The sequence below is a fragment of the Perognathus longimembris genome, chromosome 10 (genome assembly GCF_023159225.1).
Source record: "Perognathus longimembris pacificus isolate PPM17 chromosome 10, ASM2315922v1, whole genome shotgun sequence".
NCBI lineage: Eukaryota > Metazoa > Chordata > Mammalia > Rodentia > Heteromyidae > Perognathus > Perognathus longimembris.
Window position 1 is genome coordinate 21,707,534 of NC_063170.1, and position 144,179 is coordinate 21,851,712.

At 45.3% G+C, this 144,179-nt stretch overlaps 3 protein-coding genes across 3 annotated transcripts; all 3 read right to left on the minus strand.

The window, feature by feature from the left end:
- Positions 1 to 20,939: 20,939 nt before the first annotated feature.
- Lpcat2 (lysophosphatidylcholine acyltransferase 2) lies at positions 20,940 to 73,681 on the minus strand. Its single transcript, XM_048355575.1, has 14 exons — positions 73,428 to 73,681; positions 67,721 to 67,860; positions 62,187 to 62,404; positions 60,038 to 60,150; positions 58,302 to 58,362; positions 57,224 to 57,282; positions 55,386 to 55,420; positions 53,027 to 53,081; positions 45,589 to 45,671; positions 43,023 to 43,148; positions 41,317 to 41,470; positions 26,251 to 26,349; positions 23,700 to 23,835; positions 20,940 to 21,239 (listed from the first exon to the last, which is right to left on the minus strand). Exons 1-14 carry the CDS (start codon positions 73,596 to 73,598, stop codon positions 21,055 to 21,057), a joined length of 1,635 nt encoding a protein of 544 aa, XP_048211532.1. The 5' UTR covers positions 73,599 to 73,681; the 3' UTR covers positions 20,940 to 21,054.
- On the minus strand, positions 32,194 to 33,202 carry Capns2 (calpain small subunit 2). Its single transcript, XM_048355576.1, has one exon. It carries the CDS (start codon positions 33,135 to 33,137, stop codon positions 32,373 to 32,375), a length of 765 nt encoding a protein of 254 aa, XP_048211533.1. The 5' UTR covers positions 33,138 to 33,202; the 3' UTR covers positions 32,194 to 32,372.
- Positions 73,682 to 76,104: 2,423 nt separating the features above from the next.
- Positions 76,105 to 98,497, minus strand: Mmp2 (matrix metallopeptidase 2). Its single transcript, XM_048355577.1, has 13 exons — positions 98,003 to 98,497; positions 95,450 to 95,676; positions 94,517 to 94,665; positions 93,162 to 93,290; positions 92,767 to 92,940; positions 89,842 to 90,015; positions 89,260 to 89,433; positions 87,241 to 87,396; positions 85,667 to 85,802; positions 84,284 to 84,426; positions 81,971 to 82,130; positions 78,581 to 78,690; positions 76,105 to 77,009 (listed from the first exon to the last, which is right to left on the minus strand). The coding sequence occupies exons 1-13, from the start codon at positions 98,162 to 98,164 to the stop codon at positions 76,906 to 76,908; spliced, it is 1,998 nt and encodes a 665-aa protein (XP_048211534.1). The 5' UTR covers positions 98,165 to 98,497; the 3' UTR covers positions 76,105 to 76,905.
- Between the last annotated feature and the right edge of the window lie 45,682 nt (positions 98,498 to 144,179).

Genomic DNA, 144,179 nt, shown 5'->3' on the forward strand with positions numbered 1-144,179 from the left:
TAGATTATTGCTAATGAGACATCTTAGGGATAAAAGAATTATGCTCGCTGCCCAGGCCATGGTAAAAGTACAATTGAATTAAAGGCTGAAATCGTTTAGGACTCTGCTAGACAACCTGTCCCCCAGGCTGGGCCCGAATGCAGATATTAAGCTTTGAAATTACACAGGAAAAATAAGTATAATTGATCTAAGGTAACTTCACTCGTCTAAATTAAATAATGTGATTGTTACAGGCAGAAAGGCTTGGGCTGAGGAGCCGGACGGAAAATGCTTGCTATCTGCAAATAAAGTTAAAAGTCAAAGCCCCAGGGAATCGGCCTTCCCTGGCCAGCCCAGCACCCTCCCCATGGCTCCCAAGAGCCCAGTGGGCACCAGCAAAAAATGGACCTAGGCCCAGTATCACGGAGCTCAGGTTGGCTGGACCATCCTCATCATCTCCTGTCCGACACCTGAGTCCATTTTTGTTCCCAACGTCCTGTTCCCAGGCAGGCAGAATGGCTGCCATCCTCACGATTCCCCGGTTATCAGAGATTGCTCCCTCGGTGGCTGATGAGCTGCACTGTTAAAGCTGCTGTCCACCCAACCAAGCCCCTCCCTCTGCAGTGTCAAAGGTCAGTGCCAGCTCACCCCCTTGAAACACGCCTCCCCCTTGTCCCCACATGCCGGTATCTGTCCTTTGTCTGCACAGCTGCAGAAGACTCGAGCTAGTCTCTGTGGAGCTCCTTCCTCTGAGCCAAAGTGCACACGGACTATTCCACTAAGTCTAGGTCATCTAAGGACAATGCTACTCCTTAGGGAGTTCGTGAAATGGCACACCTGTGAGGGTGTGGGTCTCAGCTCTCCCCTGCGTTCCATTCTCCACTGAGTTTGTCCTGGCCTTAACTGGCTGCTCCTACAGTCAGATATGGCACATCATCTATTGTACCCTGCCATCAAATGTTGCCTTGAAACCCATAGACAAGCTGGGCACCAGGGGTTCATACCTGTAATCTTAGCTACTTGAGAGGCTGAGATCTGAGGTGGTTGAAAGCCAGCCTGGATAGGAAAGTCTGAGACTCTGATCTCCAATTAAGCACCAAAAAGCCTGGAAGTGGAGCTGTGGCCCAAGTGCTAGAGTGTTAGCCTTGAACAAAACAATTCAGGGACAATGCCCAGACCCTGAGCTCAAACCTCAGGACTAGCATTAAAAACAACAACACAAAAAAAGAAACCCACATAACTGGCCCTTAAAAATGATTTTTTTAATTATCGTTAAGTAGTTGTACCGAAGGGTTTTAGTTTAGTAGATGAGTACAATGCATCTTGATCATTGTCATCCTTTCCATCATTTTCCCTCGTCTCTCCCAACCCATCTATCTGCTCAATTTACTTCATACCTTGTCCACCTAGGTACCTTTGAACATTATACCTATATTTGCTTATTCTTCCTTTGATCTCACAATCCCTTCCCCCTTTCCCTTTGATCTCACTTCCCTCTGACCACACATGTTTCAGATTCCTGGTACTCATTTTGTTAAACTGAAGTTCCTTGTTTAGCAGTGTTACACCATTGGAATCCTCTCTTGCACATATCATACTTTCAGCCATGATTGTAAGAGTTATTAAAACAGGTAGCCGATGATTGAGAACACCACACGGTATTCAGGCAGGAGAGAGAACTTTATTTTTCTGAGCTTCTGGCCTGTGGCCAAGTCCAAGGCAAGGTGGGCAAGAGAGAGAGTCACCCCAGGTGATGCTTTATCTAGGGCAGGGGTGGGGAGGTGTGGCCAGGTGGATTAGGATGTGACCTCAGGGAAGGGGAAGGTAACTGTCTCCAGGTAAGTGGTTACCCAAGTAACTGGATAGAGACTTAAACTGGTGGGAGGGGGGGCATCTGCACGGAGCCCTCCCAGGGGAGGACTTTACAGCAATATATGTATATGTCATATAACCCTGTATATGTTTTCACATATGTTTATAATTTAAACCTTTTACCTGTCACTCTTTGAAGCTGAAAACTAATTTCTTTTTCTCCCTCCATCCTCTACCTTGCTTTCTTCTCCCTCTACCTTTCTTCCTTCTCACAAAAGTATTTCTTGACTAACTACTTTGAGACATAACTGCAGTGGTAAACAAGTTAGCTGAGATTCCTCCCTAAACTCTAGCAGGAAGAAAGGTCTAGAAACAAAGAAGAGAAGCAAAAGAAGAAAAAAATAAACAAAAGAAGAGTGTGAGGCTGAGCCCTGGAAGTGCTCCCGGCCAGGTGCTCTAACACATTACTCTCAAGTTGAGAGAGGAAGAGATGAGAATACTTCAGTCTTCGAGGGAGCTGGGAAGGGCTCCCAGAAAGAGCCCAGTTGCCCACACATGTGCATTGCATGGAGATGGGACAGGGATAAGGGGCCTGAGCCAGCTGCTGGAGGCCAGTGCAAAGTGAAGACACAAGCAGAGGCCTGATTGGGGCTATTCTTCTCAACAAAGCAAGGAAGCCATTGAGGGCTTTGCTGCTGAGGAGCCCTAATCAAGGTTGTTTTAAAGGATCGGGCTGGAGTTGGGTGCTGGTAGTCCTGCCTGTAATCCCAGGAGGCTGATATCTGAAGACTGTGGTTTGAAGCTAATATAGGCAGAAAAGTCCATGAGATTCTTAGCTCCAATTAACCAGAAAAACTGTCAAAAGTGGAGGTGTAGATCAAGTGGTAGAACACCAGCTTTGAGTGAAATAGCTAAAGGGAAAACCCCAGTCCTTGAGTTCATGCCCCAGGACTGGCATAGGAAGAAGAAGGAGAAGGGGAAGAGAACAGAGAGGGGGAAAGAAGGAGAAAGAGAAAGAAGAAAAGCAAGAAAGGGAAGAAGAGAAACAAAGGAAGAAAGGAAGGAAGACAGGTAGGAAGGGAGGAAGGAAGAGAGGAACGAAGGAAAGAAGGAAGGAAGGAAGGAAGGAAGGAAGGAAGGAAGGAAGGAAGGAAGGAAGGAAGGAAAGGATTAAGTTGTCTGGTTGGTTACTGTATTTGGAGAGGGTGAGGACAGGAGACTTGGACCAAGAAGGGTAGGGAGAGAAAGAAGCAATGGAGCCTTTCTTCCAGTTAGAAAAAGAAAGACCAACAGAAAAAGGTTGGATGGAAAACAATTCTAAAGTCCACCACACAAGAACAATTTCAAACTCAGGAAATATACAAATATCTAATCACTCAATAACGGTGCTCTCCCTAAATTGTCATGCAGATGATGCCTCTCAGCTCAGAAAACTTTACCCCATCCAGTCCTGCAGGAAGGCCATGTTGGGCCTTTCTCTGCCTTTCAAATTTGGACAAACAAAGGTTCTTTCAAAAGCTGCTTTACCCTTGACCAGTCTGTGAACACGACAGGGCACGAATTTCCATTGTTCTCACTCAGAACTCCAAACCTCACCCTGTAAACAGAAAGGTGACTCAGTCTGAGGGACAGGAGAAATTACTTTTCCTCTAAAGCTGATTATTGAGTCTCTGAGTTACATATAAATCCCAGCAAATGATGCTTTTCAAAGTACAAGTGCAAGCTCTTATCTTTCCCGGTATGAACTTCTTTTTCTATTCGTTCTGGAGAGCAAAAACTGACTCCACTCCTGTACTCTTTAACCTCGATTCCCCACTGGGCTTGGGGCAGGATCCACACTTTGGGCCTCAGCCTTCCCTTCTGTGCAATGGGTGAGATGGTTACCAGCACTCATTTCTGTTTTGACTCCCTCCCTTGTACCACAGGGAGTCATACGCTGAGTAGTGGAGAGCACTGGGACAGTGGGGAGCACTTCACGTGGCCCCTCTAGTTGGGTCCTGGCAGGGGTCAAGTGAGAGGAGAGCCAGCTGGGGGGGGTGGGGTGGTGATTACATTTCCTCACTTTCCCTATAGTTTTGGTCACTGGGGTCTTTACAAAGCCTTCATTACTTTCCAGTTATCTAATTCCCTTTTCTTTAATTTTTAATTAACTTTTTCTGGTTACTCTCAGACTTTGTAAATGACTCAGGGACTCATTTGACTTGTTAATAATTCTAGGCTCTCAGGTCCTGTCTGCTTGCTCCCTTTCCTGGCTTTCAGAAGCCAGGCTATCCTTTAACAATTCCTAGGCAGCCACAAGTTAAGCCACTGTTACTTACCCACCTGTTAGCCGTGCCTCTAAAGTACCATGCTTCTGGATCATTCTACTCACCCTGTTTCCTGTGATGAGACTCCCTCTTTTCAAGGAAGAACGAAAAATCTGAGATTTTTGCACATTTTTCTTTAAAGAGATTGTGATGCATCTGGGCACAAGTGGCTCAGACCTGTAACCTATACCTACGCAGGAGACTGAGATCTGGAGGGTTACAGTTCAAAGCCATCTTGAGTAGAAAAGTCCACTAGAGTCTATTTCTGATTAACCAGCAAAAAACAAGGCTGGAGGCATGGGTCAGGTAGTAAAGTATCAACCAATCAATTGCAAGGCCCTGAGTTAAAACTCTAGTACTGAAAAATAAAATTAATTATATATTTTGACCCTACATAAAGCAGGCCAGGTGATCGTGACAGGCTGTTGTGAAGGAAGGAACTTCAGGGATCACTAAAGGTCATCCCTCTCTCCCCTGTCTCATCCTCAAACACTAGCCATTTGAACTGTGCTCAGATGCCACCACGACAGAGTGCTTGCTACATTCAAAGTCAAATGATGACAACTGTAGACATCTCTGGCTATTTGCAAGTTCTTTAGGTCAGGATCTGTTAGGTCAGTAGCTTCTACCTGTTGGCTTTTGGTTTACCCTTTCATCCAGACAAAAGGAGTTGATACCCAACAAGTCTGTGGGTATCTGAGGATGGGAGTGACAACCCCTCTCCACACGCCATATCCCTACTGGATAAACCCAGCTGGGTTTTCTCCTCATTGGGGCTCTCTGCTTCTATGGGTGTCTTAAAAGACACTGATTTCAAATCAGGGCTCCTGGAATTGCTTTTGGAATTTAGCATCTTCCAGGGAAATCAAAGCTAATTGTTGAAGAGGCCACAGGGACACATTTCATCCCTGCTTTGGCCATTGACTTTCTTGAGTTTTCTTTATCTGGTTTGCATCGATCTATCCCAGTTAAACACAAACAACACCTGCCCTGCTTCACCATCCTGAGAGATCTGCCCCTTCTGTCTCAGCAGGGAAGGGCCATAACCACACATGTTCACTCTTAAAGATGCCTGAGGATCACTAAATACAGGTAGTGTCAGCCAGGCACTCAGGAGGATCATACAAGGAGCTACCTCCATGGTGAGGAGAGCACCAGCCTGTTCTGGTGTCCCCATTCAGGTTTTATTTGAGCTACCTCAATGCTTTACAAAATTGGGAAGTCCCATATAAAAATATCTGGTCTTCCAGTTTCTCATTAAGCATCATCGGAAGCTCCAACTGACCACCTTGAGTTTTAGAGAAGGTGTAAGTTATTTCAATGGACCCCAGACTCATTACTTCCTGTGCATCTTGCCTCACTGCCTGGCTTCTGAGATGCCTGAGAGTTTGTAACTTCCTGCCAGTCACCTGTCCCCAAGGAGTGCTCTGCCCAATGGAGGTGCTGCTGCCTGCAGTTATTACATTGTGCCTGCATGAGCATCCAGACTTTTCCTTAATCATGACTTGTCATCCACCTGGGCTTCTACTTATATGGGTGCTGGAAGCTGTTTCATGGCCAGGCTGAGCTCTTTTATCCTTCCTTGTCTTTGCACGTAGCTTTCTCTTTCCTAGGGTGTCTCTCCTTAACATCCCTCCTTCCTTGTCTGCTAAACAAACACCCATCTTGCATGACCAACATCCATGCCCCTCACATGGTTTTCCACTTTTGCCTCTTTTCCACAAGAAAATGAGAAAGAAGCAAATCCCCTCTCCTCAGCAAAGCTTACTGCCAACTGAGCGATCTTAGAATTGAATGTGTAAAATAGAAGAAAACATAATCTGATAAAAAGTGATTTGCTATTGTTACCAGGAAAGGACATTAGAGTTTCTCTGTGTTCACAATCACGGTGCCCTTTAATTTCATCTAGATGTAAAGTTGAGAGCAAATGACAAGAAATAAGTCACAGTGGACAAACCAGAGCCAGACTCTCGGGAGATGTCACGTGGAGAGGGACACAGTTCCTCTCATGACGGGACCTGGCATGAGGAAGTGGTGAACCGGGACCAGGGCTGGTCCAGCTCAGCACACCCTGAGTCCTGAGAAGCCCGGCTCCAGGGAACCAGCATACATGGGAAGTTCTCTCTGGGACCTAGCCTGGGACTGAGAGAGTGACACTTCCCCGGTGACCCAGAATGACATTGGAAACACAGCTTCCTTGAGGTATCCAAGCTCTTAAGCAACAGGCTGTTTCTCCACTTTTTTACAAGAGGAGAAGGAACATCTTCTCTTGCCATCTTGGAGAAAGGAAATCATGAAAATCATGAAATCATGGCCCCTGCCACTCTGCAGGGGGCAGCCATTGCTATGAGCCCAGGCTAGAGGTGGTGATTTCTCCCTAGGCCAGACCCACTCTTCGTACTAAGTGGGAGCATTTTCTCCAAGTACCCATGCATTGTCCTTCCAGTAAACCAGTGAAGCATCTCAGATGCAGATATGACCATTTTCTCTCTAAATATTAAAGAAGAGAAGTAGATGAGCTTTGATGCACATTTTCTGTTTCATTGATATGTATTTTCCTGCCATGGATCATAAGATTAGAAAGATTTCTTATCCAACCATCTCTTCTCCAACACACATTGTCTTCATCTGCTTCGTGATGCTATAACAAAACACCTGAGGCTGGCACTACATACAAAACAAGCTTCATTCGACTCACAGATTTGGAGGCTGAGAGTTCATTATCAGAAGGGCCCCTCTGTACTAGCTCTGGTGAGCAGCTCATGTGGATGATGTCATGGCAGGAATGTGTGCAACAGAGAGAGGTCACATGGCAAGACAGGAAGCCAGAGAGATTCAGGAACCAGGTTTGCTGTATTGATAACAACTTACTAAGGGAACTACACTAATCCTTTACCTCTGACTAGGCCTCACTTCTTAAAGGTCCTACTATGTGTCACCACCACACAGGAGGTGAACCTCTGGGGAGCTCACCTAGACTTTATACAAACCATAGCACACACAACCGGGGCAGGCCAGCTCTTCCCCTCTACTTCATTAAGAAGCAAAGGCTAGAAAACTAGCTGGGTGAATGGATGCTCTCCGGCCTTATCTAAACAGGAAGTACCAAGACTAGGGGCATGTATGGTAATCTGTGGGATTGTCACGCCCAGGTCATGCAGGGTGACCTTGCTGAATGGGAGAAATGAGGAATGCATCCCCTGAAGAAAATGCTGTCAGCTTCCTCAAGAGAGGAATAGGTTGCTTCATCAATCAAAGGAATTTACTCCTTGTCTTTTCTTGGCACAAAAGTGTCAGGACCCCAGATTCCAGAAAGCGAGGAAAGAAAGATGTAATGATTGCACATGATGGGAGAAGCCCCCCAGCTCCAGGCAGTGACTACACCAAATACACCAAAGAGAGATGGTCACTTATGGTGGAGAAACCAGGTGAACCACAAGGTCTCATGGCCATTGTTGAGAGTTTATTCTTGGCCATGCGATTCCCCTACTAAGGGCTATAACTGTGAGGCACTAGGAAGTAGGCTCAGGAAGTACGAGTGAAGGAACAGCACAAATCAGCCCAAGAAGGAAGAAGGCCAGGACTAGGGCCTGCGTTGTGAGCAACTGGTGCACACTTCCTTTCAGATCTTACAAGATATCTGCACACAGAGTGCTTCCAGCTTTGTCCCTCAATTAGGAAAGAGATGCTGTTCACAGGGTCAGAGCGTTCATGCATGGTCCAGGAGGACTCCCCGCCTCCCCAGAGGCCTTGAGCAGGAAGCAGAAAGGTTCATTGCGCCCTCTTGAGGTTGTGTGCTGCCTGCAAAAGGTGAGTTGAAGCCCACGGAGGATTCTCCATGGCAATGAAGAGGGAAATTGGAGATGGGTGGAGCGGCTATGAGGGGGTCACCAAAGGCATCTCCACGGTTGGGCATAATAATAGGAGAACAGCCTGTGCAGAGCCAGTGGACACTTCCTGCCCCTGCCCAGCCTCCATTGTACCCAGCATGGAGGCTTGAAAGGGATCTGTGGTGGTTTCTTACCCTATCTCTTCCTATGCTCAGATTAGGACTGACCAACTCTACTGGATGAACTTATCTGCCACATTGGTTCTTTGTCCTCTGTATACCATAAACCTCCCAATGCATTTGTGGAAGGGAGTCATGGGATCCATCGCAAACACTTGCCAATTCATCATGGAGGTAAGCAGGTAAACTGGATTTGAGTAAGAAGTGACTCTGTTTAGACAAAGTATCCTGCAAAAGAACTTTGTATGCATTTAGTCACAGGGCTAGGAAGGAGTGACAGGATAAACTAGGGGCCAAGAGCAAGCCAACAGGTTGAGAATTTTCTGAAGCGTCTCAGTCACCTTGAGGCATGTGTTCCTGTCAAAGCTATGCAGTGGTGCAGTATTTGAACCAAGGGCTAGCTAGCCTTAGAATGCAATTCTCCTACCTATGCCTACCCACATGCAGCTGGGATTACAGATATGACTCATCATCATGCCTATATTCTTGATTGAGATTAGATCTTGCTAATCTTTCACCCAGGCTATCCTTAAATCACTCATGTCTTTAATCTGTACTGCTGAAGTAGTTGGGATTACAGGTGTGAGCCATCTTGCTTGGATTTACATTTCCTTTTAACAGCCCTCAATTCCAGCCACAATGGCATTCCTAAGCCTCTGTGTAAAGGCTGGTCTCTCTCCCAGGAGTGTGTTTCTCCTCCTCTTCGCTTGGAGAATCCCACTTCCTCGGGCCTCAGTCCTGAAAGCAAATGCAGTGGGTTCACATTTTGGTGAGTGCAAAGTAAAAACAACCACCACCAAGAAATGAGATACGGAGAAAGACATATTACCTGCAGTGTAGGTGAGAAGAGCATAGACAATTATTTCCAAACCAACTTCAGAAGGGAAGCACAGGGATTTCACTTAGGGAGCCTCTACCTTTATCACTCAGGGGTGAGTGGGCCCACTCTACGCAAACCCCAGAGTAAAGTCATAGTTCAAGAAGGCAAGATGGCAGACACATTTTTGTGTGTGTGTATCTCAAACTCATGGAACAGAGGCTAAAATGGTTAAAATGGCAGAGAGGGTCACACTGGGGCATGCTCAGTTTTCACTTCCTGTGGTCCCTTCTATACTAGGAGCTACTAAAGTCTAAGACCATACTTCCCACCTACCTCAAGCCTCTAGCTCAGGGCTGGTGCCAACCACATAGGATGACAGGCATGGTGTTCAGGAACTGGCAGGCAGGAAGCTGGGCTCAGCCATCAAGGAGTAAAAAATGCCACATGTTACCTAATCAAACTTGATGTCCAGGGAGTGAGGGCACACATCATCCAGTGGGGGCCCAAGGGCCCTGAGGGCTGCTGTTGACACTGACTGCTCTGTTTGGGAAGAGTAGTACATTTACTGGAAGGACTGTATGAGTTTCCTCTGGCAGCTGTAACAAAGCTCCATAGACAGGTAGCAACAAGATTCTCAGCTCAGGGTCTGAAATCAAGGTGTTGGCAAGCTATTGGCTCCCTCTGAGAGCAAAGGGGAAGCACTCACTGAAGTGCCAGACTTTGAAGTCAGGCCCCACTTTACCACGCGAACCGCACTTTACCACGTGAACCTGAGATAAGCAGGCCCTGTGAGCAGACCCAGGACAAGCTTATTAGGGCCCAGCCGGTCAAGAACTCTAACCGCTGGGAATGCTTAACTCTAACCGCCCCTAGAATGCCTCGAGCCCTATGCCTCGAGCCCTGAGCCAATCAGATTTGTACGTGTCCGGGTCTTGCTTGCTTGAACACCTGATTGCTGTAACTTTGTTTTTTGTCTTGCTTGAACACCTGATGGCTGTAACTTTGTTTTTTGCCTTTATAAGCCCTGTGTAATCACAGCTCCAGGCTTCCTCCTAACCTCTGCTGTGTCGGTGGGTAGGACGAGGCCCAAGTTGCAGCTCGCTTGAATAAAGCCTTGCATTGCTTTTGCATTTTGGAACGTCTGAGTCTCGGTGGCTTTCTTGGTGGCTGTTTCGCGACTTGGCACAACACTCACCACCACTTGTCCCTGGGGTTGAAGGTGGTTTTTGTTCTTCCTTGGCTCACAGCTGCCTTGCTCCAATGTCTGCTGTCATCACCTGCTCACCTTCTGCCTGTTGTGCATCTGTGTCCAAATCTACCTTTTCTTATAGGGATGTTAGTCATATTGGATTAAGACCACCCTAATGACCTCACCTTACATAGAGGTCACATTCCTGAGTTACTTGGGGTTAGGACTTCAACACACTTTTGGGGAAAGACATAAGTCAGTTCAGGATAGGGACCAAGATCTACTTTTCACCTCCAGGCAGCCCACACTGTTTCCAAGCTGATGGCCAAAGAACAGCACCACTAACAGAATCAGCTGAGCTGGCACCATGAACTAGGGGGAGGGGGACCCATCATCCCTCTCTCTTTATCCAGAGGTCCATTAAGGGATAAGGGTGATGGAGGCAGGGTACTGGCCTACCATCTATCACCAGCAGTTCTTAATCCTGATTCAGCTGTGTAATGCTACTCTGGTGGGATGGTCATGGTAGGCCCCTCCGCCCTGGCCTGTGGGTGGCTGAGTACCATTACTTAGGTCCCTGAACACTGCCATGTTCTTCCTCTTCCCTGTGGTGAGTTTTGAGCCATTCCACCTGTCCATTGGAAGCCTTTTGGTGGATACTCTTTGTCTGAAGGACCTCTGAGCTCTGGTGATGTTCCGTTGGGCATGGTCTCGTCATAAGTCACACAACCTTGACCTGAGACCCATCACATTCCAGAGCCCCCAAACTAAAGGGTATATTTTACCTGGCCACGAGGTGTTACAGGATGAGAGGGGGTTTTCTGTCTTCATTCTCCATCTGTCTCTGCCCTTTCTGTCTCTTACATGCAAATGCATGCATACACATATGTGTGTTCCGACACACAATGTCTGAACTGACCACAATAAAATTTCAGAGCTAGTACATAGAAAAAGTAATATCCCCATCGTATAGATGAGAAAACTGAGCCTCAGAGAGGGTAAAACATGCCAATAAATCAGAGTGGACCTTTACTATCCTGACACTGGCTCATTAGAGGCCTCTTAGGGGAAGGTGAACTGAGGCAGGCCAGAGGCCGGAGAAGGGGTGGGATTAGCTGGAGGATCTACACCACACTGCATAGATTCTTTCCTGGTCTGGCACCAGTATGGCCTCTCCTGGGTGCAGCCCCCACCCTGCAACGAGTATGAGCAGAGGTCTTGGCCCTAAGCCTGATAATCTAGCTGTTCAGTTATAAACAAGGCTTTTCCTCTTCCCCCAGAACATTAGGTCTCCCTCTCTTAATTCTTCGTGTCTCCCCTCCCCACCCTGGAGGGCCATGCGTCACAGCTGTCAGGCCATGGGGCTGGGCAACCTCCGCAGGAACTCATCCATAAACACGCGGACAATGGCTCAGGAAGTGCAGACCTTTGATGAGCTGAGGGGCCCAGCGACTGGCAACTGAGCTCCAGTCCGCTCTGCCCCTTCTCCCCTCACAGATGGCTTCTGGGTTCTCTCTTTTCTCATCTCATCATGTCACGTTGCTCCCAAGCCCCCCAGGTTGACAAAGCCAGAATCATTGCTTCCTTTTAGTCATGTGGAATTGGAGACTCAGGACCCAAGTGGTATAGTGATTGTGTACCACTAACCTACAAGTTAGGGGACAGGGCCTCCTAGGGTACTCATCCCTGGGAACCTCTGTCCCCAGAGTTGGAACCAAGCAATTGAAGCCTTCCCAGTGACTCAGTTTCCCCATTTGTAAAGGAGGGGTGTTGTTACTTCTTTGAACACACTGCTACAGTCCAAAAAAAGGTAGCTTCTTTTCAAATGGGAAAAACATGGAGGAACATTAAAAAAAAACAACCAAATTCTTTGTCTCCATTTTTTTTCTGATAATCTACTGAATCTATGCATGGAAAAGGCAAGGATGTATTTGTATGCTGTGAGCTATCCCAAGCTTAGTAAACAAAGACATCTCTCCCAGGACTCATTCTCTGGCTCCTTCTCTCCTGAGTCACTCGTGGATCACATTTAAAGGACCCTGTAACTGCTCTTCATTAGCTAAACTGGTTAGTTAATGGATGCCCATAATACAGGCATTACATGGTGATGAGGGAAAACTTGGCAGTTTGTTTGTCTGGGTTTTTTACTCTACTGGGGGTTGAACTCAGAGACTCTACTATACTAGCCATATCTCCATCCCAATTTTGCCCTTCTCATCTTTCAAATAGGATTTTGTGCTTTTTACCCAGGGCCAGACTCTCACCAACATAGCTTGGATTATGGATTCGAGCCACCATGCCAGGCATTTAGGTTGAAATGGTGGGGGAATCTTAGGAAATGTTCACATAGTCTGGTCTCAAACTGTAATCCTTCTGATCTCTACTCCTGAGTATCTTGGACCATAGGAGCATTCTACACAACCAGCCAGCCCTGGGTTTCTTTTCTTGGGCAGTTCTGGGGTTTGAACTCAGCACTTTGTACTTGCTAAGCAAGTACTATTCTGCTGAAGCCACAACTTCTTAGGAATTTCTGGGAAGAAGTACTTTGTACAATCACCAAACTACAAGTACAAATAAAACTCTAATAGATGGGATCTTGGTGGCATAATAGTGGAATGAATAGTTAGGGGCCTTTTATTTTTCTCCTGTAAAGTACAGGAGACATATAGATGGAAAGCATCTTTCTTTGAGACCCCTGAAAATCAGGCAAGTTTATTTTAAGAGGTTACTTGCCTCTTTATCCTTCTTCCAGCCAAATTAGAGTCTGCCAGCTCTTTGACAGTTTGTCTTCCTGCCTCATGGCAGAGAGGCCTTCCTACTTTTACAGTTCTCTTTCTTCATCTTCCCAAAGTTTCACTTCATTGCCTCTTTTTTTTTTTTCTGTAAATTCAGCTTATGGATCAGTATAGTTTGACTACCTGATGTTTCGTAACTTAAAGATTTCCAGTTTTTTGTGTGTGTTTTAGAATGTTTACATATACACAAGGAACTTTTGTGTGGATGAGCTCTATGCGCAGACCCACCTGGAACACTTTTCTGTCCCCTTTCCACATGAGGTCAGGGGTGGAATTTTCCACATGTGACCCCTGTGTCAGTGCTTAAAAGAATCTTAAGTTTTGAACATCTTGGATTTCATATTTTTGCTTTAGGGTTGCTCAACCCACATGACTTCCGGCTGGCCATCCGCTGAGGCTGAGGACTGCTCATCTGTTCACCATCGCATCCTGGTGTCTGCACTGGGTGGACATGGTGTTCTCAGCAAATGTGCATGAAACATATTTAAGAAGTGCAAAGAAATCTGTCATTCGGCTCACTTCTAGTCCATGTTGGCATGGCATCTCTCTATATTAGAATTATAATTGCTGTGGCTTTATAATACAATTTATACATGACAAGTTTTTCCATATCAAACATTTAAAATGTGTTTCTCCTGTAGAGGTCTTTGCTGTTTTGTAGCCCCAAAGCTTTTTAGACTCTGCTTATCAGTTCTGTACATTCCCCCCACACACAGTGACCACATCAGAAGGCTGTCTGGAATTTATGAGTGATTTTGGGGAAATGTATGTGTTTATCATATGGAGTCAGCCTATACATTTAGTTGTCTTCTTAGCTTTTCCTCATAAGCTTCACTGGATATATTTTTGTAATGTTTCAAAATTTTCTCAGTAATGCTCTTGGGAATGAATTTTAGATTCATTCTCAAGTAGCTCTTTTGAACATTTTATTCTGTCACGGTTCATCACTAATGTCTAGAACTTCGGGGCAATAGTCTTGCTAACTCTCTTGTTAATACCAATATCTTATCTGTGTATTCCCTTAAACTGAGCCGAGGGCTTTTATCTTCCCTCTCCCATGGCCTGCTTTTCCTTGTCTTCCTGTGCCTTCTTAACCTCCACTACCGAGGGGGCAGGAACCAGGGCAGCAGATCCTTGTCTTCCTTCTGATTTTATAGGAATGCTTTCATAATGAGGATTTTTACAAGTTACTGGTACATAATCAGTGAAGGAAGTTTCTTCCTCCTTACATGGTCATGGTAAGTGAGGAATTCTATAAAATGTCCTTTATAGAAAAATAAAGTATCTTCAGGGAATCAACTGGGATTGGTATGGTTTAGCTAGGTATTCCTCTCCCCCCACCCCACAACCCCCTCCCCAAGCCCATGTGTGGCAGGCTGGGTCCCTGGCCTGGGGAACTATTACAGACAATGGAGCACACAAGGAAGTAAGATAATTCAGGGTATGTGGGGAATTGGGGTCCCAGTCCCTTCTTCTCTTTCCTTTCCACTAAGGAAAGCACCTCCAGCTACCATGTCCTCCCCCTACCATGTGCTTTACCACAGGCCCCAAAGAAACTGGGCCAAAAGACCAAGAATTGGAACCTCCAAAATCCTGAGTAAAGATAAACCTTTCTGGCTGGCGCTGGTGGCTCATGCCTGTAATCCTAGCTACTCAGGAGGCTGAGATCTGAGGATGACAGTTCAAAGCCAGCCTGGGCAGGAAAGTCAGTGAGACCTTTATCTCCAATTAAGCACAGAAAAGCCGGAAATGGCTTTAAGTGGTAGAGTGCTAGCCTTTAGCAAATAGGAGCTCAGGGATAGCACCCAAGCCAAGAGTTCCAGCCCCGGGACCAGCAAAAAGGAAAAAGAAAAACATTTTTTCTTTTTAAGTTGACTGTCAGAATACTGTATTACAGTAATGGGAGCTGACTAGTGCAATGATGGAACTGTGGCTTTTGCTTCTTAAAGTATACAATAATGTACTTTAGTGCAGAACAATAACCCCTTAGATATCATTATCCTATTTCCTGAGGTCATTGAATAGGCTACTTTATATGGGAAAGGAAAGTTAAGGTTGTAGATAAAATTAAAGTTAATTGGCTACCTTGTCCTGAATTACCGAGGGGGACCCTTGAGTGCAGAAAACGCAGGCAGGGAAGTTAGGATGGCATGATGTAAGAACAACTGGATTGTCCTTACAACCTTTGAAGATGGAGAAAAGGAGCTATGAGCCGAGAAACGTGTCCAGCAGCTATGTGATGTAACAGACAAACCCCAAACTCCTCACAAAGAAGTACAGTGTGGCAGACACCTTGATTTTAGCCCAGTAACCCCATAATGATTTGTCCTATTTGAGCCACTAAGTTTGTGGAAGAAATGGCAAGTGAGATGGGCACTGGTGGCTCAGGTCTGTAATCCTAGCCACTCAGGAGGCTGAAATCTGAGGATCTGAAGTCAGCCCAGGCAGAAAATTCTGGAAGCCTCTTATTTTCAATTAAATGCCCCAAATGAAACAAAACAAGACAGCAACAACAACAAAAATAGAAGTAGAGCTGTGGCTCAAGTGGTAGAACATTAAACTTGAAATAAAAAGCTCAGAGATAGTGCCCAGGCCCTGAGTTCAAATGAAGTCCCTCCCTCTCTCCTGCTTGCCTGCCTTCCTCCCTCCCTCCCTCCCTCCCTTCCTCCCTTCCTTCTTTTGTACTGGTCCTGGGGCTTGAACTTGGGAACTTTCCCTGAACTTTTGTGCTCAAGGCTAATGCTCTTCCACTTTGAGTCACAGCACCATTTCCAGCTTTTCTTTTTTCTTTTTGGTAGTTAATTGGAGATAAGAATCTTATGGACTTTCCTGCTCAGGCTGGCTGTGATCCTCAGATCTTAGCCTCCTGCAGAGCTAGATTACAGGTGTGAGCCACTGGTGCTCAGTTCTTTCATCTTTCAAGAACTTTTAGGGACGTGGCGGGGGGGGGGGGGGGGGGTGTAGGTGTGTCCTGGGGCTTAAACTTAGGGTCTCCGCACTGTTCCTAAGCCTTTTGCTCAAGGCTAGCACTCTACTACTTGAGCTACAGCCCCGCTTCCAGTTTTTTTGGCAGTTAATTGGGGTAACAGCCTGACAGCCTTTCTTGCTGGGCTGGCCTTGAATGCAATTCTGGAACGGGAAGTCTGCTGAGTGGCTAGGATTACAGGCATGAGTTGTTGCTACCTGGCTCAGACTTTTCTAATTTTACTGGACACTTATGGAGTAAAGGGTGATATATATGTATACATAGACACAATCTATTTCTCATCTGAGGCTAGATTTTTCTTAGATTTGTTTTTACAATGTTCACTTGCTCTATCTTTTCGAAAACATTGGCAGAACATGTCTGTCTCATAGAGTTTCAGGATGTTATTTTTTTCCCTCCATATGTGGTTATGCCCACTTCAGTCTTCCTAAAATGTTTTTTCTCTAGAGGGTAATAATTTTTTTTTGAAACAACTGTAGATTCACAAACAGCTTTGAGAAGTACCATAGAGATTGTTGGCCCCCTTGATAACATCCTGCAAGGTCACAATGGACGTCCCAGCCAGGACAATGGACCTTGACACAAAGCTCACTGGGCGCCTCCATCACAGGCTTTCCTGTACTGCTGCTAAGAGCCTCTCCGTCTCCTTCTCTCTTCCACCTTTATTCTCATAGTCTCTGGAAAACGCACATCTGCTCTCCATTCCTATACTTTTCTCCTTTCAATGACGTTATGTGAGTGCAATCATGATGAATGGTTGTGCATAGTGTGGGACTTCCTCTTTTCATGGGGGTATACTCTAGTCTTCCACAGATTCCTCCAGATTGTTCACTTTGTCCATAGCTTGCTCCTTTTCACTCCACAGTACAGATGTAACCTGTTTATCCATTGATGGATATTTGGGTCATTTGCAGGTTGTTTTTACTCCTATGAGTAAAGCTGCTATTAGCAGTACCATGATGGTACGGTCACTCAGCTGGATCTTATGATTTATGCATCACACTCCATCATTGCATAAGATACATTCCTTTGAGTACACATGGAATGTTGGTTGAAGATAGAGTGGGCTAAATGAATCTCAAAGCCTTTTAAAGCTGGGCTGAGATCTGATGATCATAGTTTGAAGCTAGCTTGGGTAGGAATGTCTGTGAGACTCTTATCTCTAATTAACCAGCTAAAAGTTGAAAGTGAAGCTGTGGCTCAATGATAGAGCACCAACCTTGACCTAAAAAGCTAAAGGACAGCACCCAGGCCCTGAGTTCAAGCCCCAGGTCCTGTACAAAAAAAAAAAAAATAAATCTACCATAGAACATTCTCCCATCTGAAGCCCAGGCACAGACAGATAGATAACATCTTCACATTGTTTCTATGACAGAAGATGGGTTTCTTTCCAGCTCACTCTTTTATTAATAGTGTAGCCCTTCGAATGCCCTTTTGCTTTTCTTGCCTGGGATCTCAGTTCCAAATTCTAGCCTTATATAAAAACTGTATCTTTCGTCTCCCAAAGCTATAAGGCACAGAAGCCTTTTGGGGGCTGAGGTTGGCACATGACTTCAGGGTGACAGCCAGTTTTGTATTCCCATCCTGGTTTGCAGCTTCCTTTCCACTTTGGGCTTCTGGAGACAATCATAGTGTCACACATGTTCATCCACACACTAAAAATATGTGTGTGGCATTCTCTTCAGTTATGCTCATGGTATTGTGGCCAGAGTGTTCTCAGATTATCTAGTTTCTATGTTTCTGGGACTTAAAGCCTGACATGTAATTCTTTGGTTATTTTATGGGCTCACATTACCTTGGTCTAATAAAAAAAAAATCCCCGTATTCAGAGCCAGACAGCCTTGGGTTTGAATTCCAGCCCTGGTATTTGCCCATTATATAACTCTATTCAAGCACTAAAATCTCTTAGGGCCTTAAATTTATGTATGCATTTTGGAGAAAATAACTTCAAGTTTTCAAGTTTGTTGTAAAGATTTTCTCTCTTCTTATATCACATGAGACACAACCAAAAAATAATGTTATCATCCATACCTTCATCAAACATTGAGTGTTCACTTTGTGTCTAGTGCATTTTGTAAGTGCTAGTAATAAAAGGCAATTAAGTATATTCACATAAAAATAACTTTATAAGTTTAACTGCAAAATAAGGAAGCAAGTCTCCTTGAACAGCCCACTAGAGAGACCAACATGAATTGTCACACTCAGCCTCACAATGCTCTCAAAGCAGAGTCTAAGGAAGGGCAAACACATCATTGATGTAGCTCATCACCAAATATCCAGTGTGTCATTATCTTTCAATAGAACTGTTTTTAAGCCAAGTGCTGGTGGCTATGGTTAGTAGTCCCAATTACTTAGGAGGCTGAGATCTGAGAATTGCTGTTCAAAGCCAATCCGGGCAAGAAAGTCTGTGCAACTCTTAACTCCAATTAACCACCTGAAAACTAGAAGTGGTGCTATAACTCCAAGTGGTAGAGTGCTAGGATTGAGTAAAAGAGCTCAGGGACAGCACCCAGGCCTTGAGTTCGAGCCCTACAATTTAAGAGGAGGAGGAGGGGGAGGGGGAAGGGGAGGGGGAAAGAAAGAAAGAAAGAAAGAAAGAAAGAAAGAAAGAAAGAAAGAAAGAAAGAAAGAAAGAGAGAGAGAGAAAGAGAGAGAGAAAGAAAGAAAGAGCTGTTTTGGTTGGAACTCCTATGGGCTATAGGTTTTAGGGCCTTGTATTTCTCATTTCAAAGAGTAATTTCTCCGCCCCCCCCCCCCCAAGTTCAGACCACAGTACAGTTAACTAATTTATGAGCTTCCTTCCTCACTTTAAGTCTTAGAAGTATCTCAGAATATCACAGCATTCTGGGTGGTAGCACTGAGGCATGTGTATTATTCTCCACTGTACACCATGCCAAGTCCAGCTCCTAGAATGATGGCTGCTGCTATGATGGGGCTTTCATTAGACTAAAATCATGTCTGACATTTCATAAAGCTGAAGTGCAAATAAAAAGGATCAATCAAATTCATAACTAAGAAGAGAAAACTTACATTCAACCCATGATATTAATAAAAAGATATATTTGAGACAAAATAGCAAGATCGGAATTTTTCTTTAATTACCAAAAATTTTATATAGCAAGTTTGTTTATTCAGTAATGCAATCATAACATAGGCATATTACATTCATAAATGTGGAAGTAGAGTGCATAAAACATTATTTTAAACCAGAAGAACAAAGAGGACATTTTTAAGAACCTCACAAAAATCCTTTAATTTACAGTGCTACTCTTCCATGATTAACAGGATTAATGAGTGACTATTTTTTTCCATGATTAAAAAACAATCATGGTACCTGAGTATACATTCACTGCCTATGACAGACATTATTGTAAACATCACTTACTATAATGAATTACTTAAGCAATTATTTCAGCGAATCTCACACATTTTCTTAAATGCTTTAAGACATTAAAAACACACAAATAATTACACTGACGTAAGGAGGAAATTTTCTGGTATTCAATGATCCAAATACATATTTACCCATTAAATTAGAACACTAACTGCTAATGTGTAAAACGAGTTTAAAATAATAACCCTTGATTAGATACAATCTCCAACTCTCTTGTGAGACTTTTCAGCTTCAAAAATGACTTCAAAATACTAGCTTGAGGGTGAATCACTAATATATTCTGAAAGACAGACAAAACAAAGAGTTGGGTTCTTTGTTCAAAATCTCCAACATAAATGATATTAACAATATGCAATATGTAGGATGAGACATAATAAAAGCAGCATGTCAGGGAAATAATTGTTTAATCTAGATGGAAAAGGTTATTGTTGGATTCCTGCTACGACCATAAATTATGGCCTTGCATTATTAATAAAGCGTGTTTTGGGGTTCTCTGGAGTTTAGTGATAGGTTGACTTCATGTAGACATTTTAGATCATCTCTAAAATTTGAGGACATGTAACAAAATATAATTCCTTTCTGGATGGTGAAATATATTAATTCTACTGCTACATAAATAGAACAAATCTGATTTACTTATTGGGCAGGTGCTACCTTTCTGAACCATCCGCTCAAATTAAATTTAATTGTGTGGCAAACAATTCATTTTCTCATTAGGCAATCAATGTCCCCTTCAATAAGGCAATTCCCACTTAGCCTCTGGCCACAGCAGTCAGTCATCTGTAAAATGCAGCTCCAACCCTGTTACTCCATAAAACCACATGATTTCTGTAGTTTAAGGAGACCTGGAATAGAGATACAGGTTAAAGAGAAATGAGTCCTGCTGGGTGCTAGTGGCTCACACCTCTAGTCCTAGCTTCTCAGGAGGCTGAGATTGGAGGACAGAGGTTCAAAGCTAGCAGGGCAGAAAAGTCTTTGAGTTTCTAATTACATAGCAAAATGAAGGGTGGGAGGTGTGGCTTAAGTGGTAGAGTACCAGTTTGGGTTTAAAAAACTGAGCAAGGTGCAAAGCCCCAAGTTCAAGCCCCTGTACCAGCATACAGGGAGATAGAGATAAAGGGACAGACAGACAGAGACAGAGACAGATAGAGACAGAGATGGGGAAGAGAGAGACAGAGAAACACAGAAAGGGAGAGAGAAGGGAGAGAGGGAAGGGGATTAAGTGCTTTCAAAGCCTCATTTATGATTGGAGCTCTCCTTTCTAGATCCAGTGAGCCAAGAAATCAAAGTTTAAATGGAAAAGGAAATCTATGAAAATAAAGAGAAAACTCTGAAATGTTTCTCTCAGACTCTTAGTTATTTTCCCAGAAAAGGAAGGGATTAGAGAAAAATAGTAATATAACTGTTTTTTTAAGAAGAAAGTGAATTAAAAAGTGTATTTTAAAACTCTTTACGATGTCAATTAATGCTGACCAGTGAATAACACCCAGTATTCCCTTGGTTATGCCAATTAAACTAGAAATATCCATTACAAAATACATAGCATGTATCCTCAGTAGACTAATATAACTATAACAAACAGACAAGGAATATGACTTGATATGTGCAAATTAATAAAAGCATTTTAGTAAGAAAAGCTATCATTTTAACAAAAAAGCTTTCTGTTTTAGATATTATTGCTCAACAGATATTTCAGGTATGATCAACAAATGCCTGCATAACTTCAAGCCCACACCATTGTGTTCTTCACTGGGCTTACAGCTCTCAGTCGTCCTTTTTGTCTGATGGATTTTCTTCATGTTTCTCAGGACTGACTTTGTTACTGGCGACAGACGGAGCGGGCTGGACTTCATTTGGCAATGAGAACACATGACATGTCTGTAGGTCTAAGTATGTTGTGAAGATCTTAGCATATTCTGGATGCTTTAAGGCAAAACTTTTGAATTCCTCTAGAGGGAGAGGGGGGAAAAATCAAATAAATTGGAATGAATCTGCTTTGGGCATGATGTACATTACCAAAGATCCTTGAACATACAATTATTGTGAGATTCTATCGCTCCGCTCCAACATGGCTAGTGGGAATGTCACTTGTAAGCTCACTTTGGAAGATGGGTTTTGTATTCACAAGTCAGGTGACAATATGCTTATTCTAGGGTCCCTAAATTCTGTCCTGAGGTATGTCAACTAGGGTGACTTGTGCCTAGTGTGTTCTGGGAATCAGGTATGAGAATGTTCATAGCCACGTTATTCATAATAGGGTAACAAAAATGGAAGTCTATCTGTGATAGATGACTGAAAGAAGGAATGAAGACTATAAAACTTCACTATGCTATATTAATGCCTTAGTCCATTTGCTGTATTTTTGTTATTTTTAGCAATTTTTTTTAATTCTGATACTCAGAACTGTCTATTGATGGCTTTTAAAATTATTTTAGATCTTAACTATGCTATAGAAAGACTCTGTCTTGAAAATTTGAGCCAGGGTTTATAGTCAATAATGGCTAAAATAGTGTGTATAATAATCATATCACAAGGCCTCTGAGGAGTAGACTGGTTTACATCTCAAATGTTTTAGACTGAGAGCTGAGGTGAGTACTGAAGGCTTATCAGTATCAAGACTAAACACTAGGCCTCCAGTAAGCTGGTGTTCCAAATGCAGTGTGCTGTTCTCCATTCTGACGCATGTCTGTTCTCTCCTATGGCTCTGTGTCCTTGTGGGAACAAGGATTTCTGGGAGACTTCTGGTAGACAACTGAACATGAGAGTTGGCCTACTGAAGCCAAGGATTCTCATTTCAACACAGTGCTTTGTTTAAAAGTTCAACTATTTCAATGGAAAATCATGCTAAGTGATTTGTAGCTAGTCTTAGTATTACTAATTTAAGTACTTTTTAGGAGAAAAGTGCTTGAAAATAAAAACTTTCAACGTTTTTCTTTTCAGAATGCACAGAATATCTCCCATTGGTGAGAGACCCTTAGTGTAATTAATGGACTTGAGTTCAAACCCCAATGCCAGCACAAACAAACAAACAAAACCCCACCAGATTGGGGGAGGAGGGGAGTGGCTAATTGGAGAGGGAAACATTCTATGTGTCCTCAAAAGAAAAGAGTTGAAGGCTTTCTTTTCTTTTTTAAGCTCACTTCTCTAGAAACATACTTAAATTGGTAACAGGAAGGCTACTACAAATCACTTAGTATTATTTTCCATTGAAATAGTTGTTCTTGTTTTTCACCATTTGGTAGTTGGCACTTATGAGAGGAAAATGGTCAGAAAAGAATTAGTACTCATGGATTTATAAAGAGTCATGCCAGTACATACACTTCCCTAGTTTATCCTGCCTGCTTTTTTAATGAACTCAATTGGTTAAGGGCCTTAGGCATTTAATTACCTTAAAGAGAATATGAGGCAGCCACAGTGACAGTAATTAAAGACAGACGTTACCCACTAGTCTTCCCATTCCATGAAAGCTAGCTGGCTAAAACTCTTTGAACACCAAGAGGGAAAAGAACTGAAGGAATTAAGGAACATCCCTTCAGTCAGAGGAGAAGCCTGGTTTCCAGGACCAAGTTGATGCTAAGGTAGGAAAGAACCACCTAGCCCTCTCCCCTGTACATGCAGGGAAACTAAGGCACCATCCTTCAGCCAGAGGGAACTTGCTCAGAAGTATGGACTTGATCCATCAGGAGAAAGTCCACTGGTCACTAATGGACTCCAGATGGTACCACGGGTTTTTGTCAATGAATGCCTCCCTCCCAAGGGCTACTAGGGGGCAGTGAATGTGAAAGCTCACCTACACTGCTACAATAGAATGGTTTAGTTGTTGGTGGTGGTCCCTTGGTCCATATCCTACTGTAGGTTCAACCCAACTTGAACAACTCACTCAATGTTGCTTGGCCACACCATTAGCTATACAAGAGACAACGATAACAATGACATAGGGTTGGCATTGCAGCTCTAAAGCCAAACTGTCTTGGATTTCTTTCTTATTTTGGAGTCAGGTCATGTCACTCATATGTAGCCTAGGCTGGCGTCAAACCCTCAAAATCCTCCTGCCTTCCCCTCTGAATGCTGTGATCATAACTGTTTACTACCAATCCTGGCTTAGCATTCTTTAGCTGGATGAACATAGGAAAGGTAAGTACAATCAAATTGAAGAATTCAAGTACCTAAAAAACGAAAATATGGGTTAAGTAAGCTTGTTGCAAAGAGTAAGTTTATACACAAAGTATTTAGAGGAGTGCTTCCTGCTGAAGCTCCTAGTACCTTATAACAACAATACTGTTAGTACCACTTTCATTGTTGCAATTATTTGTAACTAGTAGTATGACTATTTAAGAGAAACACTTCTGTGTTTCAATTCATCATCTGGATGCCCTCTATGTAAACCCAGAGCCAAACTGCCTCCTTACCGTAGGAAATAGAGTCCCCCTGGGCAATTTCCTTGAAGAGACCAGAGACATCAAGGTCAGGTACCCCAAGAGAAGCCTGCAGGATAGTGGAAAACTCTCCCTCCATGATGTAGCCGTCCTCATCAATGTCAAAGAGCTGAAAGGAAAGACAAAATAAATGTGAGCTCCTCAGAGCATAGATGGGATTGAATGATCTCAAATAATAAACTCTTTCATAATTCTAATGTCTACTGTACCTGTGGCTGAGACATATGTGTGTGTGTGTGTGTGTGTGTGTGTGTGTGTGTGTGAAGTTCTGTCCTGTGACTCTAAAGATGGATGATATCCACAGTGAGTACAAAGCATCATGGGAGGGGAACTTAATGAATCTTGCCCCGAATGAGGCTGGAATGGGCTCTTTGGAAGCCTTCCTGAGGGAGCAGGGAACACAGGTTGTGAGTTCTGAGAAGTCTCCTGAGCCCACTCCTTGGCCTCCCAACTAATTCCACTAAAGCATTTGTTCACTGAATCTGGCCTGTCACTTGCAACTGAAAAACCAAGAGCTAGATATTCTACCTCTAAAGGTCACTAGGAAGGTGGAAAAAAAATAGGAAGTTAAATATGAAGTGCTATTCAAAGAGAAGGATGCATAGGATCCTATATAGTATAAAGGGAAAACATTACATAAACATTAAACATATGCAAAAGCATTTCCAAAAACATAATAGACAACTCAGAAAGCATAAAACTTATATTGGTTAAAAACATCAATGTTGGGCTGGGGATATAGCCTAGTGGCAAGAGTGCCTGCCTCGGATACACGAGGCCCTAGGTTCGATTCCCCAGCACCACATATACAGAAAACGGCCAGAAGCGGCGCTGTGGCTCAAGTGGCAGAGTGCTAGCCTTGAGCGGGAAGAAGCCAGGGACAGTGCTCAGGCCCTGAGTCCAAGGCCCAGGACTGGCCAAAAAAATAAACAAAAACAAAAACAAAAATCAATGTTCGTTGGATATGGTAGTGCATCTAAGCCCCTGGGGAGGCTGAGACAGGAGAGCCACAAGTTTGAAGAGAAGATAGCCCAGCTACTCAGTAAGATTTTTTTATCTTAAACAAAAACAAAAAATAACCTTAGGTAATTAACGAATGAAGGAATGATCATAGAGCATGACCTTTGCTTTACTGGAAAAAAAGAGCTAATTATAGTTGTAAGTCCTCCTTTCTCTCTGCCTCCCATCCATCCTCAAACCAAAGTCAAGGCTAGATAAAATTCTCACGACTTCTTTAAAAACAGTAATTACTGTGACGAGGGAGGGGGGGGCAAGTTTTCTGTAAGGTCTTTCATTGGTAAACCGAAAAGTGACTATTGGCTTGGCTAAACTTATCATTACACATCCAAACCCAAAACAGAAATATAAATGTCTAGATTGGAATAAGTTAGCTATGTGTGTAATTTTAGGTTTTATGATGAATAAGTCTATAAAAGCTGAAGATTTGAAACTTCTGAAGCATTTCTGGCCCTTGCTTTATGACCATCTGCTACACATCAACTAGTTGGGTTCTTTTTAAGCCTAGTTAACTTTGCTTAAACCAACGTGAAAACAAGTAAACTCAGGACTCCCTTATTGATGACAGAGCACAAGAAAGTCCCTGAGCCTATCATTGGTCCACTCTAAGGCAGGCAAGAGAAAGAACTCGGGACAAGAGAAGTCTCTAGAAAATGGAAAGGAAAAGAAACTGGTTGAGGTCACAGTGGGTTGCTTTCCTCCAAGAATACCAGGAAGGGGTTGGAGTGAGAAGCAAGAAGGAAGAAAGTGCTCAGCACTCAAGCTGGAGAGAGGCAGAGCGATCACGTGACTACAAAGAGGCAGAGGAGCAGCTTGACAGATGAGCTGATGTTGAAGCTGCTGTTTAACTGGTGAGATGACACCAGCTTCATACTCATTTCCATGAACACATTCCCAAAAGGAAACACTCTGCAATGTAGTCTTCCTGTTCCTTGCAAGTAAGGAATGGCATCAGAAGCTGCACAATGCCAACTCTCCCAGTCACCTCCCCTATTCTGGTCCCTGTATTGCTGTGAAAACACCTTGGCACTCTGGGAAGATAACATGGGGCAAGAACTTGGGATGTTTATGACAACAAAATTAATCCCACCAGCCAAAGGACACTCCAAGTATCTCTGACACACGGAATGAGAAATGAAGGCCAGATCAGACTTTTCCAGAGAGTGAATTAGGGTGAGGAGCGACAACTGGTGTTTATTTATAAACCTTTACTTCAGGGCTTCAAAACTGTACAGCCAAAAAGAATTTATTAAGTTAATTTATTCGATCACCTGTTCATCAATCTTGCCAAGCTGCTCCCATTTTTTTGCTTAAATGGATGTTTGTAGTGTTGTTTGTTTTCCTTTTTGATTCTCAGTAGCTATTGACTTAATCACATTATTCCTGTTCATGTCACAGTGGATCTTCACGCTCCTGTGACAGATCCATTGGCTTCTCAGATAACACACTTAGTGTCAACCTTTGTTGACAGAGCCGAATGGATGCGATCAAGTGGGGCTGACAGTACCTTAAATGCCACCTGGATGATCTCCTCCGTGTTGGCGGGGTTGCACAGGACCGCCAGGCCGATCACGTACTCTCGGAAGTCAATGCGGCCATCATTGTTCTGTGGAAGGACAGGAGAAATCAATCGGAAAATCCGATGGTTGGGTGACTTCAGTACACCCCAAGGTGAAATGAAAAGTACTCCCAAAGCTCCCAGCTGAACCTGCCCACCCTGGCTCAATGCAGAAGGAAGAGAGAGTTACCTCTAAATAACTCTACAGGTTTTGTCACCAAGGCCATTTATTGTGTATCTTCACTCACAGGGTGGGTTCATTCTTTTGCTTCTGCCTTAATATGCAGCCAGCTGGGGTAGATGGACCAAACTTGGGCAACTACATGCCCTTGAGGGCATCAGTACCCAGAACATTCTGTACTTTCTTTTAACTTCTGTATTTTTCAGACAGTGTCTCACTTGTGACTGGGACTGACTTGAATAGCAATCTTCCTATCTACTGAGATCACAGATACATAAAGACCACCATGCCTGGCTTTTGACTGCTAAGATAGAGCCCTATTTTTTTCCCCAGCCTGGTCTTGAACTGTGAGCTTTCTATATTTGCCTCTAGAATATCTGGGATTATAGGCATGAGCCACCTGCCACCTACCACACCCAGCCTACGAGCCTGAACTTCTAAGCCAATGAAAATGAAACGTAGGAGTTCATGCAACACAGGGAGCATTCCTAAAGGTAACATAAAAGAAAGAATTTCCTATGCATTAACTATTCATCTAGACAGGAATACTGAAAGAATGAGAGCTTATAACCAGAAAGACAGACAGACAGAAGAGAGACGAGAGATGGAAACACAGAGGGAGGTGGAAACAAAGAGAAAAAGGAGAAGAGAGGAAGAATGTGTGTAAGGGGGTAGAGAAGGAAGAGAAAGCAGAGCAATAAAGAGAAAGGAAAAAGTGTGGGAGAGAGTATGAGGAGAGGAGAACAAAAAAAGAGGAGGAGGAAGGAAGGAAGGTAGAGAGAGGAGAGAAAGGAAGACCACTGTAAACCAGTACTGTGATTAGAATCTCGGGTGTGAGAAGCATTTTGGCAGCAAATCCTTAAAGCAATGAATTCCCAGATAAAGTATGAGCCAGTAACCACAAAGCCAATGCAATATTTGATGTGTCAATTTGACAAACGATGTTTGGCATCAACAAGAGCATGATTGCCAACTGGGATTAGGCAGCTGTGCTCCGGCCGGGGCTCCCTTCCAGGTAAGGACTGCTTTCTTCACCAGGCAGAGCTTCCCACACCTAGCACACAAACCCCAGCCTTTTCCTCGTCGTCCTTACCCACCACTCTGGACTCACAGACCTCTATTACACAGCACAGCAACTATTCCTCACTGGTGTCATGGATAAACTTGGGAGAGAGGAGGTGGAGTTCAGAAAGCTCCTAAAACAAATAATGTACTGGTTTGTATGTACACTAGTTCTTGATGGTACTGGGGTCTGAACTCAGCCTCACACTTGCTTGGCAGGTGTTCTATCACCGGAGCCATGTCCACAACTTTGGCTCTTGTTATTTTTAAGGTAAGGCCTTGATAGGTTTTTTTTATTTTAGGGGGGATGGGGGTTGGGGATGGGGCTGGCCACAAACCACAAGCCTCCACATCTCTGCCTCCTGAGGAGGTGAGATTACAGGTGTAAACCACTAGGTTTGGCCCGGTATATACATTTTTTAGAGAGAGACAAAAATTGGTAACTTTCATAAGCTTCTCAAATAATCAAGATTCAACAAGAAAAAAATCATGAATCACTTCCATCATATTACTTTACCTTCCTGGAAGGAGGAAATGAAAAGGAATAATAGTTTAATTTCACCTTTCCATCAGAGAAAACAGAAATGAAAGTTTCAAGATTTCCCTAAAGCATCAGGTTTTATTCCCGAGATAAAAACTCCGGTCATGTGATTTGGTCATTGTCTTGAATCCAGTCTGTAAGAGAGTGTTTCCTGCTTCCTTTAATCAACTTTATAGAGGTGTCATTTACACCCAACAGGATGCATCCCCTTCAGTTTACCATCTGACTGACAAGAGGGTACCTCAGAGAAAGCACCACAAACAGCTGCAGTTCCTCCCGAGAAGCCACACAGAGGAGTGGTGCTGAATGAAACATTATGCTGTGCAACATAGACACAGCTCTCTGTTTTCCACGTTGAGTGTGTGTGGTAATGGGGTTTGAACTCAGGGCCTTGTACTCATAAGCCAGCTGAGCCACACCCCCACAGAGTCTTACATTTTTGCCTGGCCTTTACTCCTCCCACCTATATCTCTTGAAGGGCTGGGATTGTAGGTAAGTACCACCACACTCAGCTTGTTTAAAGACAGAGTCCTACTAACATTTTGCTCAGGGTGACCTCAAACCTAACCTTGATCTTCCTGTCTCTGCTTCTGAGGTGACTGGGATTGCCAGTGTGGGCCACCATACCGCAGTGCAATTGGCCTTTTCCATTAAGAAACCTTACATAGGAGTTCTAAAGAATAATCTAAACATGACGCATGGACTCTAAAGTTACAATGACTGATTGTCTGGATGATTGGGAACACTCCTATGATTTTATGTTGTTGTTGTGTCTTGCTTGTGAGATATCCAATCTTACCTATACCACCAAACCATCATAACTCATTATAACTCTAGAAATGGAAGTGAGGAATTGCTTCAACCTTGTAGCTCCATGCCATGGGCCTCAGCCCTGTCCTGGTGGTCAGCAGGATCAGAAAAGAATGGACATGCGGGGCCATGTTGAACCCATTGCCTTCAGCATCTGTCAATCACTCAGCTAGACCACACTGCCTTCCAAGGACAGCAGGAAGTTCTAGGTCATGTGTTCACACACTACCCACCCACTTCAATGGCAGGAGGAATTCTCAGGTGTGGGACCTCCCAGGTTGTTCCAAGTCTTGCCCTTTCCATGTCTATTGAGATCTCTGGTCTCCTCTTCTCCCTTTCCTGTTTGTTTCTTTTTTTCCCCTAGTCAATGCAAGACACTTCAAATTGTTTTTCTTTTTTGCCTATTATTTCTCTGCATCATTCCAGCTTTTCTTCTCAGGTTCATTCCACTCACAAGCTCCTTCCTGCTATAAAATCTTGAAAAGCTTCCAGGATAGAGTTCAAAATCATTGCACATTCTGAGTCGGGATGGTGAGGATGGTTTACAGAATAACGGTTGGTAGAACTTGGGGATGTACCAATGCTACACAACTGTGAAAGTTGGCTACTCTTAAGTAGAGCAAATATTTTCTTTTCCTGCTTTATTCAGGTGATAGGACTTAGTATATTATATCAATATAAACAGTTTCCAAAATCCAATGGGCTATTCTGAAATATAGAAGTATGAGTGATATACTTTCACATATTTTGTGAGGTTTAATTTAGTCCATTGACTATATTTTTTTAGTGTCAGAAATTCAACAATAATAGGAGGAATCAAAAACCTTCATCTTAGACTACAAACAATTGTCCATATAGAACTGAATATATTTTTTAAAGTTGTTGATTAACACAGTAATACTTCAAATGTGCTTTGAAAACATCAAATACTGAAGGAAAATGAAGATATTCAACCAGGAGCTAGGTTCCTGGTTCTGCACAATTCCAAAGATTTGGAGAAATCTAGAGTGAGTGAATTTTCTACTATCCACTCTGGTGACTGATGGTCTCCATTACAAACTCTGGGAAACCAGGAGAGAACCCCCCATCCGGATGTTCAGCATGCTCTTCATCACCCATGCTGGGAGAGAGTAATAAAAGCAGCTATTCCTTACCTGGAGAAACAGAGGAAACACTGCACACCACTCCTGGTGTGAGATGATCATCTCTCCTTTAAAAACATATTTGTGGGGAATTCGTGGCACATTGTCCTTCCCACAACCATCAGGTGGAAAAGTTACATTATAAAGTTAACATTCTGAGTCCTTTAAAAGACATTTTGGCAGATCTTTCCCTTTCCTGGCTATTCTTCTACACCTACCCAAGCCTGTCAAGATTCCTGGGTTTATTCTAAAACAGGGGGGCTGACATTAATACTGGCACACTGTCAGTCATCACAGGCTTTTATAACCACACCTGGGCTAAGGGGCTTTCCAGACTGAGTGAAATCACAAGTCCCCTGAGGAAAGTGGACATGCTTTGTGTGCTTGGCTCACCTGAGAATTACAGGCCTGTGGGGTTTCATAAATATTATGTGATGGTGATGGTGGAAAACACAGAGGCCTTATGCCAACCTCTCCCAATTTCACGTGGGATTTCAAAAGGCCCTCAGAGACTCCTAAAAGACAATTACATCACACCCATAGGTCAAAACCCTCTCCTAAAGGAGTCAAAAGGGGAAAGAATTTATCTTGAAACTCAGGAAGACCCGTCAAAGTAGCCTGGAACAGAGAATCATATATATATATATTTTATATATGATATATATGTATATGTATGTATATGTATATATGTATGTGTATATGTATATATACATACTATATGTATATATACATACATATGCATATGCATATAGACATATGCATATATGTGTGTATATATATGTGTGCGTATGTATGTGTATATAATATATATCAGCAGAAGGGATGGAAACTAGTGGGCAGCTAGTGTCAGTACAGTCTCCTGCTGACTCTATTCATATGGGGATCTTGGATCAACATTACAAAACCAGGCTGAGCATGGTCCAAGTAGTCTGCATGTATGAAAATAGAACAATAAACCCTTTTGTAATTGCTTTAAGAAGGTGGGGGGGGGGAGAAGGGTGATAGAGATGAGATTGGTTGCAATACATTTGTACATGTATGGAAATGTCCCAATGAATCTTCCTCCCCGTTGTACAACTAACATATGCTAGGAAAAGAAATAACATCATACCCAGGGCTTTACCCAGGAAAGGTATGACTGCTCCTGACTTCATCCTGAACACTGCCAGGCAGCCTCTCCTGCTTAGCTTCAGGTACAGCAGAGACAGATGTGAAAGTTCTGGGGAGACGGCAAGGACGGGAAAGGTCATGGTGTGAACCTGCAATCTCCAGGGCAGCGCAGGACCAGTCCTCTCTGAGCTCTCCTGCTCAAAAGGCTTCGTTGAACTTATTTTAAGTGGGATTTGGATTCTAGTTTGCCAAAAAAAATTCTCCAAATGATTGTGATTTGCAAAGAGCCAGTGCTATTTGTTCTGTATTCCACTGAACTGGTTATTATTTATGTTTTTCTTTGTTTGCTTTCCCTGTCTACCGTTTCCAAAGATAAGCAAAAGAATTTTCCTTGCTCTGAGGTAGGGCAAGACATGACAAGAGCTGGCTAATGGTAGCTGGGCAGGTCTGGTTGTTTGTGAAGTTAAGCGTAAGAGTGATCCTTTTGATTCATTAAGGCAATCAAAGGTGCTTTTCAACTGAGTAGATCTCATGATTCCTCACTAGCCCGACTCTCTTACAAATTTACCAAAACAAATTTACCACCCCAAGCAGTTAAATGTATATGTTACTACATAATGGAACGAAGGATTCTAGAATTAGAGATAGCTACTCTGTCTTCTAAAGCAGGCTACCCTTATATGAAATTGCTTAACTTCACATTTCTAAGCCTATTCCTATTTATAGTAAAAATTCCTAGAGAGTATTTTTCATGTTTCTATATAATGGAAAGACCAGATAGGAAATTGTGAGAAAACTAGATTTTGAATTTACACACACACACACACACACACACACACACCCTAAATGTTTTCTTGATTTATTCCAGGATTTAATTATGTTCAATTATTAATAAATCACAATCATAATAAACTTTTAAGTCCTTGGAATTCATTCACCAAGCAAGCAACAACTTTTGAAAACCTATTCAATTTGAACTCTGTCCCCCTCTATCTCCTCATTACATATAGAAGTCACCACAAATCCAGTATCTTAAAACATTGATATACAAACCATGCAGGACAGCTTTCTTGGGAAATGTGTTTTAATTAGGCAGCAAGGCATTGCACATGCTCAGAACTGGGCAGGGCTGTGAGAGCTGGCTCTAAGCAAGGTGCCCTTAGTGTGGCCAGCAGGGCAGTCCACCTCGTCCTCCAGTGGCGGTTCTGACCTCTCGGCATTGCCTTTAGGAATACATGGTCAGCTGCAGCCACTCTCGGATGGACACTTGAATCAGTCCATCAGCATCTCCATCCAGAGATTTGAAGGCACGGAACATGGCATCCAAGCGGACCAGGCAGCTGATGAAGTTGTTAAAATCCATCCTCCCATCCTCGTCAGCATACCGGCGGATGATCATTTGGTAAAGCTGTTCATTGAGCTGGAAGCCCGCTGCCTGCAGAGCTGCCCGCAGCTGAGAACTGCCCAGATAGCCGGAACTGTCCCGATCGTACTGCTTATAGACACACTGCCATTTCTTGATGTTGTTCCACAGGTACTTAAATTCTTCGAAGCCCAGCTTCCCTGTGGTGTCATTGTCCATGACAGATACGATGCTCCGGCAGGTGTCCAGACTAAAGCCATCGGTCTTCAGGTCCTTGTGCTTGGCCAGGACTTTGTTGAGGATGTGCATCAGGTCAGTGGCGCTCACCTCCATGTCCGGTCCAGCCAGCTGGGCAAACTGATGCCGGAACCGCCTGACTTCTTCACTTTCTGAGGCCTCCACATGGGTGAAATGCTGCTGGGTGGGAGGAGGCTCTGGGGTGTACTGAGCCGCCGCGGCCTCGCTGATAAAATTGACAATTCCTCCAACAATCCCTCCGATATTTCCTCCTGCTCCCACTCCCCCTCTCCCTCCCCCTCTCCTCTGACCACCTCCTCCAAGAAGGCCTCCAAGAGCTTCTCCAAGGCCTTGCTCTGCCCCCTCCAAGATGGCCTTTGCCAGGAACATGCTTCCAGGTTCAGAAGCAAGTGGTGGAAAGCTGAGGAAATCTTGTAGATGGGAGGAAGAGTGCTGAGAGGGAGTGCAAGTCACTTATTGCAGCAGAACTGGCTTTTCTGAACCTGCTGGGAAGGCACCACGCCCAGGACTGCATGGTTCATCCTGAAGTTGATGGAATTCCACCAGGTCCTAGCACCTGCCATCTCTGAGAGGCTCAGCAAAAACTGTCTTCTACTCTCCTAGCCCATAAAGGATCACATTAGAACAATGTTTTCAGTTGAGAATATTGAACGGTACACTTGTGAAAGTCTTTGCCTTCTTCACTCCCTCAGCACCTGAACATACGTTTTTCTAGCAGAAGATTAGTGACTCAAAGAAGTATGACTTCTTTGTTAAGAAATATTTATTGCTGAGCGTTGAACTGAAGAATGCATCCTCTTTCTTTAGGAGAAGTGTGTTGAGATCTGATGATCTTAACAGAAACTTGCGAGGGGGATTTTTAACATGCCAAGTCCCCATGTCCTATCTTCAGAAAATCGCCAGTCTGGGGGTTCTGCTCTGGGGTCTGTTATCAGCATCGTTCAAATCTTTTCTGAAGAATAACTCTCCTTATGTACAGCTCCAAGAACTTCATCAACAGAACACAAACCAGAAACCACAGCCCCCTAAATGCTTCTTTCCAGTTACTCCCTTCTCCCGCGGGCAATGGATTCCCCAACATCTAACAGACACTTTCTGCATCATGGGTAAGTGAAATTGGATAAACACTTTTTTTCCTGGCTTTTAATTTAAAATAAAAAAGGTTTCCAATGGTGATAAAAATACACTACGCATGCAAATTTGCTACCCTAATTAACAATTGACATTGTTGCAAAAGCATCACCCCTTCCATTTCCAGAACCTTTCATCTTCCCAAACTGAAATGGACAAGGGGAGCTAAAGTTACTCAAGAGATGGTGAGCTGGGAGTCTACTTCCTGGGGGTGATAAGACATAAAGAGAGATCAATAAAATGGAACCGGGCTGGGCAGAGTTTGGAATTGCATGTGACAGAGCCCATCTTATAGCTTGTTGCAGAACTACTGCCAAGTGATATGTGAAGCCAAAAGAAATGGTATGATTCTAGAACAGAGCTAGCAGCTGTGGGAGTACAGGGGACACAGAAGCAATGTCCTGTCCCCTTCTGCCAAACACAGGGGTTTGTGTGAAACACTAATGACTGACTGACTTTATTTCTCACAGGCACAATGAAATGGTGCCTTTGAACACCAAGGGTAACTGTCTCCCTTAACCACATAGAAAAAGTCCTACAAAGAGGCTGACTTTCCTTTTAGGGGATCACAAGGAGCCATCTGACCTTAGACCAATTTAAATACATCCACCTACAGCTCTCTGAGAGGAAACCACCCACCGGGGTTCTGTTTTTATAATATTGTAAATTAACTTGATGATAGCATCCACCATCATAAACAAAGTACCTCCCTGTGCCCATCCCAAATGCTGTTTGGCTGCAGTTGAAATCCAGTTCTTCTCACTTCTTGTCTATGAAGAACAAGGGCATTTGGCTAAAATTTCTCATATAAGACTAGTAATGGATTGACCAGTCTTTTCTTCTCTAGACTATTTAATCCCAATGGTTATTTATCCAAACACTGATGGTAACCTTAGTTGCTGTCCAACTCTATTGTCCAGATGTGGAGAAAAAGGGTAGGGGACTAGGCCATGTAGAAGGACTTAATCCCATTTAAGGGAGGAGTTGGCAAACATAAAAGGTAAACAACAGTGCATAAATATTATTGGCCACAATATTCATAACAGTCCAAAGTGGAATCAAAGTGTGAACCAACCATGACTAGATAAATAAAAGGAGCTATTTCTAGATAAAGAATCACTATCTGGTAGCAAAATGGAATACATTACTAATATCCACCTAAAGGGTGAACTTCAAACACGATAAGCAAGACAAAAGAGACTAAAGATCTCAATTACACTATACATCCAGAAAAAGTAATCTTCTGAGACAAAAAGTAGATTAATGGTTGTCTAAGGCTGGAAGGTAAGAAGGTGACTAAAAAACATAATTAATGATGCAAAGGATCTGAAGCTGACTAATAGTAACAGTTAGATATCTTGTTAAGTTCATCGGAGAAAAGAAAACTGCTTAACTGAACTGTACATTTGAAATGAGTAATAGATACATAAAATGTGCCTCAAAAAGTTACTTTTTAAAGCTAACAGTGACAATTTATAGATACAAGAATACCAAGCAAGTTTTAGCCCTAGTCCTGCAATTAACAACTATTAATTTAGCACATCACTGCCTCTTGAGGGCTGACAGTTTCTCACAACAATAGAGAGGATGGGCAATCTGATGGCAAAGGTCCTGTGAGTTCTGTAGTTCTGGGAGTTTACACATTCATGTGCTGTGAAAGAATGATAGCAGCTCATTCTTAATAAGGGGTTCAATTTCCTTCCTGGGCCTTTGCCTTTCTGCTATACATTAATTTAATTATCAGCATCTTGAGTCCGGTTCCATACATGTGAAAGCTATGCTTACCCTATCCTCACTTTGACAAATTTCTTGGTGTTCAATCTATCAACTATGTGTGTTTCTTCTGAACAGAATTGGTGGAGATGAGCCTGACCTAGCCTAACACAAAGGGACCCCCAAGTTCTCACAACTGCAGAGGGGGGCTTCTACCAACCTAACTGCAATCTGATCTGGACCAGACCTTTGTAATTCATGGGAGATTTTAACCACATCATGTTAGATGAAATCAGAAGTATTTCTAGAGTTTATATAGATGTACCTATGTTTTTTCTTACAACCCTGGTCTGTCACTCTGTCACAGGGGGACATTAACTTGGTTGGAAAGTCAGTTTCTTACAGAGCCCTGTTCTTGACTTCCTTTTGCTCTCAGAAGAGAACGGTAAGTACTCACTTGCAGCAGTAAAGAGATTAAACTTGAATTGTTGCAGTCTCCTTTCCTCTGTTCACCTCCCAGGTACACATGCATTGAAAAGCCAAAAGTAAAGCATGTTCATTCCCATGTCCAGTAACTCCCAGTTTAATAACACTCCACATAGCTCCACATAGCAAGTAGCTATGTTTTGTAAGACAACTTGAGACGAAAGCCACATTTTCAGGACAATTTGAATAGAAAAATTGATCTGTTCCACCCAGAAACTTACAGCCTTCTTCTGAAAATTCTTTCACATAAACTACATAAACTACACATAAACTATAGAGGCAGATCTTGATGAGTGAGGCTTAGTATCTTACATGAACTAGGAAACACTTATCAAAACTGAGCTGGAACTTTTTTTTAAAAGTTTTTATTATAAAACTGATGTACATAGAGGTTACAGTTTCATACGTTAGGCATTGGATACATTTCTTGTACTGTTTGTTACCTTGTCCCTCATACCCCCAAAAGACACATGTTACGGTTGCTTTCCAACCACCTAAACCCCGCTAGGCATCAAATCCTAACTATAGCATGTGCAGAAAACCTGCACAGGGTAGTGGCCTGCCTCCTCTTAACAGGAAGGGGCAGGCAGCAATGCTAGCTTGTTATTATTGGCACTCTAGACATCCACTTGAACTAATACCAAGAACAGGCAGGCAGGGAGAACTTGGGATAAAGAAACATATTCATTCCACATAATGAAGCAGTAATAAAAGATCCACAGAAGTTTATGATAGCCAAAAAGGCTGGGTTGCCAAAGCACTGAAGTATATACAACCTTTTCCTGTCTAATATTGAAACAAAAATACCAAGTCAGGCCAGAAGAATTTAGTACTAGACAGCAAAAGTGGGAAAAATAACAGTGACCTGTCCATTTGTTTTATGGCATGGAAGTAGTAACTCCTTAACTTTGATGAGGCAATTGTCTTCTACATACGTAACAGTTCTGGTAAAGAGAGACACTGAGTTCTTCCCAGATTATAGCTGAGGAATGATAGACCCATCTTCCTCTTTCTTTTCCTATTGTCTTTGAAGTTGGATGATAAACCACTAGTTAGAATTATGGGAGGTATTAACAAGAGATAGGGCAGGTCAGTCAAAAACAGATTCATAGTGATCTGCTGTAAATCAGATGTGGAACATCCCACAAATGAACCACAGTCACATTAAGCACCAACTGCCATGTCAATCCAGCCTTTCAACCTACCAGCATGCTTTGCTTCAGCACTAGGAATCAAAGCAAGATCCACAAACAACAGTTTGTGGGCCCAACAGTTGGTGGGCCCAAGCCACACTGGGCAATGTGTCGTAAACAAAATTTTACTGGGACCAGCCAGGCCCCATGGCTAACTGTCATGAGATGCACAGTGTGGCAGTAAGAGGTAAAACCAGGTAACTTGGAGTGTTAGCAAGTGAGAAACAACTACATGATGACTAAAACACATGGTAACTGTCTCACAGGTCAGAAGATACTACTGTCTTGGTAGCACACAAGTCTTCTCAACAGCACAGTGCTTATAGAGGTTGAAATGCAAACGAATGGCATGGCAAGGTGTGACTACAGCTGTGAAAAGGACTGCCTCAGTTGGATGGGGTGGGCCATGCCTGTAATCCTAGCTACCCAGGAAGCTGAGATCCAGATGATTGCAGTTCAAAGCCAGCCTGCACAAAATAGTTTGTGAGACTCCATCTCCCAAATAACCAGCAAAAAAAGGCAGACATGACTGGAGGTGAGGATCAAGTGGTAGAGTACCAGCAGAGCAACAATGAGGGCCTGAGGTCAAACCCGAAAACAATTGTCTGATAATTATTTATGATTTAGCCGGTATTGTTTTTTAATTTTATCAAATGACTTTAAATTCCTTCCAAGTTGATCCCTAGTGAAAAAAGTCTAGTATTTAACTTGAGTGATGAATATAAAAAAATACTGAGAAGACACTGTTTTAAACCATTGCTTTAGTTCTAAACTCAGATTCATGTGGGTACTGAACTCACCCCCAATTATTCTGATCTGGGGAATTCAATACGTATTTGTGAAAATAAAACCTAAATTAAACTCAGGAATGAAAGGGTCTTTTCCTCCTTTTTTTCCCCCCCACCAAGGATATGGGAACTTTCCAAACGAAAAATCTCAAGCTAGTACACAATGCCATGCTTCAGATCATGAGCAACGCGTTCCTGCCATGCAATGTCCGAGGACCTAAAGAACCGCAAGTAGCTATATTTTGTAAGACAACCTGAGATAAAAGCCATCACGAAGCTTTCATAGACCAGCCGAGAACATACTGGGAAGATAGAGTACGGGAATGGTGGAGAAAGTCAAATCTTTCCTCCATCTTTAAAATTCTGACAAAGGCATTACATGTGAGGAAAGACTGAGAGGGGACAAGAAAGAAGGCGGAAGGGAGATAGAGGAAAGGTGTACGGGAGGTCATATGGGAGTTTTGTATCACAAGAATTTATGGCTACCAAAAGAGGGACAGGAACACCCTGCCCTTTTTTCTTTCCCACCCTTCCTTCCCCTCCCCCATCACTTATTACGCAATGAATTTACCAAGATAAAAGAGAAACAAACTATAGTGTAGCTGAACTTCCTTGCTTTTCCCATCAAACATTCCCTAGCTAAATCACTTAGACTGGGAAAACAAGCCTGGCATGGAAGTGGCGAGGTGCCCAGGGTGGAGTAGCAATTGCATAAGTCAGCTTTACAAAACAGAAAGCTATGGCACAGGCACCGACCTGCAGGTGTGCTAACAGTGGAAGGGAGGGAGAGATGGAGATCGAGGATCGAGTGCATTAGTCATTGATCTTAGAATATTTTCTCTACCTTCCAATAATAGGTGGAAGATCAAAAGAAAAGCACTTTAGAAATGAGCTAGGGTTCCTAGCTAAAGATACTAAGAAGGGAAGCAAACTCTCAGACAGAAATTACTCCAGAGCCTCCTACAGCAGTACCTAGAGAAACATGATGACCATTCTCACAGCCTCCCCGGTGCCTGGGGCCACCAGTCTTCCCTAGGTGACAGTGAGTCAGTCTGTTAATTGATGGTTATTTTCCATGCTTGCTCTACAGCAGTCTTCTCCACTCCCAACCCTTCCCCAGTCCCAAGGACTTATGGAAACACCGGGGTTGGTGGCAGGTGTCACCATTCACAGAACTCAAGTCCTTACCATCCTAGGACAGTTTGACACTTGAAGGGCAGAGCAACCTCCACAGGTACTCTGTTTAATTTTGATTTATAATGCTAGTGAACAGGAGGTCTAAGATGTGCTATAAATTTCCTCCTTTGTCTAGGTCTCATGTCCCTTCTCATTTCTGTGTCCCCTGTCCTTGTTTGTATGTCTCAGCCATACTCCTTCCATGACTGGCTATGCAGACAGAAGAAATTTTACTTATAATGACTTGCACAGATTCTCAAGGCAAAGCGAAAATTACTCTAGAAATATCACAGAAGGGCTGGCAATTTTCAAAGTGAAAAGTTGCCTCTCGTTTTCCAACTTGCATAGATACATCCAATAATTGACTTCACCTTCCCTTAAATCTTCATTTCATTTTACAGTAACACGCGCCATGGCACTGACACATGGTAATTTCATGTAGGTGGACAAATCATTTGTATACTGTTAGCAAAGCCTGAATAGTGGCCCAGATATTACCTAAGGAAGAATGTTGCTTAACGGATTATGTTAAAGAATGTTATCAAAGTTAATCATTAGAAGAAAAAGTACACTCTGGAGAAAAAAGAAGAGCCCCATCCTGCTGTCACTAAGCTATAGCTTCTTTGCAAAGTTTTCCGTTTCTAGAAGTAATAGAGGACCGGCCCTTCAGGTACGTATCAAAAGGAAACAAGTCCAGGTTATCTTATCTCTCCCTTTAGCTTATCCCACCCCAAAATGACTAATCTCTCAGAACAAAGTATAAAGAGAAACATAAAAAAAGGAAAGAGAGAAAAGAAAGAAACTAAACTGGACAAGATACTATAGCAGGACTAGTAAAGAAAACAAAACTTGGAGAATGATCAGTTGACAAGGCTGTGAGACCTTGGGGTTCAGAAGACAACAGCACATCTTCAAATTGTTCAGAGTCAATTCTGAATTCTACACAGAATTAAAATATCCTTTAGGAACAAGTACAAAATACAGTCATCTTCAGAAAAGAACATTCTTAAGTCTTTACCCAAATGAAACAAAAAGCCTACATTTATACAAAACCTCTGTATGAACACTCAGGTTATAGCTATATGCAGAATTGCTCAGAGATGGACTCTAATCACATGTTCCCCAGCTGAGGAACAGAGTTGTCGATGGTGGTACATCTGTCTACACACTGAGACTCTACTTGGTACTAAAGAGGGACGGAACAGGGATACACACACCACCCTGGAATCTCAAATGCATGATGTTACGTGAAAGACACCAGAATGGAAACTCTAATGCCTCATGGTCACACAGATCTGGCATCTGGAGCATGCAGACTTACAGCAATGCACAGACACTCCAGTACTGCCAGGACAGGGGTGGGAAGGGTTGACTACAAACACGGGATTGGATTTTTGCACAAATGTTGTGTCTTGGTTGCCAAGGTAGTTTCCTGCCTCTCTGAATAGGCTAGAACTCAGAATTGTCAGGAAAGGACTGAATTTTCCTACCAATGTCCTATGTCAAAAAACAAAAAGTAAGAAATCCTAGTAAACTTGAAATCCTAGTAAACTTTTTCTTAAGATAGCTTTTCAACATTTTATTTTTTTAATTGCCAATACGTTCATATTCACAAGCAGAAAAGAGTTGAAAACAAAATCTACTTGTGATTCATACATTCTGGAGGAAGTCCAGAAACGAACAGAATAAAACCCTACCACATATACCATGCCATCAATGTATACATTTTTATTTAAATTCTGAGATCATCACCAATGATACAACCTTCTCCAATTCCACATTATGGAGATGACTCTATGGTCACTGTTTATTACTGGCCTAATAAAGATTACACTAACATTTGAAATAAATATGTACTATCATTACTGTTGCAATACACACATATGCAATTATTAGTTTTCATACTAGGCAATAAAAAAGTAAAATGTGTGGTAAAACTACAAGCTCAGTCTTGATTCTTCTGATACTTAACAAGTCTCTGAAATACCTTGCTTACCGTATCAGTCTATGCCCTGTGAGGACTGGCAGAGTCAAAGCGTGAAAGATTAAATTTTAACATACCCTGTCAAAGAGTGCGAAAAGTTGTCGCAGGACATCTGAAACCGGTAACTTCAAGTACTCTGCAAATTCTTCAATTCCAATTCTGCCTCCTTTTGAGGAACTTGCAATGGATGCATATTCATCCAGGTGCTTACGAATGCCATCCCAATCTAGTCTAAACCGAGAATCACACACACATGATTAGCTCTTCACAGCCTACCTGGAAAGCTTAGGAACACTGTTTCATTTATTTATCCAAAGGAAAATACACTGTGTAGGTCAAGACTGAAATAGGTTCTTAAAGGGACATATTGAACACATCTGTAAACATTTGATTTTTTTAAAAGAATCTCTATATAATTGATAAATATCCTGGAATACCAGAGGGAATAAAAATGAAGTCAGAAGAACAGTGTGGTAGAATAAAGAAAATGAGAATACAAATTTTATTCTAAATGTTAATTAGTATCTAGTTGCTACCAAAGAAGCTGCGTATCTGGCTTTCACAGAGCTTTGAGGCTACGAATTCATACTTCACAAAATATTGCAACCAGGAGACTCATTAGACTATATACACTTCCTCCAGTATGTTACAATAAATAAAGTCAGTTATAATAAATGAAGTCAGGATGGTGAAACACTGGAAAGTCTACTGTAGCTTGCATCATATCTGACTGTCATTTCTACATCTAATTTCAATGTGTAGCTACACTTTCCAATCTATAGGCTACTGTGAATGTAATACTAAATAAAACAAGAGCAAGGCATTTTACTATCTAGAAAGTAGAAATAATATTTTATACCATTTATCAAAAATACAATATGTATATATATATATTTATATATAATTTTTTTCTGGTCTTAAGGCTTGGGACTGAGGGCCTAGACACTGTTCCTGACTTTCTTTTGCTCAAAGCTAGTGCTCTATCACTTGAGCCACAGCTCCATTTCTCTCTTTTTGGTAATAAACTGGAGAGAAGAGTCTCACAGAGTTTCTTACCCAGGAAAGCTTTAAACTGTGATCCTCAGATCTGTCTCCTGGATAACAAGGATTACAGAAGTGAGCCATGGTTGCCCAGTCAAAATTACTGTATTTTAACATTTAACTTGGATGCAGTGACTCAATCTGCAGCAACTTCCTAGAATAGACATCAAAGCCCACTGAAGCTCTATACTCGGTACATTTCTACTAGGACTAAGAACAGAACAAACCTAGAACTTTCATACAAAATAGCTAGGCAGGAATGTTGCAAACGGTTTATACCAAATCACAAAAGCACCAAGGGGTGTTTTCGCCTTTGGATAGAAAAACAAGTACCAGAAAATAAGAAAGGTAGATCTAGGGAAAGTATTTAAAAAGCATTGGTGGTCAGAATTATTTTTTTCCATGTAAAGTATCTAAGTATCTATCATATTATGCTAACCTTCTGGTAGCAAAGCGAGAAGACTGATTGGCTACAGGGAATCATGTCCAACAAAGAAGGCCACCTATATCCATGTTCTCTGTCCCTTGCATTCCTCCTGGGACCAAAATATGCACAGATCCTCAACTGAACTGTTCTCAAAATAAGTATATAAATAAACCAAACTCCACAATAAAATGGAAGATAAGCTCCCCATCCTAGCTTTCCTAACAAACACCACAGGATCTGAGAATGGAGCAAGCCAGAGAAAAGATGAGCTCCTTTGCTAAGACCCATCTAAAAGTATAGTAAGAAGACACTTACTTTAATTTACGGCTGATTTTGGTAAATTCCACCAGCCCTGCTTCCATGGGCAGCGTGAGCTGTCCCGCCGAAATCATCAGCCTGCAGTCCTCGTATGTGTGGTCTGTCACCGGCACGCCCAGAGCTCTGCAAGAATTAAGAGGGGAAAAAGTCCAACATTTCACAGAAGGTGATGAGTTTTTTCACTAGGCTTGAACTGATTAACACATAATAATACATGGAAGAGCACAGCTACTTTTTTTTTTTAATACAGGGATTGTGGCTTTCTTTGCCAAAGAAATACATTTTCTCTACTCTTTCACAGACTTGCTGTGGCCCAAGTAAAGCTTTTTACATCTCATGTTTCTATGTGTATTGCTGGGAAGTTTTGTGCTCTCTCTTTCTCTCTCTCTCTCTCTCTGTTATCAATACCAGGGATTGAACCCAAAGTTTCACACATGCAAGGCAAGTGCTCTTGAATCAAGCCCCCAGGCCTTATTTAGTGTTTTAACTAGAACAATAATAATTCACTTGAATCTCATGTAATCTAAAGATTTTGGTTTCAGACTTAATGGATCGTTTACCAGCTGGGGACCTTGTGGCACTGGGCCTAAGATTCATTCTTCTCATTGTACCTAGGAATAATTTTGTAGGCAATACCTGGGTAGGTGCAGATACATTTAAACTGTAAGTAGCATTTGTACATTGTTAGAGAACCTGTACCCGAGACACTGCCACTTGCCTTTCCTCATCTTTTGTAACTAGCGGACCCCTTGTTACATAGCAATCTTGCAAAATACTGAGATAAATAGGTACTGAGCTGATATTTCCTCCAAACCTAACAGCCTCCATATCTAGAGCAGAGCCTCCTGCCTGTCTACCTCCCAGCTATTCAGAGACTGAATGACTGTAAACTAGATTTGGAAAATGCATGCATTAATAAGAAATAAACACACACACACACACACACACACACACACACGAAAGGCTAGGCAACACATAAGATGTTTTCCTCATGACTCCTCTTCATTAAGCTTTATTAGCAAGTAGAAATCATAAAATGATGTCTTCAATTTTATTTGACTTGGTTGTATTGTTAGAAGCATTAACTCTTGAATGAATGTGATTTGAATAACACATGTTTTCCATCAAAAACCAGTTCTCTGGGCTATTTTTTATGAATAAATACTTGAGTGTTAGAATGTTTAAGAAGGTAAACAAAGCTTTAGAATATTTCAGGAATTACAGTATCTTGTGTTATGCGAGAGTGAATAGCTTGGGCTCTGTGACCAGGAAATGTGGAGCTGAACCTAAAAGTGGTCACTGCTTGGGTGGTACAGGGCCTTGAGCCACTCCTTCTTTGCCTCCTGGAGTTGTTGTGAGGACGCTGTCTGGCACAAGTAATGGGCCAAGCATGTGACCCCAGAAATATTTATTAGTAGTAGTGCCACCAGCCCCTCATTTCTGCTGGGATCTTCATTTTCAACTGCTGTTATCTCATATGTTCCTACTTCAGCCTCATAATAATCAAAACCATGAGAGGCCAGGCACTAGTGGCTCACACTTGTAATCTTAGCTACTCAGGAGGCTGAGATCTGAGGGTCTTAGTTTGAAGCCAGCCTGGGCGGGAAAGTCTGTGAGATTCTTATCTCCAAGAAACCACCACAAAACCAGAAGTGGTGCTGTGGCTCAAAGTGGTAGAATGCTAACCTCAAGCAAAAGAGATCAGGGAGGGTATGGCCAGATCTCGAGTCTAAGCCCCACGCCCACCACCACCACCACCAAAACATAAGAGGCAAGGCAATAATTTTCATTTCCATGACAAGAAGGAACTTTGGAGGGGCCTCATTCAAGTTTGTGTAGCAGACAAGGTTCTCCTTGGCTAAGTAAAGCTCTAAAGCTATGAAGTTCTTGCTGAATTCAGGGTTCCTGCTGAAGTTTTACTAAGAAAACACGAAGAGGCAGTTAGCTCCAGAACTCCTGCAGGGGGCGACAGAGAGAGGCATGCTTGGGGCAGGGGTGAGGAGGGTACACCTACATCTGCCTGGGAGCTGGCACAGTGTAACATTTATCTGATTAGGACACTGGCCAGTTAAAACTCCTTGTAGTGCAGGAAAATGTTCACCCTATGGTTTGCAGTTTCTAAACCGTAATGTCCTAGCCATTCCTGGCTAGGGGAGCTGTTTCCCTTTCCTGTGTATTTGTCCCCTATAAACTTGGACCTTTGGGGATAGCTATTTGGAAGCTGAAGGGAAAGAAAGAAGGCCAGAAGGGCATCGCAAGGCTCTGTCCCACAGCGTCAGGACAGCCTGGAGACTGTCTGTGAAAGGCACCAACTTATCTCTTCTGCCTATTATGCCACACTCCATCTTTCTGGGCAAGGCGCATTTCCATTGGTTTGTAGCTGCAACTGGGAAATAATTTTAGGTTATTTTTTCTGACATCTTCCTTATTTTACTTATCCAAATAAGTTGGGGGAAGGAGATGCTTAGGAAAAGAAGGAGAAAAGCCTTAAAGCAAGGTTAAGTAACTTTTTACCAATGATTTCCCAGTTACTTACTAGTTATAATGAAGTATAGACACTTACTCTGCCATTAGACCCCGGACTCTACTGGCAAAAAGCACAGGATCTTTTTTTTCTTCATCATTTGGTACTTGAACAGGCATAAACTGAAAGACAAATGCACCTTTCTATAACAGTCCTTCAGCCCATGACATCAATGTATAGACCATCTACAGAGTCCTTTATCAACCTACCAATCTCCAGAGTCCTTTATCAATCTTTGAGTGCAGGTGACTGAACAGAATACAAAGATCTCTAGGCATGGACTCGGGAGATCTCTCTCCATGCAGGCCCTGCGTCTGCCTGTGTGCTAACTCTTGTAAGGTCTCATTGGGCTCCTCAACTCTGAATGAGGGTCCCTGTCACTTGTCCTATTTGTTATGAGTTACAACGAGCTGAGGTATGCAATTCTGAGGGTATAAAGCTGTAGCTACTAATGCTGTTCTCTCACACCTGCATTTCCCCTTCTCAGATCCCTTACATAAAAAATTTCTTTTCTTTTCTCTTTTTTTTGTATTTTATAGTATTGTCTTCTCTGTTCATTTCAATGTCGACCATATTTTTACTATTTGATTGGACTTTATGTTTTGATCATTCTCTTTCATTTTTCTTTTTAAAGTCAACTCCCGCTGTCATCTCAGGTATGCAGGAGGCTGAGATCAGAAGGACAGTAATTCCAGATCAATCTGGGGGAGCAGAGTTCATGAGACTTCACCTCAATAGAAAAAGCTGGGTGTTGTGGTTTGCTTGCCATTCAGCTATACAGGAAATAAGAGGATTGCTGTCCAGACTGTCTCCTCCCCACCACACATAGCATAGGGAAACACTGCCAAAGCAGAAGGGGGTGCCTAGGGAAAGGAGCAGTCAGAATAGCTAATTCTGCAGATAGTGCCCTATGAAGTATTTTTTACATGACTGCAGCTGTTTAGGGGTGCAGTTTTACTAATAGTTACTGCTTATTGAATTATCACTATGTACCAGGTGCCATACTGGCTTTCTGTGCATCATTTTACTTAATTAACTTTTTCTCCATTTTTATCATGAAGAATTAGGGTTAAAATGGTCATCATGGTGGTGCATGCTTGTAATCCCAGCTGCCCAAGAGGTAAATATTTGGAGAATGTGGTTCAATGCCAACCTAAGCACAAAGATAGAAAAACTTAATATCAACAAGATAGGCATAAATGCTCATGCCTGTAATCTCGACTCTGTGGGAGACAGACACAGGTAAGAAGAATGAAGTCTGAAGCCAGCCCCAAGGAAAAGAATGAGCTTATTCACAAAATAATGAAGCCAAAAAGGGGCTGGTGTGTGATTCAAACGATAGAATGTCTGCTTAACAAGTGTTACGTTCAAACCAAAAAGAAAGAGTAGGAGGGGGAGGAGGAGGAGGAGGAGGGGGAGGAGGAGGAGGAGGAGAAGGAGGAGAAGGAGAAGGAGGAGGAGGAGGAGGAGGAGAAGGAGGAGGAGGAGGAGGAGGAGAGGAGGAGGAGGAGGAGGAGGAGGAGGAGGAGGAGGAGGAAGAGGAAGGAAGAAAGAAAGGAAGGAAGGAAGGAAGGAAGGAAGGAAGGAAGGAAGGAAGGAAGGAAGGAAGGAAGGAAGGAAGGAAGGAAGGAAGGAAGGAAAGAGAAAAGAATCAGAAAGGTTAAATGATACTCAAGGTATCATGGCTCAGTTAATTCCACTCAACAAGTATTGCTTGAACGAGTCTGTCACATGTCAGACAGTGTTCAGATTCCTGAGGATATGGTGAAGAACGCATGCCCAGGAAGCCCTCCCCACAGAAGTGTGCTCTACAGTGAGAAACATCCAGCAGGAAGAGCTGGCACCTGCGACTCGGAGGTAGGTCCTTTACATCCAGGGCTTTATATGATTAGCTCTCAACACTTTCCAGCTGTACATCCTATCATTGGCTAGAAAGAAAAAAAAATATGGGTGGAAAGAAGTTAAACTCCACAGCCAAAGCCACACTTATACAGTAGTTAGGATTCAAAAGAAAAAAGAAAGGTCTGTATATGGAAATAAAACCCCATATTTTCCTAACAGACCTGTTTCTAAATCTTGTTTCTCACAGGTACAGGTGAGTCAGAGATGAAGCTGAAGCAAAGGAGAGAAGAGCAAGCCCCAGTACTTGGCAGTAACTTGAGTGGCAGGGTGTGGATGAGACTAAGTGGGAAGAAGATCTAGGGGCTCCTGCAATGACCCCATGAGAGAACCTAAGCACTGGGCCAGGAGGGGCGAGGGTATCCAGCACAGCTGGGAGGCAGGGAACATTTCACATGCTCTGGGTCTGGGTGGTTTCACTGTGCACATTCATTTTATTACCTTCCTCAAGTGGGAAGAGCACTGGATCCTGGCTCTGCTGTAAGGTCCTGGAAGCCATGCTGCTCCAAGGAACCTCCCACTCAACAGGACCTCCCCCCTCATGACCTCGAAGGCCCCTCCATTGGAACTGTGCATTTGCATTTAGCATCACTATCCTCTAGGGTGGAGAAACAAATCACCACCAGGGGTCCCCATGTCACTTTAAAATCCCTAGCAACACCAGTTAAACAAGTATTACTAAAAATTCCCTGCAACCTAATAGGATAAATAGATTTCCTATATTTACATAGTTTGAAATTCAAGGAAGAAAACATGAGGCTGAAATTAATGTTCATGAGTTCTCTAACAAAAGTTTTAAGAAAGTAAAATTTTTAAATTGACAAATATTTACTTCTGTGTGTGTGTGTGTGTGTGTGTGTGTGTGTGTGTGTGTGTGTGTTTAAGGCCAAATGGCCATTTATAGTACTGTTGTTTTATAAGTCATAAAAGTACATGGAGGAAAACAAATTATTGCTAGTGTTGATCAAATACAACATAATGAACTATGGGCTTTGTTTCTACTTGTGCAGGAAATGTTGTCCGTCAAATGTCTTTCCATAACTCTGGAATTAGCCTGGCATTGTATTCTTGAGGAAATAAACTGCACTGAGAACACAAAATAGTAAGAAGTCTGGATTTAACACTGTTGGACCTTGGAAACCCCTTGCTTCCTGGAGAAGCAACGCAATGTAAATCATAATCAAGTACCTCTCCTACCTATTTAAGAAGGGCCTAGACATCTTACCATCACCTTGCCTAGGATCATTTGAGCTCCTAACAGGAGCACATCTTTTATTTGGAAAGTAAAATCAAGTGAAGGGAGGAGCCCACTAGTGTTATTATTGAAATGGTCCCAACACACATTGAAGTGCTCTAGGAACTTCCCTTTCCTTCTCACCTCCATCATCTCCCATCATCCTCTGTTCTCCCAGCAAAATAACCTGGTGCTATCTTGGGTTCCCAGTCCCTTCACCTGGCCATAGACATTGTTTTCAACACCACATCAGCCATGGTACCAAATGCATGACCCTAACGTCATCCTCTAAACTCCTCAGTCAGTTCCTCTCGTTATGAATTAGGGCTTAACTCTCCCTCACCTGCTCTGGCATAGGCTGTGACATAGGAACAAGCCAAGGGCCCTCTGGCAGCCCATCTAGCTCTGACAGAGGGAGCTGACCTCTGCCACGCTCACAGTGCCTACTTTCAATTGTCTTGGCGTGAGAGCGGGATGTCTTCCAACCCTGCCTTCTCTTCCTGGGAGAGACCCTAGAGGGATGCTAGAGGAAGTTACACCTACTCCATGCTTCCAAGATGTGATTCCTCTTCTACCTCACTCTGCCTGGCCCGCTGGCATGTGCATCACTTCCCGCTTCAGGGGGAAGGCAGGGATGGGCTGTTTCCCGTCCCTTTGCATCTGAGGCTGGGGCTGGCTCCACAGATTCCCTCCCACCCCCGCCCCACCCATGATCTCAGCCCCTCACTGCATATTCAACTCTGCCAGATCGTCCCAGGGAGGAGGAGAAGGCTGACACATCTGCCGATTAGCACCACATTCGCTCACCTCTATAAAAAAAAGTTTTAAAAGTGCCTAACATTAATTTATTCTTAAAGAAATAAAAATCTTCTTTGTAATTTCAGTGTCATCTCAGTGCAGAATGCTCATGAAGCCCACTCATGCTTGGCTGGATGCTGAGTCTAGCATTGTTGCCACGGTCCTTCCTTTCCCAAACTAGATAGTCTTTTGAAATTAAGAAAACCCACTAGTACCACTGAAGACTGTGAACTGCTCACCATAAAGTACTTTAGTTATAATGCTGGCCACTATCAGACCACTATAAGTTTTGTAAAGGAATTTTTCGGAAGCAGTATGTACCTACAGTGTGTGGATTCTAAAGTCAACATGCTCTGAAGGCATGCCGGTATGTATACACACTGTGAAGAAGAAAGCTAGCCTAAAGGTCAATGTGAAGGTCATGTTTCCATTCACAAACTAGCTGCAGCCACATGGTGGTATTTGTTCAATTTAGCACTCATTCTCTGTCACGGAATAAATAAACTAGCATATTTTGAATGTGTCACATTTGAGTTTCCTTTTTCAGGATTTGGGGTTGTTTTTATTTTATTTTTATTTATTATTTATTTATTTTTTACTAGTTTAAACTCAGAGCCTTGTGCTTGCTAGGTTTGTTTGTACAGCTGGCACGCTTGCTACCACTAAGCCATGCTTCCAGCACCAGCTTTTTTGCTGGTTGTTTTGGAGTCTCTTGGACTTTTCTGCCTGGGCTGACTTTGAACCATGATGCTTTGGGTCTCAGCTTCCTGTGTAGCTGAAATGATGGACATAAAGCACTGGTGCCCACCTTACTAGCTATCTTATTCCCTGGGCTCCTGAGCGGTGTGCTTACAAAGGCATATGTGGGAATGGCAAATGAATACATGCAACCATAAAGCCACACTTCTGAAACATACCATGATATCATTTGACGATTAGGAAATAATTTCCAGCAGAGCTGCCCTGTCAAAATACATGCGGGCTGGGAATATGGCCTAGTGGCAAGAGTGCTTGACTTGTATACATGAAGCCCTGGGTTCGATTCCCCAGCACCACATATATAGAAAATGGCCAGAAGTGGCGCTGTGGCTCAAGTGGCAGAGTGCTAGCCTTGAGCAAAAAGAAGCCAGGGACAGTGCTCAGGCCCTGAGTCCAAGGTCCAGAACTGGCAAAAAAAAAAAAAAAAAAAAATACACATTGCTCAAATCCATCCTTACTCAAAGATGCCAGAGACCAATTTCATTGAGCAAGAAGTTTACAACTTATCTTCTTCTCAAATCCAAGAGTTAAGAAACGGTAACTTTTTCAAAACAAATCTCTATGGTGGGGAAGCAGGAGATGGTTGGAGAAATGGCAGCCAGAAATTATCACTAAGCATTATTTATACACTCTAGATGTCTGATAATGGTTTCAGTAATTGAAGAGTTTGGTTTTCACCATTTCTGAAAGGAGATGTAAAATTCTCAACTATAGCAATCACAATAGTAAGCTGTCCTGTGACTCCCCAAACTGAGTGTCTAAAGGACAATCCATGTAAAGATCACCTTAAATATACCTAATACCACATTCTTTTGTTGTTGTTGTTGTTGCCAGTCCTGGGCCTGAGACTCAGGGCCTGAGCACTGTCCCTAGCTTATTTTTGCTCAAGGTGCTAACCTTGAGCCACAGCGCCACTTCTGGCTGTTTTCTATATATGTGGGGAATCGAACCCAGGGCTTCATGTATATGAGGCAAGCACTCTTACCACTAAGCCATATTCCCAGCCCCTCCCCATACCGCATTCTTGAACAATGCATAATGCATCGTGTGTGTGTGTGTGTGTGTGTGTGTGTGTGTGTGTGTGTGTGTGGCAGTCCTGGGTCTTAAACTCAGCACCTGGGCCTGTCCCTTAGCTTTTTTGCTCAAGGCTAGCACTCTACAACTTGAGTCACAGCTCCACAACTGGTTTTTTGCTGGTTAATTGGAGATAAGAGTCTTGTGGACTTTCCTGCCCTGGCTTCTTTCCTCCCAGTCTCTTGAGTAGGCACGAACCTCCAGCACCCAGTATTGAATAATGCACCTTTAACTAAGTTTAACCAATATTCAAGAAGTTTGGTACTGGGGCTGGGAATATGGCCTAGTCCTACACATGAAGCTCTCGGTTCAATTCCCCAGCACCACATATATGGAAAACGGCCAGAAAGGGCGCTGTGGCTCAGGTGGCAGAGTGCTAGCCTTGAGCTGGAAGAAGCCAGGGACAGTGCTCAGGCCCTGAGTCCAAGGCCCAGGACTGGCCAAAAAAAAAAAAAATGGTACTAAAGGTATGCGGTTCAGTAGTAGGGGATTGCCTATTAGACATGAAGTTTAGTACTGCCAAAAAGAATTCTAAAAATATATTTACAATAGCAACAAGGATTTCCATAAGAGAAAATAGGAGAATCTCTGAGCAAAGCCTGGCTTTTCTGAGCCACAGTGTAGATAGTGCCTGAAGAACTGCTGAAATTCTTGTTTTAGTTACATTCCAATGGTAGAGAATTAAACCATTCAAGTATCATAAAGCAGTTAAGAGCTGATGTGGCACATATCTATAATCTCAGCTATTTTGGAGGCAGAGGCAAGAGGATTCCAAGTTAGAAGCCAGTTTGGGCAATTTAGAAAGACGTCTCAGAATAAAAAGGGTTACGGATATATCTCCATGTAGAGCGCTTGCCCTGCACATGAGACCCTGGGTTCAATCCTCAACACCACAAAAACAAAAATAAATAAACTACAATAAAATTGCTCGGATTTGCATAGGAGAAAGACAGCACCACAGATTTAAAATAAATATAATTAAAAATAAGCATTCTAAATGAAAAGCCTCTGTATTTCCATCTTCCTGCCCTGCACCACAAACCTAACACATCAAATCCTGATGGATACAACTATTTCCAAGCAGCTGAAAGTCATTTTGTTTGTGAGATTAAGGAACAAAGACTACATTCTTTTCTTTGCCAGAAAGTACTATTCAAACCGATTGCAGAATCAGCTGGAAAAATGCAAGTATTTTTAGTTTAAAAATAAAAGGAAGGGCTGGGCACCAGTGGCTCACACTATTATCCTAGCTGCTCAAGACACTGCAATCTGAGGATCGAGATTTGAAGTCAAGATGGGCAGGAAATTCTGTGAGAGTCTTATCTCTAATTAAGCACCCAAAAGCCAGAACTAGACCTGTGGCTCAAATGAAAGTGGACTATCCCTGAGAAAATAAAGGTCAGGGTAGTGCCCAGGCCCTGAGTTCAAGCCCCAGGACTGGCATACACATACTAATAAACAAATGGGAGAAGGAAAAGAAAGGAGGGAGGAAAGGAATGAAGGAAGGAAGGGAAGAAAGGGGAAAGGAAAGGAAGGGAAAGGGAAGGAGAAAAGAGGAGAGGAAAGGAGGAGAAGGAAACCCATGAGATGGAAAAGAAAGATGTTGGCAGTTGTACCCAAGGAGTGAATGTCCTTCAGTTGTCTCTCAGCTGGATCAGGTAAAGTTCTGAACAAAGCCCCATGGCAGTTCCAAGACCACATGGACTGGCTTACCTCCACTTCCACCTTTGTAAAGGGCTGGCAGAAAGTGAGCACACAGAGCTGGAAGCTGGGAAGAGAAAGAGGAGGACATCTTACATGGAAATCCTGCTGCCCTCCCTACCCGGCGCTCAATGGCTTCCCACTGACACTTCCCATTTATAGATGCCACACAGCAGCTGGGACGCTTCTTCAGCTTGGGCAACGATTCTTACTGTTCAAACATCACATCACTGGGGACACCAACCATGTCCTTATTGCACTGCACTCGCCAGTCAGAGCCACAGCTTGACCGACTGTGTCTTAGACTCAAGTTTTGCAGTTTCCTTAGCAACTTAGACTTTCAAGCCACTGTCACCAGAGAAACTACCCCCAAACTGTTTTAAGGTTCATTAATGACATTAAAGGAAAATTCCTGAGAGCAACCTTATATTCCAAATCTTCTGATAATAATATTTATAAACTGTCATGGAGCCTTTCCTTAAAAGAAGGAACTGTATAAAAATCACCTCCTATTAATAAATATTTTCCTTATGGAGAAATGTTCTGAAAACTGCCAATTTGTAAAGATCTTTCTTCAAAGTCATTAGCCAACTCTCACAAAGATGATTTTTAAAATAGTTCTTCCTCTTTGCAGCTCTACAGCATATATTTACAGACCCTGGATAAGATTTCTACAAGATTTTTCAGTTTAACCCAATTGCACAATTGATCCAAAACTCAAGCAGACTAGATTAGTCCATATGTTTAACAAAGCAACCAGTTAATCTTTTTTTGCTGTTTAGAAAACAAAATGTAATTTGCCTAAAAAACATTCTGGACAAGGCTCCTATAATCCTAGTAACTCAGAAGGCTGAGATCTGAAGATCCCAATTCAAAGCCAGCCCAAACAAAAAAGTCTATGAGATTCTTATCTATGAATAACTACCAAAAAGCCAGAAGTGGCTGTGGGTCAAGTAGTAGAGCACTACACTTATGCAAAACAGCTCAGGGACCTTGAGCACCTTCCCCTTGAATTCAAGACCCAGTACTGTCTAAGGAAGTTAGGAGTTTAAACAAGGAATCTGGTGGGAAAAATGAATTCAGGAAGTAAATTTAGTACTGCTGTAATTAATTATAAATTAGTAATGTAGTAATTCTCAAGTCTTCTATCTGAAAGGCACTAGCACTCCTCAGATGCTAAAGGGTGGCCCCAGAAATCTAAGTATGTTTGGAAATATAAAAATGTAAACCCAGTTGCTCAGGCACTGATGTTTCTAAAATGTCCTTGTTCTACTTATTCTCCCTACTACTTTTCTTGTATAAAAGTCAAAAACCAGGAATTCAAAATCAGTAGTTGCATGCAGTCTGTACTATACTCTAATTCACGAGATGGTTTCTTAGAGAATTAAAGATAATATGCTATCTACATATATTTTTCAATGTTCTCCTTATTGTTATGTTATTCAACCACCAAGGACCAAAGCACAAGAGAAACACAAGTGTTTTCCACATGTGGTAACTTTTCATTCCACTCACCCTTAAATTATCTATTCTGATTTCAATTTATCATTTCAAATGTGCACACACATATTTATGAGAAGAAGAAGCTAAGTAATACTTAATATTTTTTCTCTGAGTTTCAGAATTTTGTGCAACTGGGTCAAAGATATCCAAAGAAGGAATTGCTGTGCTTGAAAGCTTACGACTTTCTTCTGCTTCCCAGGGGTCATCTGTGGCTGAGCTCTGTCTTTATATCTTTTTATCAAAACTGGGCAGGCCCGAGGGAAGAGTCCTCCAATCCAGCCTTTATGATTCTCACCAAAACTGAATGAGGCTCAATTTTTTCCCCCTAGGGGAGGAACTACATAAAAAAATCTTGAAAGCCAGATTATCTCTCCCTGTTCTGGTCTTTTCAAAGGTAGATTTCACTTCTTCGTTTTGTTCAGTCATGAAACCATTTCTCTTCCTCCTTGCCTACGTGCATATAGAAACTGCTGATCATTGCACTTTGGAAATCCAACAGCAAAACCAAAATGTTGGTCAGCACACATCAGAATCATGATATCTATTTCAGGCTATAAAACTAAAGTGTCAATAAACTGCCTACACGGATGTTGCAAAATATGGATGGAGACACCAGCTCATCGAGCTGCAATGGAAATGGAGGTGCAAAATTCAAGTTGAGTATGATGCAGACTTGCCTAGGACCCATCCAACATGCTGGCTGACTGGGAGACACTGGGGTGAAAGGGCAAGACAGCAATGCTCTCTGTAGAGATTAGTTACAAGATGGAAGACTCTGACTAGGTAACATTACTAAGGAATAAGTGATCTTTGGTGCCTTTGTTGACATAAAATGCACACAGACTGAGAGTAGACACAAGTGACTTACAATGTAAATCCTTGCCACGTCCAGGTCACAGTGTCCTACAACAACCAAAGGATGTAAACTGTTATCGTGGAGATATCCAATGCAACAATGTTCTTCTCTTAATACTAGGATTCAGAGCACATTGAAAAGTAAAGTACACACATTATTATTCAGTTACGGTGAACTGATCTATAGATTCCTGAGTTAATTATCTGCACAGAAAAGACTTATTTTGCTACACCACTATCTTTTTGTGGAACAACTTGCTCTAAACTTTTAAGGGAACTATTGTATATGCTCAGCAATTTTCCTGTCTAGAAAATTAATTTGCTTACCAAAAAACAAAACAAAATAAAACAAAAAACCGAAACAGTTAATGTCTCACAACTGTAATCACAGTGCATCAGAAGGGAGAGACAAATCAATTTCAAGACTATCTCCTTCTAAAAAACAAAGTAAAATCAAAGGAACTAGAGATGTGGCTCAGAGGGTAAAGGCCCGGAGTGCAATCCCCAATGCCACACAAATGATTAACAAAAACAAAACAGAGGGCTGGGGATATAGCCTAGTGGCAAGAGTGCCTGCCTCGGATACACGAGGCCCTAGGTTCAATTCCCCAGCACCACATATACAGAAAACGGCCAGAAGCGGCGCTGTGGCTCAAGTGGCAGAGTGCTAGCCTTGAGCAAAAGGAAGCCAGGGACAGTGCTCAGGCCCTGAGTCCAAGGCCCAGGACTGGCCAAAAAAAAAACAAAAAAAAAAAAAAACAGAGCTCGTGTGTATCATCCCAGATATTTAGGAGAAGAGGATCTAGATTTCATGCCGGCCTGGGCAAGTTTCTAAGATCCCTGCTTCAACCAAGAAATAGCTGGGCATGTTAATGTGTTCCTGTCATCCCAGATACATGGGAAGCATAAGTAGGAGGATGGAGGTGCAGGCTGGCTCCAAGCAAAAAGCAAAACTCTATCAGAAAAATAAATATCAGAAAATTAAAGCAAAAATGACAGGGGCTATGGTTCAAGTGGTAAAGTGTCTCTTATCAAGCACAAAGTCCAAAGATCAAACCCCAATGCCACAACAACAACAACACAAACAGAATTCATCAACTGTCAAAAAGAGGGGTTGGGCACTGGGAATATGGCCTAGTGGCAAGAGAGCTTGCCTTGTATACATGAAGCCCTGGGTTCGATTCCCCAGCACCACATATATAGAAAACGGCCACAAGTGGCGCTGTGGCTCCAGTGGTAGAGTGCTAGCCTTGAGCAAAAAGAAGCCAGGGACAGTGCTCAGGCCCTGAGTTCAAGGCCCAGGACTGGCAAAAAAAAAAAAAAGAGGCGTTGGAAAAAATTAAATTAATAAATTCACACCTACAAATATAGAAGTAAAAGTTGAACAGATTTTTATTCCTTTTTTTTTAACCACCGACATCCAAGGTTAAGAAGTCAGCCACTAAATAGAAGGAAGAACTGATCAAGAATCTTAATTTTTTTTTTTCTGGTATCAGTGTTTGAACTCGGGAATTTCTAATCTCACACAACTTGCTAGATTGGTATTCTGCAATGTAAATCAGCTTCGTGTGTTGTAGTTAACTGGAGATGGAGTTTCTCCAACTTTTCTGCTCCAGCTAGATTCCAACTTCAGTCCTCCAGATCTCAGTTCCTGAGTAACTAGGATTACAGGCATGAAACTCCAGCATGGGTAGCTTTATTTGAAACATTTTGAATGCTAGACAGTAAGCAAAACAAATCTGCCCAGATTGCTTGCAGCACTTTTGTATTCCTTCAAATGTGAAAGGGGATGCTAAACAATGTGTGCCACTTAGAATAGTGAAGTTCTCCCCGTGGTAAAATCCTGCTCACCAGAGTGTTGGGGTATCTGAGGAGGATGGGCTGCACAGGAACTCCCGGAATGAAGGCCCCTAGAACCACAGTAACAGTTCACAGCATGGTTTGCATGTGAAGAAAACCAAGAGTCACATACACAGTCATTACCAATAGCATAAAGGTACTAGTAGTTTAACAGTCCACATATCGTAAACTATCTGTCAGTGTTTACCCAAGTGAAGGTTTTTTTAAATTAGGATTTAAACAAAATATCAAATGCTGTGCCTAAACCACATAAGCACTTATTTATTCATTCATGTGTGCTTCCCAAATTATTCAACAAGGTATTTTTTAACAGCGACAAAAATCAATGCAAAGACAAAATAAGAATATCTGGATGAAACCAAATACTCAAGCAAAACTGCTACAGTGGCAGAAGTGAGTCAGAACTTGGGCCCTGAGTACTCAGGCAGCCCGCAGAAAAGCCCTCAGTGTGTGCAGGAAAATGGCATTCGGGTGTGCAGCCTTCAAAAGGTGCAAAAGGGAGTGAGCCCAGGAATGCAATGGTGGATTCCAATGGTGTAACTCCTGTGAACAATTAACTTACAGTTTAACAAAATGAATACCAGGAAGCTGGAACATGCGTTTGGGAGGGGGAATATTGTGAGGTCAAGGGGAGGGGCAGGTGAGCGAATGCAGTCACAGTCATGATAGTGCATGTGTGCGAAAAAAGAACCACGTAACTTGACGGGATGGAGAATGATGAAAAGTGATCAAGAAGAGCTGGACTCATAAACGGACATGTTGAGTTGAAATCCCTTTGTTCAACTACTTAAAGAAAACAATAAAATTTCAAAAAGAAGTAATGAACTAAGATTTCAAGGAGAGGCAAGTAAAGGGGAGAGAAGAGGAAAAGGAGGGGAAAGACTTTACAAAGGAGTTCTTATGCCAAAAAGGAAAGCAAAGGAGAAAGTTCTGTGGAATCACAAGATCAAAAATGTTTTATCAGGAAGGAAGGCTCAGAGAAAACTCTAAGTTATTTTGTATATTTTGGCTGAAGCATTTGAGAACTTTCACACTACTTTGTTACAGTACATAATTTAATTCCTCTCACCTGGTTTAAAAGTAATCAAACAGGACCGATTAGTACAAGTGCCTTCTGGGAAAACTAGTATCTTGGGAGAAAAGGAATAGGTTTAATATTTCAGACTAATTAATAGATTTCTTCTTTATACACTTTCTATGACTTCACAGACAGCTACTTAAAAAACTAAAATGATATAATGAGTGGTCACTGAATCCCAATGAGAGCTATCCTCCTCTAAGAGAAGTGTAATTGGACCATTAAGATAATTAGAAAATAGATTTAAACTTCCAACCAACAGTATACTTTATTGATAAAAGACCCTACATTTCTTTCATAATGATGTTTTTACTAATGATCTGTTTTTACTAAAGAAGACACAGAACAGTAAATCATGGTCCAGGCACACATGCCATGGGCATCATATTAATTCTTCTGGTATTATATATCAGTAGCCAGATAATCTCTTACACTCTTGTAGATTTCCTGTGAAATGCCATCTTCTCCCACACAGAGATAAGAGACACCACAGGCCCAAGGCTGTGGGCTTCCTGAACTCACACTAGGGAGCACAACTTAATAGCTTGGGTCTGCTTTGTTTTGTTTGAGGAAGTGTTTCTTTGAATACATTCCTTGTGAAAGATACATGATATGGTTATTTTCCCCTTTATCTAACTAAGATAGCTTTTAAGAACATAAAAGAAAGTCCCTGCCGAGATGGCAGTTAATAATGCGCATTTCATAATACATAAGAGAGAAAATAGGACTGGGTGAAATGACTATAATTAGTTTATTTGTATTAAGAATAGGTATCATTGCATCTTCCAATTTTGAAAAATGGGTTTTCTAGGACATGCAGATATAATAACCAATATGTTGTATTCAGTGGAATTCCTACACCTACATTACAGGAATGTGTAGAGAGTAAAGTCTAACATCTCTGAGGGGCACTAAAAGCACCCTGCCAACTCTCATTCTTTTGACAATACTCCCCTACCAAGGGTTGCTCAGTCAATGTGTCAATATTCTGAGCAGGTTTCCAAATCATTCTTCTTCTGGACAAACGGAAAGTTCCCTCACAAACTTATCAAAATAAACTAAATCAACCTACTTGTTACCTTCTGTCTAGTAATCCTAGATCTATGTCTTAGAGCCAAAGAGAAAAATCAAACTGTTACAGCAAATGCCACCTCTTTACAATCATCTGTGAAGTCACTGCTCACATGCCTTCATTTCTAAATCTCCTGGTCCTCCATTCCTGGTACTGTGGCACTTATATGTCATCCTAGGCACCCTGATCATGATGAGACCCTTAATCTACCACAGATTTCTTGTCTTTATCTGAGCAAAGATGGGGATGCTTGTTAGCACCAGCCTGGCTTGCTGGGTAGTAAATATGGAAAAAAACTCAGTTAAAAACTCAGGGCCTGAGCTTCTTTTGCTTAATGGTAGTACTCTACAACTAGAGTAACTACAGCACTACTTCTGGCTTTTTGCTGGTTAATTGGAGATAAGAGTGTCAGACTTTTCTCCCCAGGCTGGCTTCAAACTGCCTTCCTCAGATCTCAGCCTCCTGAGTAACTAGGATTACAGGCGTGAGTCACCAGTGCTGGCCAGAGTTTCTTACTACACCCAGTCATCCCACATCCTGCATCCATTATGCTAAAGATGCCTAGTGCAGGGAAGATCTGTGGATTCAAATGAGCAGGTCCACAGAGGCACAACATATTGCCAACATAAATCAACCACCAACTGCTGTGTTTTACCTGGGGCCATTCCCCGCCTGATGTGGCTCGCTTTATTATCTCATTTATTGTGGTTTTTCGAGAATCTGGATCTACACGGGACACCAACACTGGTTGCACAGCCCGTAACAGTCCTTTAAAACAAACACAAATCACAATCTAGTCATGTTTTGGCTAAAGCCACCATGTCAATAACACCAGATAAATTATAAAAACAAACTTTGTGAGACATTAAAATGATAACAAATCAAAGATAACAAGCAAGGGGAAAAAAACTAAAAAAACTAAAAAAAACTAAAAAAAAAAAACTAAAAAACTAAAAAAAACTAAAAAAAACTAAAAAAAAAAAAACTAAAAGTTTACCAGAATTTAGATTCTAATTTTAAAAGGAAAGGTGGATATTAACTCCTAAAATTATTTCATTGCTTTAACCAATGTAAGCAACAGAATACAGAATGCAGCCCCTGTAGTTCCTCCTCAACTGACATGAAACCTTTGGAATATGTGATGAGATTTTCTTGTTTGATTTTAGGAAAACCTGGAAAATTGGGGATGTGAATTCATGGGACACAATGGTAAGAGGTCATCATTACTTATTTTACTGCAATTTTCAGTACAACCGTCTTTTTTTTTTTTTTTTGGCCAGTCCTGGGCCTTGGACTCGGGCCCTGAGCACCATCCCTGGCTTCTTTCTGCTCAAGGCTAGCACTCTGCCACCTGAGCCTCAGTGCCCCTTCTGGCCGTTTTCCATATATGTGGTGCTGGGGAATCGAACTGAGAGCTTCATGTGTAGGAGGCAAGCACTCTTGCCACTAGGCCATATTCCCAGCCCAGTACAACCGTCTTCTAAACAGCTTCCCAGGACATGCAAGATCAACCTCAATTTACCAAAATCTGTTGCTTACTCACAGTTTTTCAGAACAAAAGTCTCATTGCACAAAGCAGTGGAGTTGCACCCTGAAGATAAAGATCTGCCTTAGGAAATGACAAGGCTGCATGATCTCTCCAGAGATTATGATTATCTGCCTTATTATCTCTCCAGAGCCGCCAGGTGACATTGGGAAACCTTTACCACCACACTCCCATCACTCCCATCATAATGACCTTGGGACACCTGGGAGCCAGAGCCGTTACTTGGAGACTGAGTCGCGTGGGGAAAGAGTAAAGCGTCTGGTAGGAAAACATTGCCCTGGCTTCATTGTTGTTAATGGCAGAAACCACCTACTGTTCTCTATCATAATCTTCAAAGACTTACACACAAATCCTTCAGGCATATTTAGGATATAATAACAAAATAAGATTTAAAAAATAGTACATTTATGAGCCTAATACTCTGGGCAGAAATTCATGAGAGCAAGTACCTAATGATTCGGTTTGTTTGTTTTATTTTGTCAATGCTTTGGTTAAATTTTCTCTCTCAAAAAAACAAGTCAAGGGGCTGGGGATATAGCCTAATGGCAAGAGTGCCTGCCTCGGATACACGAGGCCCTAGGTTCGATTCCCCAGCACCACATATATAGAAAACGGCCAGAAGCGGCGCTGTGGCTCAAGTGGCAGAGTGCTAGGCTAGCCTTGAGCGGGAAGAAGCCAGGGACAGTGCTCAGGCCCGGAGTCCAAGGCCCAGGACTGGCCAAAAAAAAAAAAAAAACAAGTCAAGTCTATTTAGTACCTAGAAGCTAGTCTTCTTAGTTCTATGTAAGATCAACAAGGTATGAAGATTCAACAATACAAGATTGTTTTAGGGAGAAAGGTAAAATATACAGAGAAGGTCAGTTTCTGATTTATTTTTTCCCACAAATTCATTCTTTCTATACACTCACTCTTTCCATATAGTAGCTCATTATAATCAAAGGAAATAATATTTAAAATGTACTATAGTTTTAACTGTATTTTTTTTTTGGTCTTTTCTGTTTTGGTACCGGGGATCGAACCCAGGACGTTGCACTTGCTAGGCAAGTGCTTTGCCATTGAGCTACATCCCAGCCCTAAAATGTTCTATAGTTTTAAAAATGATAATCAAAACCTTTATGTGGCTGGGTACCAGTGGCTCATACCTGTAATCCTAGCTACTCAGGAGGCTAAGATCTGATGATTGTGTTTTGAAGACAGCCTAGGCAAGGAAGTTCATGAGATTCTTTTAAGTGAAAGCATGACCATAGCTAGAACTTACTGCCCATCAGAGGGGTGTATGCATTCTCATTCCGAGACACCAGGGAAGGTAATCCTGCCACAACACAGGCAATTCCATCAAAGAACGTTGAATGAGGAGCAACAACAAAAATTGGTGCTTCCAAAGGACTGGCGATCTTTCCTTTCACAGTAACTAGAAATCCCATTGAGAAGAACAAGGCATGACCCAGAAACTTCAAAGCTGGGTGAGTAATTTTCCTATGAAAATAAATACAGAAAAAGACATAATTAGCTTCTCAAATTGAAGCTAGCCAGCAGGGCTTTACTCTGAAATACAATAAGGAAACCCAAACATGCCAGAAAATGTTACTTAAAATAGGAGGAAAGAAGACGAACAGCGACCATTTCCCTGAATTCAAGCATTATTCTAAATGCTCATCTATAATCATGTGGTTTGTTTTTCTTTCCAGTATCAGGATTTGAACTCAGGACCTTGTACTTGCTCAGCTGGCACACCACCACTTGAATCATGCCTCCATCACAGCTTTTTGCTAGTTAGTTAGAGATGGAGTCATGCAGGGTTTTCTGCTCAGGCTAACCTCAACCCTGATTCTCCAGATCTCAGCCTTCTGAGTGGTTGGGACTACAGGCATGAGCCACCAGCACCTGGTTCCTCTATTAATTTTTCATTGACAGCCTAATCTGATGAAGTGCTCGTGATAATATGTACTTATATTAAGTACTTCTTATCATCATCATATACATTTTACATATAATATATGTTTTTATAATTATTAAGTAGTACTTATTCTCATTTTGAAGATGAGAAAAATGAGGCACAGAAAAATAAGATAAACTTGCTCAAGAATGTGAAGTTAACAAATGGATCCATTATTATAGAACCATGAAATGAGAGAGGTGAATTGTCAACATGCATCCACGCTGAGACCATCCAAGCTCATAAATACGGGGCTGCCATCTTCCCAAGCACTGAGAAGCCTGGTGCTGAATTATTTTAGGGACAATTTTTTTGGAGTAAATCTTATCTCTACTGTCATAGCACTTAGATATTGTCAAGAATCTTCAGAGGTGGATCTGCTACCTAGTTTTCATGAAACAAGAACATGCTGAGGAGATGCTAGCATTTGCTGACTTATGTTTGTAATCTGAGCGACTTGGGAGGCTGAGATCTGGAGGACTGTCGTTGGAAGTCACCCTGAGTATAAAAGTCCTTTAGACTTCATCTCCAAAATAACCAGCCAAAAAGTTGGGCTGGAGGAATGGCTCAAGTAGTAGAGTGCCAGCCAGACTAGCAAGCCAGCAAAAGAGAACAAGTTCACAGTCTTGAGTTCAAAACTTAGTGCTACAGAAACAGTGGGACAAAGGGTGAACTAATTCAGCAGTGATACTCACTAGGCACTATGTTGGAAATAAACTATACAACTTGGGGGGGGTAGAGAGGGAGGGAGAGAAGGAGGGAAGGAAAAACTGGGAGAAAAAGAAGGAGGGATGACACTGTTCAAAAAGAAATGTACTCATTACTTGACTTATGTAACTGTAACCTCTCTATTACAATTTTAAAAAATAGTTTCTGTAAAAATAAAAGTGCTAGCAAAAATGATTCTCCAACTACAGATTAATTAATCAAGCTGTGCAGGACATGTAAGACAAGAAAGACCAGTTCCTGATTTCATAAGCTCAAGAAAAACAACTCTGAGACTCTTACACTGTTCCAATGGAATGGTTATGATATAAATGAACACAAACTTTGCCTGAAAAGTAAAATAAAGTATGTGCAGTCCTCCCTCCCTCTCTGTGGGAAATAGTCACAGGAAGCTAGGGAGGTAAGACAACCCTCAGATGCTCAAGTCTTTATATAGCTTGATGGAGCACTTTCCCATAGCCCATGCATCTGTTCCCATAGACTGTAAACCATCTCTAGATTACTTATGATAGCTAAGGCAAATTAAATGCTGTGTGAGCATTGTTTAGAGAACAGCATCAAGGGAAGATGTGCGGACATATTCAGTATAGGTGTCATTTTATTTCTGAGTAATGTTGATCTATACTTGGTTAAATCTGAGGGTGTGAACCTGTGGATGAGGAGGGCTGATATGTCTCACTCACCAGGTATCTAACAAGAACTTTTTAAAAAAAAGTTCCCAGTCAAGTGCTGCTGGCTCACACTGGTAATCCTAGCTACTCAGGGGACTGAGGATCCAGGTTTAAAGCCAGACTTAGCAGAAAAAGTCTAAGAAACTCTACCTCCAATTAACTACCAAAAATTCAGGATAGGGAATGGTTTAAGTGGTAGAGTGCCAGCAAGAAAGCTGAGCAAGAGTTCAAGTCCATGAGCTCAAGCCCCAGTACAATATCAAAAAGAAAAGAAAAGAAAGAAAAGTAAAAAAAATAATAATAATAAATGGAAGGGGGGATTCCACAGACTAAAAAAGACAAATGTCACAGGTCCTATAGAGAATCTAGGTGTGTGTGTGTGTGTGTGTGTGTGTGTGTGTGTGTGTGAGAGAGAGAGAGAGAGAGAGAAAGAGAGACAGACAGACAGACAGACAGACAGAGACAGAGACAGAGAGAGGGATGAAAGTAGAAGAGGAGTTGTTAGAAGTTGTAGAAGAGGAAGGGTTCGATCAGTGGGGGGAGAAGGGACAAGAGAAGCTGATATGAGGTCCAGGGTGAATAAGATTAAGGTACTTCATATAAATGTATGAAAATGGCAATAAACCCCATGACTCTGAACTTGGCATCAGTGGCTCACACCTACTCAGGAAGCTGAGATCTGAGGACCTCCCCTCAAAGCCAGCCAAGGCAAGAAAGTGGAAGACTCTCATCTCTAATTAACCACCACAAAGCTGGAAGTGGAGCTGTGGTTCAAATGGTAGAGTGCTAGCCTTGTGCAAAAAATCCCAGAGACAGTACATAGGTCCTGAGTTCAAGTCCCTGGACAGAGAGAGAGAGAGAGAGAGAGAGAGAGAGAACAGAGACAGAGAGATGACAGTACAACTAACAAATATTTAAAGATAATCAAATGGGCTTTCTGTTTGTCACTGTCTTAGCCATGTTGTAAAATGCGGTAAAGCGCTCTCTGAGGAAGTTTCTGTGACTTTAATTTCACAAGAAGGAGAAGTGAGCCAGCACAAGCTCAGCAAGCACACCCTTCTTCCCCTTTCCTTTAGAGCGGAGATCTCCATTCTCGCAAGCACACTGAGGCCTCCAACTCCATACTTCTCTCTTTGCCTTTTATCTGCACAGGGATGGGGAACATCTGGGCTGTGGGCTATATAAAGACCCATGAAATCAGCTGACACACTGCAAGACACCTATGCTTCTCATGGACTGCTTGAGCTGACAATTTTATAATGCCCATAAATGATGTTATAGGTGTCCAAATGAGCCATGACAGAAAAAAGGTTCCCAGCCCTGATGCACTGCAGCTTCTTACACATCTGCTTCCAAATGCCCATGTTCAGAGTCATTAGCACTTCTTCTTAAGTGTTTAGAAAACTAGCTAACAGCCAGGTGCTGATGATAGCTCACACCTGTAAGCTTAGTGCTCACGAGGCTGAGATCAGAGGAAAGTCTGTGACACTCTTATCTCCAATTACTAGAAAAGAGCCAGAAATGAGGCTATGCTGACCTTGTAGAGTGCCAGCTTTGAATAAAAATCCCAAGTAAAAGTTCCAGGTCCAAGTTTCAAGCCTCAGCAACAACACACACACACACACACACACACACACACACACACACACACACACACAGAGCTAAAAAATAATCTGGTGCCACCTACTAACCTCAACATTATCTGTCTGAGAGGGGACAAGAATACTGCTTTAAGTGACAAAAGTAGAACTTTTCCTTCTAAAACAAAAACAATAAAAGCACAAACAAAAGAGAAATGTCCTTTTCTAACATTTATTTTGTGTGCAATATCCTTAGACCATCCCTCTCATCATCCTAAATTTTCATAAGCACCTAATAATAGAACATTCTGCACACATTTTGTATGAAGAAATAAGTCAAGCACCCCTTGAACGTGGTTTTCAACTGCACGTCCTTGAGTTCTAGAACAAAAGAGTGTGGCATGCAAGGACTGAGCTTTCTCTGGGGGTGGACAGCACTCGTCTATCTTCACTCTAAACTAACTCTGTTTCATACTAACATTTGTTCATGAGAATATGAAACAAACAACAACCCACACATTTTTTTTTTAAACTTTCTTTTTGGGGCATGGCCGAGGGGGTATCTGGTGTCTGGTATCAGGGCTTGAATTCAGGGCCTTCTGCCCGCAAGTGGCTTTTTTCCCTCAAGGCTGAGGCTCTACCACTTGAGGTGGTAGTTAGAAATGGGACTCATGAACAAATGTTAGTATCAAACACAGAGTCTGGGCTGGCTTGAACTGCTACCCTCAGATCTCAGCCTCCAAAAAAGCTAGGATGATAGGTGTGAGCCATCAGAACTGGCTTCTTTAAAAAACTTCCTAGAACAGTGTTTCTCAGAAAGTTTGGAGGACCTATCCACATGAGAGATTTGAAGGAAAGCAACATATCCTTGTATAAGGAAAAAAAGTGCCCAACTTAAGAGAGTTGATGGTGCCCTAGAAGAAACCTGGGAATGTAGAAGCCCCACTTTAAAGATAGAAAAATGGCAGCAATTTGACTCTGCCCAACAGGGATGACCTTTTCCCAGGAGCTCTTTGTTTTGAGTAGTACTGAGGTTTGAATTCAGAGCTGTGCCATGGTAGGCGGGTGCTCTACCACTTGAGCCATGCCCCATGTGCTTTTGCTTTAGTTAATTCTCTACATGAGGTCTCAGAGCATCTTTGCCCAGGGCCCGGGATCCCTGGCACATAGGAGCCACCGTCTCCCTACTGACACCTCCTGCATAGTTGGAAGGCCAAGCACATGGCCACACCACACTTACTTGTTGAGATGGGGGCCTCACTGTTATTTTTATCTAGATGGCCTGATTTTTCTGATCTTTCCCTTCCGAGTAAGCTAGTATGACAGGTACGAGTAACCACAAACTCAGCCTCTGTTCATTCTTTGTCTCTTTTCTGAAACCTTCCAAACTGGATAATGCTGAGACACAGTTCCATCCCATCAATGCTGACATTTAAAAACACTGAATTGTACTGATTAATAACTAAAGAGTTGTTAATAATAATCACTAAGTAATTAACAAGAATTACATAATTAATTGACACAAACCACTGCAGAAAGTGGACACAAGAGCCAGGTGTGAAAGTTGAAGAGAAGCAAAAGGAAACTAAGTACTTAGTAGATGCCATCTTTTCAGATACACTAACAGTGTCTTTCAGAACCAGGATGTATTGTTTTCTTTCTTTTCAACAACCCCCGAGAACAGAATATTTTAACATAAGAACTAGAATAGAAGGCAATCAAAATGTGATGTGCAGTTATCTTTACATAAAGTACGGCTAGTTTCACCTGTCAAAAATGAATTATTGAAAGTGAGTGTATGGAAACTCAAGCTACTCATCAATGACTAAGCCACCATAAACTATTTTTGAGTGAGCATTTGGAGACAGGCTCCTCTTACCTCCTCCAATCAGTTATTGGATGGGTCAGCTTTTCAGGGCAACACGCAGTGGCCACTGCAGCAAATGGCCATGCCAGTAATAAGACAATCGCCACCATCAAAGCGCGGAGGGGAAGCAGGACGATTCCAAGAAGGAAACTCTGAAAGTCAAAGTTGTTAAGAAACAGATGCATGGCTGTGGTTTTAACACAACACACTATCAAGCAGAAACACGCAGCAGGAATGTTTTATGCTAAGCATATATGCATTCTCTTAAGATAAACTGAATGCTTATCTTGTACAAGAGAAGGGCTTATATGCACAGAAAAGTCAGAAATGGCATCTGACCTCACAAAGCCTACTTCCGGTCGAAACAAACAGGGCAGGAAGCCACAGGACCACCTAGTCTGTGCATGGATCAAGGGGACTCAAGGATGCCCAGGGTCACAGAAAAGGTGTGCCTGACTTGGTCAGCCAGGGACAGCTTAGCTGTCATCTGGGTATTTTACAGGCAGGTGTTAGCACAGTAAGGAGGGGTGATTGCTTTGGGGAGATACGGTAGGAGGAAGAATGTGAATGAAGACATGGGTGTGTGAAGAGTAAGGGCACTGCTTTATTTACTTTTCAACACTCTGAAAGTACTAAGTGGATGAAGGAGAAAATACAAATAGCAATGGAAGGTACGTAAACCAGAACAGGAAATAACATGGGAAAGCTTACTGAGTGCCAGGCATTATATGTCTACAGTAATTTAGTTCCTACAACCTTATGTTGTCTTACATAAAAGAAGAAATGGCACACAGGAATAAACTGAGTTGCTAAATAAGGTCATATGGTTACAAAGTGTCAGGACCAGAATTTAAACGCATAATCCATATATTACCGTGCCTTTTAAATGAAATAAACAGCTATTAAATGCAACACCAATGTTGTCTTCACTCTGTAAACCAATGATGCAACTCAAATGGGGCCTTCCTTCTATCTCTGCTAGCTCTTATAGGAATCTGAGTATCATTCAATAACTTTCAAAAACTATTCTAATAATCTGATCTCAGCCACGGTCCTAGGAACTATAGTTTTAAAATAAGACTTGGAACCAAGAAATGTGTCCTCTAAAGTTTTCTCCTTCAATATTGCTTCTTGAAATGTGTTCTAGATCCTCTGCATTTCCACTTAAGTGTAGAGACTTCAATTTCCATGTATTCCATATAAGCCTATTGAGATTTTTATAGACCATTGTGTGGAAGGAACTGTCATTATAATAATAATGATTCTTCCAACTCATAAATATGATTTATCTTTCACTTTTATAAGTCTTCATTAATGTCAAATAAATATTTTGTTGTTTCTAATATAGTAGACTTACTGCGTTTGAGGTGAAATAGATTCCTTAGTATTTTATACTATTTTATTGCTATTGATAAGTATTATTTATTTCATTTTATAATTATTTGCTGCTAGGATATAGACATGAAGTTGATTTTTCTCCCTTTTTTTTTATTGTTGTTGTTGGTCCTGGGGCTTGAACTTAGGACTTGGGTTCTGTCCCTGAGATTTTTTCTTTTTTTTTTTTTTTTTTTTTTGCCAGTCCTGGGCCTTGGACTCAGGGCCTGAGCACTGTCCCTGGCTTCTTCCCGCTCAAGGCTAGCACTCTGCCACTTGAGCCACAGCGCCGCTTCTGGCCGTTTTCTGTATATGTGGTGCTGGGGAATTGAACCTAGGGCCTCGTGTATCCGAGGCAGGCACTCTTGCCACTAGGCTATATCCCCAGCCCCCTGTCCCTGAGATTTTTTTACTCAAGGCTAGTGCTCTATCACAGCAAGCCACAGCTCCACTTCTGGTTCTCTGGTGGTTCATTAGAGATTATAATTTCACAGACTCTTCTGCCTGGGCTGACTTTGAACTGTGATTCTCAGATCTCAGCCTCCTAAGTATCTAGGATTGCAGGCATAAGCCACTTGTGCCCACCCCCCGTCTCTCTCTCTGTCTCTCTCTCGCTTGTTCTCTTTCTCTCTCTGTCTGAGAATGGGACTTGAAGTCAGTATCTGAAACTGGCTTTCATGAATTGGCTGGCACTCAATAACCTGAGCCATGCCTCCAACTCCAGGAAGTTGATTTTAGGTTTAGGTCTTATAGCCTATGCTCTAGCCAAGTTGAATTCTTAGTTCAGTAATGGGTTGTTCCGTAGACTCCTTTGGAAGTTCTTCCTACACAATCATATGAGCTAAGAGTGAAGACAGGAACAGTTGTTGGCTTTTTTCCTTCTAATCTAAAACCTTCTGTTTACTTTTCTTATCATGTTGTATTGGCTAGCAGTGCCAATGCAATGTAAATAGAAATGGCAAACAAGGTACTTGCCTCATTCTATCACTTGGGAGTATAGGTTCAACATTTCACCATTACATTACTGTTTCTACTTTATAGATGCCCTGTATCACTGTGCGAGTTTCTTTTTATTCCTTCTTATCATTAGTGGGAAGTGAATGTGGTCACATGACTTAATAAATTTTCATATGTAATGACTATGTTTGTTTGTTTGTTTTACCACATATTCTCTTGACATGGTGAAACTTGTATATGTAAACTTGTATTCTAGAGATAAATTGAACTTTGGATGTGAGACACGGTCCACGATGTATAATGTTGTATTTTATTTGCTGTAATTTGATTAAGGGTTCTGGTATCTTTGCTCTGGTCATGAAAGCTCTTGGCCCTTATTTTCTTTTCTGTGTTTTGTTTTGGTTTTTAGATTTGGGTATCATGTAGTTCTAACCACATAAAACTAGTTGGAAATCGTTGCATCCTTCTTTACTTTGTGAAAGACCTTATGCATGTATGCTTGTCATGTTCCTAAATGTCTGATGATTTAAAACTCACATAATCTTGGTAAGGAGTTTTCTTTACATGTGGATGCATGTGTGAAGGTATGTGTGGTGTGTATATATTAAAATTTCACTCTTGGGATGTGAGTGTGGCTTAGTGGTACAGTCTTGCCTAGTGGGCATGAAGCCCTGGGTTCAATTCCACAGCACCACTTAAACAGAAAAAGTCGAGAGTGGCGCTATGGCTCAAGTGGTAGAGTGCTAGCCTTGAGCAAAAGGAGCTCAGGGACAGTGCCCAGGCCCAGAATTCAAGCCTCAGTTCTGGAAAAATAAAATTTACACTCTTGCCAGGTCCCAGTAGCTCATGCCTGTAATCCTAGCTACTTAAGAGGCTGAAATCTGAGCATCATGGTTCAAAGCCAGCCTAGGCAGGAAAAGTCCATGATACCCTTATCTCCAATTAACAACCAAAAAACCAGAGGCAGAGCTGTAGCTCAAGTGGCAGAGTGTTAGCATTGAGCAAAAAAGGTCAGGGACAGCACCCAGGCTGTTCAAGCCACAGGGCTGGTGTGCAGGTGCACGCACGCACACGCGCACACACACACACACACACACCTCACATGCTTTCATGAAAGTCTGTTCTTATTCTTTACCCCTCGTGTTCCTTGTGATATATTGGATTCTTGTGCATCTCCTATACATTTCAAATTGTTGATAACGTTCTCTTGTTAGTCATTTATGTAATGACATGTGTGCTTTCATTCCTGATGCTTGTCATCTGTATTTCCTCTAGTATTGGTATTGCTATCATTAACCTATACTAAACTAACCAAATGAATATATACTATGAATATACTAGCCAAAGAGCTAATTTCTCTTACTCACTGCTTTATCACCAGAGATGAGTACTGTATTTTGTATGCTGTAAGAATTCAATAAAAAAGAAAGTAGTATGAATAAATAACCCCACAATTTTAACCCCTACTTTCCATTTTATACTTTATTGAGGACATAAGAAGTAAGCTAGTCTTTGTCTACCATCAAGTGGCAGAATTGTAAGTAGAAAAAAAATAATAACAGTAAGAGTGAAGCTGGAGCTAAACCCTACAATGAGATGCAAAAAAAGATAACTGTCCTTAGTCAAGGTATTGATCATCACTCACGATTCAAATTAAGTCTGAATTAATTATATGAAATCGTACTTACATGATAAGATGCCCAGATTTTAATCTGGATGACATACAATATTGTTTTTAAACCAGGCCCATTTGATTTTTCTCTTTGTCCCAATCATTCAAGTCATGGAAAAATCTGTGGCCATTATGGATGTTTTTTAACTTTTTATAAAAGCAACCCTTCTTCTCTGCACCTTTTCTTTTCCATCCTCTCTCAAATGACCTGATCTCCTAAGTATCTTCAATTCTTAGACCCACATCTTCACTCCTCTCAGTGATCTCCAAAAGCCTTCCTCTCTCAGGCCCACAGCTCTTTTTCCTCCCTCTCATTCTAAGCAGTAAATTTTAAGTGCAATGTACAATTTCTAGACAATAGCTAGATACCAATATTAAGATCAACAAATAACACTAGGTTCTTCACATATTGCCTCTATTTTCACCCCAATTTTAACTTTGCGATGTCATTACTCCAACTTAACAGATGAAATTGGATAAGTAGTTCAGAATGATTAAGTGACATAGCCAAAGTCACACATTAGTAAATGACTAGCTTTTCTAACCACAATGTGGTGCACCAGGACACCACCACCCTCTGCGCATTCTTTCAAAGAGCTTTCCAAACAATAACAAAAAAGAAAAAAAAAAGATGATTCACTCTAGGTGTAATAACACCCTCCAAGCCGAATGAAGGCAGATACTTTCTTTTTTATATAACTGATTTGACTAAATTTAATCTTGAATGATGGCCAACGAATTTCAAAGTGCTTCAAGATGTCTCAAGATAGAAAGGGAGCGTGCACACATTGAAAGACAGACAGGAAGATCAAGTTTGAAAACCCAAGTTTCGTGACACTGCGGCTTTCCCCATCCCTTATCGGCCACTTCCTCTCACGCTTTCTGCTTTCTTTGACCAGACATCTATTTTCCTCAGAGAGGAAGTCTGGCGGGGGGAGGGGGGGTGCGCGACTATGACTGCTAATGGTAAAGGCAGCCCTGCACAAGAGAAAAGGGAAGAGAAGGGACATTTCTGGGCGAGGACAGCGCGCTCCCAACAGCGGAGGCGATCCATACTACCCGTTATCCTTTGCAATCTCAGGATTGATTCCGGATTAAACTCTGATTCCCAGATCTTGCTTCCCTTGGATTCCGGATTTTCCCAGCCTGGAGCCTCTGCTCAGCTCCATCATTCCAGCCTTACCTGTTCCTCCCTCCCTCGCCAATCCCAGTCGGGCTCCTCTCCCACCTCCAGGAAGAAAAACAAATGGCCCAAACTTTTCCCTGCCCAGTGTAGGTCTGTCTCTGCCCTACTCACATAAACTCAACCAGGTTTCCACGGGGCTCCATACCTCCTCGGACCCCCTCCACCCGGGATCCCACTCGCAGGCTCGGCTTCTGCCATGGTCCTATCTCGCAGCCCTCGGAACAGAGGATCCCCGCCAATGCCTCCCTCCCTCCGGCCGGCATCTCCGTCCGCTTTGGACTCAAAGTCCCTCCAAAGCCCGGTCTCGGGTCAGATTACGGCTCCTGGCTGCCCCGCCGCGCGTCCCGCGTCCCTCACCTGCACCTGCCCCCTCCCCACCTGCTCGCCATGCGTCCGGCGTGCACCACGCCCCTCACCTGCACCCGTCCCCCGCGCGCCCCGCGCCCCTCACCTGCTCCCGTCCCCCGCGCGCCCCGCACCCCTCGCCTGGACCCGTCCCCCGCGCGCCCCGCGTCCCGCGCGCCCCTCACCTGCACACTCCGGGCCGCGCCGATCCGCGTCTGCTGCACGAAGGGGTTGGGCACGGAAGGCGGGAAGAAGGACGCCTGGCGCGGCACCATGGGGGGCCGCGGCCCCGGGTCCCCTACGCCCGCGCCCGGCACGGTGGCCGCCACGGCCGCCGCCTCGGCGCACCGGATCATGGCTCAGCCGCAGCCGCGCGTGGGACCAGAGCAGAGCGAGCGACGCGGAGCGCGCTGGCGCTGCCCAGGCCGGGCCACAGTTGCACCTCAGTCCCTGCCCCTGGGGCTGCTCTGGGGCCTCTGCGCACGCGCTAATTAACTCGCCTCCAGTGCAGGAGCCCCGCCCCTCGTCTCTGGCCCCACCCTCGGATGTGCCGCCCGCCCGTTTGCTGGTGTAGCCCCTCCCCCTTGCAGGTGCGTGCTTTCTTTCAGGGCAGTGATGCCCCAGGTGAACCCCAATATCCCTAACCCCGCAAGGAGAAAACACTAGAGTGTTCTCTGAGGGAGGGTAAGGCAAACCAGGAATTTCACTGCATTGTACAGTTCTGTGTCAAGTCTGCCTAATGTCATCTTCCTGTGACTCCATTTACCTAAATGAAGATAAGCAGAACCTAGATCCAGGAGAACTGGGAATGACCATTTCCCCCAGGCTATTCCACTCAGTGAATGAATTCGTGGAGGTTGGGTTTTGCTCATCTGTTTGATTCGTTTTTGTGTAAACCACTTTGCAGTGGGTATTTGTAGGTTGCAACTGAGAGACGGCTAATAAAGGCATTGGTATCAGGAGTGAAGTCAGACTCACTAAAAATGTACAGGCTGACAGCCGGGAGATGGCTCCCCACAGGAAACCTGCACTGCTGCTACTGCTAGAAAACACACACACACACACACACACACACACACACACACACACACACACACACACACACACACACACACACCTTCCACTGCAAATGAGGAACCTGACCCAGAGAAGGGAAATGATTTAGGCAATGTGTCTCCATTCCACCCTAAGGAAGTATTAGGGCCTGCCTGGGTCTCTAAGGGTAGGAAGCAGGGGGAAAGGGGAAATGAGGGTTGTTCCAGGATCTGAAACCAGTTGATGGGGCCGGGAGAAGGGGACCAGTCATCTCTAGTGATTAGTCTGCTCAGAGCAGACTGGAAAACAGGAGTCTCTGCATGGGCACTGGGACAACTGCTCCTCCCAGAATCTTCCCACCCTGCCTTAACCTAAACTTATACACTTAACTCTCTCTGAGCCTGTTGCTTCCGCTGAAAGTGGGAGAGTATGCCTACCAATGGGATCGTAGCAGTGATTAAATCAAGCAATGCATGAGTAAATGTTCATAGAAAAGCACTTTAGAAACAGTACATTGGGGATCAGCTGGATTGCTCTCTCAGTGTAACAGAGCATTTCCAGTAACAGTGGTACAGCCATGGTAGATGCTTCCCAGCCTTAGTCTTTATAACCTTCAAGGATTGTCTGTACTGTGGCCATTTAATCAGGCAACTGCCTGCCAGAGCCCTAGAAACAGAACAAGCCACAGAGAAAAGATGACTCCGGCTCTGTTATCACCTGCAGGGAGTCAGGACCAACCCTTACTCCCTTCCCTACCATCTCTGCCCTGAAGGAAGGGACCATCAGACTATCACAAGTGGCAGGGACCTCTAAATAAACCTAGGCTTTAATTTCTGAGCAGGAGGGGGACTCGAAGTTAGGAGTATGGCAGGAGGAAGCAAGCTCACATTATTCTCCCCATGCATGTCTACTTTGGGAGATTTCGGAAGGTCATGCTGCTGCCAGGGATTCTGGGAAAGACTGCAGCTCCTTTGGTAGGTCAGCTTTGACCTTGAGTCCAGTTCTGTTTTACCTAACAGCTCTCTGATGCTGGGCAAACCACAGAAAACCACTAAGACTCTAGGCCCTGAGTCTCTTCATCAGGAAGATGCTAATCACTTTTCTCCCTCAGTGGTACTAGAGATTGAACTCAGCGTCTCATATTTGCAAGGCAGGCTCCTTACCACTTGAGTCACACCATTGCCCTCTTTTGTATTTTCAAGGAAGGGCTTCACTTTATGCCTGGGCCTGGCCTCTTCCTACTTGTGCTTCTCCAGGTCACTGCAGACAGCAGCTTCTCACCATTGCACCCAGCCATCAGTTGAGATGGAGTCTCATGAACTTTTTCCTTTTTTGTTGTAGTATCGGGGCTTGAACTTGGGACTTAGAGCCTTTGCTTGGCTTCTGTCACTGGAGCCATGCCTCCAGTCCCATGAACTTTCATAGCGAGGTTGGTGTCAAAACCACAATCCTCCCAGTCTCTGCCTCCTTAAGGGGGTTATAAAGGTAACAAGTACATTATGTATGTGAAGTACCTGGCACAGGGTAAGTCCTGCTAAGAAAGGGGCCTGTTTGACACGCACTGTTGTAAGACCATAATTAAAATTACTAGAATTATTAATTTTTTAAAAAATAGATTCCAAGAAAGCAAATTGTGACCAGTCCCTGTAAGTAAGGCAACAGGACTGGCTTACTGCTGTGTTCAGCTCTTCCCTACCGATGGGTGGGAGGAGGGGCTGTTTCTTTCAACGTTATCTATACCCTGCAGAGAGGAGAGATCCATCTTTTAAAGTATTCTCTTCTGGTTGGGACTAGAAAGGCTCTAAAACAGATGCCAAACTCTGCCACTCAATTAGTGTCTTTATTTACACGTGTTGCCATTTCCCATGGGGAACTGGGGGGGGGAGGGGGGAGAGGCGGAGAGGACTGCGCAGGGCTTGGGCTTCCTCCATCCAGTGGAGGAAGGGACTCTACAGAGTGAACAAGTGAACCATCCTGACCTGGGCTGAGATGTGTTGTGCCATGACTTCAGGCAACCTGAGTCCTTCTGTCAGGGAAACCCCATAAAAGTGGAAAAGTAAAAAGATCAAAAGATACAAATAACAAAGTGCATACAAAGCAACCTGGGAATGTAGGGAAGGTCCAGGCGCCAGCTAGCAAGTGAGAATCCAGGTGTTGGTCAGTGCCACCTGGCTATGCCTGTATGTGGGCTATGCCCACTGCCCCATGCTATTGGGCTATTGGGCCACCAGTGCCCTCTTGAGACAGTCTCTGTGGGCTCCGAGGATGCTGTGAGCCACAGAAGGTTGTGCAGGTAGGAGCGTCTGAAGTTGAGGCAGCACCAGGGCAGCCCGAAGCAGGGCTACATTGAGAATCTGGAAACATCTCTTTGGGAGCAATGGGATGAAGAGCGAGGAGGGAGCTCCAGAGAGGGAGCACCAGATGGCGGGTACAATCAGCACCTTTCTTGGACACAGGAAGGAGGAGCCACTCTGGAATCTTCAATGACCAGGTGAGTATGAGAAGACTGGTTAACTACAGAGCTAAGAGCAGGCTGTGAGGCCCCTCCTTCCTTGTCTGACCCTGGTACTCTGGGCCCAGTTTGTCAGAAGGACAGGGCAAGGAAGGGCCTGTGGGAGTCATGCCAGCTCAGCAGCCCAGCCAGTCTGACTTGATGCTTCCAAACTTCACGCTCTTCAGACTTTGGTTCTCCAACTTCAGATAATAAGCACCCTTGAAGAAGAAGCTGTGACCTGGGGACAGAGGAGGAAGAGAGCTGTGTGACCACTCCATCCTGACATCCTGGCATACGAGAGGTTCTGTGGGGCCTGCAGGTCTGCTTGGCATAGGAAAGAAGCCAGAGGAAGGGGAATCTGTAAATCAGGTCTCTTAGGCCTTACTTGCACTCACTCCTCTAAAACAAGGATCAACATACAAGCTCCTGAGGCTTGGGTGAGATTCGGTGAGGTAGTCATAGATGCTGTTAGTGGTAAGAGAGAGTGACAGTTCTCTACTTAGCGCAATCACTGAGCCCAGTGCCTTTCATCCACCAAAGGTAGGAAATCAGGAGGCTTCTAGCCCTATCAACCCTACAGATGGCTGTTTTGTTTTTGACAGGTAAACATCTGAAAATGTTACATGGTTTGAACTCAGGGCCTGGGTGCTGCCCCTAAACTTTTGTGCTCAGGTCTAGCACTCTACCACTTTGAACTACAACTCTACTTCGGAGTTAATTAGTAGTTAATTGGAGATAAGAGACTCATGGACTTTCCTGCCCGACCTGGCTTTGAACCATGATCCTCAGATCATGAGCTTCCTGAGTAGCTGGGATAACAGATGTAAACCACCAGTACCTAGCTCTGGCTTCTTTTAAAAAACAACTGGAGTATGCAGGAACATAGACTGATTCTTACAGAACAGCAATCATCAGAAGCTGAGATGCAAGTCTCTAGTCAGTGAGCCTTGTGCTCTATCTCCTCACAAACTCCTAGCCTACCATCTTCCTACCTGGCCCCTAAATGCTTTGGACTCTGAATTTCTCCTGACATATATATGCTCCTGTTCATTTTATTTAAAACTCTGTATGCAGTAGGTGTTCAGTAGATGTTTGGTTGAAGAGAATGCTTAACCTACCACCTGACTATGTGCTGTTGTTCTTGTCTTTGGCTTGCATATGTCAAACTTTTAGCCACTGGAGTTTGGAGTGCTGTGATTTTAGCAGATGGTAGAGGTTCAAAACAATCTTTGTGGGATCAAATTGAAATTTTTAAAAACACAAGTTGACCTCATTTCCAAGGCCCTAGAGAGCTTCCAGCAACCTCCTCGAGAATATGTTCTTCAAATTTCAAATTCCATTCTTTACAGATAATACTGGAGGTGTTTCACTCAGCAAAGGAGCCCAGAGCTGAGTGGAGAAGATTTGCCACAGAGGCAACAGAGCCTGACAAAGTTTGCTTTGTCTCAAACAGCCATCTTTCTGCTAATGGTAGGTGGTCCCAAGGCCTCCAGTAAAACCCAGCGGAGCCTGGATCAAATCTCAGAACAAATCCAGGGCATCAGGCCATGTTCTTTGCCCTCTGGGGGCCTCTTGCCCCTCCTCAGTCCTGGCTCCAGGCTCTGCAGCTGCGAGGGGCCTTCCTAGGTCTTACTGCCTTGGAGCCTGGCTGGGTAAGCAGGGGCCAGAGGGTCTGGATGCTTTCCCAGCACTGGCTGAAAGGGCTGTTTTGTTTTCCGAGTGCAGTAGTGCCTGTCAGGCACAATGAGGGAGTGTGTGCAGGCAGGGGGTGGGACTGCTAGAAAGCAAAGAGAGGCCTGGGTAACTCACCGCTGCCCTGAAGGTCCACAACAGCATCCAGGTTATCAGGAATGGCATTCCAGGCATCTGCGATGAGCTTGGGAAAGCCAGGATCCATCTTCTTCTTCACCTCGTTGTACCTGTAAGGGAAGGGATTTGGTATACCAGTTGGCTCCCAACACGGAGGAGAGAGCCCAGATGATGGCTCTGGGTGTGTGTGTGTGTGTGTGTGTGTGTGTGTGTGTGTGTGTGTGAAACTAGACCCAGCCTGTCAGGGAGGCCTGTGGCAGTAATGGGAGGGCCCAGAGTCCAATCTAAATCTGACTCCCAGCACCACTACTTACTAATTACACGATTGGGGATAGTTGCGTAAAAACAATCCTATGATTGCTGCTCATGTGTACCCACAAAGTGTCTGTTCCCATGTCTGATCCTGTGTATTTGGGACACATTAGTTCCTTATAAACTCAGATCCCTGCTGAAGTCTGGGAAGCGCTGGACCAGGCATCCAGGGGCAGCGACCTGCCTGACATTTTTCCCTGTGTGGTTTGAACTAACAGTGGCTTTTTCATCTGTCAAGAGGAGAGGATAGGCCACAGCTGGAAGATGACAGTGGCTGGGAGAATGAGGTTTCAATGCAGTATGGCAGGTATGAGCCCAGGGCCTGTGAGTCAGAGGGCAGCCTGCCTGCCACTTCAGTCCTTCCTGCAGCTGTCAGGGCTTGTTGGGAACCTGAGTGCTTCCTTTAATTCAAGTACAAACCTTAGCTGGCATGATTTCCCTGGCTCATGACACTTCTACTGTTTTATTTCATGTTTGGGAGAACTTATTAATGGGAGAAGAAACCAGGGTCTTTGTACTTGCTAAGCAGTAATCTAGCACTTGAGCCAGACTCCAGTCCTTTTTCTTTTAGGTTGTTTATCAGATAAGGGCAGTTCCACTAACTTTTGCTCAAGCTGGCCTTGAACAATGATCAGCCTATCCCTACTTCCTGAGTATCAGAGATTAGAGATGTGCACAGCCATGCCCAGCTGAAGAACCTTAAATCCTGTTGTCAGGATCCCTTTGTTTTTCCTTGTAGCTTCAACCTATTCCTTATGCTATAATCATTTAATGAGCTCTCACAAAGTTCCCGTGGCTCTCTCAGTAAACAAGACTGAATCTGTCCTGGTGGAGCAAATTCTCTGGACACATCTGGGAATGGCCAAGCTTTTCTTTTGTGGTGCCTCTTAGCTGACTCTATTCTTCCTCTTCCTCATGGCCATCCCTACCACCTCCATCATGGACCCTAACAGTAGCATCACTCCCCCTCCCCCAGGCATCCTTCTACAGGGATCTGCCCCTCAGCCCAGCACCCCCAAGAACTACCAGAAAAGCCTTCCTAACTCTTGCCATTTCAGAAAACTACTTGCAAAATCTCCTTCCTCACATTCAGGGTTATCAAAATCACATTTCCTGGCTCAAAACTCTATACCCCCATGCATCTCACCTCCACCATCCCCTCAGACTACATCATCAGTTATATTTTTTCCTTATCCTACCTCAAGCAAGTAGGGGAGGACAGCTCTCAATCAATCCCACTGCCAAGATGGGGGACATATCTTCATCCCACACCTGTCTCCATCATCTTGAACAGCTGTACCCCTAAGCTAGCACACTGACTGTTCTGAAAGGCTTTGTGAAGCTTCTCAGCTGTAGCTGTAGCTGTAGGGGATACAGTGTTGACCAGGTATAAAAACACAACCATGGGTATTCTAGATTTTCTATGTGTGTCTTTGATCCACTTCGGCTGCCATGTCCAGATCTGCAAAATGACCCTAATGACAGCATCTGTTAGAAGAGAAATCCATGTGACATGCTTTGTCATGTCCGCAGCCTGTGTGGACAGTCACGTTACTAGTTCAAATGTACATGTGTGAGAGTCTGTCTCCCTCACTCCAGCAGAAGCTCCACGAGGGCGGGGAGGGGCCACTGTCCTCCCTCTGTCTCTCCTGTATGCAGCTCAGTGCCCCACACAGAGGAGAAGTTAAATACACATGGGTGGACTCAGAAGAACATGTTTGTTCCTGCAAGTACACACACAGGATCCATGTGAGAGACAGAGGGACTGTCAAAGTCCCCACAGTGCAGGGGAGATGCCAGGGCCTTTTGAACCTGACATTGCCATAGTTCTGGGATCTGGAGCTGTGGAGCTCCTGGGAGATCTGAGATGCCTTTCTCAGTACATGAGCCTGCCCCAGGATGCTCCAGTCCCCTGTGGGTGGAAGGCCGGCTCTGCAATTTCCTGGATGACTGTTTTCCTTTTTTGAAGCTGGTGATACTCAACCAGCTTAGGCTGCTAAGTGGCTTAGCCATGTGTCCAGAATTGTACCTTGACACCAGCCACCTGGGACATAAGCAGCTTCTAAATCAGGGCAACGGGAGGCGGGGTGGTGGCAGAAGAGGAGAGGACGAGGCTTGGGGGAGCAGGATTGCTGGGGACCACAGACTATGGCCTCAGCAATGTCCTCTGAGTTCTCAGACAGTGTGGCAGCCACAGAAGGACTGTGAGGACACTGGGAGGGAAAGGATGGAAGGGCACTCTCCCTCCACTGACCAAATGACTGCCGGCTACAGGGTACTGGGGAGAGGACAGAAGCAATCGTCGTCCCTCCTCTATGCCAATACACTTGTATTCATATACTTTATCCGGGTTCGTTCATTGCTTTGGATCTCAGTTGCCTTGTCTGGAATGTGTGAAGAGTGGAGATTGCATCTCTGAGATTTAGGCTGCCTCTCCCAAAGATTTCTGGATGATGGGCTCCTGGCCACAACCTCTCACCACTGAACCCCTCCCTTCGGATGGCCTAGAATAGAGCTACCTGCTTCCCAACATTTCCTCAAGCCCGCCTGTGCCCATCGACACGGAGTTTAATTTGAAGGCCGGTTGCTGTGAGCAGTCTCTTAGCCTATCTTAGTTTTCTTCATGGGTTCTCCTCCAGTCCTAGCCTCCATTCCCTTCCATATCCCAGCATCAGATACAGTACAGCAAAGGCCGGCCTGCCCTCTGAGAGCCAGAGCACCAGGGGTCACAGCCCAATCTGCTACTAACAGGCTGGGTAACACTACGCTAGTTACTTAACCTTTCTACAGCCAAGTGTCCACCTGTGCAAAAGAGAAACATAACAGCTGTCCACGGAGGCGGCCCCGCCACTGTGAGTCACCTGTGAGGTTGGCGTCAGACATCCTCAGAACCAAGAGGAGGGAAAGAAGATTCCAGTGAGAATTCTATCAGCAGAGAAGATTTCTCAGCAGAGAGATCAGAGCGGGGCACCTACAGCCCACCAACCTGGAAGCCTGACCCAGGAGGCGTGAAGCTCTAGCACGCGCTGGCCCATGCAGACAGCTCTGTGGCTGTCCCTCCTCCCCCCACTTCTTTACCTCCAGAATTTGTCTCCGGCGAAAATATACGTCTTCTTATTCTTGCTCCAGTTAAAAGCAGCGTCCACTCGTTGGAGATCAGGAGGCAGCCCTAGGCTGGTCAAAGGCTTGGGGTACCCTCGCTCCAGAGTGCTTGCAGAATAAACCCAGTACTCATTCCCTGGGTGGGAAAGAAACGTAGGATGTGTTAGTGGCTATGCTAAAGTTCCCAAAGCTAGCGTGTCTCTCCCATCACCTGCCTGGCACAGGAGCTTCTACAGCTGTACTCAACAGGGCATGGCTTCTGTTCACATCTGGGTTCCATGCCAAGAATCAGGCTTTACATACAGAGTTGTTTCTGTTATATTTTGGTGGCACTGGGACTTGAACTCAGGGCCTCTCACTGCTAAGCAGGCACTATACCAGTGAGCCATGTCTCCATGCGCTTTTTCTGCACTGTTTCTTTTTGAGATTGGGGGGGGGGGTCTCACTTCCTGCCTAGGCCTACCCCTGAACCATAATCCAAGTATTCCAGGTTTCCCATCCATTGCTAAGGTGACAATGAATACCGCCACACCCAGTCTCTTTCTGTTAAGACAGAGTCTGTAAACTCTTCTGCCTGAAATCCCAATCCTCCTGTTCTCAGCCTCCTAAATTAGGGTTATAGGCATAAGCCACCATTACCCAGCGTACAATGAGTTTTACAAGTTGATTACAGAAGGTGTCAGGCCACTGAAGGGAGTTGGATGGGGATAAGGCACATTCCATCTTAGGGACCTGTCTTAATTTGTACAAAGCTGCCTGCCCTGTGAGCCAGCAGCTGCACTGCACTGGCAGGATCATGGCCCTTTGTTCACCATGTAATGGATGGAGAATGTGAGAGCTGGCTGGCTGGGACAGGAAGTCCCATGAGGCAGTGGTGTCTTCCCAGAGAACCACCTCAGACAGGGCCTGGCCCCCAGCCCTCTCTCACACCTTCAGAACAGCCTACTGATCTATCTCTCCCTGAATATTCTATTCCCCAAAGAGGGCAGGGCCTACATCCCTACCCCCCACCAAAACCCAGCATGTGTTCAAATAAAGGTTGTAAATGTGCTCAAATATGTGTTCAAATAAAGGTTGAATAGACAGCTTCCCGAAATGTAGCCACAAGCATTCTGCATGATTGGTGATTTTTTTTTATCATTTTCTCCCACTTCTAGAGACTCCAAAGAGTATTATAAGCTTCCTATTTTGCTTTTATTGAATTCAACATTTAAATCTTCAAAAATAGATATCTTCAACATTTATTTTGCTTGTCTAACTACCTATATGTATGGAAAACCTATTTTCGTCCTTATTTGAAATGTCACTCATTATAATTAATTGACCTCTGTTAAAAATAACTTCACATTAAAATTTAAACTTTAAACATTTAAATTTAAACCTTTTTAACTTAAAATTTTAGCTTTTTTTTTTTTTGGTCAGTTGTGGGGCTTCAACTCACTTGCTGCCCACACAGGCTCTTTTTTTGGCTGGTACTCTACCACCTTGAGCCACAGCTCCACTTCCAGTTTTTTAGTAGTTAATTGGAGATAAGAGTCTCATGGGGACTTTTCTGCCCAGGCTTGCTTCAAATCATGATCTTCAGACCTCAGCCTTCTGAGTGGCTAGGATTACAGATGTGAGCTACTGGTGCCCAGCTAATTTTTAAAAGTTAAAGTTTAAATTTTTTAACTTACAATTTTTAAAAAGCAATTATGTTATTCAAAATTCTGGCTAAAACACCAGACATAGTGGCTTATGCCTATAATCTCAGCTATATGGGAAGCATAGGTAAGCGGAACTAAGTCTGAAGTTGGCTCTGGGAAAAAACACGAGAAGGTATTTGAAAAATATCTAAAGTAAAAAAACAACAACAACAAACAAACATAAAAAACAGCTGGAGGAGTTTCTCAGTTGTAGGGCTTCTAACTAGCAAGCATGAGGCCCTGAGTTCAACCCCAGGACCACCAACACAATTTTGTTTTCCTTTAACTAAAGCAACAAGACTTGCTGATGAGAAACTCTAACTTGAAGAAGATGTTACGAACATGTGAATCCTAAGAGGGGAATTTTGGTTTTCTGCAACAAAATCAAATTAAAGGAATGATTAAAGCAGAGAGAGGGATGTGCTCCCTCTGTGGGTGGAGCCATTATTTGGTATTGAGCACCTGGACCAACTCCATCCATATGCTTTGGGCACTGGTGTTGAAAGGATGGATCCCTAAAGGAGACAGAGCACCCACTGCTGGCCCAGAATTGCAGTTTGACCAGGCAGAGACCAGTGAGAGCCAGCAGGACCGCCCCACACACCTGCAAAGAACACAGCCTTCTCCTCCTGAGGGGCTTCATACACAGCGTCAATCTTTTCTGGGAGCTCAGGCCAGAATGTGGCCACCAGCAGGGGGCCCATGGGCTTCTCACCAGGCGTCGTCGTCCCCGTCCGCCAAATAAACCTGGGGACAGGAAGGAGACAAACCACAAATGAGTCGCTCTATAACTCTAACCACACGTGCCTTCCTGAAACCCACCCAGAAAGATCCAAGAGATGTGAGAGGGGAGGTGAAATCAGGAGAAGCATGAAGAAGGATGGAGGAAGGGCAGAGTTCCCCTTCACTCCTCATCTACATCTCTGCCAGGAAACCTGCCCTGACTACCTCTGGCTACACTATATTCTCTCTCTTCTAAGTCTTTCAAAATCATCAGTATTGAATACCTGGAGCAACCACTTGCCTGTTGGGTTCAAAACACTCACTCTGTGTCAGGCACTGTCCTAATTAATACACTCAACTGCTCCTCATAACTGCTCCATTTGATGGCTTGGAATAATAGCCCCAGTTTAGAGATACAGAAAGTGAGGCACAAAGAAGATCCTGAGCTCACTTGATGATCGTGCTACTTGCACATGGTAGATTCAGAATTTCAACTCAGAATGCATTTCCTCTACCATACTCTGAATGGATGAATGGCTGGATGGATAATGGATGACTGATAGGTTGATAAGGAGCAGTGGATTGAAGATGAGTAGGTGGGTAAAGACAATGTATAGATGAAAGTGGGGATGGGTGGAGGGATCTTTTAACGAGACCCTTGATACTGCTGGCCATTAGGCATGGGGCTAGGGCACTAGTGCAAGTCTCAGTCCTTGATCAAATGAGTGGGGCCTTCTCATGCTGTAGCTTGATAATTCGGCCAATCTCTACCCTCCTACCCACACCTAGAACAATTTGGTCATTTGCAGTCAAGGTCATTCTAGGAGCAAGGTAATGAGAGACTAGCTTATTTCCCCTAATCCTTCTTCCATCCTATTTAGAGTTGTCTGTCTTCTGTGGGACTGTGACACTACAGTCCACCCTTTAGGGTAGTTGTTGGGCTTGGCCATGTGATCTGCTTTAGTGCCTGGAATGTTCTCAGACACAATATGAACAGAAGCTTTTGATGTGCTTGTGTGGTGTAATTTGGCCTCTTATACCCTGTCACCTACCATGCGTCCTCACAACCCTGTGAGTGGGAGTCACGGGACAGTGTCCCCTGTCCCCCACAGCATCCAGAAGCCTGGACACCTAGTAGACCCACAGAATATGAAGATGCCAAGGAAATTTTTTGAGAAGCCAGCCAGAGAGACCCACAGGTCAGCTGAGACCCCCAGTAGGGTCTTCAGGCCAGGAGAACACCAGAGAAAGGGAGGCAGCTCACCGGTCTTTAAAGAAGAAGATCTCGCCACGGATCTGAGCGATACCATCGAAGATAATGTCCTTTTCGCAGAGTTCCGGAGTGACAGGTCCCAGCGTGGGGGTGGGGCCAGTACCCACATCAATGTCAGGAGAAGCCCCTGGGGAGGGGGAACAACAGGGCTTAGGATTCTCCTAGCTCCAAAGTTCTCCCGGGGCTGCCCACCCAACGCGTTATGGTCAGCAGGAAGAGCCTTCTGCCTCATGTAAGTCCGCTAAGAAAGGGGACTGGGCTCGGACAATGTTGTAATCCTTCAGTGTACTCCAGGCTCTCACGACCCCTGGAATTATGGCTCTCATGGCACAGATGAGGAAACAGGCTCAGAGATATGGATAAGGACTCAACCCAAAGTTTTGGTTCTTCTGCCCCCAAAAGCTAGGGTAATCTGGGTCTCTCATCTGACCAGCTATGTAGTGTGGCATCTTCTCAAGAGTTCATTCCTTCATCCTGGGAGCTAAAGACTTCCTCACTCCCTTGCAGAGGAGGCAGGGCTCGAACCTGGCACCTCTATTTAAGATTTCATATTCTTTCTGTGTCCCTGGGTTTCCCTACTCAAGACTCAGTGCCACTATAATTGTGTGTGTGTGTGTGTGTGTGTGTGTGCACGCACATGCGGGCATGTGCGTGCACGAGCCAGTCCTGAAGCTTGAACTCAGGGCCTGGGTAGTTTCTAATCCTTTGTGCTCAAGGCTAGTGCTCTATGACTTTGAACCATATTTTGATTTTTGACAGCTAATTAGAGATAAGTGTCACTATTTGGAGTGTTCTAAATGCCATTAGGACTATTGTATAAGTGCTTTCTTCATAAAGAAATGGACTACCAGGTGCTAGTGGCTCATGCCAGTAATCCTATCTACTCAGGAGGCTGAGATCTGAGGATCTCAGTTCAAAGCCAGCCCAAGCAGGAAGGTCTGTGAGACTCTCATCTCTACTTAATGATCAGAAAACCACAAGTGGTGCTGTGGCACAAAATGGTAGAGTGCTAGGCTTGAGCAAAAGAGCTCAGGGACAGCACCCAGGCTTTGAGTTCAAGCCCCACAACTGACAAAAGAAAAAACAATAGAAATGGACTGGCTTTTCACTCTAGGTTCACTGCATGCATTAGTAGTAGATGCAGCATTGGCTACAGGAATTTGCTCTCACATTACATAGTAAAATAAAAGATAGAGTTTTCTCTTTTCACCCCACTCCATGGAAAATCCTGCCCTGTCATCAACTCACTCTCCTACATCCTAAACCCCACCTGCTTCAACCTGGATGACCTTGAGCCAGAAAGATGACCTTCCCCAGGCCTGTTGACTTGTCTAGAAAATGGAAAGCCCTAGAAATGGGGAAACAAGAGGGAGGGACCATAAACAACTCCCACTGTGTAGGAAGGCCTGCGCCGTCCATGCGTCTCCTTGGAGCACTGCTCTCAGGCCCCTGACCTGGGTCACCATTCCTGCCTCCTTCTCTTATCTCTGGCAGATCTGGCTACAGGGCCTTCATTGGTTCCTGCTCCATGGGCCTCCCCCAGGCTCCTCCCAGCTGAGGTTTACCGTAGAGCTCCTGGATGCCCTTGATGTCATCCTGGGATAGGCGGAAGTTCTTGGTGTAGGTATAAATGGGCGCCATCAGAGCCCCTGGGTCTTGTGAGTGCTCCAGGCCCATGGCGTGGCCAAACTCATGGGCTGCCACCAGGAATAGGCTGTATCCTGGAGGCCACAGTAGGGACAGGGCAGAAAACAGGAGAGAGAGGACAGGCATCAGTCAGGAGGTAGCTCCCGTGAGGGACAACTGGGGCTCCCCACCTCTTGGTAGGGTTTAAACCATGGGGACTGGCACATGTGTTGCTTTTTCCTCATCCTGGGAATTCTGGGATTGATGGACTATGCCTGTTGCTTTTAAGTACAGTTCAACTGAAGTCTCTTTCCCCTTCCCAGGGCAGGCGACCATGACTTAAAGGACAATCTGCTCCCTAAGGCCCCACATGGTAAATATCCAGCTTCCTGGCTCTTTGTGTCTCTCTAGCAATCGAGATGAAACCTGCATCTTGGCATCGCCAAAGAGGTAAGGGGTGAGGACAGGTTGGTTCCATGGCTCCATCGCTTTTGTCCTCCAGGAAAACTATAAAAACTACCCCTACTCGGACTGGACATGTGGGCTCAGCCACAGGCAGCAGGCAAACTTCACATCATACACCCTTCTGTGGGCCAAATTACGGCTTCCCAGAAAAGGTAGGCACTGGAGGCTCATGCCTGTAATCCAAACAACTCGGGAGGCTGAGACCTAGAGGATTGCAGTTTGAGACTGATTCAGTCAGAAAAGGTGGCGAGGCATCACCTCCGAAAGTTACCAGCTAAAAGCAGGCCTGGAGGAAGTGAGGCTCAAGTGGTACAGTGCTAGCTTAGTAAGCTCGAGGACTCGAGATCAAGCCCTCATTTAAAAAACAAAGATTCAAGTCCTAAACCCAAGTACCTGTTAATATGAGCTTATTTGGGCACAAGGTCTTTACAGATGCAATTCAGATGGAAATTAAATAGATGACATGCTAGAGTGGGCCCACAGTCCAATATGATGAAAATCTTCTCTTTAAGAAGAGAGGCACAGAAATGAGACCCAGACAGAGGGGGAAGGACACTGGGCGGCAGTTGGAATGATGCCTCCAGGGGCAACACAACCCCATTAACACCTGGACTTTAGACTTGCAGCCTCCAGAAGGAGGAAAGAGTCACTGCTTGTTTTAAGCCACCAGTTTGGCAAGCAGAGGAATCGAGTATTCATTCCATGCAGAGGAGCCACAAACCAAGGGTGGTGTTTACCACACTCATCTGAATGTGAATAAAAAGAATAAAAATAGCATCGAGAAAGGCTGGCCTCATCCTGGCAGGCTCGGGATTGCCCCTCACCTGACCTTCAAGTGCCTGAAATCTTAGAGCCCAATGTCCCTGGGCCTTGCAGACAAGGGGAGCCAGAGTACCCACATGTGGCTTAGAGCACTGGCCATAGTAAGGTCCTGAGCCATCCTGGCCACTCCCTCACCCAGCCCAAGGCCTGGAAGGCAGAGAGCAGTAACTGCACCAATGCTCTCCTGGGCAGAGGACAGAGCTGATGGGACAGGGTAGGGCTCTGTATGGGGCTAGTTCTTGCTCCCTTTCACCCACTGCCTGCCCAACAACTTGAGGGCAGCTCTATATCAGAGGAGGACTATGAAGGGCAAAATAAACTGGGCCTGGAATGTGCATGCTTTTGTAGCATGCCAGGAAGAGGGCCTACAGGGGAAGGATAGAAACCAGGAGGGTGTGCCCACCTGGGAGTGAGGACTGGACGTGTGGGTACATTTCAGAGCTATAGCTCTACCTGCATGGATAGGATCAAAGCAGGAATCCTGTGCTCACGGAGGCTGGGCTGGGTCTCTGCTTGATAGGTGGGTCTGGAGGTGCTCTGTCCCCACCAGTGTGTGGGGTGGGGGGTGGGGGGGGGGGGAGTGTTTGAGCTGGAGGTGGGAGGAGCCTCAAAGTTTCCAGCCTAGGTGTGGGGTTTGTCCCTCACCTCTGTCCAAAGGCTGGCTGTCATACCTTGGTCTGGGCAGAAGCCCCATTTCCGGTCATCGTCGTAGTTGGAAGTGGTTGCACACCACAGCTTCCCGTCATTGCGGCCAGCGCTGGTGCAGCTCTCATGTTTGTTGCCCAGGAAGGTGAAGGGGAAGACGCAGGGGGCCCCTTCCGAATTCCCACCCACGGTAGACATGGCTGTGGGAGGAGGGGTGCAGGTTAAGAGGCAGCACAGGGGCCACTGACAACATCCGTCAGGACACAATGACAATGGCGACGTTAACAAGCCACACTCACTCAGTACACACATACACACACACAAAGTAACCCTGCACACACCATCCAGACTACTAATCCTACTGTGTCATGGATGGGGAAACTGAGGCTTACAGAGATTATGAAGTCTAAAAGCTGAGGCTGAAACCCAGTATCCTGTGGCTGGGATGAGGGATCTGACACCCGGGGCAGGGAGGGGTCTGGCTGGACCCCTCCCAGGCAGGGCTGCTGGACCTCACCTGGGACCATCAGGACAGGTGGTGGGCAGGGGCCTTCTGTCAGGCATTAGGATGGAGGGTGCTGAGGGGTAGGGGAGGGGGCGCCACCTACCTGTCTCAGGGCAGAAGCCATACTTCTTGTCACGATCATAGTCCTCGGTGGTGCCGCACCAGCGGTAGCCGTCTGTGCGGCCTTCCGTGGTGCAACTGTTGTAGGAAGTTCCCTGGAAGCGGAAGGGGAACTTGCAGGGCTGTCCGTCCGCATTGCCACCCATGGTGAACAGAGCTGGGATGAGAAGAGAGGGAAGATGGCACTGAGCGAGGGCTGCCCTCCTGCCCACTCACACTAGTCAACTTACGGCTTGGTTAAAATATCAGAACATGCTCCACCTGTTGGTAAGGGCTGCTTCTCTGAGCTCCCGGAAGACACCTGCCTCCTGGCCCTGGGGCCCTGGGGAGACCATCCTGACATCACATACAGCAGGGAACCCCAATCCCTGTCCCAGGCCCCAGTCACTGTCCACTCTGCCTGGCCATTGCTCTCTCCAACGGAATTATTCAACATAGTATCATGAGAAGATCTGCAAAGTCTCCCTCATGATACCCAGGGAAACTGAGGCTCAGAGAAGGTTGCTTCCAGAACTGCTTGCTGTCAAGTAAATGAGGGAATGAGTGAGGGTTGTAGCTGGAAACTACAAATCATATTTCTCTTCTCTCACACATATTCAGATATCCTCTCTCTTTCTCTCTCTCTCTCTCTCTCTCTCTCTCTCTCTCTCAGGCTCATTTCAGGCACCCTGCTTAGGTCTCTGAAAGGGAAGAGGAAGGGAGAAGAGGAGAAAGGAGGGGCAGGAGGTGTCTCTGAGAGATTCTGAATACATACCCCAGAACCCCTAGACCTGCCAAGCCCAGGGTCAGGACTAGCGACTTTGGGGAAGAAGGAAGACAGGATCTAGCCGGTCTGTCTTGGGTCCCTCCCCCGCTTCTCCTGTCCCCTCACCCACCCCAAATACAAAATGGTTCATCTCTGGAATTGCCAACTAGCAAAACCACAAGTACGTAACAAGGACCATCTGTGCAGGACGGCGCCAGAGGTGACCTCACCAGCCCCATTAACCCCACCACGGCCAGCATGGAGCACAAGGCCCCTTTCCTAACTGCTCTATTCTCCCCGGCAAGAGACTTTGTCCTGGAATGCCAGGAACCGTGGGGCCAAGGATGAAGCAAGCACAACTGAGTCCAGAGACCTTGGTGACTTCCAAGTGAAGAGAGGAAAGGCATGAACTTCAACCAAGGCCACCCTTCATCCCCAGCCTCCCAGTAGCTGTCACCCAGGAAGCTGCTCCTCTGGGACCCACTCCTGGTTCTCCCTTCTCCCCGGGGGGGGGGGGGGGGAGGGGGGCGGGGTGCAGACATGACTGAGCAGTCAGGAGGGGCTGAGTAATAAGCACCTGCAACACGGCCCAAACAAGTGGGCACGGTATGCAGTGTGTGTGTGCTTATACCTGGCCAATGGCCAACGAAGAGAACAAAAACCTTCCCAACTTACAAAATGCAACTGTTTCCACACCTCCTTTCAGCGCACATTGTTCCCATCACAGGGGCTGACTTCGGGAAGGGTTATGGCCTCTAACTCCCCACTGGGAAATGCAAGATGCAGGAAGCACTTTCATCTAAGACCTGTGACTTACCACTGGTCAACAGCTGAAGTCTTACTCAATACCAAGTTCAGCTTCCGAACAAAAAGCATAAACAAGGTTAGGAACACAGCTCGGTGTAGCCTTGCATGCCTGGGGCCTTGGGCTCATCCCAGTACCAAACCCAAAGTGTAAACAGGAAGATATTAGCAAGCTTTTCTTTCTTTCCTTGGTGCCCCAAGTTCAGTTCCAATAGGAACAAGAGAGTCATAAATATATACAGTTGCTGTCTAAAAGATGGAGAGTCTTTAATCTACAGAGACTGAAGGGTCTTTATGAGGTAGGGCAGAAAGTATTAAGGCTTTTTTAAAAGAACATTTTCCTCCCATTCTTCTCAAATTCTTCTGGGCTTCTGATTTCTAGATAATCATCAGATATTAGCACTCAAGCATGTATGAAGCTCCTATACTATTTTTTTTAAAGATGGAAGACTACAAATTATGTCAGGGACATCTTTTTTTAAAAAAGTTTGTAACCATTTCTTGCTGGTAGAAATCTCTGAAAAAAATGAAGTTTTAAACGTGGAGAAACATGAAAATACTGAGTGGATTCGGGTGCCTCTGTTGTAAATGGAAGGATGCACACCCAAGCTAGACAGCCTGCAGCACAAAAGACAGAACCATGAGAGGCAGGTGGCCTTGCTCCCATGACCACACACGCAGTTGCACACGCATGCACAGGCACCACTAGTGTTGCCGTGGGGGTCAGTGCAAGAGCAATGAGCTGATGTTCCCAGGGCTGGAGTTCTCCAGCCAGCTGGGGGTACCAGTTTGGCCTGAGTCCTACCTTTCTCTTCCACTGGCTTTCCATCCATCCCCAGACTTCTCTTCCTACCCTTGAACTTGGAGACTACAAAGTGGTCCTAGAGAGAGCCACTGGGTATTTTAATAATTCTCAGTTCATCTCACATATGTTCGAAAAAAATCCATCAGCACATCAAACCCGTGTTTTCACCAATATTACTGATAAGGGTGAGATGCACAAGGACCACGTCATTTAAGTAAATGGGAAGGAAGCAACCTTTAAGTTAGCATACAAACAGTCCACATACACAATGGTGGTGCTGTAAGATTGTATCCTGAGTGACATCATGGCCGTCTTATTTGTACCACACAAAAGTGATGACACTGCCTAGCTGCACATTTCCAGAAGGTGCCCTGCTACCACAGGCTGCGTGGCTAGCATAGGGGCTGAGGGGAAGGCCTGGCTCATGTCAGGATGCTAGGCCCCACTGGGCCCTGAACGATGCTGGCCTGTGTTGAGTGGAGAATATGGTTCTGGTGGGAGCCCAAGGAGGCTGGGGGACCAAGGTAGAAAATGGAGGCCTAGGCCATGCTTACCTTCATGGGGACAGAAGCCGTACTTGCCATCCTTGTCGAAGTTGTAGGTAGTGGAGCACCAGAGGAAGCCATCTTTGCGGCCGGTGTCAGTGCAGCTATTGTATTCCCGGCCATTGAACAGGAAGGGGAACTTACAGTACTCACCGTCCGCATTCCCATACTTCACACGGACCACTGTGGAGCACATGGAGGGTGGGCTCTGAGCTTCCCAGACCTCTCTTCAAGGACCAGGATGCTATTCCACCCAGGGAAGTGAGCAACTTCATCCCCCACCCCCCATCACCCTGGTCCCATAGAGCAGGTGGAACGGGCACCAGGAGCCAAGCGGCTGTGGGAACAGGAAGATATATGCAGGACTGGAGAGGCTGGGGGCACGCTGAGGGGTCCTCTCCTACCTTGCCCTTCCCCCAGAGTCCAGAGTTCATCATCATCGAAGTGAGAATCTCCCCCAACACCAGTGCCTGGGGCGAAGGCATGAGCCAGGAGTCCATCCTTGCCATCGAAAGGGTATCCATCTCCATGCTCTGAAACCACACTGGGGCTCAGCCTGCAGCCATGGCAGCTGCTCCCAGAAACCCAGCCACACTCTAATCCCTGCCTCCTTCCTGTCTCATTGGAGTTGTCCCTGGTATGAAGGCGGTGGAGACTTTCAGATTGATCATTACCTTCCTGTGGTCTACACTGCTGCTCTGAGCTCACCTGTCCCCTCTGTCTGCTTCCCTAACTCTGTGTCTACACTGCTACTCCTCCCATCTCTACAGTTGTCATGCCAACATCCTCAGTATCCCCAGTGTCTATGCCACCTACCCTCTTGTCAATCCTGCTGACCAGGTTCCTGCCCCAAGCCTCACTACCATCAACACCCACCATGCTAAGCCTTAAGTCCACTGTGCTATGAGGCCTGTCCCACCTACTCACTTGTCTACACTGCTTCCTGGATCTCTGCCCTCATTGCTATACTATACCACCTGTCTCCGCATCTGTGTTCCTGCCAGCATTCATAACAGGCTGGACATGGTGGCCCAGGTTCTGTGCCCCTTTCTGTCACACCTACATTGCTTCAGTGTGTCTGACCCACTTGCTGTCATGTCACAGTTCCTCAGGGTCTACCCATAATCCAATAGAACATTCTGTGATGGTGCAAATATTCTTCATGTAGCTTTAAGCAATTGGAAAGCAGCCAATGTGACTGAGAGATTGAGGTGTGTAGGTGTGTATGTGTGTGTGTGTGTGTGTGCATTTGTGCACATGTATGTACGTATGGTGCCAGTACTGCCGCTTGAACTCAAGGTATGGCACTCTTAGCTATTTTTTCAAGGATGGCACACTTACCATGGAAGCCATACCTCCACTTTGATCTTTTTGTTGCTTAATTGGAGATAGAGTCTAGTGGACTTTTCTACCTTGACTGACTCTGAACTTTGATCCTCAGGTCTCAGTCTCCTGAGTAGTGAGGATTGCAGGTGAGAGCCACCAGCACTCAGCTTAGGAACTGAGCTGTATTTTACTGATCTCAATTTAAACAGGCATGCGCACTTAGTGGCCCCCATGTGGACGTACAGTCGGCTCCTCATGTGGAGACTGCACTTCCTGCAGGTCACACCACGGCACAACCTCAGCCCTCACACCTAGTCTCTCTACTGCCTGCACTGGAACCTAAGCCACCAACAGTGTCCACACTTGCTACTCTAGGCATGTCTCTCTAATGTCCATCCAGCCCCTTGTCCCCACCAGGCCCTCTTCTGCCTACCCCAGCGACCGAAGTTGATCATGATGTCAGCCTCTCCATCGTGGATGCGAGTAAACCGTAGGGGAGTTACATCACTCCAGACCTGGAAAGCCCGGGCAAAGGCATCGTCTACCGTCTCTGGGTCAAGGTCAGGTGTGTAGCCAATGATCCTAGAGAAGACAAAAATGTGAGTGTGCACACATGTGTATAAGTGTGCATGAACAATAGGCAAGTATGTGTGTATGCTCAATGCCAGCAACTGTATGTAAGAATAGTATACACGAGTGTATATATAAGCCTGTGCATGAATGGGTGCAGGTGGGCACACCTGTTTGTGCATGTATATGTGTGTGCTGAGCAGAGCTCATTGAAAAGAGCCCTCCCAGAATGCCTTGAGCTTCCATGGGACCTAGATGAGCCAATATTCTCAGCTGTCCAGTTTGGTCTGGGGAGGAGGGGAAGGTGTTGGGACAGGGCAATAAGCAGTGCATTGTGGTAGAGACTTTACTGTTAGGATCTTGTACCCGTTATACAGAGCAGAGCACTTAGCTCAATTATAACTAGTACAACTCTATAATACAAACATCCAATTAGCAACCATTCAAGCTTCCTCTGCCTGCCCTAATAACCTATCTGACAATAACTATAGCTAACATTTAATCTGCTCTTGCTATATGCTGATCACTATGGAAGAGCTTTATTTCTATTCAAACATCCTACAAAGAAGAAATTTATAGCCCCAATTTTTGGATTGGAAAGCCAACACTCAGAGTGCTGACAAGCAAGAAGCCCAGTGCTCTATGGTTAGGGAGAGTAGAACTCAAGACCAGCTCTGTCTGCTTCCATTCACCAAACTCTACAGACACCCAATTTTTCTGGGGCCCCCTGAGTGTGGCAGAGGCAAGGCCCTGGGTGACTCATGCCCCCCACCCCACCCCAGCCAGGCCCCAGCACCTGTATGTGAGTTGGTTCTTGTCCCACTTGGGCTTGCGGGGGAAGAAGTTGTAGTTGGCCACGTCTGGGTTACCACAGCGCGGCTTCCGCATGGTCTCAATGGTGTTCTGATCAAGTTCACCCGTCTGGGACAGCCCGAAGAACTTCTGCATCTTCTTGAGGGTGTCCTTCAGCACGAACAGGTTACAGCTCTCCTTGGGGCAGCCATAATAGGTGTTCAGGTATTGCTGAAAGGAGCAAACATAGACTAAGGAATTGCGATGAAAGTGTATAGCATTGACTAAAGCCGGCTGCTACTTCCTTAACTCACTTATTGCCCACGACAACTCAAACTACACAGAAGAATTATTACCACCCTACTGAGCAAGAAACAGAGGCACAGATAGGTTGAGAAATGGCTGAGATCACAGCACTTAACGTGGTAGGTCTAGATTAGGCACCAAAACTGTGGCTCCCAAGCCTCCACTAGGACCATGATACTCCAGCATTCTTCCCTTTACCGCTGTGACTTCATTGAGCCACCCAACAGCTGGTGAGGTTGGCATTGCTTATTTGCTTCCTTCAAGAGTTGTATATATAGACTCTGGCAGCAGATCTAGGTTCAAATCCTGGCACTGTCATTATTTCTTCTTCTTCCTTTCTCCTCCTTCTCCTTTTTTTCTTTGCAGATCCTGGGGCTTAAATAAATTCTGGGCCTGGGCACTGTCCCTGAGCTTTGTTTTTGCTCAAGGCTAGTGCTCTACAACTTGAGCCCCAGTGCCACCTTAGGCTTTTTCTGAGACAGCCCTGGCTGGACCATGATCGTCAAATCTCAGCCTCCCAATTAGCTAGGATTACAGGTGTGAGCTCCATGTACCCGACTGACTCTGCCATTTCTATAGAAGAAAATGGTCCAATGTTCCAAAGGCCTGTCCAAAATGAGACCAAACCAAATACATCATCAGCCAACCGACTTGATTCACTCATTACAACATGTATTGTTTGGTACTTTCCTTGTAGATAGGCTCAAGTCCCAGTGCAGGGAAACAAAGGGATCCCAAAGAAATGCAGTGTTAAAAAAGAGAAAAGAGCAGTTCTGGAATGCAGAGAGGAACCAGATCACATGACTGAAGCTCTAGACTTGTTGGGGGTAGTCAGAAAAGGCAAGCGAGTGGGTATCAAATAGAGTGACAATAGCTAATGTTTATTACCAAGTGCCAAGCACCCTTCCAAGTGTCCAGGATTGCCCATCCTTTAACCCTCAGATAGGTACCATTATTACCTATTATGTACCATGATTATTACTATTACCCATTATTTGTGGGAGAAAGTAAAGCATTTGCTCAAGGTTGTCAGGCCGGAAGGCTTGGTGCCCTTCCTCTGGGATTTGAGGCCAAATACTCGAGATGTGAAGCTCCTTCCCTCCTCCCTGCTTAGCCCCTAATGCAAGGTCTGTGGGATTTCCTCAGGCTGCAGAAGGGGGAATGGGGTGCTCAGGTGACAACAACTCCACTGGCCCTGCCACCACCCCCCATTACTATGACAGAACCTTGGAAAGAGGTGGGTCCCCCAGAACAGTCCAGAGATCTCCCAATCCATCTCCCCACAGAGGATGTATGCAGGTGGGGATGAAGCTTTTCAGCGGCCTCTCTGCCCGGCTTATGCAACACTGTGGGCCAGGCTGGGCCAGGGTTTCCCCCAGAGTCAGGCGTGCATGCGGCGCCTCCTTCTCAAAACAACATCTGAGCCTCAGCCCTGGAGCCTGGCCCAGGAGGGAGGAGGGCCCGCTGGCCGCTGGCCGACCCCAGGCTGGCCGACCCCAGGCCGGCTCTGTCCGCCCCCGCCCCACGCGCCAGGGCCTTCATGGTCCTGCCCCTGCCTCCCTTTCCACTTGCCCACTGGGCCGGGTCTCTCTTTCTGTCCTCTCCTCAGACCCTTCTGGGAAGTTCGAGGAAACTTTCTGGGGCTCACCCCGTGACCTCCTGACCAGCTTGTACATGAAGCTGATTGGAAAAGACTTACTGGTCCCCTCCAAGGGCTTACCTAGGGCCTCTCCAGATGGTGCCCGAGGTCCCCAGAAGCTTTCCAAGCTTTCCTCTGCACATCCTCATACATGGAAAAGTTTATGCAAGTGGTGGGCCGAAGCCCCCCTTCGCGAAGTCTCTACTTTCAAGAGACCCTTTAAGTTGTCTGCCTAAAGGCCTGCGAGTTTGCTTGCTCGGGGAATGGGGTGCTAACTCTTCAGAAGTGTCCACAAGTCGTTGACAAAGCCCGCCCTCTACCCAATCCCCCAGACCCTGCACAAAGTCCTCGTTATTTAACAAAAATGCCTTTCCCCTACCTTTGCCAAAGCACTCCTGAAGTTTGCCAAGTTGCTTATCCAAGCCGTTCTCTACTTGCCACAGTTACCCACCTCCTCCACTTACAAAAGAGGTTCCCCCTCCTCGCCAGCAACCCCCCCCCCCAGTTGTGGAGAAAGCCCTGCCCCAGCCATGAGCCCACACAGGGCCGGCGGTGTTCCCATCCTCCAAAGTTGGGCTAAACTTGGCTCGCTGCAGGGGCGCAGCAACTCACCACCGCCAGTTCTTTGTCCGTTTTGGGGGCGACATCGCCGGGGAACTTGATGATGGGAGAAGGCGCGGTGGTGGCGCGGCCCAGCAGGCACCCCAAAACGCAGAGGGCGCGCAGGGCGCGCACTAGGGCTCCCGGAGCCACTGGCGCCACCGGTTCCTCCATCGCCGCGCTGCGGGGGCTCTGTGCCTCTCCCGGGGGTCTCTGACCCGGGGGTCGCCGGCTCAGTGCGAAGTGGGCCCGCGGTGGCCTTTGCCGCCTGCCTGGCTTTTGCCCGGACCTCGGCGCCCGCCGCCTCCTGAGGATCGCGCTGGCTGGGTGGCGGGGACTTGGCGGGGACTTGGCGGGGCTTAGCGGCTCGTGGTGGGCGCCCGCGCTCCGCTGGCTCCTCTGCAGGTCCTGGCGATCCCTTTGTATATTTAAAGCCCCAGATGCGCAGCCTCCAGCCGCCGCCGGAGGAAGTCTGCGGGCAGCGGAAACAAGGGCGGGGGAGCCTCCAGATGTGGCCGGCTGGGCCGGAGGGCGCCTACGGCTCCGCCCCCCCACGCGCCCCCCTCTCTCCCCCGCCCCGGGCCCTCCCTCTCCTTTCTCCTCGGATTTGTCTCCACCTTCTTCCCCCACCTCCAGCTACCCCAGACCTCTGGCACCACTAGTGTGGCCTTGCGCCCCCGCCACACAATCCAGACACCAGGCTGAGGACGCCCTGCGGGCCGGCTTCTGAGGCTCTCGCTCCCGGCCCAGGATGGGGAGTGATTTAGCCCAGCCTTACTGAGGGTCAGCCTGGGGTGAGGACCCTAAACGCGCCCTGGGTCACAGTGCAGGGATGGGAGACGGTCAGAAGCACATGATCCATAGTTTGATGGATGATTGTGTTGAAATTTTAGATTTTTAGCCTTGGAGAGCCTTGGAGGCAGAGGTGCGATGGAGAGACTGAGATGGCTACCAGGGGGAGCATCTGGTTGGCTTCCTTCCTGCCCACCTCCCCTTCCTTCTTCCTTCCACCTATCTGCCATCCTTCCCTTCCTTCTTTCTCTCCTTCCATCTCTTCCTTTTTTCCTTCTTCCCTCCCTCCCCTTTTTCCTTTTTTTCTTCTTCCCTCCCTCCCTTTCTTCCTCTTTCCTGCTTCTCTCCCTCCTTGTTTCCTTCTCCCCCTTCCTTCCTCCCTCCCTGCTTTTTTCCTTCCCTCCCTTCCTTTTTCTGTCCTTCTTTCCTTCTTTCCTTCCTTCCTTTTCCTTCCTTCCTCTCTCCCTCCTTTCCTCCCTCCCTCCTTCCCTCCCTCCTGTCATTTCTTCCTTCATCCCTTCTTCCCTCTTTTCCTTCTATTTTATTCTCCCTCTCTTCCTTCTTTCCTTCCTTCCTGCCCTCTCTTCCTCCTTCCCTCCATTCCCATGAGGCACACAGCACTCGAGGGTGTCTGTCCCTGAGATATGTCCCCTCTCAGGAATAACCAGAAGGTGACAGTTGGGGTGCAGGGGACCTCAGCCTTTAAGCTGGTAAAGGCAGTCTCTTCTGGGACCATTGGGGAGCTGGGGGGTGCACTTGGAAGGGTGGTGTTTGCAGGCAGGGGCTCTGGGGGAGGAAGCTCTCTCTACCTGGAAGGTGAGGGAGATGGGTGGGAGGCCAGTAGGGAGCCTGGGAAGGGAGGAGATGAGCCTGGGGTCCCCCAGGGACCAGTATGAGGAGGATGGTCATGGGCTGAGAGCCAGAAGGGATTTCACCTCGGAGGCCCCTCTATCAAGGTGCAGAGGGCTGTCTATTCTCAGACACTAGACTCTACAGTACAGCTGTGGTCTGCATGGGTTTCAGGCAAGTGTGGACTTGCCCGGCAGGCTGTGACTGGCTGGCCAGTCATGGGGGATGGAGCCTCTTGGGAGGGACCTGGCCCCCCAGGAGAGAGCCAGCCTCCCAGTGAACACCCTTTCAGGTCTGGGGGAGGGTGCATCTGAGGTCAGCTGGGGAGGGGGACCATCTTGAGCCCCATTTGGCTCAAGGCCATGTCTTGTGGACAGCTAGAAAGCCAACTTGGAGAGCAGAATGCAGGGAGTGAAAATGGAAAAAGTTATCTCACTAAAGCGGGGTTGCAAACTCGTGGCATTTTGTGGGCTGAATCCAGCCTGAACAGCATTTTGAAATTTGGGAAGCTTTATGTAAAAATCAGACATTCTGGTTTTCTTAAAAAAAAAAAAATAACCCTCAGATCTGGCAACTTTGAATGCCTGTTCCCACATGACCACTGCCAGCAGCATCTAAGGAGTGGCTGCTCCTTTCGGGTGAGGCATGGACTTAGGTTCGCCACAGTCCCCAGCTCTCTCTAGTGCCCGCTGTGGGACTCACTTCTGTCACATGGAGCTAGGTACATCACTCGCCTGCTCAGAGTTTTAAACTTTTCTGGGAAGTGTTTGTAAGATGTAGAGCTTAAACAACACATCATGAGGACTCCTTGACAGAACATAAGGAGCTCTGCCCGCGCCTCTTCCCAACCTTGGCAATTCGCCATTCCAAGGGCGCTGGAGTCCAGAAGCTGTGCGCTTCTCACTTACAGAGGACAACAGGTACAGACAAAGCACTCCAGGAGACGGGCCTTCGGTGCCTCATAGAGCAGTGACCCTGGCCATACATAGCAGCATCGTGGGGAGCAGGATCTAGTGGTGACAGTGGTATTTGAAAAGCAAACTAATAAATCACAAAGACTGGGAGCTAGGTTTGTTACTGCTGCATCTTTCAGACAATCAGTAGCAGAAAAAGACATAGCCCTGCAATGGGTATATGCGGTGTCTGAGAAACACATCAAGTCCTAACCCCATAATACATCCTCTTTGGGAAACAGAGTCTGTTGATATAATCAAGCTAAGATGACATCCTATTAGCTGAGACCTGATCTTTCCCCATAACCGGTGTTCTCAGAGGATGATTAAGATTTGGACATGGGAGAAACCCATGTGACTTAAGAGAAAGAGATGGGAGCAGCACAGCTGCTGAACCATAGTGCTTCCTCTGTGGAGTCTTCCAGCAGAACATAGCCCTGCACAGGCATGAGTGAGCTTTCCGCCTCTGAACTGTCCCAGCTTCAATGTCATTTGTTTGAAGCCAACTAGTTTGTTCACAGTGCTTTGCTACTGCAACACTGGGAAAGGACCCAGGCTGTAGTGAGGAGACATTTATTAAAGAAATATCATCATCATCATCATCATCATCATCATCATCATCACCACCATCATCATCATGATGTTTGGTAGTGCCAAGGCTTCAACTCAGGACCTTTGCTCTCATTCAGATTTCTTGCTCACAGCTAGCATTTTACTACTTGACCCATACCTTCCAGACTAGCTTTTTGCTAGTTAATTGGTCATGAAATCTGGAAGACTTTTCCGCTCCAGTTGTCTTCAAATTGTCACCAGATACAGGTGAAGGTTTGTGAAGTTTCCCTCAAAAAGTAGGGACTATTTACTTAGGGTCCTTGACTTCAATCACAGAATAGGAATTTCAGGACAAGACACAGTGGTAAGAAGACTTGGCAGTGCTTTATTGAGTAGGCAAATGAAAGCAAACGAGACAGTTGGCATGCTGACAAACTGGCAAGCACAAAGGCTGGGACTCACTCTGACAGAGTGTGGGTGCTCTAAAGGAGAGACACACCGCTCCTTGTTCTCCAGGGTGTTGATATGATAAAGGCAGGAAGTCTCACTTAAAGATAGGAAAAGATAGAGCTTTATCTTTGCTCTCAATCACATTTGGTGTTGTTCTAAGTTCCTGACTCTTGTCTACCATTCTGGCTGTTTCAGTTTTGAGCTCTCCCTTTTGTTACCTTGGGGGAGCATTTCTCTCAGGAAGACATCTTGCCAAACAAATGTTAATTCTTGGGGTGAGAAATGCATCTCTCAGGAAGGAATGTGGCCTATTGTCTATCTTTGGAGCACAGAGAAAGCTTCTGTTGACTACCTTGTGTCTGAGTTGCCTTCCCTATTTTCTCTAACTTATGCTACCTCATTTTCCCCTGAAATGACTTTGGTCCCTTCATCTTAAGGGATGGATGAGTATTGTAAGGGTTGCTGAAAGGAGACCACCATGAGTTTCGGGCAGAAGAGTTTTTATTGGGAGAACCAAACTGCCAGCCGGCACCGGATGTGGATGCGCAGGGCACAGGGTGTAGCATATAGCAGCTTGACTAATGGTGGAGGGAGATTATATAGGAAGAGGTGAGGAGGGGAGGCCGAAGTGGATGCAGAAATGACCTCAGAGCCTGGGGAACCTCGCACGGCCCCCAGGTGTACCAGTTACCTCTGTTACAGGTGCTGGGCCAGCGAGGGCTTCTAGGGAAGAGGACAAAGGGAAGAGGATATTTTTCCTTGGATAGGACCTAACATTCCAGCCTTTAGATAGTTATAAAGGGGTGCCTACTCTCTCTGGCTACTACTTCTTGCTGTCAAGGGGTGTCGACATTAGGGGTAGAAGGCAGGGATATGGTCCTGCCCAGGAGAAGGCAGCAGTAACAGTTATCTGGACTATAACATATGGATGGGAGACCCACTATAAATAGAAATTGCAGATTGTAGTTGTAAGTTACTGCCCTGTTAGAAGATGGACGAGGTGATGACATATAAGCCACTTCGGAGGCAGAGCTGACAATCATTTCAGTCTTAATTAGTGTACTAATGTGCTATGCTCAGATTGTTTAACCAGTTGCTGTTTCAAAACCCTCCTCATGGCCACTGTTGAGTTCTGTTGTTACAGATTTGATCCTCTGCAGAATTTACACTCAGACTCACAGAGGGTGAATTGTAATATGGAGGTCAGATCTGGCCAGCGCCATATTGGCCACATGGTATTTCTAGCATCTTGATGGGCGTGCCTGGTTCCTACAGGATGGGAAGTCCCATCCCCAGGTAATGGGAGTTCCTGAGTCCCAAGAGACAGGGGCGGGCACATGGCCTATAGGTTACTGAACCTATCAGTCAAATGCTTAGGACTGGAAGCTTCCTGTGACCCAGCCCCCTGACCTGACCCTATTTAGGGGCAGGCCAGCTCAGGTGCCACTATGCCATGCCACATGTTTGAGTCTGGTGTCTGTTGTCCCCATGGCATCCCTGTTCAGCTCTCCATTGGAGCTGAACTGGTTTGTTGGTACTTAGAAATCTTCCAGAAGTAAGTCTCTGTCCTGTTTTGTGTTACATGTTTTTCTGAAACGTGGGACCAGTCCATAAGGAACTTCCCCCCCAAAAGAAGATGATTAGGGACTCTTCCTGGCCCATGCACCAGAAACGTAATGGGGTCCAAGTGTGTGTGTGGGGAATCCCCCATCCCTCCGAGAGTCCACTACTCAGAGACAGTCTCAAGTAAAAAGATGCATTTATTGGGGGAAGTTCTCTTCCAGGTAAGCCCTGCTTGAAAATTATTTCTATTGATTGCCTTGTTGCTACAGTTTGGAAGTAAAAAAGGATCTCTTTGCAAAAACTCTCATTTAATCTGTCAGTCATCCCCCACCCCCAAGGTAGAACATACCATCCCAGCAACAAGCAAAAATGCCAAATGCAGTATCATGACAGCAAGAAGAATGACCTCCTAGACCCACCGGGACAAAGCTAGTCCTGGCAACAGGGGTCCATCCAGAGGCATTTGCAAAAAAATGCACAGATAAGAAGAAATTGTGTCAGGTCCTAAATGGAGTCACTTTGTGCTTGCCCTTTCAAAACTAACCAGAGCCAGGAGGTCAAGAGAAGTAGTTCATAAGCATGCCTATCTACTACTTTCTGGCTTTTAATGGGGAAGTAGCTTATATCTACTCTCTGGTATTTCTATTTGTAGTTGGTCTCCCATCCATACTTTATCGTCCGGACAACAATAGTCCAGGAAATAATCAAGGCCTGCCACTGGGCCCTTACCCATTCCAAGCCAGCCCAGATTCTGACTGGTTATTCTTAAGCATCCCACCATGGTCTCCTCTCCCCAGTCACCAGATATTAACCAGTAAGGAGTGGTCAGGGACATGAGCCGCCAACTCCAGGACCTCCTGGAACACAGGAGACCAGAACTATTCAGGTCATCCAACCTTTTCTTTTCTGCCCTTCCCTCTGCTACTTGTAGGCCCTCCCCTTAATGTTTTTTTCTTTTCTTATTGTTCATTCCCTGCCTTGTAAGACTTCTTGCAGATTTGTCATCCAAAGAGTCTTTTCATCCAAAGATGCATGTGTGCGTTCACCACCAAGGAACTGTTATTGCTGCCTTCTCCCAGACAGGAAGACATCTCTGCCTTCTACCCCTAATGTCAAGCCCTTTGTCAGCAGGAAGTAGCCAGAGACAGAGAGTCGGCACCCCTTTATAACTATCCAAAGGCTGGAATGTTAGGTCCTGTCTGAGGAAAAATGGCCCCTACCCTTTGTCCTCTTCCCTAGAAGCCCTTGCTGGCTCAGCACCTGTAACAGAGGTAACAGGTACATGTGGGGGCAGTGGAAGGTTCCCCAGGCTCTGAGGTCATTTCTGCATCCACTTCGGCCTCCCCTCCTTGCCTCTCCCTAGATAATGTCCCTCCACCATTAGTCAAGCTGCTTCATGCTACACCCTGTGCTCTACACACCCACATTCAGTGCACGATCTGCACACCCTCATCTAGTACATGCTGGCAGTTTGTTTCTCCCAATAAATTCTCTTCTGTCTGAACCGTGCGGTGATATTCTTTCACCAACCCTTACAAATATCTTCTGTATTTTGATTTAAGGTTGAATTTTTGAGTTCCTGGATGTTATTTACCATGTCACATCCCTGCCTCAAACCACAATCCTCCAGATTTCAGCCTCCCGAGTAGCTAGGATTACAGGTATGAGCCACCACTGTCCAGTTTAGGAATACTTTATAGAGCACCCTTCTGGAGACTGGGGTTCAAGAGAATTAGCATAGAACTCATATTGTTCAGGAGACAGAAGACGTTACCTCAGTCCTAGTCCAGAGGCCACAAGATGGAATCAACCACTTGCCACCTCAAGAATCCACTGAGGGGGAGACAGGGACAAAAGTAAAGAAATTGAGAAATTATGACATGATGTGGACACATGGGAATGAGCGAGAGAAGGGGGACGGTTAGGTAAATAGGGATTCAAAAGTGGTGGACCCAACATGTGGCAGATAACATGTGTCCTATCACTGTACTTCTTGCTCCCATAGTGCCTCAGGCTTCTGCTTGAATGCTTCTTCCCATAATGCCATGGGTGCCCACTCAACCAATGAAAAGAGCAGGTGGTGCATGCACCAGCCATCAACCAATCAGCACAGAGCCCAGGGGAGGAGCTAAGGGAGGGTCCCAGTTTTTTAAATGCCACCCTCTGGGAGGGCTCCATTAGACTCCTCCTCGGGCTCCTCTCTGGCAGAGTCTTGCTACTTTCACAGCTTTCCTTCCCAATAAACTCGCAAATTTCCTCCATATTTAACCCTTTCCTGACTTTTAGTTATTTAATGAGCAGTGAGAACAAATCCTATGACTCGCGTCCTAAGCCGGGTCAAGGGACTGACGAGAAATTCGGGATTTTACAGGGATGGAGGAAAAGCCTGTTGTGAAACATCCACACTCATACTGTCTTGGTGCAAACGTGGTCTGGCTGATGGTGTGTGGGGCCTGGCTCAGTGGGGGGCTCCCTCGGTGGGGGGGGCGGCATGATTGCTTGAGGGGACCTTGCTCCCTGTAGGGAGGCAGGCTTCAGTGCTTGCTGTGCTTAGAATCTGACCAGAGCTGGGAAGGAATAGGAAAAGCAGGCCAGAGAGACAACATGGAGTTAGGTCCACCATGGGGCTGTCCTTGTTCAAAATGGGAATGCAATCCCCTGCATGGGGACGCCAGGGCATTGGGAGGCCTTCCCCAGCCCCAGCCCCTGACCTGCTCTCAGTAGCCATGCCTGGGCACAACAATCAGCTTTCCACAACTGCAGGTCCATGGCCGTCCAGCAGCTGTGGCCTGCCGCCTGGCTCCACCATGGCTGCTGCCCCGCACCTGCATGGAAAGCAGGTCTAAATCCCCTGCTGAGGCACTGGGGAGCTTTGCCTGGGGCCACCGTGGGGCACCGGCCCTTCTCACTGGGAAGGAGCTCGGCCTGAGGGGCAGGGGAGGCCCTGGAAGCCAGGGAATGCTGGAGGTTAAAGCCCAACGAGGAAGAGGTGGATCGAGCCAAAAGGGGTGTGTGTGTGTGTGTGTGTGTGTGTGTGTGTGTGTGTGTGTGTGTGTGTGAGAGAGAGAGAGAGAGAGAGAGAGAGAGAGAGAGAATAGTCCCAGCCTATGCTTTTACTTCAGCTTGCTTAGATTGAGTCTGTCACTTGCCACCTAGGATTCCTAGCTGACCCAGTGGGAAGCTCTGAGGAGCCAGGCCCGCCCACCTGCCTGACAACCTACCTGCCTGCCTGCCTGCCTGCCTGCCTCTGCCTGGCCCTGCCCTGCCTCCTCCTGGCCCAGGGTTCACTCATGGAACCCTTTCAGGGGTCCACACAGGTGTCAGGCACGCTGCTCTCTGGAAGTGGTGGCAAGACCTTCCCCAGAGTTAAGGTGCCTCAGATGGATGAGATTTTCTCACCTGGATTCTTAGCCCTGAACCCCCCTCCCCAGCCCCCACCCTGTATCAGGAGTCCTAGCCTCCAGGCACTGCCAAATGCTGACTCCCAGGACAGAACTCAGCCTTTGGCTATGGCTCAGGGCCTCTGAGCCCCTCCACATGCTCTGCCTGGTTAGAAGTCCAGGGTTTGGCCACCCTCCCGGGGTAGGCCATCCTCCCTCCCTCTGTCCAGCATGAGATAGGGTGGAAGAGCACTCACTGACAAAGCACGTGGGTGGCATACTGGCAAAGAGCGACGGGGAACCGGGGTCAGAAGCATGAGGATTGTGCAGAGCTGGGTTCTGGGGCAGCAGCTATAGAGAGAGTGACTCCATTCTGCCCCCCCCCGCCATTGTCCCACGGGGCTCCTTGTGGGCTGACCCCAGCTCAAAGCTGCTGGCTGTGCAGTCTGAGGAAGACATGGAAGCATCTGGGGGCAGACATTGCCTCAAAACTCCTACCTCCTGTCCCAGCACCCCAACCCCCCGCCCCCACCCCATGGCTCCTTAAGCCTGGGCCACTCTACTCTTCTCTATGTGGCAGGAAGATGGTCTCTGGGTTTCCTCCTCCCCCTCCTCCTCCTCCTCTTTCTCTCCTATCTCCTCCTCCTCTTCCTCTTCCTCTTCCTCCTCTTCCTTCTCTTCCTCCTCTTCTTTGGTTCTGGACTTGAACCGGGGTCTGGGTGTTGCCACTGAGCTCTTTTGCTCCAGACTAGCTCCCTACCACTTGATCCACTTTCAGCTTTTTGCTAGTTAATTGGAGACAAGAGCCAAGGCTGGCTGCAAACCATGATCCTCAGATCTCAGCCTCCTGAGTAGCTAGGACGACAGGCCTTGATCCATCTCCCACTGTATTAGGCAAACGTGGTAACCACTACACTGTGGAAAGCCACCTCCGACGGTGAAGGAATGTGGCTCCCGGTGGACTCAGTGTGACTCCCGCATTAGATGCTCCCAGCAGTCACTCCATGGTTTAAACACACCACACCCGGCCTGGCACAAGGCAATCAACACTGGTACAGGAGTGAGCAGTCAGCCCAGGGTGTGAGCACCTGCTGGGTGCAGGGCCTCTCCTTGCGAACAGCTGCCAAGCCCAGAGCCACATGGAGCTCTGGTGAGCGTGGGGTCGGACACTGCCACTTCCACCTGTGGCAAAGCTTCTCCTGGGGCTTAGAACCAACAGGCGAGGGCCGGCTGGAGGAGCAGCCTCAGCAGCGAGTGTCCAAGGCACAGTCACGCCGCGCCATCTGGTGGCTAGTGTTGGAGAAGCAGCCTCGAGGCTCGGAGCTGCCTGGGTCCGACCTTGTTCCGGCCTCGAGGCTCCACCTAGTGGTCGTGGTGCTCACTCACACCCCCGCCGGCTTGGCCTCCACCTTAGAGTAAGAGTCAAGAGTTGGCATCCCTAGAACTCTGTGTGTGTGTGTGTGTGTGTGTGTGTGTGTGTGTGTGTGTGTGTGTGTATGTGTATGTGTCTGTCTGTCTGTCTGTCTGTCTGTCTGTCTGTCTGTCTAGCTAACATCTATCTTTCCTGAGCGCTGCAGTGAAGGTGGGATCGGGTGTGCTGACCAGTCAATCACATCTGACTCATTTACCATAATTGTATTTACCATAATTGTGATGGTACCGGCAGGCTCTTCTCCAAGCATTTTATGTGCATCACATCCATCAGCTCCTGCACACACATCCCTGGGAAGGGATTTGCACAATGCTTCTGTTACATATTAGAAAAGCGAGGCACAGAGAGGTGAAGAAACTCACCCGAGGATGCACAGTGAGAGTGGCCTGGGGAATCTGCCCAGGTCAGCTTTGTGCCCTGTGGTGACCCCAGCAGGCGAGGTGAGGCTTCCTCACACTGGAGCCGGTGGGTTTTCTCTCTGGGAGCCCATGGCCAAAGCCCACCCACCTTCCTGTTTATTTGTTATCTGATGATTTGGAAGTCTTTTGCTGAGCACTGGAAATAGAGCAGTGAGCGTGTCATAACCCTCTCATGGTGCTTGTATTTCAATCGGAAGAGGCAGACAACACATAAATAGAGTACGCAGGATGGCTTTAGATGGGAGATCTATGGAGATTAGATCAAGATCATCTGATGGGAAAAATGGAGAATTTATAACTGAGAAGGGGTTCGTGGAGGAGGTGACTTGAGATCTGAGACACGAAGGAAGAAAAGAAACCACGCATGTGCAGAATCAGGAAGAGTGTTCCGCGTGAAGAGAACAGCAAGTGCAAAGGCCTTGAAGTGGGAGCAAAGCCACTGTAGTTGAAGACAGGAGTGAAGGCCATTGTGGCAGAATCTAGGTGGGTGGGGAGGCCACAGGGGGCATTTGTAGGTCACCTAGCCTGCCTCTCCCTGCAAACCTGCCCTCTCAGAAGCCTTGTGGGTCCTTGAGGTCTTAGACTTCCTTTCTCCTTTACCCTGCAGGGGTGAGATTATAACTCAAGCTCAGCCAACAGTAGCTCACAGGATCTTGAATGACACACAAATGGATGGACCTCCTAGCTTCATGCTCCCCCCGGGGGCATTGGCCCCAACTGCCTGGCATTGTTATCAGCCCTGGCTTTCCTCCAATCAGCCCATTTTGGCTTAGATAGCCAGAGCTGGCTTCTGCGGCCCTAACACCACAAGAGCTCAGAGAGATGGAAGGAGAGGCATCTGAGATGGGCAGCAGGTCAGGTCAGATGAACAGGTGCACTGAGGCCGGACTGGCTGCATTGTGAGGACCGTGGCCTCCCTGGGCTCGTCCTGCGTGCCGTGCAGGTGGCTTCCTGATTCTCAGCCTTGATTCCTAACACACAATCTGCCCAAAGAACGGGGGTGTGAAGGAAGGAGCAGGCAGTCAGGGCATCTATGTGGGGCTGGCAGGGGGTGCAGCTAGGGGTCAAGCCAAGCTGGGCTCACCAAGTGCCTGTTCTTCCTGGATTCTGACATATTAGATACCAGAGCCAGCTGGCCTCCCCTGTCCCCATACCTAGCAGCAGGCACAGGGTCTTGACTTTCTAGGAGCCTGTCAATCTCTTCCTGTAAGAACCTGATCTGGTCTCTGGGCTGCATGGTGGCGGTCAGCCTGGCTGTGCTACGCTGAGCCTGGTGCCCCAGCCAGGGCCTGAACTCAGGCCCCCCAGTGCTCAGAGATCTTGCTCACTTTTTGGCTCCCATCTCTGGTGCTCTACCACTTGAGCCATGCCTCCAGTCCAGCATTTTTGCTGGTTATTTGGAGATAAGAGTCTTGTGGATTTGTCTGCTGAGGCTGGTTTCAAACTTTGGTCCTTCAGGTCTCAGTCTTCCTAAGCCACTGGCATCTTGCTGGGGTGTTAACGCTGTGTGTGTGTGTGTGTGTGTGTGTGTGTGTGTGTGTGTGTGTGTGTGTCCTGGGGCTTGAACTCCAGGCCTGGGCACTGTCCCTTAGTACTTCTGTTTGTATTGCTCAAGGATAGCACTTTACCACTTGAATCACAGCTCAAATTCTGGATTTTTTGGTGGTTAATTGGAGCTCTGAGTTTCATGGACTCTCCTGCCTAGGCTGGCTTTGAACCATGATCTCAGGCTCCTGAGTTGCTAGGATTACCAGTGCGAGCCACTGGAATCCTGCTGGGGTGCTGGCTTTTAATGAGTAGATCCCTTCATCTGTTCAAAAGGTACTTGCTATGCCAGGTCAGGTTATTTTCCCTGCTTGATAGATGAAGAAACTGAGGCACATGGAAGCAAAGAGCATGTGCAATGTTGCAGCTGGCATGTGATTCACGGGGACAGCTGGGGTTTGAACTGAGGGCCTTCATCTTATAGTCTGCAAGGGGGAACAGCTTCTGGAAGCATCTTGGCAAGGAATCAGGCCATCCCAGCCTGGGAAGGGTGAGCCTCTGCCATGCAGCACAGCAGAAGGAGCCAAGATGACTCTTAGCCTTTCTGGTCCTGGATGAGGACACCAGTTGTCCCTCCATGTCCCTCTTGTGATGCTTGAGGGTGGAAAGGTGGAGCTGGCTCCACCGTGGCCTGCAAGGGAGAGAGCGAGCGAGGAGACGGCCTTAGAAGATGAGGGGAAGGAATCGGCATTCACTGCCCTTTCACTCGGAGAGCCACAAATGGCCACACCACGGCCAACCTGCTGGGGCCTGTTCTATCAGGAGAATCTGTCCTGGAAAGGAGACACCACTCGCACACAGGTCTCTCCGTGCCTCAGTTTCCCCGGCTTCTCAATCAGATCACCCTCTGTCTCCTCTGAGAAACTGTTCTGACAGACTTAGGCGAGGCAATGCATAGAGGTGCCCAGCACAAACTGCCCACATGTGCAGAGCTAGTGCCTTGGGGAGAGCGCCACACCGCCCCCTTTGGGAGGCAGAGGGAATTGCGTTCTTCATCCATTCCTACTTGGCAAAGCATGTTGCAGGAATGGGAGAGAAGGGTTGCAAACCTGCCACAGAGTACTTGAAATGATGGCCGTTCAGGGACGAGCAGACACAGGTTAGTTGCTTGTCTCTGTCTCACAAACAAATTATTGGAACAGTTAGCTTTCTGTACACAATAACAGTTCTTGTCGAAAGGATTATATGCACTAAATCCAGCTAGACTAGGAGGTGTGTGTGTGTGTGTGTGTGTGTGTGTTTCAAGCAGAGGAGCGATAGTCATACATCTAGAACTAATAAATTGGGCCCTTTAATCCCATCGCAGTAAGCCTTTGAAATATAATTCCTCTTTTCAGACCCACAGAACATAAGTTTTCATAATTAAAATTCTCCAGCACACATTACTCCTTCTAATTCAATTCTCATTTTTTTTTTGTTTTTTACAAAAAGGAAATGTGAAGCTTGTTTTGTGGATGATCTGTCCAGGCAATGTTGTGATGGTAACATGACTGTATAATCTGTTGAATGCATTTGGTTAGTTTTTGGATAAGAAAGGCATCTTCTGCAATGGATCAAAAGCTAAGATGAAGGAAATACACACTATTTCTCAGCACTGGGCTTGAACAAAGGCTGAGTAAAGCCAGGTATGCCTTGTATTTCTCTCCCATGAAAAGGCACACTCCTGTGCCCCCCCCACCACCTGAAAGAGGAAGTTTCAATTACTTAAAAAAACATAAATGTGAAATTATGGTTGCATTGTCTGCTGGAGATGACGCACAGAGTCATAAATTATACAAAGCAGTTGACTGAAGGCCCCTGGCTGGGTGATCAGAAGAGAAGACCCTAAAAGGCCCCAGGCCAGGGAGCCAGGCACAAGGTATGCATACATGTGCAATCTTGGAGACAAAGGAAGAAGTAGCCAGAGGTGAGGGGCACCTTGAACTCAGAGCCAGGCACAGAAAAAGCAGGAGTTTATGGCCTAACAGCAGCATCCTGAGCTCCAGGTACAGACCTAAGGGGTTTCATTGTGATGTTTACAAACTCTAGACACATATGAGCTAATTCTTTATTGCTTAGCCATGGTCGCACGGCTGGGGGGTAGTCATGAGTGAGTGTGTTCCTGACTTAGGCCTCACAAAGTGAACGGTTCCTCAAAGATGAGATTTCTAGAATGGTAGAGAAGACCCTGTCCCCCATGCCACCCTCAGCAAGACTGCCCTTCCAGGTTTGTTCCTTGTCCTGAGGCCCAGGAGAGCTTTGCTTCTGAGAGTGGTAACTTGAATGAGAAGTCAAACACAAGGACCACGCTCCATGGTGCGTCTCTGTGCTATACTTGGGAGGCAGAGATTGGGAGGTCTGTGGCATGAGGCCCTTTGGGCAAAAAAGGGAGACCCCCCCACTTCTATAAGCGAGCCATGTGTGGTGCGGTGACTCCTGCCTGCCATCCCAGCTACACAGGAGGGATAAAGTAGGGGATCTGGACTGGATTGAGCCAAAATCCAAATCCAACCGCAAAACAAACAAACACACAAAAAAACAGAGCAAAACAACAACAACAAAAAACTCCCAACAGCCTGTTTGAAAAATAAAGCAAAAAGGGCTAGGTATATGTTGCAAGTGGCAGAGTGCTAGCAAGTGGGAGGCCCTGAGTTCAAGCCTCAGGACTGTCAAAAAAGAAAAGTAGGAGGTAGAGGAAGAGGAGAAGAAATGATTACTGTGTCGCAAGATAAACAGAAAGCCCACAGACTGGGAGGAGATCTTTACCAGCCATTCAACGGACAAAGGCCTCATATCTAAAATATATGCAGAACTAAAAAAATTACCTTCCTCCAAAACAAAACCGCAAAGAACCAATAGCCCCCTCATCAAGTGGGCTAAAGACTTACAAAGAGACTTCTCTGATGAGGAAATGAGAATGGCCAAGAGACATATGAAAAAGTGCTCTACATCACTGGCCATAAAAGAAATGCAAATCAAAACAACATTGAGATTCCATCTCACCCCAGTAAGAATGTCATATAACAAGAAAACTAACAATAACAATTGTTGGAGGGGATGATGCCAAAAGGGAACCCTACTTCATTGTTGGTGGGAATGTAAATTGGTTCAGCCACTCTGGCAAGCAGTATGGAGATTCCTCAGAAGGCTAAATATAGAACTCCCCTATGACCCAGCAGCCCCACTTTGGGGTATCTATCCAAAGACCACAAACAAAATCACAGTAATGGCACCAGCACAACAATGTTCATCGCAGCACAATTTGTCATAGCGAGAATCTGTAACCAACCCAGATGCCCCTCAGTAGACGAATGGATCAGGAAAATGTGGTACATATACACAATGGAATTTTATGCCTCTGTCAGAAAGAATGACATTGCCCCATTTGTAAGGAAATGGAAGGACTTGGAAAAAATTATACTAAGTGAAGTGAGCCAGACCCAAAGAAACATGGACTCTATGGTCTCCCTTATTGGGAATAATTAGTACAGGTTTAGGCAAGTCATAGCAGAGCATCACAAGGCCCAATAGCTATACCCTTATGAACACCTAAGATGATGCTAAGTGAAATGAACTCCATGTTATGGAGACAATTGTTATATCACAGTTGTAACTACTTTCAACGTCCCATGTGTATCTGTAGCTTCTATTATTGATGATGTTCTTGTATCACCTTCCTGTGGTTATACCTACACTATCTCTGTAATCTTATCTGAGTATATTGGAAACCGTGTATACTGGTATTGGAACTAGGAAATTGAAAGGGAGTACCAAAATTGAGAGACACAGGGTAAAAAAAGACAAACAACTACAAAAACAATACTTGCAAAACTGTTTGGTGTAAGTGAACTGAACACTTCAGGGGGGGAAAGGGTAAGGGGGAGGGGGGAGGGGGGTATGAGGGACAAGGTAACAAACAGTACAAGAAATGTATCCAATGCCTAACGTATGAAACTGTAACCTCTCTGTACATCAGTTTGATAATAAAAATTTGAAGAAAAAAAAAAGAAATGATTACTGTGGTGGACTGTGGCCTGATAAGGATTCTGCAGCCTGTGGTGTGGGGAAAGGAGAAGCTGGAAGAAGGGAAGATGAACGCTCAAGGCCACATGCAAGTTAGAGGCAAAGATATGACTAAGGAACTTATCTATTAATTGGCCTGTGCTACTCTAAATGATCTGTCCCCAGTCTAAAGTCAAGAATAGGAACAAAATGGAGCTGGGCAAGAGAAGAGACTTGGTATTAGATTTATTTCTGACTCATTGCTTTGCACTTGGAGGCATTAATGAATATGCAATCGATGGCTGAGTGCACCCATGAATATGTGGGTAGATGAGAGGGCAGATGAGTAGATGCAAGAGTAGAGAGAAGGATGGATGGGCAGATGGGTGGATGGAGGGATGGGTGACGTGTGGATGCATATATGGATGGATGGATGGTGGTTGAGTGGGTGAATAAATGGATGGGTGGATGGCTGGTAGGTGAGTAGATAAGTTGAAGGATGAATGGATGGAGGGATGATAGATGAATGGATGGATGGGTGATGTGTGGGTACATGGATGGATGGTGGTTGAGTGGGGGAATAAATGGATGGGTGGATGGTAGTTGGGTAGATAAGTGGATGGATCGATGGATGGTGGATAGATAAATAGATGGAAGGATGGATGGATGGATGGATGGTAGGTGGGTGGGTAGGTAGGGATAATGGATAGATTGATGCATGGATGGATGGAGATATGGATTGAAATTGAGGAAAGGACAAGGCTTAACCATCCCCTTACAGGATGGAGGTGAGAGTTCATGCCCACATGGGTGTAACTCCTGTCACAGGCTTAACCCAGGGAAAGTTATTTAACATGTACAGAGTCACCAGTACCTATCCCAAAGACCTGAGAGCTTTGGAATGCAGGTTTCTGGTTCTTCATGAAAAAATCAGGAGACATGAACTCCCCTTCCACATGTAAACGGTGTTGGACCCAAGCCACTGCTGCCCACATCCCTGTAAGACCTTCCCTTGCCCACACCCCCAGTGGCATCTCTTGTCCCACCTGGAGGCCTTGGTGTTTACTGCTCCAGAGCTAAGGAAAATCGTGGCTTCTCTAGTTACTCAGCATCCTGCGCTGAGTCTCCCGAGGCAGGTGTTTTCTCATGTTCCCTCCATCCTTCTACCTCACCTGTTGGCAGCTCCAGGCTGTGCCTCAGTCTCCCAGCCTCAGCTGGAGACAGAGAGGCCTTCTTGGGGTTTTACAGCCCGCCCCCTTCCAGATGGGGTCCTGGTGCACAACCCGGACAGGGGCTCCAGCCAGCAGAGAAAGGGGCTGGGGGGCCTGTGCTGAAGGGAGGAAGAAGCAGCCAGCCTTCCGGAAGTGAAAGAAAACTGCTTTCTGCCAGTGTTCCCCATGCACTTTTGTATTTCATTGACATTTTAATTAAGACTGGAGCACTCTTTGGGGAGCTGTGCTCTGCCGTTGAAATCACTTTAATATGCTGCCCTAGCATAAAGCTGGGGATGAATGGAAGCCCAGGTTTCTCTTCTGTGCCCGGGTTCTTAGTGATGCCCGTTCACAATGCATTATGATGTTAAGACGGTTTAGGAGTTTCTACTGGCTAAGTGCAGCCATATCAAATTATAATTTTGCTCAGAGGATTTTGCTTTAAGAAGATTAAAGAGCACCCAGGCCTGGCCCTGTGGGGGTGGGCAGGTCCCCAGAATACCTTGATCTTAGAAGGCAGATCCAGAAGTGAGAAGAGCCAGTGTGTAAGGGTGCGACAAGCTTCCGAGCAGGGCCAGGTGAGAGGTGGTTGCTGCAGGCCCAGCCTCCACTTTGAAGGCTGTCCTGAGCTGTATCTGTGCCCATGAGGAACTCTATTCCATGTGAAAATCTCAATCTCACGTGACAAGCTTGGGCTCACAAGGGGTAGGCATCTTGCTTTGGTATTCCATTGCATTTTTTTTCTCTTGGCATCTGAATGCTGAAGATAGCAAACAAACAAACAAAGAAACAAAAAAACCACACCGTGTGAAATATTCTCGTCATACTCTCCAGTCACTGTTTTCTTTCTGATGTCATTCTCTGGCTGGTGTGTTTGCAATTCTTGTTATTTAGCAACATGCTTCTATCTGTGTCATCTCAACTTTGTCTGAAATGACTCAAGTGATGTGATCAGCGTGTGGTCATTGTATGGAAACACCTGAAGGGTGTTCCAGCACAGTCTGGGAACGAGAAGGCTCATAAACAACTCTGGGAAAGTGGGTATTCGTCTGGAGAAACTATAAAGTTGGATCACCACTTCACAACTCCCACCAAGATTAATTTCCAGATGGATCCTTGCTTCCCAGCATCTAAACATTACAAAAGAATTAAGGAAAATATAGAGAAACTTGAAAATAATCACAGAATGGAACTTTTCAAATTAGGAACGAGATACCAGAAGTCTGAGAAGAAAATGCCCATCAATATCTCCACAAATAATTCTTTAAATTTTTTATTATAAAGGTGATATACAGAGTGGTTACAGTTACACAGGTCGGGTAATGAGTACATTTCTTTTACCACAAATAAAAATTTTATATAAGACTGTATAGCTTCCCCCCCCCCCCAAATTTCAATGCTAAATGTTAAGGATGGAAAAATATTTGTAGCTCATAGCCTACAATGGTCAATTTATTAAATATGAAAAGTTCCTGTAAATCAACTAAAAAAATCAAACAGAAAAAAATATGCTGAGACTATGGACAGGTAACTTATGGAAAATGACATACTGTTTTCATTGATCTGATTGGTAAATGTCACAAAGTTGGACAAGAGATTGTATTTAGGAGTTTTATTCTTAAACTTATTTTTTTCCATCAGTGGTGGTTAATCCTTTGTTACTTAGTCCAAGAGTCAGTACTTTTGGAAAAATCTATACTTCATTTAACAAGAACTGTTCTTTCTCTTTTTCTCCTCTGCCTTCCAAGTGCCTCACAACCTCAGGCCAAAGAAAACTAACACCTGGCAGGAGCTGAGTAAATAGTGTTGAGTGGAATGAAGGACAGAATGAATGAATGCATGGGACTCAACCGGAAAGAGAACCAGGAAGAACCATTGCCCACCACCTTTGTCAAGGGCAGGGTCTGGAAGTCTGGTCTTCCTAATTTCCGAAAGCATGTAGAACAAGATGATAGTCCATTTGGGTGGGAGGGCCCCAGGAGATGGTTAGACCTAGCCATATGCTTTTGGACAAGCTCCTTAAGTCTCTGTTTCCTGGTCAGCAAAATGAAGATAAGAATAGTTCCCTCCTAAGAGCTCACAATTGAGAATGCTGGAGGTGGAGGGCAGGAGAAGGGGTTGATGATGGTGGCCGTGGGGAAGGGGGTGAAGGAAGAGCAGGGAATAGAAACATTAGAGAGGTGTGTATTAGTCCATTTCCAGTTGCTGTAACAAAACACTTGCAGCTGGGTACTAATTAAAAAACAGAGCTTACTTAGCTCATCATTTTTTGTCACTTCACAGTAGCATGTTGAGAATGTGTGCGGGAGGGAGGGGTTCCATGGTGGGAAGGGAAGCCAGAGAGATTTAGGGATGGGCTTCCATCTTTCCTAACAATCCCATTGGAGGGACTGAGCTCATCCCCGGACACTAGCATTAATCCTTCCCAAGGGATCAATCACACTATCCACTAGGTCCTCTTAGAAGTCCCCCAGCCTCATAACACCCTCCATGTTGGGGACCAAACTTCGGATCCACAAGCCTTGAGGAGGGGGAGGAGATGGAAGCCATACCTAACCCACAGCAGGTGAGTAGGGAGTAGATCTTGGTCAGTACACAGCCTAAAGAGAGGTGGCCTGGGGTGCTTATGACACATCCTGGGGGCCTGGGTGATTGGAGGCCCTTCTGGCTTCCCCTCCTGTGCTGTCAGAGCCACTTGTTTTTTCTATCTCCATAGCTTGGTCTTTCTAATATCTTGAGTGTGTGTATGTGTACATGTGTGTGGCATCCGTATGGATGTACATTTATCAGTAAAACTTCAAACCAGGCCTCGGGTTCCATCCCCAGTCTACTGTCTGTATTGCCCCTGACACATGCCTGATAGCTGTTTCTCTGATGAAGGGGGCAGGGAGATGAGAATTGTTCTTTCCCCTCATTACACTCAAGGGTTGCCTATTTGTTTTTACTTTTAAAGAAGTAAATAAAGCAGTAAAGGATGAGAAAGTCATAGGAGTTAGAATGAGCACATTAATATTAATAACTACTAGGGTTTGCACGCCTAATTCAGGAATTGGCTCTCGATTGCCAATTCCAATCCCACCCAGCACTGGTGGCTCATGCCTGTAATCCTAGCTACTCAGGAGGCCTGGAGGACTGAAATTAGAAACCAGCAGCATAGCCCATGAAACTCCATCTCCAATTAACTAGCAAAAAGGTGGGCTGGAGGTGTGATTCTAGACATAGAGTGCCAGATGAGCAAGAAGCCTGGTGAGTGAGAGGTCTGAATTCAAACCCCAGAACTGGAACACACACACACACACACACACACACACACAGTCCCTTGGTACTTCTATTGACCATTTATATACTCTATTCCGCCAATAATATGGGGGATAATAAAGCACAGTACTAAAATTATGGCAGCAACAGCAATGGCAGGCATTACCTTCCACTCCTCTGCTGGTCTCAGAAAAGCAAGGCCTGTCTGGAGGTAGGGCATGCAAAGGACATGAGGAAAAAGTATATGGTGGTCACTTCAGACAACAAGCAAGTTGACAGCAGCAGCTGTGGTGTGGTAGAGACCTGGCATTGCCAGGGCTCACTTCCTCTCTTCTTTCTCCCATTAGCCCTGCTGAATCACTATGGCAGCAGACACCTGTGGTTTTGCCCTCATTCAATTATCTTTCCTGCAATCAGTTCTAGGTAGATTGAAGACTCCATGGTCAGTCCCAAGCAGGCCTGTACCCTTGCCCCCTGTGAGTGGCTCCAGGATGGGACGGGGATCCCATTAGAGGCCCCATTTTTGAGACCTTTGTGCCAGAATAGATGACTCGTCCCCTGAGATCCATCCTAGAGACATAAGGGCTGATGAAACTCCTGGCAGCCCTTTTGTTACCACGAGACAATCATCTGAGGATGAAGTCAACACAGTGAAAAGCAATAGGACAAAGAAAAATTGTGTCTTGGGGGTGCTGGCCAAGTACTTGGATCTAGGTGATCCTGAGTAGCTTCTCTGTTATGTAAGAGCTTGATTGCTGTAGTTGTTTGTTGGAACCTACTGGACCTTTCTTTCACTTAGGGCTGGGTTAGGGGATAAAGTGCTGTGATCATGTGGCTTATTCAAGGACCCTCCTGGGCCATTCTAGAATGAGGATCTCAAACATCATGGCTCTTATGTCCCCCCCAGTGTGAATATAACTGAGCAGCAAACGGAGTCCCCACACTTCAACCTCAATTGCTCAGACTCTTCCAGAGACATGACCTCCCCTGCCTCTGCTGATCTCATGAGGGCCTCCCAGTGCCTCATGGGACAAAGCAGAGGTGAAGCCCAATGACCAGTACTCCTCTGTCAGTGCAGGACTATGTTTATGTTGGCTACGATGGGTAACCTCAGGCCTTTCTGAGGGTGTCTGATAATAAGTAGTCCCATTATATTGTTCGCTTTTCTTTTTTTGTTGGTTGTAGGGCTTGAATTCAGGGCCTGGGTGCTTTCCTTGAGCTCTTTGCTCTCAAGGCTAATACTCTACCACTTTGAGCCCCACAGTCTCACAGACTTTCCTGCTCAGGCTGTTTAAAATGCGATCCTCAGATCTCAGCCTCTTGAGTAGCTAGGATTACAGGTGTGAACCACCAGTGCTCAGCTGATCATTTTCATCACTCAGGATTTGTTAATGCGGAAACTCATCTGACGCCAAGGGTTTCAGAGGATTTGCAGACGTGTAGCAGTTTCTTTCCAAAGCCTATTCAGTGTGAGGTAAAATTCCACACCCCTGGTTTCCTTACTCCCTGGGGTGACCGACAGCTATCCACTAAGCTGTCTCCACTTCAGACAGAACCTACTCTCTCCATCTTGTCTGAGATTTACTCCCACTGAGAGTTACTCGTACTTCTGCAGCCAGAAAAAGAGGGGCGTGGTTAGACCTTTCTACACAAGGTGTTGGGGTGGTGGCAGGCTAGGGCCATCCTAGTTCTGACATTCATGCTGATGCCTCTGTCTCCCTCTGACCTGCTGTTGATCATTTCCCACCTGTGAAAACAGTTCCCTTGGTCTCTGTTGGAAGAAAATGGTCCTAGGGCTTCCTTCTGAGGCCACAGTGTGTGGATGCACATGTTCCTTCTAGAAACTTCTATTGTATATTACCTATGCACATCCTCTCTTGTACCATGCCTAATGCAATGCAAACAGTTGCTATCTGTATTGTTGAAGGAATCATGACGAGAGAAAAACTGCCCATACGCAGTCATTACTGATGCAATAGTTAGCTAATGTTTTCAAGCCATGATTGGCTGAATCTAGAGGTGGGACCCACAGATACAGAGGGCCCACTGTACTCACAGTAGCTGCCTAGCTCCTGCCCTTCCCACAACAGCCCTTGAGGAGGTTGTTCTGTCCCTTTTCAGATGAAGAATCAGAGGGTCCAACATGCCCTAGGTCTCACCCAGGGCCACATTCTTATCCCAGTGACGAAGCCAGGCAACCCCTGACCAATTCAGTTATGAGAGGAGGGAGGTGGAGAGGGATGAAAGAAAGAGACTGTGCATCCAGGAAGCTTACAGTTATAGGAAATGGGATACAGGCTCCAGGCACACTGTAGGCCGGGGCGGGGGGGGGGGGGGGAAAGGGGGAAGAAAGGGGTTATGACAATGGCTTAGGATACCCAGTCTTCGAGCTGGTATGTTAGCCTTGTGCTTTAATTTACCATCTCTTCCCTGGGCCGACTTCAGCCTCTTGCAGAGCCAGAGAGAGGGAAGTTTGGGTTCTACTCCCTCCCTAGTCCTCCACAAGCATGTTTCCTTGGGCATTCTTACCACTCCATTTCTCCCCTTGGAATTGAGCAAGTTAAACATCAGCTCCATTATGCACATGTCAGAGGGTCACACTGGGGCCAGGAGGAGGGTTAAACTGTCACCAGATGAGTACTGAGTGGGACAGAAAAGCTAGATAAAAAGACTTGGGGTTTCAGGAAGGAGTTAACGGTGGAAATAAATAAATAAATAAGATTTAAAGGGTCTTGAAAATAAGAGATGATTTGGGCCCTGGCATGCCTGGCTCACCTTCTTCATAAAGTGGTGGGTTTTGTGTGAGCAGATGCATTTGGTTTTCCTATGAGGCCTCCATGATTAAATGATCAGAACCCAAGCTAAAAAGCAGGCTGCGTGAATCTTTCCCCCCCACCATGTCTCCCCCGGGTCCCCTCTGGTACCTCCTGCTCATGAGGTACAGGCATTATCTTCGAAGCTTTAGTCCAACACACCTTATTAATGAAAGTAATAAGCAGTTGTTTATTATATGTCATAATGGGGAATATGACTATTTAATATAAATCTGACATTTAAATTCCACTTAGTTCTGAGGTGTGGACCATATCAAGGCATAACTCTTTTACCCTGGAGTGAAAACTCCCCAGGTCTGAATTTTAAAGCATTGAAGTTTTCAAAGTAATCAGGTTTCTCCCCCCTCCCTTTTTTTCCTCCCTCTCTCTCTTTTTTTCTTCCAGAGGAACCAAATTGTGAAGACATCTGTTCTGTTATTAATTTCACATAAATCTTAAGCTCCTCAAGGCCAGAAATGAGGCTTCATTCACGTTGAATTAATGAAACATGATTGTAAGTCCCTTGCATGGAAATGCTGTCACAGGGCTCTGAGCTGCTTATAAGCACTGAGCAATCTCCGAAACTGTCAGGGGACAGTCACTTGAAATCCGCCCTCCCCTCCCCCCCGCAGCCCCCACCCCCCCCAAAAAACAATATCTGAAAATATCACAACACTAACTATATCCTGAAAGATTAATAGCAGATGAACATTTCTGGGAAATGAATCAGACTTTCTCAGTAAGGGATACAAAGATCCCTGGCAAAAGCAGATTGCACAATACAAGAGCTCTTTGGATACAGTTTAATAACAGCCTCTGATACACCCACAAGGAACAGGGGTGGGGGGAGGTGGTGTCCCCAGGATTCCTTGCAGAAATCTCTTTGGGAGGAGGGGATATGGAGAATGTGATGCATGTGACATAGATTTAAAACTGGAAACCCTGACTCGCCGAAACATCATGCATATATTAAATGTGTGGAAGAATGTGTGTATGCGGGTGTGTACAAATCTATGTGCAAATAGGTGCATGTGTATGCACATGTGTAGGGCATATGTAAGGTTGTATATGAATGGGGTGAAAAAGCTTGGGTTGCAAGTTTGTGTTTGGGTATCTGAGAGGATGTGTGTGTGTGAGAGTGTGTGTCTGTGAATATGAATGATTTTGCGTGTGATTTGGGGAATGGGAAAGTATCTGTGTGTGCTTACACAGATACATATGGAAGACCTCACAAGACAGTCGTTATGGCCATATAAAATGATGCTGATTGAAATGAACTCAAAGATACAGAAACAAGAGGGTTTTTTTTTTGTTTCTTTGTATTTTAATGTACTGTGTGAAGTTATTTCTTTTTACTTTCATTTTCTTTTTCTTCATTGGTTTAAGCCTTGTTGTCACTATTTGTTTGGTTTTTTTTTTGGTACCCTATATCTTGTATATACATTTATCTGGTTTGTGGAAGGGAAGGGGGATACCAAAATGGTGAGACAAAGGACAAAGGGTGAACCAATGCAACAGCGGCGATACTCACAAGACACTGTAGGAAATGAACTTTGCATCTTGGGGGGTGGGGTGGGAAGGAGACTAGGGAGAAGGAAAGTGGGAAAAAACAAGGGAGGGGGTAACAGTGTTCCACAAGAAACATACCCATTGCCTTAATTATATGACGGTAGCCCTTCTGACATCTCCCTTAGAAGAAAATAAAATTAAAATTAAAAAAAGAGACAGTCTCGAATCACTCCATTGGAGTTCGTCTTAACCATCAGTCCAGTGCAGCCCTATGCCCATCAGAGCCATTCTTGGAAGAGGCCTTGCTCTTGACATAGAGGCTTAAGTGTTTGTTAAGTGACCAAAATGTCCAGCAGGAAGATTGTCTAGAGGGAAGCCTGGCAGAGAGAGACTGAGATTTCTTAATCAAACTTTCAAGTGTTATTTTTGGCTTTCTGTTGAACTGGGAACTCCCTCCCCCCCCAAAAAAGAATCTACATATGATATTTACATCCCAAATCTTCAGAGCCTCATTAGCTTTGATAGTTATTTATTTATTTGTAAAAAAAAAAAAAGAGAAGGAATTGAAATCAAACAGAGAGAGGCACAAAAGCAAAACCTTTGAATGTAGTGCGAAAGTAATTAAAACAGACAGTCCATGGGTAGAGCAGAATACAATAGATTTCAGAAAAAAAATGACAATGAAACTAATTAGAGTCTGATGAGAAAACCCTTTCCTCGTTTGGTGATCCTGAATTGGTGATTATAAGTCACAACTATTGACGGTTGTGGGGAGGGAGGAGAGACAGAATTTGTAACCCTTGTTTTTCTAGCAGCTTCTTTCTTCATTTTCTTAGCTATTGATCTTTTAAAGGAAACCAAACAAATTGTGAGATATTGTGTCTTATTATATGTGGAGGTCAAATGGTTCAGTTTCTAACAGCAACTAGTTAGCTCATACCAACCATATTACAACTAGTACACAGGCAAATTGGGTTCACCTGCAGCAGATAAAGCCACACTCAAACGCAAGGGAAGCCAGAGTCCAGCCGTCAGCAGGAGTCCACATGGTGGAACCAATTTATGTGAATGGATAGATGGCATCCCTCCATTTTTGCCTCTGGATATTTTGAGGCTTTGACCTGATCTGTGCTTTGTAGATCTGTGAGAAGCATTTCCATGCATCCCATTGAAAACCCCTTGACCATCAATGTAAGAAAGATTCTTAGCTTTGCTTAGCATACATCAGCATCAAAGAGCTTGCTTTCTTGTTGGAAACACTGAATGAAATGACCAGTTAGTATTTATACTTTTCATGCTTCTGCATTATGCAAGAACGTAAATGTACAACGGCTCTGTGGGACAATTTAATGTAGTGCCAGCAGTCACAAATCGTTCAAGTTGGCCACATGGTGTCTTTGGTAAGGCTTCTTTCAGGTTCTTCGTGTGTGTGTGTGTGTGTGTGTGTGTGTGTGTGTGTGTGTACACCCCAGTACTAGCCTGAGTGCCATCCCTTAGCTTTTTCACTCAAGGCTGGTGCTCTATCTCTTGTGCCACAGCTCCACTTCTGGCTTTCTTTTTCGGGTTAATTGGAGATAAGAGTGTCTCAGATTTTTCTGCCTGAGCTGGCTGCAAACCAGGATCCTCAGGTCTCAGCTTCCTGAGTAGCTAGGATTACATGGCCCTCAAATTCTTCTTGTTACCCCAGCCCTAACCTACTGCTGAAGGCTCACAGAATGACCCTGGATCAGTGCTTGCTTAAAGAGGGTGGGCTTTGAAAAATAGTTGGATAAACCTTAGTTCAATCTTTAAAGATGGCTAAAATACAAATGATGGGAGGGGTGGAGTTTTAATAGGATGAAAGGGATGCTTTTGGGAAAAAGAATCCTTCTGGTGACCCCTCAAAGCCACAATGCATGGTGATGGCCTGTTTAAATAAGCCAGAAAATTATGCCAGATTTCAGTTTTCTTCTCTATAAAGTAGAAGGAAATTAACTATAAGGAGTAAAATCTTCAGTATTCCTTAAAATCTATATAATTAGTGTTTGTAAATTACAGGGAGAGTGGAGATGGTAGGAGAGGGAGAGAGCTTTGCTGTGTACCTAGACTCTTCCTTGTAAGTAGCATGGATGCATTCCTCCATTCATTCTGTGTGTGTATGAGAGAGGGGTAAGGGAGCAGAGCCTGTGCCACACAGTTCTTGTACATTTCATGAAGGCCTTACACAAACTGTGGACTCAGGCATTCTAAGAGGAGTGATACTCAATTTATTTAACTATCAGTAAACCACAGGAACTGGGCCAGTCAAGAAGAACATGGAGAAAGCACTAGAACAGAGTCCTGGATGCCCTTGCCTGGGACAAGCATTCACATTGAATGAGGAAAAGTGAAGGACCAGGGTAGGGAGGGGAAGGAAGGAAGGGAGGCAGGTGGCTGCTAGAATGGGCCTGGGAAACTATTAACTGGCCTGGGAAATGCTTTGCTTTTTCAATGACCAGTACAACCTGTATTATCAGATATGTCTGAGTATTAGCTCTGGTTTTCAGTCATTCCATTCTGCAGAGAACCATAGCCAAGGCTCTCTGGGAAGTCAAGTAATATTTTCCAGGTCAGTCTTCTAGAAAGTGGCAGGCCTGAGAGGGAAGTAAGTCTCCAAAGTTTATGTTCTTCATCATTGTTCTGACTATGGAGTTGTCTCCAAGATGACCTCTATAGATCTCAAGCTGGCCTAGCACTTCTTTACTAAGCTTAGTCTGACTGGGTGGGGGGTAGTTGAGACAAGGTGTCAGATTTAACAAATAAAAATACAAGACATTCAGAGGGCTGGAGGTATGGCTTAAGTGGTAGAGTGCCTGCCTAAAAGCTTGAGGATCTGAATTCAATTCTGGTATAACTAAAAAGAACCCCCAAGTAAAGCAAAAACAAGGCATTCACAATTGAACTTCAGATAAACAACCAATAACAGATGGGTGTTTAGCATACTTCATGGGACATGCTTATGTAAAAATTATTCATTTGTTTATCTGGAATTCTAATATAACTGGACACCTAGTAATTTTGTCCTATAACTCCAAGGAGGATACTAAGGACAACTAAGACATTTAAAATAGCAAGACATTTTGCTGGGCACTGGTGGCTCACACCTGTAATCCTAGCTCCTCAGGAGGCTGAGATCTGAGGATCATGGTTCAAAGCTAGCCTGGGCAGGAAAGTCCATGAGACTCTTATGTCCAATTAACCACCAGAAAACAAGAATTGGCACTGTGGCTCAAAGTGGTAGAGTGCTAGCCTTGCACAAAAGAGCTCAGTGACAGTGCCCAAGCCCTGAGTTCAAGCCCCACAACTGACAATAAATAAATAAATAAATATAATTTTGATTTGTGCAATTACTTTATTTTCTATGACCCCCTTTTTCAAAGCCACTAGTCTCAGCCTCAACCTCAGTAGCTTCTTCATTCAAAAGCCATAGACTGCTGGAGTGGATGTTATTTCAGCCAGTTTCCTTGTCTTACTTTTTCCTTTTGCCTATCCTCTCTCCACCCCAAAAGGCAAAACAAGGGCACTGGCCTTGTGGCTTGGCTTTGAAGCTGGAGAAACATAGTCCACAAAGCATAACCTCCTCTCAGTGCACGTGGAAACCATTCTGTTCGTGAAGGTCTTCACGGTTAGCCTCCTGCAAGTCCCATGGCTTTCCAGCTGCAGTGGTAATTTCTTGAGTACCCCAAGCCTAGCCCAGATGGCATTTATTAGAACACATTGCTTTTGAAAGGAAAACTGCATCTTAATTACAGATTGGCCATCCGAAGCCTGTTTGTAAATGAGAAAAATTAAGCAACTACTATGAGCAAGAGAGCCTGTTGCCTCTGTTGCTTACGCTCTTGCTGTCTGTGGAGACATGTTGACGGTTTCCTGTGTTCCAGACTCTGCTTTGTTGCACAACAAATACAAATGAGCTGTGAGCTCAAATAGAAAAGCTGAAATAGCTTTTAGAGCAAAAGAGTCCCGTCTTCTATTTGCATTGCTCCCTCTCGCAGGCTCCTGCCCAAATGCAATGCTGGGGTGGGGACTGGATGGAGGATGTAGAGGGCCCCCATACCAATGCCAGGCCTTGGCTACTGGGTCAGTACCTGGGACCAGGTCAAAGCTGGGAGAATCTGGCCTTCACCACACCTCTACACCAAGCAAGAAGTAATTTGGTGGAGAATAGAAATAAACCTTTCTCTAGGGCTGGTTCTTAACTTGGGTTTCAAAGAGCAGAAATTCCCAGAGATTTGTATAGAAAGAATTCATATATATATATATATATATATATATATATATATACATATATATATGGTTTTTCCTACTTCAAATTAAAAATTAGCATGCCTTTGATTCTGAATATTAGCAACACATCCAGTTTCTCAGCATGACATGGAACATCTGTATCAACAGAAATCCCAGATATTTTCACATCATATTTTAGCTGTTTTATGATATATTGAAACGGACTCATTACTACCTAGAAATTATAATGATAACTAGGCTTATCTCTATACCTTGTTATTTAATACAAGCAGCTCTGCCACACTGTCAATTTAAAAAATTAGAATGGTGTTGTTTTATGTTTTTGTTTATTCATTTATTTTACTTTTTTTGCTTATACTCAGGGCCTTGTACTCTGAACTTGGCTGGACCTCACTTGGCCTTTTTCACTCAAGGATGGTGTTTTATCCCTTGCGCCACACCTCTACTTTTGATTTTTTTGCTAGTCAGTCTTACAGACTTTTCTGCCTGGGCTGGCTTTCAACCATGATCCTCAGATCTCTGCCTCCTGAGTGGCTATGATTATGGTTGGAAATCATGAGTTACTGGTGAATGGGGTCAGAGCTCCGGGTTTTCAGAGGCAAAAAGAAATCCCAAAAGTTCTGGAGGTGGAGGGTGGTGATGGTTGCATGATACTGTAGATTCCTTCCGGCCCTTGAACTGTGCATTTCACAGTAGCTAAGATTGTAAATTTCATGTCATGCATGTGTTGTCACAATTTTCAGAAGGCCTTGGGAACCATTTGGATATTTCCATACCACACTGGAAAACCACATTACACCATAAAGGAGTTCACAGGACTCAGGTGAGATCCCCATGACATACACTGGGCTAAGACTCCGGGATTCTAGGACAGTTGCCTAACCTGCTATATGGTGCAACTTTTCAGGTTGGTTTGGCCAGGAGGAAGCTGTGTCTCTTCAGAGACCAGCTCCCAAGCAAGGTCCCCATGGCTCTGTCAGTTTCCAGGCCTTCCTAGGGGGGATATAGTCCTCACATTCCTCTGAGCATCATCCTTCAGCCCCCCCACCTTCCCTTGTCCCCACCCAGTAGCAAGATGCAGTCAGGAAACACTGGAGCAATCCTGATACTGTAAAGGTGTCACAGACACAGGAAAAACAATAGGTAGGAGAGAAAAGAGTGCAAGCCAGTGATGGAGAGGAGCGTTGGTTTCCTCATCTGGAAGATGAAGACAATGAAGTGCACCTTGAGGCATGATTGGTGTTGGGGGAAGCTCACTTTCTTCTCCTCCTCTGTCCTATCTACATAGGAGTATGCATATGTGCATATTTTTAAAGTAAAAACAGAGAGTGCAATGACATACATCCATGGGACTTTTAATACACAACAAATAAGTGGTACATTTGAGACAAGCAAGTCACAGGCAGCTGAAGTCCTCTTGCCTTTCCAGGTAACCTCATCGGAAGTCGTAGTGAGGGTCCCCCTGAGAGTGTCATCTGACATTTACTAGGAAGATTCTAGTTGAGCAGCCTATAATCGCACCAATAGAGCTTTATGTTTCTGAGTCAGGCATTGATCTCTCTCTCCATGGCTTCCCCACATCTGTGCAGAGATGGGCAGACACAGAGCAGAAGCGTGTGGTGCCTGTAGGGCCTTCTTTCAGTGGATGCTCCTAAATGTAAAAGGAGATGGAGACAAAACCAGGACTTAACCACAGGGAGAAGCTTCTCCCTCACACGGAGATGAGGGGGCTCCCAAGTCTCCTGATGTGCCCAGGAGGGGAGAAAGAGGCATGCCAAGCCCACAGATACAATGAGGGCAAAGGACCATCATTCCTGTGGCGCGTGACTGTGCGTCAGCTTCCTCGGCGCTGGCCTCTTATCTCCTGCGGGCGGAAAGGCGAGGCTGATGGGAGACCAGATTACAGTCCAGCCTCGGCTGCTTCTCATCGCCCTAAACCACTTCCTCCGGCTCTTTTGAGCTCAGCACATCTGGCAACCTGGTGGGCTTTGGCTTACTGAATAGAGAAAACACAAACACAGACACCCTTGCGGGTGTGCGTGAGCTTCAAATGCACGTGGGGTGGGGTGATGATGGGAATTCTGACTTGCTCTGTGGCCCTCAACAGGTCATCTCCATTCTGGTACTCCATTTCCTGGGTTGTGCAAATGTGCAGGGAGTCAAGCCTTGCTGATGCCTAAAAAATCTTGTTCTGACAGTAGAAAGAATAATAATATTGATGCTGCTATTCTATAAAAATACAGATGTAAAAGGAATGCAGAGAGAAATATTTGGTAATGGGATTGCCTCCTAAAGCCCCTTTTCTATAGGGTCAAGTGCTTCTACAGGAAGAGAAATCTACCTAGACACACAGGAACCATCAGCAGCCAGAGACAGAGCTGCTGGGCACCAGAGGCTCACACCTGTCTGAGGATCATGATTCAAAGACATCCCAGGAGGAAAATTTGTGAAACCTATATCTCCAATCCACAATTAAAAAGCTGGAAGTGGAGCTATGGCTCAAGTGGTAGAGTGCCATCCTTGAGCGAGAAAGCAAAAGGACAGCACCAGACCCTAAATTCAAGCTACAGTACCAGCACACACACACACACACACACACACACACACACACACACACACACACACAGAGGGCAGAGTTGTCCAAACTTAAGAGTCATATATTCTTGCCTCCACTTATTGAGCTTGATCTGAATCTGTATATGTCAAAGATATATAAATGGTCTTGTTTATTTGGTACAGTGCGATTGTAATAAAAATGAGTCAATATTAATAGCAAGCTTCCTAGTGAAATTCCTAATATCCCTGTCTTTAGAAAAAAAAAGTCTATGCTTGAATTTGAGGATTTGTTCTACAGGAAGCTGTCTGGAGGTCTGAGGAAGACAGGGAGGTGACTCTATAGGAAGGACTATCATCCTCTCAGGTGACCAGCATGGACCCCTGAATACCAACCTTGGCTGGGCACAAGGCCCGATGGGCAGCTGGCTGAGCCTTTGCAGAAGCAGCTGCTGGGCCTCTCTGAAGCAACAGTCTGCGGGCCAGGCCTGCAGCCCAGATGCTTCCTGGGAATGCCCAGCCTCCCACTTGATGTGAGTTTCCTGCAGGACCTCCTAGCACCTACTGCCAACTGGTGGCTTTTCCTTTTCTGCTGCCCCGGGCCTTTTTCCGATGTATGACATGGCTTTCTCTTTCTTCCTTTCAGGGGGTCTCTAGGCTCTGTACTGGTAAAAGGGTTTTGACTTTGCAAAATGACTTTGCAGAAAGACTTTTTCCTCTGGATCTTGCAAGACACTACCTACCTAGCTCATTTTCACTCTTTTGCCTATGACACAGCTTGCTGTGTCATACTGACCCTGCCTGGGGTGGGGGGATGGAGGGGGGAACAGACAGAGAAGACTTACAGAGGCTGGATCACTTGAGCCTGGACATAGTTTTATAGCTAAAAAAAAAAATGGCAAGGAAGATAGAAAGCTGGCCAGCTGCAGAGGTAGGGAGGATCAAGTCTGTTCCTGGGAGTATTTGGCGGTTGGCATTATACAATGCCTGTGAGCATGTTTGGGGGGGAGTGTTGGTGAATGGTGGAGAGAGAGGAAGGACAGTCTGGGCCCAGGGCTCATGGTCTGTGAATACCCAGCTCCACTTCGGCCCCATGTCAGTGAGAACCATTGGAGGCCTAATGCTGGAGAATGACATGGAGCAGTTAACAGTTTTGCCAATAGCAATTGATTGATTTGGAAGAGAGAAGAGGAGCAGAGAGAAGACGAAGTCTACTTGGCAGATAAAAGGCTGCACTGAGTGGGGATGGCAGGCTAAGAAGTAGGCAAGAAGAAGTGATTTGAAGATTCCATGTGTGATTCCACATCTAGCATGAAAAAGAGGATGGAGTTAGAGATGTCATCAGAATATCTACCCAGGACAGCTTGAATGATTATGGTTCTCGGCAGGAGGAGCTCAGGGGAAAGATGGATGGGTGTAGCTTTACATGTAGACACGTCACTAATGTGCAAAGCAGTGGCGCAGTGGTGGCTCTCCTCGGATCTCTTGTATATTCTATAGACAATGTGTAGGTATGTATGCTTTCAATCACAATTAAGATTTATGTGATTGATATGCCAAGCGTCTGGTAGAGGTATGCTTTGGCATCCAGGAAGAACCACTTCCTTTCTGGCTGCTTAAGGTTTGGCTGGAATGGCATTTCATCCAGGCAGAGCTACTAACTTCTCTGCCACCCTCTGTACCATGTTCTTGTTGCTTAGCAGCCTTTATTCTGTGGACCTGGAGTTCAATATTCTTTCTCTCTCTCTCTTTCTCTCCCTCTCTCCCTTCGTGACAAGCACACTGATTTAATCTTTAAATCACTCAACTGACCCATTGTTTACTACATTGAAGAAAAGTACATAGTATTATTTCTATACTCTCACTAGCAGAGATAAAAGCACAGGGAAATCCACGGGCTCTTCTCAGATCGCACAACAGCCTTAAACTAGATTCCTTTTAAGGGCTTCTCTCCAGCTTCGAATTTCCCAACAGACTCACACCTTGTTTTTTCCAAAGCACGCATTTCCCACCATGTAGTTAGTTATCAATTCCAGTTCGCATGGAAATTGGGAGATTTTGCAGGTAGAACTGAAGCTCTTGCTTCTTTTGAAAGCCAGAAGATCTGGAGTCATTGGACAGACTCCTCTTCTGGCTCTGATACACGTACCTCAACACCCCAAGCCTCTCCCACCCACCCCGGTGAGAGGACAGTTGCTGGGTTGTACAGCACTTGCACTACTGCTTTGTCCTCTATGGGGGGAGGGTTAGTATATAGTCATGGCTTAAAAAAAAAAAGGAATCCCAATGAGGCTGTATTGGGTCTGGTGTTCAGAGAAGAATGAGCGGAGACATATTTCTTTATGAAAGTAATAGTGGTTTGTGTACCATCATATTTTGTTGTTGTTGTTTTGCTTCATTTTAGGGGCACTGAGGATTGAACACAAGGGCCTCACACATGTTCCACCACTGAGCTACACTTCCAGGGCCAACATGGTGTCTTTATGATATAAAGGAGCCCTGATCTCTCTCTCTCTCTTACACACACACACACACACACACACACACACACACACACACACACACACACTACAGCTCCTGTGCTCAGACATAGTCATTAGAATCTGCCAAGAGAGACAGGAGGAGGCAGTGAGTGGCTGGGACATGACCTTGGATAGTGACCTTGGACAAGCTCTTTAAGTACTATATGTGTCAGTTTGCTTATCTGTAAAATGGGGCTCAGATGATAATAATACCACGGGGCAGGGGAAGCATTCAATGAATCAAGAAGTGCCAAGAGCCAGGGACAGCAGCTGGCACTTAGCAACTCTGCAGACATCAGGAGCCATTTCTGTCATTACTACAAATGACAACACACTGACTAATTCACTCTCCAGCGAATTCACTTGGAAAGCGTTTATTGACTTCATGATCAAGAAGGCTGATGCCTCTGAGAAATGCCAAAGCCATACATTTTTAAGATTTCATGATCATGCCAATGACTCTCCACCCTGGAGAATCACTGGACAGGCATTGGCTCCTTCCATGCTGTCCTTGCAAAATTACACTTCTGGAGATCCACCAAAACCAATCAAGGCAGAAAACTCTGAAGCAGGATCTGTGACTGTCATGATGATGATGATTCTGGCAGGAAATGGTGGCAGTGGTGGGTAGGGGTGGGAAGAGGGGAGAAGGTGCTCTCAAGCCATTAGCAGAATCTACTCACCTTGGGAGTGGATGCCTTTAGTTATGCACCTAGGCAACTCATTTGCCTCACCTTATCTCTGTCTGTCTTCAGATCACTGGGACAAAAAAAGTCCAACCCCCTCCTTGTTCTTCTCCCAGTGCAGCAGCCCACGTTATCCATTGGGAAGACTCAAGATTCCGGTGGATGCCTGAATGCTGTGCAGTCTCTGCAATATCAGTGAGCATCTGCAACTATTTATGGGCAGACTAGGGAGAACAAATGCATGCACCAGTCCATCCACTCTTTTGGTGACTGCGGTTCTGTTTGCCCAAACCAGAGCTGCAAAACCTCAGATGGTCCGAGTTTCTAGCAGAGACCTTGAATTCAGCTTGGAACACTTGCTTAGCTAATAGGTTCTTTATGTCAATTCCTGTTAATGATATATATTTGTCTGACCAAGACGTCTTATCAGAATCAGTTTTGCAAAGGAAGTATCTCTTGCTCTAAATAGGAAGGCTGGTATAAAAATAAGCAGAAAGTAAAGAAACCAGGTGATGAAATTTAGTCAGTTGCTGAGCCTTACTCCTCCTCCTTCACCATTATAAAGAGAGCATTGGAAATACTGGAGAGGTACGAAAGACACATTAGCATTACACTGACATTTTCTCTTTAAAAGGAAGCAGAGGATAGAATGATTCTAAAAGTGATTTATTTGTATTATTACTATTCTTATTTTTCCAGCACCCAGGGTCTGGGTACTGTCCCTGAGCTTTTTTGCACAAAGCTAGTACTCTACCACTTGAGTCACAATTTTACCTCCAGCTCTTTGGTGATAAATTGAAGATAAAAGACTCATGGATTTTCCTGCCCAGGCCAACTTCTATCTGTGATCCTCAGATCTTAGCCTTCTGAGTAGTTAGGATTACAGATGTGAGCCACCAGCATCTGGCTTATTAGAATTATTGAATGCCACATTCTTACATGTCACCAAAACCTATCCCTTTGGTGCCCAATGTTAAAAGTCCTCATTCAATCTCTGGCTAACTCTTTTAACCTCCTTATTGTATAAAGTGGAGGCTCACTTTATACAAGAGAAGGATACACCCAACTATTCATCCGTGCTGTCTTGTAACTTCTATCGATTGAACATTTTCTCTATGAACCAAACATGGTGCTATGAACCAAACAGTGCCAACTCCAGCCATCAGGAAATTTCCATTGCAGGGGCAGAAGGACGGTGCACTCCCACCCTCCCACCCGCAGTGCAATGCCCTCCCATCTGGCAGAAAAAGGTTTTATAATCTCTACCCCCACCCCCTGCCCCAGCCCACTGCCACCAACATGGGTGACTTGGGCCCTTAATGCTCTCTTAGTATCTTTTCATTTTAAGAAAGCGACGACATTTTCACCCCACCCTGGGCTCCATTTCCCTGCTCCATGTACTTCGAAAGCATTGCTAATTTCAGAGTCTGGCTGCCAGACCCAGACGTCAAAACAACTACCTTTCATCTCAGGTTTGAAACACAGAAAACCTTCAATATTGGGAACAGATAGGCTGGGAGGCGGGCTCATATCTCTCAGCAAGATTGCTGTAACTTAACTCTTCCCTCTCGATCAAGGCTTGCTCTCTGTCTTGTAGGTATTTTAAGACAAATGTTCCTTTCATTTGACTGATTGAAGGTCTCCAACCTGCAATAAATGAAACATCTGATCCCCTTGAATCCAAATCACTTTTTTTCTTTGATTTTCCTTTTACTTCTCTTTCTTCATCCTTTGTTCTCTAGCTCGAGTCAAATTTCCCTTTAGAAATTGAAAGAATGTGTGTGGGGTTTTCCTGTCCCTCCCACCCCTACTGCCAGGTCCTCCCCGCCTCCCCGCCCTGCAATCTTCAGTGCAATGGCTGGCTCATGGATTAGGATATTAAGATCGAATGCAATGGAAGACAGTGTCTAGCCATGTGCCACTGTGTGCTTTCCAGGTGTGGGCGATGAGTGTACAAATTAGCCTCTGTGGAACTGGTCACTGAAGCTGGCCTCTCTAGTCACCCCTAGACTACAGAGAAAATATAGACACAAAGGCCTTCACATGTTTTAGCTTCTAGCTGTGGGATTGAGCCTTGAGTTGCCTTTATAATGGCTCAGACACAGCATTCAGCCCTCAGTTTCAAGCAGTGGGCAAGAAGGAATCTGTTAGTCTCTGGAATGACCAGCTCATACACATCAGACACTTCAAAAAGGTCTAGAAGACACTGGTAACATCCTGTGTGTATTGTCTTCTTTGGCTGTGCCATGCCCACACTTAACTAGGACATTGATTCACTGTGTGGGCATGACCTTCCTTCTGTGGTGGTTAAGTCATAGGGAATAGAGCTGATGATTGCATGCTAGCAAAGCCATTTCCTTCCTTGAATGGGTAGAAAGATTTGCTCTTGGGGTGGTTGGGTAAATGTCAGGAGTATGTTTATCCATTTTCTGTCACTGTGACAGAATACCTTAAAAAGAGGAAGGATTTGTTTGGATTCATGGTTTCAGAGGTTCCAGCTCATGGTTGGCTGCCTTCATTGCTCTGAGGCTTGGAGTGAGGAAGAACATCATGGCAGAGGGCATGGAGGAGGAAAGCTGCTCACCTCATGGCAACCACAAAGCAGAGTGGGCCAGATAAGCAGGGGCAAGGAGCAAGATGTATGCTTCAAAGACAGGACATTCCCTGAAGTGACCAATTTCTTCCAATCACGCTGCACCTCCTAATAGCCCATTTACCTATGAGTTCATCAATGGATTAATTCATTGGTGAAGTTAGCTGATTCAGGATCCAATTACCTCTCATGATGCCACCAGTGGAGGACCAAGCCTGAACACATGAGGGACGGACACTTCATTCACACCATAATAGGAAGCCACCACAGGAACATGTTGTCTGAATAGTCTTAATGGTTGTCTGCTGTGGCCTGAATCTCTGGATTTCCCCAAATTTATATGTTGGGAATATCAATCCTCAATGTCATGGTGTCAAGAAATGAGGCTTTTGAAAGGAGAGACTAAGTCATTAAATTCCCTTGTAAATGGGGCTAGGGGAGCTTGTTTGTCCCTGCCTGCATGAGGAGAATGTGGCCAAAGGTGCCATCTATGAGAATCAGGCCCTCACCCAACACCAAATATTTTGTTGCTTTGATTTTGGACTTCTAAGTCTCCAGAACTGCAAGACATACATTTTTGTTGTCTATTAGTTATTAATATTATGCATAGTATTTGGTTATAGAAACATGAGCAGCACTAAAGTTATGCTTCCTTACCTTTTTCCTACCCCTGTTTAGGGTCAATCAGCCAGGCTTTTGAGCCCAGGTATAGTCCCTAGCCTCAAGGAACTCTTTACCAGCAACCTATCCTCAGACCTTTGTCTCTCATTCATCCACCTATTTTTGGGAGTCAGCCTCTCAGATTCCCTGCAGGTGTCTCTATCTCCTGGAATGCATGCCCTGTATAGCCTTCTTCCATGTTGTACTAGTGTTGGCCATGTGACAAAAAAGAAAATAGCTGAAGTGACTGAATATCCTTTCTGAGAGTGATTGTGGTTCTCATCTTGTATGATTATTCTCTGTCTCTGTCTTTGTCTCCCTTCCTCCTTCCTGTCCTCTCTTTCCTCCTTCTTTGAATCTTTTGCTCTGTGGAAAGCAACATGCTGTGTTATGAGCATCCTAATAAGAGACCTGCAAGACAAGAAACTATAGTCTCCAGTCAACAGCCAGTGAGAAACAGAGGCCTCTCCAACCAATAAGCATTGAGTGAATTTGGCTGAGGATTTCCTTCCTTCCTTCCTACCTTCCTTCCTTCCTTCCTTCCTTCCTTCCTTCCTTCCTTCCTTCCCTCCCTCCCTCCTTCCCTCCCTCCCTCCCTTCCTTCTTTCCTCCCTCCCTCCCTCCCTTTCCTTCCTTCCTTCCTTCCTTCCTTCCTTCCTTCCTTCCTTCCTTCCTTCCTTCCTTTCTTCTCTCTCTCTCTCTCTCTTTCTTTCTTTCTTTCTTTCTTTCTTTCTTTCTTTCTTTCTTTCTTTCTTTCTTTCTTTCTTTCTTTCTTTCTTTCTTTCTTTCTTTCTTTCTTGTTCTGAAACTTCAATTCCAGGCCTAGGTGCTATCCCTTAGCTTTTGTGCTCAAGGCTACTCTACAACTTCAACTACAATTCTACTTCAGGCTTTTTTGGGGGTAGTTTTAGTGAAAGCAAGTATCTCATAGACTGCCTAGGCTAGCTTTGAACTGTGATCCTCAAATCTCAGCCTCCTGAGTAGCTAGGATTACAGGCCTGAGCCACCAGTGCCTGGCTTGGTTGTACATTTTCTAGATCCAATGAAACCTTAAAGCTATGGCTCTATCACCATCTAGCTAAACTGCTTTTAAATTCTGACTCTCAGAAACAACATGCATTAATATGTTTGTTGTTAACTTAGGGAATATTTTAAGTGGTGATAGGTAGTGAAGACATGATGTGGACTCATCCCAAGGCTCTCTTCATCAACTTCCTCAAGATGTGTGGCTGAAAGTGTTATATTTTCATCTCCCTTCATGAAAGAAGGTCTTTAGCTATTGCATGGATACTTGACTATTGGGATTTCTCACATTACATTGCTCAGCTTCCCTTGCAGCTAGACTTGGCAATATTCTGGTTTGTGGGCATTTAGGAAAGTGGAATGCCCAACTTCTGAGGAGTGCCTATAATTAGGAGATGAATTTTTCTCTGCATCTTCTTCCTGCCTATAATTAGGAGATGAATTTGTCTCTCCATCTTCTTCCTTCCTACAGTCTAGAGCAGAGCTACAGCAGCCTGTTTTAGCAATTCAGTAATACAAAACAGCAAGGTAGAACCAAATATTCACATGAAAAGTGCCAATTCAGTCACAGAACTCCAGTCTGTCACTTATACATGAGAAAGAAGTAAATTCTAGCTTGCTATTTCTTATAGCTAACCTGAATCTGGGATCTAACCTTAATTAAACCGATGTGACTTCTAAATAGTGGTTACATCTCATTTTATACTGTGGGAGATAGATGCCCAAAGGGAGATTGGCACTGACTCTGTGATCCAGTGATCCAGTGTGTGTGTGTGTGTGTGTGTGTGTGTGTGTGTGTGTGTGTGTGTGTGTTTGTGAGTGTTCCTGAGGCTTGAACTCAGGACCTGAGTGCTGTCCCTGAGCTTTTGTGCTCAAGGCTAGCACATCATCACTTGAGCCACAGTTCTCCTTCTCACTTTTTTGGGGGTAGTTAACTGGATATAAGGGTCTCACTGGCTTTCCTGCTTGGGCTGGATTACAGCTGTGATCCTCAGATCTCAGTCTCCTGAGTAGCTACGATTACAGTCATGAGCCACCAGTACCTAGCTGATCCAGTGATCTCTAAACACCAAAGCAGACAAGCCAAGAGAGAAAGCTTTATTTCCATCTTTGACCTTGTTAAATTTTGATGAATCTTATTACTAATATTTTGAGGCCTTAACCATAAGCCTCTGTAATCAAGGAAGAATGATTCCAGGCAAGAGGCAGGGAGGGGCAGGTGTTCTTCTCTTCAGGGGACACAAATGGCTGCAGCAAGAAGGCAGGTATGGGTCATCTGACAAGGCTCTTTCCCAAGATAAAGGACTAGGGACATGGCTCAAGTGGTGGAATGCCTGCTTAGCAAGAGTAATGCCCTGACTTCAAATCCTAGTGCCACCAAAAAGAAAAGAAAAGAAAAGTCTATACAGCATCCAAATCCAGAGCAGACAGGAGGAGGCAAGGGAGCTGTAGCCCTCTGTAATTAGTGATGGGCCATACTTTCAAAATAGAGCTTCAGGTTTTGCTACTGGACACTGGCAGTGTGGTGTGGTAAGAAGGCAGCATGTCAGCCACTGTCAATGCCAAAGTCACACTGCCTGGGCTTTTACTTCCATGGCCAGCCTGGACATTTCCTGGTTTGCTCGAGCCCCCTTCTCCCATGTCCTCATGCCCAAGGCAGGCCCAAAGGATCGGGCAAATATGGCCTCCTCCCAGAAAGGAGGGGAGCTGGTGTACATATGCATAGTTCCATTCTCCCATCCTGCAGGGAAATAGCCCTGGGGCTCATGCTCTCTCTCTCTCTCTCTCTCTCTCTCTCTCTCTCTCTCTCTCTCTCTCTCTCTCTCTCTCTCTCTCTCTCTCTCTCTTTCTTTTTCTTTTTTTGCCAGTCCTCGGGCTTGTACTTAGGGCCTGAGCACTGTCCCTGGCTTCTTCTTCTTCTTCTTTTTTTTTTTTTTTTTGCTGAAGATTAGCACTCTGCCACTTGAGCCACAGCCCCACTTCTGGCCTTTTCTATATATGTGGTGCTGAGGAATTGAACCCAGAGCTTCATGTATATGAGGCAAGCACTCTTGCCACTAGGCCATATTCTGAGCCCCTCATGCTCTCATTTTTTTTTTTTTTTTTTTTTTGCCAGTCCTGGGCCTTGGACTCAGGGCCTGAGCACTGTCCCTGGCTTCTTCCTGCTCAAGGCTAGCACTCTGCCACTTGAGCCACAGCGCCGCTTCTGGCCGTTTTCTGTATATGTGGTGCTGGGGAACCGAACCTAGGGCCTCATGTATCCGAGGCAGGCACTCTTGCCACTAGGCTATATCCCCAGCCCCCCTCATGCTCTCTTAACACTCCCTGGAGAGCTATCCATGCTGGGAGCTCCCAAAATAGCATGCTCTTCTGGCCTCCATCTCTTCTCCTTGTCTCCCAACTCTTTGTCACTGCTGTGGGAGAGTACCCGCTTCTAAGGGCACCACTCAACCTCATAGCCTTGCCCAGGGCCAGCTCTAGCCCAAAGAGACACTCTAAAGCTTTAGGCTGGATCAACTAGGACCAAGTAGGTACCATTTATTGGGGGTAAGAGAGTCCTGGACAGGGATGGCAAGAGAGGATACATAACAAGTGTAGAAATGGGCCATGTTGGGTTTGAGATGTCTACTGGTCACCCAAGCCTGGTTGGTGAGTGGCCAGGTGGAAATACTAGTCCAGAGAGCTGATGGTAGAAGAAAAGCTAAGATAAAGACATGAACCCAGAGCATATTGGTTTGTTGTATGTTAACAACTAGAGATATGGCAAGCTGACACTATGGAGTTTTGTGTCTGGGCTAGCCTGACATTGGCACTGGGACCCTCCCCTTCCTAGCCTCCCAAGTAGCTAGGATTATAGAGGAGCCACCAGAGCCCAACTTCACTAGCATTCCTTCCTCCTTTCCTTCCTTCCTTCATTCCTTCCTTCCTTCCTTCTTTCCTTCCTTCTTTCCTTCCTTCCCTCTCGCCCTCCCTCCATTCTCTCTCTCTCTCTCTCTGTGTCAGTTGTGGGACTTGAACTCAGGGCCTGGGCGCTGTCCCTGAGCTCTTCCGCTCAAGGCTAGTGCTCTACCACTTGAGCTAGAGCACCACTTCCAGTTTTCTGGTGATTAACAAGAGAGAGGAGTCTCACAGACTTTCCTGCCCAAGCTGGCTTTGAGCTTCAGTCCTCAGATCTCAGCCTCCCAACATCGTTTCTTGTATGCCCATACTCTAATATGTCTGGGTAGTTACATCTTGCTGGTGCATGTCACAAATTCTTGTGTTGAACTCAGGATACTTCCAGGCCTGATGCTTCTGATGGAGAAAGGGATTGGACAGTCACTTCATCCTGGCTTGGCAGGCAGGCATTCAGTCACCCCAGCTCAAGTGTGTGGGAGGGGCGGGCAGGGGCTTTAGGTTCCTGCCTGAAAGGAGCCTGCTTAGCCAGGGAGGGTCCCCTGTTGCTCTGCCCTTTGAAAGCTCAGCCCTGGGCTCTTTAACATGCCCTGCAGTTCATTTAAAAGGGTTTCTTTGTCCAGAGCTCTCTCAAACAACAATAACCCCTCTCTTCCTTCTCCATTTCCCTTCTTCGTTTTTCATCTCTGGATTGGTTTCAAGCGTGATTGGAAACCTGCTGTTGTGCGTTTGCATGGAGAGGCAAAGAGGCGAGGCCGTCTCATATCCTCTTGCTAGATCTGCGCAGGAAGGCCAACATCAAAAGAACCAGGGCTGGCTCCCCACGCGGCCCAGATCTTCCTGTAGAATGTGCAGAGGAAATTGAGGCCTGAGCTTCCCATGCGCAGATCCTATCAAGTCGGTTTTTCCCTCCACTTAATTTGTAGCTGGAGTTGTGTGGGCACAGCAGTGGGGGTGTGGAGGAAGGTCAGGCGTGGGAGAGAAGGCAGCCATGGGCAAAGCTGACAAAAATGGAAGGATAGGAAAATGAGGCTGAGGAAAGTGCTGGCACAGCCTAAGGTCTCCCCTGGTCAAAGGGGTGGAGAGTGTTGTGGGGCATTAATCCTGAGTGAAAATGGACTCCCTGGGGCTCCACGGCTTCCTTGTATGGATCTATCAAATGAGGAATGGAGGAGAGTTAGAGGCCTGCTTCTTTGCAATTATGGACTGTCTCTTAAAATGTGGCCTTGGAGCCAGGCACCCACCATGTGGCTCACGCCTATAATCTTAGCTACTCAGGAGGCTGAAATCTGGAGGATCAAGTCAACCTAGGAAGAAGCCCCTCCTCAGACAGTTGTGTTGGAATGAATATACGAATGAAGTCAACCTAGGAAGAAAAGTCCAAGAGAGTCTATTTCCAACTAACGAATAAAAAGCTGGGTTGGAAGCTTGGCTCAAGTAGTTGGGCACCAGCTGAAGACAGCTAAGCAAATATGAAGTCCTGAGTTCAGATCTTAGAACTGGCCAAAACACTTAAATTACAATTGAAAACATCTATGTCTGTGCGTCTTGCCTTGACCAGATTACTTAATCATGGGTTTCTTTTTCCTAACCTCTATGGTGGAGACCGTGAGGAACTCCCCTGGGATACACACCAGAGCATGTTTAAAATGCAGCTCCTGCCTCTACCTTCTGGTACACTCGGCGAGAGCCCAGGGCCTCTGCATTTGATGTATTTATTCTGACAGAAGTTTCAGGCATTGTAGGCCATTGTATGCTCTCTGTTGCATATTTTTCCAACTGTTCAGAGATGTGAAAGAAATTCTCATCTCTACACAAATATGTAATGAGCTGGAGTTGGCCTCTGTGCCAGTTTGGCCCTCCCATCCATAGAGACAGACTCTGCCTCTTCCTACCTGTGTGGCTCTGGGCAAGTCATTCAGCCTCTCTGGTGATCACTGCCTTCATTTACCAAGATGGGATTCCAAATAATGTCTCTTCTCCTACTGATACTCAAGGATCACAGACAGGCATTCAGCATGGAGCGAAGGGTCTTGCATACACTTGTCCCCTATTAGTGGTTATTCTTATCATACTCATTTGTACTTGGGGAATTTGCAGTCTGTCTGGGTAGGAACTTGCTTGGGGACAGAGATTTGTTTTTCTTGCCACAGGATCCAGAGGGAAGAGATCTCTGAGCTCAGGGTCCAGGACATCTCTGCACTCAAGATTCACTCCTTTATTCATTTGTTTATCCCAACACAACTATTTGGGGAGGGGCTACTGCATACCAGCACTGCTTAAGAACAATTGGGCCAGGTGTTGGTGGCTCATACCTATAATCCTAGCTACTCAGAAGGCTGGGATCTGAGGACTGTGGTTTGAGGTTAGTCTGGGCATGAAAGTCCGTGAGATTCTTATTTCCAATTACCTACTCAGAAACATAGAAGTGAATCTGTGGCTCAAAGTGGTAGAGTGCTAGCCTTGAGCAAAAGAGCTCAGGAATAGCAAGCACCCAACCCTGAGTGAAGCTCTATAACAAAACAAAGAACAAAAATAGTTGGATGCAAAACCAAGCACATTCCTTCTGACAAGGAGCTCAAGAATTTGTGGGGAAATCACATGACCCACATTCAATATGTGAGAGTATTGAGCCAGTAAATGCTGCAGTGGTGTATTTATGTATTTATTTATTTATTATAGGGAGGAATGGAAGGTTTGTCTGGGAAAAGGTCATGAACAGCAACCTTCAGGAAGTGTGGAAATCGTCCTCAGAATATTAGAAAAACAGAAGTCCAGGAGCAGGTAGCAGCCAGTACAAAGGCCTGAGATTGGCCCATATTTGGCCTGCTATAGAACTCCAAAAAGCAAGAAATCCAGCCACAGCAAGGATGCCAGAGCTAAGGAGCTCAGGAGAGAGGAGGGCAACAGGGTCAGAGGCACAAGGAGCTTGGGTGCATTGTATTTTGCAGGCCATTGTAAGGTCTTTCTTGCCCAAGGATGCTGGGAAGGTGGCCACCATCTTGGGTCATTCCCATTGGTTCTTCCATCCTGCTTGCTCACCAGCAGCTACAGCACCAGGCACCATCAACACCTTTGTTCTCAAGGAGTGCAAAACCAAGTGAAGTTAGACAGGCAAGACAAAAAAAAATATATCAAAAGGTCTCTGATCTTCAGGATTGGCTGGAGCGCCGGAGGCTTGATGGTACTCCTGGCTGTAATGTTGGAACAGTGTAATGTTAAAATGGTGGCTAGACTCAGGCAACACTGATCCCTACACCTGGTCCATGGCAGGTGCACGTCAGTGCTGAGCAATGGGTTCTCAAAGCAGCCTCCTCCACAAGACAGAAGAAGGTGGAAGAGGAAAGAAACTGACCACAATGGAGTGCAATCAGAAGCCAGCATGGACATGGCCAGACTGAAACTGGGCTGGACAACCTGCAGGGTTCCTACAAGAAAGTGCACAGAAGTGGAGGCGATTTCTCTTGCTGGCTCCTCTCTGAGATTCAAGTAGGCCTCTTCCTTTTGAAATTCATGTATAGATATGGATAGATACTATATTCTGAGCAAAGAAAAGGAGGCCTTTGGGCCCACTTCCTGATTCTGTTTGAGAGTGAGTACTTCTCAGAGTCTCCTCTCACATTGCCCCCTGTGGTCCTTCTCTGCTGTGTGTCACCTGCTCAGGTAGCCTGTCCCCCTCATGGTCCTGGTCCATGTGGTCAGTGCTCACTTACCATTCCCCCAGCTCTTAGTGCCCCACTGTACTGGCACTAGGATGTGCACAGTGAGCAGCTGCTGGAACTATGGGGTCCATGCTCATCCCATCTTAAGGTTGGAGGGGCCACCAACAAACTCACACCATCCAATGGTGTTCTAGAATGAAAAGATCTGGCTTTCCATCTCCTAAATGTGTTCACATATCCTGCTTCTCTTGCAATGAAGAAAACAAGGTGTTTAAAGCTTGTGGCTTCCATCCAACTCCTGTATAAATCATGTTCCCTGCAACCACCATGATCAGGAGAGCAGTTGGAGGTCAGATGGGGAGAGTCCATGGGGAGCGGGCTCCTGGGCCAGCAGCAGTGTGTGGGCAGGCAGGGGCAGCAGGCAGTGCACCACCGCTCATGCCTGGTGCCCTCCGAGGTCCACTCTCCAGGCGATGGCCTCGTCTGGAGCATCCACAGGGCTGAACCTAAGGGCAAAGCTGGGCTGCCACTCCACAGTGGGCACTCATGGCCACTCAGAGGGCTCCATGGAAAAGTCTCCTTCTCACCATCATAAACAAGAGCATCGCAAGAGGGAACCGAA

Coding starts and splice junctions, on each gene's coding strand:
- Capns2 (XM_048355576.1), bottom strand. CDS start 33,137: ATGTTCCTGGCAAAGGCCATCTTGGAGGGGGCAGAGCAAGGCCTTGGA.
- Lpcat2 (XM_048355575.1), bottom strand. CDS start 73,598: ATGATCCGGTGCGCCGAGGCGGCGGCCGTGGCGGCCACCGTGCCGGGC. Junction 58,363..60,037: donor CAGGCGGGGAATGGCCCCAG/GTAAAACACAGC, acceptor TTTTCTCCCAAG/ATACTAGTTTTCCCAGAAGG. Junction 23,836..26,250: donor TCATCCAGGTGGCATTTAAG/GTACTGTCAGCC, acceptor CTTTCCTTTCAG/CTCTTTGACATTGATGAGGA.
- Mmp2 (XM_048355577.1), bottom strand. CDS start 98,164: ATGGAGGAACCGGTGGCGCCAGTGGCTCCGGGAGCCCTAGTGCGCGCC. Junction 95,677..98,002: donor CGGACAAAGAACTGGCGGTG/GTGAGTTGCTGC, acceptor TGCTCCTTTCAG/CAATACCTGAACACCTATTA. Junction 82,131..84,283: donor GAAGGCTGTGTTCTTTGCAG/GTGTGTGGGGCG, acceptor TTTCCCACCCAG/GGAATGAGTACTGGGTTTAT.